General features: G+C 40.2%; 1 protein-coding gene and 1 pseudogene across 1 annotated transcript; both read right to left on the bottom strand.

Moving 5' to 3' along the window:
- Positions 1-42,119: 42,119 nt before the first annotated feature.
- LOC117346800 lies at positions 42,120-79,176 on the bottom strand (annotated as a pseudogene).
- Positions 68,018-109,442, bottom strand: LOC117346259. The gene is made up of 5 exons (XM_033915661.1): positions 109,315-109,442; positions 101,590-101,878; positions 87,513-88,202; positions 74,153-74,286; positions 68,018-68,903 (listed from the first exon to the last, which is right to left on the bottom strand). The coding sequence occupies exons 1-5, from the start codon at positions 109,440-109,442 to the stop codon at positions 68,018-68,020; spliced, it is 2,127 nt and encodes a 708-aa protein (XP_033771552.1).
- Positions 109,443-144,179: the final 34,737 nt, after the last annotated feature.

Genomic DNA, 144,179 nt, shown 5'->3' with positions numbered 1-144,179 from the left:
CCAGCAGGAGGGTTTGGACATCCCCTTGCTGCTTTCATTTGGGGGTGGGAGTGTTCCAACAAAAAGGATTGGGCATCCCTCCTCTTGGGTTCATTCTGGGGGTGGGGTACTGGCAGTCGTGGCATCTAAACTTATCACAGCAGGGAGATGCCTTGCCATAATAAGATTAGTGGCCATGTTTACAATAACCATATTCTGTAACTGGCATCTGTAACATGGATGTCGGTTAGAGAATCGGGTTTACTTTAGGCAGCCTTAGGCCCGATTCTATATAAGATGACCATCAGCTTCTAAGATCCAGTGTCCTATACTGAATCCAGGCCTTATTGCTTCCTAATACACAAACATGTGAAAATAAATTAATACACACCTAAATCTAGAACAACAGCACCTGGTATGGGAAAGCCTAGTAAAGCATCACAAAGAGGTCTTAAGTAGCCAAGTGGGTGGGCTAGTAAACCATACAGAGGAAGAGCAAGAACCATAAATCACTTTACCAATATATTTTTTGTGGAAAGGAGAAGGCCACCAAAAACCAAAGAAACCCTACTATACTACTGTCATTTAGGTACCACCTGCAGCCAAAAGGGCTGGTAGATAGGTGGATATAATTGATTTGAGGAAAGTTTAGGGGGCTCACCATAAATTATAAAGGGGTTATGGTGAGATGTATATGTGGCACCCTTTATATAAAGTTCACAGTAGTTCCTTCTAAGAAGTCTCACTTCTCTGTTGGAATGCATGAGTGGCCAGTCCATTACAATGATAGCCCCTCCCATGTCCAAAGAGAATACATTTGGAAGTTTCCAATTTGGATGCTTATGTAGTCAAAAACGAGGTATACATTTGGTTATCCTGGTGACTTAGATGAATTTAAAATAAAAATTGGATGTGTAGCACTCTAGCTTTATAAAAAAAAAAAATAGCAGTTCTTGTACTTTTGACTTTGGATGTTTTTCAGGAAATGTTCAAAGTTGGACTTAGAGGATGTTTATGTTACACATAAAATACTGGATTCAATAACTGGTGGTTAAAAATTCATTTTTGAGGGCTATTCTATAAATGGTTAGGGTCAGGATGAACATAAGCCAGAAAAAAATCTCCACAGAAACTACAAATAGAGACGCAGAATACTTTTGAGATTCCATTTTCTACTAATTGAATTGGGAGCCACAGCTATCGTTAGGCATGGCCAGTTACACCATCTAAAATGTGGTGCAAATACAGACACTTAAATTAAGCGGAGATCCCACCATATTCTATAACTATCCCCCTCTTTTACAAAGGTGTGCTATGCTTTTTAGCACGTGCTAAATATTATTGGGCGCTAATAACGCGCTAAACGCTAACATGTGCATGTTATCCTATGGACGCGTTGGCGTTTAATGCGCACATTGATTTAGTGCTCGCTAATCATGCGCTAAAACGCTTAGCACGTCATTGTAAAAGAGGGCCTATGTATGTCACCTTGAGGAATGCCCCTGATCTACCCATAAATCTCCCCTTTCCATGCCCCCTTCTTGGACTCATGTAAAATTTAAGCACAAATTCCACCCCTAAATTTATACGTGAAGATTTTAATTCCAATTAGCACTAAGATTTGCCTGTTTGAGGGGATACATTCCATAATTTTCTCAGATATGCCCGGGCTTTCAGGTCTTTTGCCATCTTGTGTATATTCCAGATTAAGCCCCACCCCAATGTGGGGGTTTAAATTTATTTAAGCACTGAATATCCTTAGATAGCACCAAACAAGTAATTTAAATGAATATGAACTTTTCTTGGTCATTCAAATTGCTTTGAATATTTGTGGCTGGTTGATCATGATTGTTGAGTGTATTTATCATAATCATGGAGGGAAGAGGGTGTTTAAGGATAAAGGGTCATCCTCACTACTAATGCGAAAACTTTACTCTCACTCTGTACCAAAGTGTACCACTCTTTTTTTTTGAATAAAGAATTCCAGTAACAAATACTAAAATTACCTTCCATGGCAAAGAGTACAAAACTTTCCTCTTTTCTCTAGTCCATGTGGTGCCTTTTTCTGAGCCAGACATGATCATGTTATGAAGTGCATATGCCACAGCATACACAGCATTGTACACATTGTAGCTGCTCCCAAAGTATGTGCTGAAACAGCGAGAAAAGACATGAGTCTCAACTGTAGAGTTGCAGTCTCTTCTGATCATCTTTGGGCAACTGCTGCGACACAGGTCCTTCCACCAACGTTTAGCCCAGTAATCACATGCCAGCCAGACAGGTTTCATCTCACGGATAAATTTTAAAAAATTTGGCATAAGTTTCTTATATGGTTTGAATATAAAAAACGTGTTGCTTATTTCAAAGTGTTTTTGATGTATTATCATTATTTCTACCTCAGCTATGATGATGAAAACCTGGCCACTTTTCACATTTCTTTGAAGATCCAGTATATCAATCAGTGCAAATGCATTGTTTTTATTAAAGTAGTAAATGTTCACAGTAGATGATTGTTTAATTGCACTATGAATTTTCTGAAATTCCAACTTTATTAATTTTCTCTGGTGAGGTAAGGTTTGATGTAAGGCGATGCAGCCACCATTCCGTTCAATCCCTTCTTTCAAGATCTGGATAGCTCTCATACTGCTTTCATCATCGGTTGAAAATATACTGACCCATTTCCAGCCAAAATAGTTCAGTAGCTTGCCTATCCCAGCACACAGATGCAACTCATTGGGGACAGTCCGGTAAAAATAAGGATAATGAACAGGGTCACTCATATAAAGATTCTGTGAGATATAACTGACCTGTCAGTGAAATATAAAATAATGCATATATAATCCTTTTTCATCACTCTGAGAGAACAGTTTATATCACATAGGTCATAGGATTTAAAAGCACATAGTTTGTAGAAGGGTGCTTGTGTCTAGGCTCCTGTCAGGCTCTTTTTATAAAAATGGGGGTCATTTTATAAAGGGATGTATTTTGTACCTGGTATTGCATGATCCCCCTTTGGGGAGATTTAGACATTTTCATATAGCCAGCCTTGCATTAGGCCAACCCTTTTCCACCTACCCTCCCCACAAATCCAGGGACACAACTAAGAGGGTGGTACATAAATGTATCTGAATATAGTTATTTTAGTGTAGTATTGCTTTACGAGTTAATCGACAATATTAAATGGTATTGGCTTTTCTTTGGAGCCTCTCTAAGAATACAGTTTTCCTTCCGTATTCACTCTGTTAGGAGATTAACAACCGCAAATACTTAAAAACCATAAATAATTTTTTTATCTAATCTAATCTAATCCTTAGGTTTGTATACCGCATCATCTCCACGTTCGTAGAGCTCGACGCGGTTTACAGTAGGAGAAATAGGAAGGAACTACAACAGAAGGTTAGAGGTAGAAGTGTGAAGAAAATTTAGAGGACTTGGGATGCCAAGATATGAGTTTCCTTGATTCCTAAGTTGGAGGGAGACTTACATTTTTTGAGAAAAGCCAGGTTTTCAGATGTTTGCGGAAAACTTGGAGAGAGCTCAAGTTCCGAAGAGGGGAGGTAAGGTTGTTCCAGAGCTCAGTGATTTTGAAGTGGAGGGAGGTCCCTAGCTTTCCTGTGTGGGAAATGCCTTTTAGCGAGGGGAAGGATAGTTTTAATTTGTGGGAGGATCTGGTGGTATTAGGGTTTGAGGAATTCCAAGAAAGAGGGATAAAGGGAGGGAGGATACCATATAGGATTTTGAAAGTTAAACAGGCGCATTTATAGTGGACCCTGGCGATTATCGGAAGCCAGTGGAGCTTGGCCAGGAGCGGGGAGACATGGTCAAATTTACTTTTAGCGAAGATGAGCTTGGCCGCGGCATTTTGAATCCATTGGAGTCTGTGGAGGTTTTTCTTAGTTAGGCTTAAGTAGATAGAGTTGCAATAATCCAATCTGGAGAGGATGATGGATTGGAAAAGGAGGGTAAAATGTTTTTGATGGAAGCAGGATCTAACTTTCCTCAGCATGTGAAGGCTGAAAAAGCATTTTTTTTTACCAAGGATTGGAGGTGGTCATTGAAGGACAATGTGGAATCAATGATAATGCCCAAGACCTTGCTCGAGAACTCAAGCTGCAGAGAGGAGCCAGAGGGCAGTGGGATGGAGGTGGGTAGGTGATCTAGTTTTGGACCGAGCCAAAGAAGTCTTGTTTTGGACTCATTCAATTTCATTTGCACAGTATGGGCCCAGGATTGTAGGTTCATTATACAAGAGGATATGTTCTTAGACAGGTCGGTGAGGTTCGAATCGGTTCGAGGAGGACGAGGATGTCATCTGCATAAATGTAAATTGTTTCAAGGGGGGATAGGTGGAGGAGTTTTAGGGAGGACATATAGATGTTGAAAAGAATAGGGGATAGTGGAGAGCCTTGTGGGACTCCACAATTCGGTTTCCAGGGGGAAGATGAGGTGCCATTCATGTTAACAATGTAAGAACGAGAGCGGAGGAATTTAGAGAACCAACCTAGGACTGTGAAGTTGATACCTATCTCAGAGAGTTGGTAAACAAGAATATCATGGTGAACAACGTCGAAAGCAGCGGAAAGGTCAAATTGTAGGAGGACGGCAAACTTGTTTCGAGAGTGAAGTTGTTGAACCCTTGAAATCAGGGAAGACAGTAGGGATTTGGTGCTGAAGTTAGGACGAAAGCCATATTGATAGGGTAAAAGAATAGAGAATCTCTCTAAGTATGATGAGAGTTGGGAAGAAATGATGGACTCTAGCATCTTGGTTAGGAGAGGGATATTTGCAATTGGGCAATAGCTGGATGGTATGGAAGGGTCAAGGTCAGATTTTTTCAGTAGTGGGGTCAAGGCAATATGACCCATTTCTGGGGAGAAATGGCCCGACTTAAGGGCAGAGTTTATGAGAATGGTGATAGAAGAAATAGCCTGAGTGGGAATGTTCTCGTATAGGTAGGAAGGGAATGGGTCCAAGGAGCAATTACAGGATTTCAGTTTGAGGCAGAGATTGAGGACCAGGGATTCAGATACACGCTCAAAGGTGGTCCAGGATCTGTCAGCTGGGATAGGGTTGGAGACCATTAGGGTGGGAGTGGAATCAGTGGGCACTAGGGAGTTGTAAGAGACTGAAGGAGGGAAAGAGCATCTCAAGGAAGAAAACTTATCGTTGAAGAATTTTACTAGAACATCGGCTGAGGGAGAGGAGGGGAGCAAGGTGGGGTCTCTTTTGGAGGTTAGGGAGCGCCAGATGTTGAATAGAGTACTGCTTTGATTGTTGGACCTGGAGATTTTTTCACCATAGATGTTCTTTCTTGCTTTTTTAGTGCTGTATTGTACAGCTTGATATTGACTCTCCAGGACTGTCTGTCTATAGGACATTTTGATTTTTTCCATATGCGCTCCAGAGCTCGACATTTCTGTTTTAGCTCTCTGTGATATGGGAGGAACCAAGGGGCCTTGCGGGGATAGGAGATGGATTTAGTGGAAAGGGGGGCGAGGGAAAGATAGGTGGATTTGGAGAGAGCGACCCAGTTATGCCAATTAGTACCTGAATCTGCAGGCTTAGGGGCAGAGGAGAATAGATTGAGAAATTTAGACCAGAACAGGTCACTTGTGATTTTTTTGCGGAAGGTAATGGGGTTGGAAGTACGGGGTGGAGCCCCAAGGTGCGACATAAAGATGGGGAGACAGAAAGCCCCTAGGAAGTGGTCAGACCTTGGGACATGTTCCCAGCGAGTGTCGTCAATTGACGTCTTGTGAGCGGTAAGGTCGAGGAAGCTAATGAGGTCATGTGTGCCCCTTTTTGTGGGTTGGGGATGGTGCAAAGGGGGTGAGGCCAAGGGAGGTGAGGAAACTAATAAGTTCAATCGTATCCTTGCTGGGATGTCGTCTAGGTGGAGATTGATGTCTCCGATGATCAATAATCTTTGGAACTTGAGGAAGGCATTTGTTATAGTCTCAAGGACGAGTTCGGATGAGTTGTTCCAAGTGGTAGGTGTGCGGTATAAAAGCAGGATGCCCAGTGGGTGAGGGTGAAGTTCATCATTGACAGAAGCAAGCATGTATTCTAGTGAGGTGTGGCAACCCCTTTCGAGGAGCTGAACATCGAAAAAGGATTTGTAGAGAATTGCCAGGCCACCTCCTTTACAGTTAGATCTAGGTGAAAAGAGACCTTGGTAGCCATGGGAGCAGAGTTCAATTTGTGTAAATAGGTCATCTTTTTTAATCCATGATTCCGTGATGCATAGGAAACCAGGGTCAGAATTTTCAAGTAGGTCCTTCAGAATTTGAATCTTGTTGCAAGCGGATCTTGCGTTGCAATAAAGCATTGGGATTGGAGTGAGCAAGTCAGAGGCAAGGTTGGGGAGATTGGCAGGGGAAACAGACTTTAAAGAAGCATGGTTGATTCTTCGGGGTTTTTTTTTGGAGGATGTGGTCTGGTGCGAATCAGCGTGGGGATTTTGAGGCCAGGGCAGATATTATTAGTATTTGCGGAATGGAGAAGATCGGGAGAAGGAGGTATTATGCAGAGGGTGGAGTTGAGGGAAAAGCAAAGTAGGAGGAGAAAGGGCCACGAGGGTGGCTTCATGGTGAGAGGTTGGTGAGCCTTTGGTGAGCTTTTGGGTTGTGAAAAAAAAAAATATATATATATATATATATATATATATACACATATATATATTTTTTTTTTTTTTTGGGGGGGAAGCTAGGCAACTTGGTATCTAAGTAAGAAGAGGATCTAGACAACTAGGTATAGAGAGGACTAGACAGACTTAGCATACCTTGATGGAACTAGTATAGAGGTAAAGGAGAGGGCTTAAATATTGTGCTCGTCCCTTAACATTGAAAGCACTTAGCAACTGGATGGTGTCCTATAAGAAGCTGTGGACAAGGACAGGCACTTAGCAACTGAATAGTGTCAAATAAGAAACTTTGAACAAGGTCAGGCACTTAGCAACTGAATAGTGTCCTATAGGAGAACTTGGAACAGGGTCAGGGTCAGGCGTATATTGGCTATACATGTGGTTTTACATGCGGTAGCAGGCTATAGGTGCAGTTTATAACAATCTATGACATGCTGGACATGCAGTTTGTACAAGTTAAATAAGCAGGCTATACAAGCTATACAGGTTATATAGGGACAGGGAAAGCTGTGTTGAACCAGCTGATAGAATCCCCAGGAAGAGCAGCAGTTAGGAGAGATGAAAGAAAAAACAGTTCCCTCAGAGTCTGGTGTGCTTTTTCACAAGTGACTTGGCACTAGAGGACAGCGTTAGAGTGGCCCCTCTTTTATATGTTATTTGCTGATTTCTATTAAAAAACATCATGACTATGGTGAAACCACGAATAACATGGGGGAGACCTGGCCTGTTTCTGAAGGAGAGGCAAAACACGGTGAACAAAGTGCTAGAAATCAGCGATTTTCTCTGTAAATGCTTGGAATCAGCGATTTCTCTATGCAAGCTGATGCAATTTGGGAGGAGGAACCAGCAAGCTAAAAACCATGTATAATCGAAACTGCAAATGTTGAAACTGCGAATACGGAGAGAGAAGTGTACAAAGTGGGGAACAGTCTGAGTAAATTAAACTAAACTAAACCTTAAGTTTATATACTGCATCGTCTCCACGGATGTGGAGCTCGGCACGGTTTACAAGAACTTAAAATATAGGAAGAAAAGGAAAAAAAAGGTTTACATGAACTTATATATAGAAGAGAAGAGTAAGGGGGGATAGAATTACATTTTAGTGAAAAGCCAGGTTTTCAGTTGCTTGCAGAATAATTGGAGGGAGCCCAGGTTCCGCAGCGGGGTAGTAAGGTCGTTCCAAAGACCTGTAATTCTGAAGAGAAGGGATTTTCCCAGTTTGCCTGCATAGCGAATACCGTATAGAGAGGGGAAGGATAGTTTATACCTTTGGACGGGTCTGGTAGAGTCAGGACTCAAGGAGTTATAAGATAGTGGGATTAAGGGAGGAAGGATGCTGTGAATGATCTTAAAAGCCATGCAGGAGCATTTGAAATGGATTCTGGAAATCACTGGGAGCCAGTGAAGTTTGGCTAGAGTGGGGAGACATGGTCAGACTTGCGTTTTGCAAAGATCAACTTGGCTGCAGTATTCTGGAATAGCTGGAATCTTTGAAGACTTTTTTGATAGGCTTAAGTAGATGGCAGTGCAGTAGTATAGTTTGGAGAGGATGATGGATTGGACAAGGATGGCAAAATGTTGTTGGTGAAAATAGGATCTTACTTTCCTCAGCATGTGGAGGCTGAAAAAGCATGATCTAGCCAAGGAGTTGAGGTGGTCATTGAGGGAGAGAGAAGAATCGATAATGATGCCAAGGACCTTGCTTGAGAACTCAAGCTGCAGTGCAGTGCCTGAGGGTAGTGCGAAGAGGGTGGGCAGGTATTCTAATTTTGGGCCGAGCCAGAGTAATTTTGTTTTTGATTCATTCAATTTCATCTGTACCGAGAAGGACCAGGAATGGAGTCTCATTATGCAAGCTGTAATGTTCTCTTGGAGGTTGGTGAGGATCTGGTCTGTCTCAAGGAGGACAAGGATGTCATCAGCGTATGTGTAGATTGTTTCAAAGGGGGATAATTGGAGGAGTTTCAGGGAGGACATATAGATGTTAAAGAGAATAGGGGATAGGGGTGATCCCTGAGGGACACCGCAAGATGGTGTCCAAGGAACGGACATGGTGCCATTTGTGTTGACAGTATAGGAGCGAGAGCGTAGGAAATTTGAGAAACCACTTTTGGACGGTGGAGTCAATTCCTATCTTGGAAAGTTGATAAAGTAGTATGTCGTGGTGGACAACATCGAAAGCTGCAGAGAGATCGAATTGTAATAGGACAGCAAATTTGTTACGAGAATGTAGTTGTTGCACCTTAGAAATTAAGGAAATTAGGAGGGATTCGGTGCTGAAGCTGGATCTGAAGCCATATTGGTAGGGATGGAGGATGGAGACTCTCTCTAGGTAAGTAAAGCTTTCAGGTTATAAATATTCTTCAATCCAGTCTTTAAAAAGAATGTATATTTGTTTTAGAGTGAATGTATTTGAAGTAAAGGGAAATAGGGACATTTCGAGGGGAAACGGTAGGCAGGAAGATAGGCTGACATTTCTTCCTACTGGTTGCACCACTTGGTTTACTTTTCAAGACTCCTTTCTCTTGAAAACATAGATTAGTGCATGGGTAGATTATATTCAATGTGATCAAGCGCAAAGTGATGTATGTGGGAAAGAGGAACTGAAACTATAGCTAAGAGTCGATGGGACAAACAGATGGAGTTGCTACAGAGTTATGCTTAAAAGATGGATTCTCAAGGGAGGGAGGGTTGTTGAGTGGGCAGACTTGTTGGGCCACCAGCCCTTTTCTGCCATCATACTCTATGTATCTATGATGTTGGGTTCCACATTAGGAGTCAGCACCCAAGAAAAGGATCAAGATATCATCACTGAGGATATATTGAAACCCACAACTCAGTGTGTGGTGCTAGTTAAGAAAACAAATCAGATTTTAGAAATGGAAAAGAAAGATGCACAGCCATCTGGGACTCATTCAACCAGGTCACAGAGGAAGCTCATGAAAACCCACTGAGAGGCCTATGGTCTACAACCTGTCCTCTAAACCCCTGTCCCTCAAAAATAGTACAAGTGAGTATAGGCCTCATTGAAGGGGCCAATTAAATTATTAACTCCTTGTTTAGAGAAGGGCAATTGCCAACAACACAAAAAAAGATCTGTGGTGCACCTCCTGCTGAAAAAAGAGGTCCCTTGATGAGTACAAGCTCAAAAACTACCAAACAGTCTATAAAATGCCTTTCCTGACAAAACCTATAGAATGAACAGTCTGCATTCAACTCAATAACTGGTTAACAAACATAATTATCAAGACCAGGATGTCAATCAGGCTTCAGACCTGGGTACAGAACACAGATAGTTCTTGTGTACTTCTTGATAATATGCACAGGAACCATTACAGGAGATTAATCTTCAACTCATGCTTACAAGACTGACCTAAAAAGGTATTTGTGGCACAGTACTTATAGTGTATGGCTCAAAACCTATTTGTCAATGGGACAACAATGAGTTTTGTTCAGCAGCTGCACATCATTACCTTAGGCAGTGAACTGTGGGGTGCTCAGACAAATGATTGTCAGACTGTGGGACAAGCTCACTCAGTGGAGCATTTGAAGTGGTCCTCTCTAATCATGGCACACAAGTTCATAGTGAATTTTTTATTTTTTTTATAATAATGCAAATCAAAAAAGTAAAAATCTTATCTGAAAGGTAAACTGTGAGGGGTTCAGAAACATGTTTTGGGTTCTGACACATTTTGCTAAGGCTGTATCAAAGAATCCGTACTACAGCGCTCAGATGTGACTAGTGGCTGTTTGCAGCAAAATCACTTCTGAGCACTGCAGTACGTGTTTTTGCTACAGCCTTGGCAAAAAGCATCAGAACCTAAAATGTGTTTCTAAACCCCTCACAGATTACCTCTCAGATATGGTTTTTTTAACTTTTTTGATTTGCATTATTATAAAAACAAAAAAATGGTATAATACCCTGAGATAGGAAATGGAGATGGAGAACCTCTAGAATAGAAGTAAGAGGATCTTGCAAATATAGCAAGATGTCATAGGCAAAGGCAACTAATTTTAAAGTAGTATTTCCTATAGAGATTCCTGAAACAGCTGCAGTATTTTGAATTGAAACTAGTAGAAATTCTAACACCAAATCATAAAGTAAAGGGAAAATGTGCACCTTTGCCTCTGGAGCAGTGGTTCCCAAGCCTGTTCTGGAGGACCACTAGGCCAATTGGGTTTTCAGGCTAGCCCTAGTAAATATGCATGAGAGAGATCTGCATATAATGGAAATAAAAAGCATGCAAATCTGCTCCATGCATATTTATTAGGGCTATCCTGAAAACATGACTGGCCTGGTGGTCCTCCAGAACAGGCTTGGGAACCACTGCTCTAGAGAAATGAGGCAAAGATGCACATTTTCCCTTTACTTTATGATTTGGTGTTAGAATCTCTACTAGTCTTCAGAGGAATAGTGGCCTTCAATAAGAACTTTGAAAGAGGTCAGTAATACAGTATATCAACTATGGGCATAAAATTATTTCCCAAGCCAAACCAATAAAATGTTTCAAAAATAAATTTCCATTCTACTAAATCAAATGCTCTTTTCTACATCAAGTGTCATAACACAAACAGAAGATTTTTTTTTTTGCACCAATCATTGTATATGGCATAATACACATGTACAGTAAACCGTCGATTATCCAGACCTCATTTATCTGGATTTTGGATTTAACGGACCACACCTTGTTGACTACAACTCCCAGTTTGCAATGTATCTTCAGTGATGCTCTTTGACACTCTTCAAGTAACACCAGTGCAAAGTTTGGTGGCTGAGAAGCCAATCCTAGAGGAAATGAAATGCTTTTTTTTGGCATAACCACCCCTCAGAAAATGCTTTATAAAAGTCTCCAGAGAAGTCAACATTTCCTGGAGCCTTCCTAGGCTTTAAATGTTTGATAGCCACTACAGTTTCTGAATGCAGGAGAGGACTATTATGTGCATCATGCTGACTCTACATAGAAGTAGGGGGAAACAATATGAAGAAAGGTCAAAATAGCCTCACTAGAAGGTAATACCCCACAGGTGTAAAGGGTAATATAAAAATCTTGAAATTGCTGGACTATATTATTAAGTGATACTAACACCTGATCACCGTTATTAATTGCTTGGATCTTAACCTTGGATCTGACCCACCCTGTTTTCCCCTTCATAATAAAAAGCACTATCTTTATAAAAAAGCAACTTCACCCTCTTAGTGAACAATGAATTAAACTGGAATGTTAGGATTTATAGTTGAATGAGTACCGTTCTATCAGAGCTGAGCAAATATTGACCTTCTAAAGCATTCCTGAATAGATTGAAATATCCAGTCATGACATGCCTATTCACACACCAACCTCACACATACTTACAAAAAAAACCCAAACCCTTCCCCACACTCATACCTTCACCCCCGTGGCCCCTTGCCAGAATAAACCCTCCTATGAATGCCAGATTTGAGAGTGAGAAAATCCATTGGGAGTCAAATCAGGCTTCCCACGAATCAGTAAATACATACAAGCAAACTGAGATATAACATCAACCAGCAATTCCATTGTATGGATTTAGAACTGTAATATAAAATGAAACAGTACTTATACCCCAAGTTATCAAAGAAGACCTTGAGTACAGCTGTAAACATCCAAATGGGGACATATTCCAAATCTGTTAGGATGTTATGTGAACCTAACTTTCTTGCTCTTCCACAAATTTAAGAAGCAAGTCAGGATCCGTGTACGTCTTTGTACAATTTTGGTAGGTAATTTTCATGTAAGCAGGTGTTAGTAGCCCATAGCATGCCTTCAGTGCCTCCAATCGTTATTTCAAGGCAAGAAAAATTCTCATTGGTTTTTTTTAGCTGTTTCCTTGGTATAATCAGGTAAAGTATAGGTAGAATGCTTTTGCCACATAATTTTATGCTGTGTTCTCATATTCACCAGAATGGCTGCCACTTGTGGAAAGCATAGAATATTCATAACAACAGCACATGGTCATTGCAGAGTAATAGATATAGAAGCCAGCAACCAATGGACCCATTCACTCTCAAAAGGTTTTTCAGAAATCATATTAAGAACTTTGGGGATCCAGTTTTCAAAATACTTGAGATCTGATGCTTTGGTCAGCTCTGGTAAGCCAATAATCTTTAAGTTATTGTGTTGACTTCTCTTACTGAGATCTTCCAAAACTGCCTCAAAATGCTGCAAGACTTTCTGGTCTTAATTTTGCTGTGAAGCAATGCCATCTAAAGTTTGATGTTTACTTTCAAGCACTTTGAGCCTTGAATCTACTGCTGAAAGTTGTTCTGTTTTATTTTCTTTAATGTCTCCCGTACTCTATGAAAGCATAGATGTTATTTACTGAAGTTCTTCAGTTACTTCAGCCGTATTATCAATCTGAGCTTTTCTGCCATCATCCATGACAGGAAATGGAAGGTCCTGTTTGGGCATTTTACCCCTGAATTTAGCCCAAAAGCAACTTCAATTTTGCCTGGTTAAATTGAGGCATCATTCCATGTGTATAAATATTGATTTAATAGAGTGGAGTGATGTTGAATATGAATTGATTAGTGCTTGTTATGGGAGCTATGAAGTTACTCTGTCATCTTGCTTGTGCTACCTATCACCCCCTTGTGCTGCTATTTATGACCTTAGCAAGTCAAATAATCCACCCATGCAGTTAGTTTTGAAATTCCAAAGCCACAAAAAAGTGATATATAAGTCCCCATTCCCTTCTTAACAGGGACTGTACATGGTCTTGTAGGGGTGATTACTGCTTCACCTAATGTTAGACCTCAAACATGTCAATCAAGCTATGAACCATCTTTGCCTGAAGCATTCTGGATGTGTTTACAAGACCTGTGCATTTGCAGTCAAGGACTTGTGCCCATCCCAGCCTGTCCAGCTCCTGTGTGAACCTGAAGGAGTTATGAACTATGCTTTGTGCTTTTATCATCTATGGTGCCTACCAAGGCCTCTGCATTCTTGCTTTTCTGCTTTGATTGGTCTTGGAGGGTCATCTGACACGATCTAAGGAGAGAGCTGTTTGCAGGGAGACAATGTTTTGATTTGGGTGAACTCAGATCTAAACTTGTGTTTCTCCTACTTTGCACCATTTTTACAATAAGAACTGATAAAAGGTTCCCTCTTGTGACCAGCTCTTGGATAAGAGTGAAGACGCTCTGGTTTATATCACAAGAAAAGGAACTTTGGCAAATATACTGTGCTAGTGTTTAAGCCCGTTAGATTAACAGGTGCTAGAATAGATGTGCAGTCTTAACAGTTATAAAAATGTACTGTCTGTCTATCTCCTTGGTGGCTATCTGTGTGTCTTTGTTTAGTTTGGTCTGTTGCCTTGGTCGCTGTCTGTCTCTATTTTTTTGCTGTCTGTCTCCTTGGTGGCTATCTTTCTGTCTGTCTCATTGGCTGCTGTATGTCTGTCTTTTTTTGCTGTCTGTCTGCTTGGCTGCTGTATGTCTTTATGTCTTTTTTTGCTGTCTGTCTCCTTGGCCGCTGTTTGGCTGTCTGCATTTTTTTCCTGTCTATCTCCTTGGCCACTGTTTGTCTGTCTATCTCCTTGGTTACTGTCTATGTATCTGTGTTTATTTTGGTCTGTCTCCTTGGCTGCTGTCTGTCTCTCTTTGTTTGCTGTCTGTCTTCTTGGCTGCTGTCTGGTTTTCTGTCTCCTTGGCCGCTGTATGTATGTCTGTCTCCTTGGCCGTTGTATGTCTTTCTGTATTTTTTGGTGTATATCTCCATGGCTGCTGTATGTCTAGATTCTCTCCTTCTTTTTTATCTTCTATTAAGTGATATTAACAAAAGAAGAGCAATAAGATATATTCCTCTACTAATCTCCTGATGATATATTCCTCTACTAATCTCCTGAGTTCAGCATCTCTGCCCCTGAGTTCAGCATCTTTGCCCCCCAGTTCAGCATCTCTCTCCCCCTCCCTCCGAGTTCAGAATCTCTCTCTCCCTCCCCCCAAGTACAGCATCTCCATCCACCTCCCTGCCCTCACCAAGGATTTCTTCCTGGCTCTTCCCTACTTCTCCTCCTGTGGTTCCAGCATCTCCCCAATCCAGAATTTAATTCTCGCCGCCAGCTGGTCCAGCTTCCCTCTTCTCTGCCCTTTGTCCTCCTCACTTGCTTTCATTTCCAGGGCGACAATTCTTCATTCAGGGCACAAGCCCGCTGGACATTCTTCCGGCCATGCACCCGCATCCCCCAAACCGGAAACATGAAGCGCAGTCGGAGGCAGGAAGGTGCTGACCTGGGCTGACGGGCGCCTGAAACAAAATAGAAATCCTGCACTGGCTTTGCTCCTGCCAGGCCATTTTGCTAGTTCATAAAAGACTGCTGAGGACTGCGGCCAGCTGTAGTGAACCTCACAGGCATTATGCACCTCGGTAGCATGTTCCCTCTTACAGAGCTGCAGAGCAGCCTGTGAGGTTTGCTGCAGCCAGCTGTGATCCTCAGCAGGCTTTTTTTTGAAGAGGAGAGCAGAAAGAAGAGCCGCTTTGGTGGACTGGATGGAGGACTACCACTTAGATTCCTGGAGGAGCTAGAGAGCAGGGAGGCCGACGCTTTGCAATTTCTATTCCAGCCACTAGCACTGGTAAGTGCGCATGCGCACTCCTGCCTGCCACGGACATACGGATCACAGAACACACAGGTAGGCAAGCGCATGCCTGCTTAGCATTTTGTTATAGTAGTTATTACAGCTGCTTCAGTGACAAATGACCTTGTCTTACCAAGCGAAGATCTACAACCTGCTAAGCTGAAGAAAGAGGAATTCAATTCCCAGGCTCTAACTAGGGGTGAGACCAGAATTATCTTTCATAGTCGCTGGATTATATAGAATCTTATTTGTTATGGACAGGAATGTTAGGTCCCTGTGGTGAAAGCTCTAATATATTACTGCTAATTTATCAGGAATCAGTATTGTAAAGAATTATATGTTGTATGTAAGAATTAGTCATATTTACTCATTTCCCTAGGGTCTGTTTAACAAAGCCACGCTAGTGGATGTGCTGTGGTAAAGGCCCCGAAGCTCATAGAGAATTAAAGTGCTTCTGGGCCATTGCCGCATGGCTTTATAAAACAGGGAGTTAGTGATAACTGTGTACTATTTGTCTGCTGACATTTATATATATAAGTATTCAGAGATATTGTGAATAATTATTAGTTGTTATTTACTGCGGGCTTATGTGAATATATTTTGTATATCTTTATAATAAACTATTTCTGATATTTTGGGTCTCTGTTTCACTCATATATGGAGGTATATTGCTTCCCAATCAGCAATCATTGGTGTAACCTAGACACGAGGTGTTTATGTGACAGATGTTTTTCTGCACTAATTCATTTATTACAGTATAAATCCGCCTATAGTCTGTTCAGAATGTTCCAGGACATATTGAATTGCACACTAATAGGAAATTCATTTGAGACAGGCTAAGTGACATTGAAAATCTTGAAACCTCATGAATAACCTCCTTTTTCCCATTTGTTGATATCTGTTTTTGTCTCCAAGCTATGACAATTTCCCACTTGAGGCTGTTCTACATATTTCATGCTGGACCAGCTCCAGGAACAAAAGGACTAAGCTCATCCCTAATTTGGAATATTAAACTTCCCTCCATAAAGCTCAAGCTCAGATCTAGTTGAGCCACTTCCTCAGCACAGACCTCTTTCTATTCAGATTTGATTGATACATTCTGGGAGCAGGAGTCTCAAATTTTATTCCTGCAACTGCAAAGGAAAGAACATTTTGGCAGCATGATACAGATAAATTAATTTTGAAGATGATATATGGTATACATGGATGGACTATATAAGGTAAGGGGTAGAATGTAAAGTAAGATTAAGAATTTCTCTGACCTGTGGGTAATGATATATCTGGAAAATGTTGTAAAATCCATATGTTTCCTCATCTGTAAAGCCTTCAATTATGGCAGCCACTGGGCGAGATGATTTACACTTGAAATTCACTATTGTGCTTTGTCCTGCCAAAATTTGCAAGGTTGATTCAATTATTTTCCTTGTATACCTGAAAGACTCTTTAATATGGAGCCCAAGTGTGATATTGGGTAAGAGCTCTGAGTTGTTGTTAATTTCCTCCACCGCAAAAACAAAGGCCAAGAAGTTATAGTTATTAAGTGGATAATATCTGTAATGGCATTAAGATCATAGTTTCAAAACAGTGTGCTGGAAATATTTGCAAAGATGTACATTTGGTTTTTTAATAGAATATCAGAATTAAAAAAAACTATGGTCTCTTTTACCATGCATTGTGAAAAAGAAACCTGCAGTAGCCCTAGTACAGGCCTTTCTGGTGTGCTGAAGTCACTTTTAATGCTGCTAGGAACATGCAGCTTTTTAAATTTTTTTTTTAAATGGCCATGAGCTAATTTCCCCACTAAAGCATGGCCATTCGATTGTGAGCCCTTCCAGCACCTCTTTTGCACATAGTATGAGCTCACACACTATTCCGGAAGTATTCAAATAGCAATGCACAAGTGCTGATGGATTAGTATAGCTGTGCCCACCCTCTGTTCCCTTCAAGAATAGAACATAAGAACAACGATACTGGGTCATACCAATTCTCTCCTATTTCTAAAAGTGGCCAATCCAGTATATGTTATGCTAGGGTATGTTAATCAGATTTTCTGATCCCCTTCTACCTATTCAGTTCAAGGTCAGATTACATTACAAGAGGTTGGTTCAGTTACCCAGGAAGTTACAATGGACCATTAGACATAGCCATTCAACAGAGTTGGAAGTACAGGTAGATCAGTATAACTATTAATACAATTATGTTGTAGTTAAAAATACATAATTACAAGTTATAAATCAAAAGGAGCCTGAGAAGTTTCACTTCATGTACAACATTGAGAGCAGTTTATGTACTATGGTGCCTTGCCCATTAATATAAGTGGGTAAAACATGAAGCCTTTTAAAACTGAGGCTTACTGTGTATTTTATTCACCTCAAAAAACAGGTCAAGAACTCTCCTGTAGCTGCACATTGTTTGATTTTCATCATTCTTTTAATAACTTATGATTCACAGTTTTAGAAACAATTCAGAATAGTCCAAGGTGAAGTGTCCTTCATAGGCTCTTGATATAGAAGGAGAGGCATTGGATTTTTTTTAATTTAGCCAGTGTGTTTCCAAATGAGTGTGGCATTGGAGCTTATATTTTTGCATTCTAGGCATTAACTTCCAGCTTAGGGGGTATTTTGGAAACAAAGAGGAGAAGTTTATGCCATTCTGAGTGTTACACAAATTGAGTGTAGTAAGGGTGTTTCTTTATAGTCTTTATGTGATTTGGAATGTATATGAAGAGGGTTTGTGATCATGCATGCTCCTGATGTTTTTTTTGTTGGTGTGGGGAGTGCTTTAGAGTGGTTTTCTAGATATTCAATACTCCTGATGTTTGATGGAGCCATTATATATATGATAAAGTTCTTTAACATATTCTTCCACTAGTCTTATAGCCCGTTACATTAACAGGTGCTAGAATATATGTGTGTGTGTCTGTCTTTATTTCTTTCTCTCTCTCTCTCCTTAGCCACTTTCTTTCTTTCTATCTTTCTTTTTCCTTGGCTGTCCATCACCACCCCTTGCCTGCTCCCCATGTCCATTCTCCCTTCCTTTTACCTCCCCTGTGTCCACCACCACCACTCCTTCACTGCTCTCCTTATGCAGCAGCAACCCTTCTCCCTTTGTTTTACCTCCCCCCTGTCCAGCAGCACCTCTTTCCTTCTCCCCCTGTCTAACATTAGGCCTCCGTTCCTTTTTATTCACTCCCTCCTGTCCATCAGCACCTCTTTCCTTCTCCCCCTGTCCAACAGTAGGCGTCCCTTCCTTTTTCTCCCCCCTCCTCCTTCTTATCCCTATGATACACTTACCTTGCTCTGCCCCTGATCAGGGGTTCCCGAGAGCCGCCTATTTGCACTCATTGGAAAAGTTCCCTCTGCCGCATTCCGCACTCCTCCTGACATGACTCCCGCTGTCTTTCTTTCTGTCTGTCTCTGTCCCTGGCCCCCTTTGTCTGTCTGTCCTTCTGTGTATCTCCCTGCCCCTGTGTCTTTCTTTTCTTTCTGTCTCCCTTCCTCCCTCTGTCTATCTGTCTGTCCAAAGCAGCATTCCCTCCCCCTCCATTTCCCTCCCCCAACACCAGTTCCCTGTGTACCTGCCCCTGTGTCTTTCTTCTTTTCTTTCTGTCTCCCTTCCTCCCTCTGTCTGTCTGTCCAAAGCAGCATTCCCTCCCCCTCCATTTCCCTCCCCCCACACAAGTTCCCTGTGCAGCAGCATTAGCGTTTCCTCTACCCACCTTTCTCTTCCCGCGGTCCCGACTACAAAGCTGGTGATTCTAGCAGCATGAGCAGCAGTCTTCACACGCTGCTTCGGTTCCTTCTACTGCCCTGATTTACTCTGGCAAATCCCTGATGACATCATCAGAGACACGGCAGAGCAAATCAGGGTAGTAGAAGGGCCCGAAGCAGTGTGTGGAGACTGCTGCACACGCTGCTGGAATTGCCAGGTTTGTAGTCGGGCCTGCGGGAAGGGAAGGGGCGGCGGCAAAGGACTTGGGTCCCGGGTGGCGGGTCAATTTAAGAGCTGGGGCGGAATGTTGCTGGGCTCCTCGATGGGGGCGCTGAGCGGCCGTGATCCCTTCCTTCCCCATAATCCCTCTCAGGCCCCCCTCCCACTGGAGGAACGGAGATCTACGGCTGGCTGCGGTCCCGGTTTCTGGAGGTGATCGGAGGCTGGTGACCTAGTAAGTGCGCATGCGCACTCCTGCAGCCACAGACATACGGAACATACAAATAGGAGTGCGCATGCGTGGATAGCATTTTATTATATAGGATTAAACTGTGGTTACGTAACATGTCATCATCTGGCATGCGGGTGCTGTTAATTAGCAAGGGTTGTGGACTCTCCTTGAGCCAGGAACCTTCTTGAACCATGAATTGTTGTGAGCTAGTTGCAATAGAGTGAGTTTTGATTGAGGTAATTTTATTCTTATTAGATGTTGCTGTAGGTGGTTAGATATTTAATCATGTTATGTATTTTTCTAGGGTATCAGCAGCACGAATCACCTGAAGCAGGTTACCTTAAATCATGTACTAATGCTTCGACTTGAAAAGGGAATATATTGTTTGGGCTATTTTTGAATTTTCTGGGTACTCTGCATTTACAAGTTTATGGTGACTGCTAACAACAGAAAGTAAATAGGGAAAGAGAGTCACTTGAATAAAGGCTTATATCATACGATTGGGACATGAAATAACAGTGTGTTTAGGTGGCCCTATGATCCAGCTTTGTTAAGCAACTCTGATCCCTCTCTTCCAATTTATAGAAAGTATTTTTTTCAACAATTTGTTTTAAAGTTCATTGCAACTCTAGGGAGTGATAATAATTTATCTATTCACCTGTCCCCCTTTTTGGCCCTTTTTGAGGCAGTGTGGGAAAGTGTGTAAGAAACCTAAATAAAAGCAATATTCCATTCTACTGATCCCATGGCAAGCAGTGGCTTTCCTCAATGTCCATCTCAAAATCAGACTATGAACTTTTCCTCCAGGAACTTGGCCAAACCTTTTTAAAACCCAGTTATGCTAATCTATGTTAGCACATCCTCTGTCAACGAGATCCTGAGCTTAATCATTCTTTGAATAAAAAAACTATTTCCTCCTGTTGGTTTTAAAAGTGTCTCCCTGTAACTTCATCGACTGTCCCCTAGTCTTTGTTTTCAAAGTATTCTCATATAATTTAACTTAATCCCCTGGTTTTTGTACTCTTTGAAAGAGTGAACAATTGATTCCATCTTACTCTTACCTATATTTATCCTTCACTGATAAGTCTCTTACTCTAAAATTTGCTGAGTTCACAAAAGCAAAATATAGTTTCACAAACTGTTCACTCTTTCTATCCAAAAGAACATTTTATTTGTGAATCAGTGTTTCCCATTCAATCCAAGAACATAACACCATTGATATTAAAATGATGAAATTTTATGACTCCTACCATGCAGGACTTAACAAAAATCTGGGCTTTATTTCATACTCCAAAGAAATTTATAACTTATTTGCAACCTTTCTATCTCCTATCCACCTGTCCACTTCTTTCTGTGAAACTATCTGAAATGCATTCAGTTTTCCCTTATATATACTAATATTTGTCACCATTTGCAACATAAAATTAATTTGGTTATCTTTTTTTCCATTGTTTTTGTTTTATTTCTACAAGTTACCTTGAAAAGTGGGCCAGCAGCCATCACACCATTTCAGCACATACACAAAGTCTTACCAACTCTGCACCCATCCATGTCCTTATCAAACATTTGTCTACTTTTTTCCCCATACCTCTTTAACTCTGCCAGCTCATCAGCAATTAACAAAGCCAGAGCCTCTCATGATATGTAACTTCTAAACTAGGGCCCCTTCCTAAATGGTCTTCATTTTGTAAAAGATGTGTTTTAAATGTGACTGCTATTTTTGGTGGGAAGTTGAAAAGGGAAAATGTCCTGTCTTCTTGGGAAAATGTCATTTACATTCTCTGCTTTTCTCATCTTTTCAAAACACACCTCTGGGAAAACCTTCTCACTGGCTGCCTAAAGGTGGAAGAAAATGTACTTTTCACTGGGCACAGGATATTTTCAGAAAGGATTATCAAGGCATGTTCATCTGTTTTAAAAACTGATAAAAACTGTAACACTTCCCCCCTCTTAGGCAACTCACCTTCCCCTTTACACCTAACTCTTTAATCTCTCCACTGTAGTTCCTCTCTCATCCTTCTTCCTGTAAACCGTGCCGAGCTCCGCATTCGTGGAGATGGTACGGTATATAAACCCAAGGTTTAGTTTAGTTTAGTTTAAAAGTATAAAAATAATAAACTGCAAATGAAACAAAATAATGTTAAAATATTAGCAGGGTATGCAAGCTGAATGCTTGGCTAATAAGAATTCACTTACTATAGTTTATCATTAGTTTATGTGTTCAATGGTAAATAAAAATATTCCAAGACTCTGAATGTTGACACCAAAACTTCTAATGCAATTATAAATACTGTAATATCTTAAACAAAAGAAGCAGGAAAATGTAAACTCCTAATAAGACATTGACCACCAAAGATCCTTCATACAAGTTACATTTGTGGCTCAAAGTCACCAGCTAGTCATGGAGCAACTCACAAATACTTCTGAAATGGTAGATAATGAACAATGCTACTTACTCTGAATATTTAAAAGATATTATGTTGCTAAAGGATTTAGTTAATTCAACACCGTACAGTTGAACAAATCCCCCAATTATAATGTCCCCATCCAGGTAGTAGCCATCTTCTGAAAAGTTTATATCCATCTTTGGATATTGGCAGTCAATGGGCTTCCAGAGATCAGTGTAAAATATGAATACAATCAAAAGGGCAAGAGCTTCCATCTTTCTAGGTAAGATCCAACTGTTCTTCTTGCTCTGTCACTCTGGAAAATGTCCAGTGGAGGATTCTGCACAGGTCACAGTGACCTCCACCTTTTCAAATCTATGTATTATATATTAAGCAAGAAGTTTCAGACTGACACTAGAAGACCCTTTCATGGACACAGATCATATTATGGATGGATCAGAGAAGCCTCCTCCTGATGTTCATGAGAACTTTGATCTGAGTGAGTATCCTGCAGCTGTGTGGGTACCTTGTGATCTTTATAGGACTCAGCTCCTGAAAGGTTCAGCCTCAAGGGATATCATCCAATGGCTTGTGCATTTAATATTAAATATACAGTAGATTGTTTTTATAAACTTGTTTTTCAGAACATGACCATGCAAGATAAATATTAATTTGAAAGAAGTGCTTTGTGAGGAATGTAATAATGCCAGCAAGGGAATTCTGCACTTGACTTATAATACATGGAAAATAAACTAATTAGAAAATGCATTTCATTGATTAGAATCTACCAGATATTGAATCCCCTGAAGGTCAAGGCAGGGCTCACTGTATATAGAATAATATTTTCTGTGTTAGAGCTGAATTTATCAGTTGTTTAATTATGAAAAATTTGAGGGCACTTCTGGCTATATTGAAAGAGAATTGTGCTGAGTTTTATTTCATATAGTTTGCTTTTTACTTAATGGAAATAGTGCTGAATTCAATAAAGTTGAATACCTAAAGTTGCGCACTTAAATTGGTCTGCCTGGTTGATCTAGGAGCCTAACTTAATTGTTTAAAAGGCTTAATTAGTACCTTTTAATTGATGCAAATTGCACAAAATTGAATGGTACCATTTTGAGATAATTGTCTAATCCAGTGTTTTCAACCTTTTTACACCTATGGACCGGCAAAAATAAAAGAATTATTCTGTGAACAGACAGTTGAAGAACATGGGGATAAGTTTTGGGCCAGACCCCGCCCATCTCTACCCAATCTCCATCCCAGACCCCGCCCCCATAATAGTACAAATGCACCTTGCACATCCCATGCCTCATCTGGAAGCTTCCTATTCAGGAAGAGAAGGCTTCCTATTCAGGTGCAGGATGCCCGTAGGAGCCACTGACCGTGGCTTTGTGCACTAAATCAGTTAGGAAGAGGGAGCTGGCTCAAAGATAACGCCGCATTAATTGCACCGTGGACTGGCGGTTGAAGAACACTGTTTTGGGTCTGATGCACGTGCTGGCCCTGTGGACCAGCAGGAAATTTCTGTGGACTGTCACTGGTCCATGGACTGGTGGTTGAAGAACACTGGTCTAGTCCAAGGCACCTACCTGAAAGTAGGCTTGGTTAGGAGTAGATTGTGAGCATGTTTGTCATGAAGGTGCATGTTTTGGACTTAGGAACACTCATTTAGGCCAAGAAACATTTATATTCCATTAAGTACTCTCTTTCTCCAAGCGGGATAGAGACAGGAATGCCATCAATTGGAGAGGTTCAAAGAAAACAAACTTCTGTTTTATAATAAATTACACACTTACAAGGGTGTCTAAGAAAAAAGGTAGCCCCTAAAGCCAAAAAACCAGGCTTTAACAACAGAAATTCTCTTCTATGCTTTTGAATATCCCTTGCTAAGTCTGGAAACATTTGTATCTTATAACTTAGGAATTCTATTTGCCTGTGTTTATAAAACATTCTCAGAAGCCAACTCTTATCAGGAGTAAGTGCTACTGTCAACAATAAGGTAGCTGAAATGGACATTTCTCTATCAAATCCAATCTTATATAATAAAACCCTAGCCACGAATGTGCACTCCTTCCTGCGTGTTCCATTTTCCCTGTTCCATGAGATGTAGGTCCGTGGTGGCAGGAGTGCGCATGCGCGGGTCCCCAGCCTTACAGCATCTAACTACACTCGCCGGCAGGATTGGCCACCAGCGCTGGAATCCCTGCTCTGGTAAAAGAAGTTCTTCACCTTGCTGCCCTCCCTTCTCTTCTCTTCCCTTCCCGCAGTCCCGACTCCAAACCTGCCAACTCCAGCAGCATCTGCATCACTCTATACACGCTGCTTCAGGGCCATAGAAGGCCCCGAAGCAGCGTGTGTACAGTGCTGCAGATGCTGCTGGAGTCGGCAGGTTTGGAGTTGGGACCGTGGAATAGGAAGGGGGAGGGCTGAGGCAAAGGACTACGAGAGCAGACCAGACTTCTAGCACCCGTTAATGTAACGGGCTAAAATACTAGTGTTTCCAATAAAGCTGATATATTCATAGGTTCTTGATTTATTACATGTTGATTGTCCCGTATCTTACTAGGAAGGTAATAAACTTTTGTAAAAGGTGGTAATGAAACCTCAGGAATTTCCAATATTTCTGAAAGATTTTGTTTCAGCATTTCTCTAGGGGTTATCATAGCAACTTTAGGGAAATTAATCAGTCTTAAATTATTATTCCTGGAAAAGTTCTCCAATGATTCAAGTTTCCTTCTTAAACTTGTATTATCCTTAATCAATGTCTCTTGTAGTTTCTTTGATATTCCTGTATCTTCTTGTAATTTATTTATTAAGGATTTAGAAACATCCAACTCTTGTTTTAAATTTCCAATTTCATTATCGTGCTTCTTAATTTTCCCTTCTATTTGTTGGGACTGAGAATTAAAACTCTTACCCAGGTTAGTGATCAGGACCCACAGGAATTCTAAAGTGACTTCATGAAGTTTTTGAGGCAAAGAAAATTGTGAATTCAGTTCAGTCTGCTAACCAACTGCTGCCTCTCCCTGTCTATGCTCCAGGTGGGCTGGTCTTGTTCCCGTTGATGTCTGATCCCCACCCTCCATGTTCAGGCTCTCTTGGAAAAGTTGGGAACCTGAACTTCTGCTCTCCGACTTGATTTCTCTGGCACCTGGGAGAGAGTGTTCTCCGTCTCCCAGAAGCTCCCCCTCCCACCGAGAGCTAGTGGTGTGAGGCAATAGGGGTGGTGCTGTAGCATCAGGGTTCAGCATTGTTTCCAGCCCAAGGAGACCACCTGCATCTCGACTCCCTGCTGTATCTCCAGCGGTGAAATTGCCGACACTGCCATCATGTCCTGCATACATCATAGGAGTTTGTCAATATTGCCTAGTGGAGCAGGCCCAAAGTGCCACAAGGCACCAACAATGCTCCTGCCCCTTCTCTTCAGCATCTGCTTAAAGAACACAGTTCTTGGAAGAAATCAGGTAACTTTTGGTGAATTCACCAGAAGTTCTCTCCTTTAGCTCATGCTGCCGCCATCTTGGATCCCATCGATGATGTATACTCTTGCTGATGTGAGAAGCCAGCGGGGAGTATGGAAAAATACAGGCTAATCTATCTTCATTAGCAGGGCACTTATATTGCAGTAGAAGAGGGCATTGAACATATCACATTCTCAGCCAGGCAGTTCTCACTATCTTTCTGGGGTAACCTCAATCTATAAACATTGAAAAAGAGATTGAGCTTGACTAGAAATTTCTTCATCTGTAGAACAAATTCTTAAACACAAAAATTGACATAGGCAGACTTTTTTGAAAAGAATATGGGGCTCAAAGTAATAAAAAATGTTGAAAAGTGGCCTAAACCAGTATTTGGACAATCAAAAAGACAGATCATCCAAGTACCAATAATCAAAGCTGGTTTTAGACGTATCTAAAACCGGCTTAGGCCTTTACCCTGCCTCTGAATGCCTAGAGAGAAAAGAGGCATTTTTAGAGGAGGGGAAAGGGCGGGAGGTGGGCTGACCTAGACTTAGTCATACAGCAAGTATAACCATAAGTTTAAGAAGATTGCTCAGTTGGAACTTATATATTTGACTTAGACCGCCATATCCCAAAGATAACAGGCAGGAGGGTTATCCACTCCATCCTGCTGGAACTCCCCATGAATACATGCACCCAAGCTGACACTCCCCAACTCCACCCAGATCCCCCTTGTATATTTTTTGTAGGCTGACTGGAGGGATGCTTACTCCCTATGGATGGCAGGCCTTCCCCTTCCCGCTGCCTAAAAATCGGCCAGTGAATTGTCCAACAGTGATTGAGTCGCTATCTTTAGTGAATCTATTTTATAGTTCTTTCTTGCATTTATAAACACCCAAAAAGTCATTTTTAAAATATAATATCTGTGTCACTATACCATCATACCCACAGCCCTCCATCCACATGCAAGGATTATATGACTCTCTTAACAAGCAGCCACATTTTTGTTCTCTTTCCTTGAACTGCTTCAAGACTATTTTGTCCTTAGCAATATACCACCTTTGAAACGGAACACAGTTCTCCAAGTGGAGCCTCACCGGCAATTTGTACAGGAATGCTAACACTTCCTTTCTTCTGCTTGTTATGACTCTGTGTCGCTAGCGTTTTTAGCAAGCGCTGCATTGTTGTAAGATATGGAGAATCTGGACTACGAGGAACGACTTAGGAGACTGTAGCTAAGGTGACTGTAGCTCCTTGAGAAGAGGAGACTACGAGGGGATCTGATCGAGACTTTCAAAATGCTGAAAGGATTCGACAAAATGGAACAGGGAAAGCTGTTATTTACAATGTCCAATGTGACATGGACAAGAGGACATGGAATGAAGCTGAAGGGGGACAGGTCCAGGACAAATATTAGGAAGTTCTGTTTCAAGCAGCGAGTGGTGGACACCTGGAATGCTCTCCCAGAGGAAGTAATTGCAGAATCCACTATTCTAGGATTTAAGGGTAAACTAGATGCACATCTCCTTAAGAGTGGCATAGAGTGATCCGGGTAAGGGTAAATTAGATGCACATCTCCCTTGAGAAGCATACAGTGATATGGGGACTAAAACTATGCCAGGGTACACCTGGCGGGACCTCCACGTGTGTGCATCACTGGACTTGATGGACCCAGGGTCTGATCCGGAGATGGCAATTCTTATTCTCTTTTATTACTGCTAATTTATCAGGAATCAGTATTGTAAGGAATTATACGTTGTATGTAAGAATTAGTCATATTTACTCATTTCCTTAGGGCCTGTTTTACAAAGCCACACTATGGCTGTGCTGTGCTAATGGCCCCAAAGCTCATAGAGAATTAAAGTGCTTTTGGGCCATTGCTGTGTGGCTTCGTAAAACAGGGAGTTAGTGATTACTGTGTACTAATTGTGTGCTGACATTTATATATAAGTATTCAGAGATATTGTGAATAATTATTAGTTGTTATTTACTGCGGGCTTATGTGAATATATTTTGTATATCTTTATAATAAACTATTTCTGATATTTTGGGTCTCTGTTTCTCTCATATAAGGAGGTATATTGCTTACCCATCAGCAATCATTGGTGTAACCTAGACACGAGGTATTTATATTCCAGATGTTTATCTGCACTAATTCATTTATTACACTATAAATCCACCTACAGTCTGTTCAGAATGTTCCCGGACATATTGAATTGCACACTAATAGAAATTCTTTTGAGACAGGCTAAGTGACATTGAAAATCTTGAAACCTCATGAGTAACCTCCTTTTTCCCATTTGTTGATATCTGTTTTTGTCTCCAAGCTATTTTATTCCTGCAACTGCAAAGGAAAGAACATTTTAGCAGCATGATACAGATAAATTAATTTTGAAGATGATATATGGTATGCATGGATGGACTATATAAGGTAAGGGGTAGAATGTAAAGTAAGATTAAGAATTTCTCTGACCTGTGGGTAATGATATATCTGGAATATGTTGTAAAATCCATATGTTTCCTCATCTGTAAAGCCTTCAATTATGGCAGCCACTGGGCGAGATGATTTACACTTGAAATTCACTATTGTGCTTTGTCCTGCCAAAATTTGCAAGGTTGATTCAATTATTTTCCTTGTATATCTGAAAGACTCTTTAATATGGAGCCCAAGTGTGATGTTGGGTAAGAGTTCTGAGTTATTATTAATTTCCTCCACCGCAAAAACAAAGGCCAAGAAGTTATAGTTATTAAGTGGATAATATCTGTAATGGCATTAAGATCATAGTTTCAAAACAGTGTGCTGAAAATATTTGCAAAGATGTACATATTTATGTGTATTTGGTTTTTTTAATAGAATATCAGAATAAAAAACTATTGTCTCTTTTACCATGCAGTGTGAAAAAGAAACCTGCAGTAGCCCTAGTACAGGCCTTTCTGATGTGCTGAAGTCACTTTTAATGCTGCTAGGAACATGCAGCTTTTTTTCATTTTTTTTATAATGGTCATGAGCTAATTTCCCCACTAAAGCATGGCCAATAGATTGTGAGCCCTTCCAGCACCTCTTTTGCACATAGTATGAGCTCACACACTATTCCAGAACTATTCAAATAGCAATGCACAAGTGCTGATGGATTAGCATAGCTGTGCCCACCCTGTGTTCCCTTTAAGAATAGAACATAAGAACAACGATACTGGGTCATACCAATTCTCTCCTATTTCTAAAAGTGGCCAATCCAGTATATGTTATGTTAGGGTATGTTAATCAGATTTTCTGTTCCGCCTCTACCTATTCAGTTCAAGGTCAGATTACATTACAAGAGGTTGGTTCAGTTACCCAGGAAGTTACAATGGACCATTAGACATAGCCATTCAACAGAGTTGGAAGTACAGGTAGATCAGTATAACTATTAATACAATTATGTTGTAGTTAAAAATACATAATTACAAGTTATAAATCAAAAGGAGCCTGAGAAGTTTCACTTCATGTACAACATTGAGAGCAGTTTATGTACTGTGGTGCCTTGCCCATTAATATAAGTGGGTAAAACATGAAGCCTTTTGAAACTGAGGCTTATTGTGTATTTTATTCACCTCAAAAAACAGGTCAAGAACTCTCCTGTAGCTGCACATTGTTTGATTTTCACCATTCTTTTAATAACTTATGATTCACAGTTTTAGAAACAATTCAGAATAGTCCAAGGGGGAGTGGCTTTCATTTATTTTTTTCATGTACTGCACCACAGACTTGGAATGCCCTCCCTATTTCTTTAAGGGAGGAGAAGGAATTTTGAAAATTTAAAAGTAACTTAAAAACTTTTCTTTTTAAAGATGCCTTTGCAAACTAATTTTATTATCTTACTACTCCACTTTACTTTATTATATTTTTTATTTATTACCCTCTTGTATTTTCCCTTAATGTCTCTTCTTTACTTTAATGAATTGTATTTCATCCCTCCTTACCTAATGTTAAGAATATGTTAAACTGAGTGTAATTTAGTCCTTTTTAAGTATTCGTATGTATTGTGCTGTCACCTAACAAATGTAAATTTTAATGTGTACATCGCTTAGAAGTTTGATTAAGCGATTAATCAAGACACCTAATAAACTTGAAACTTGATAGGCTTTTGATACAGAAGGAGAGGCATTGGATTTTTTAAAATTTAGCCAGTGTGTTTCCAAATGAGTGTGGCATTGGGGCTTATATTTTTGCATTCTAGGCATTAACTTCCAGAAGTGTATGCTGTTCTGAGTGTTACACAATTTGAGTGTAGTAAGGGTGTTTCTTTATAGTCTTTATGTGATTTGGAATGTATATGAAGAGGGTTTGTGATCATGCATGCTCCTGATGTTTTTTTTGTTGGTGTGGGGAGTGCTTTAGAGTGGTTTTCTAGATATTCAATAGTCCTGATGTTTGATGAACCATTATATATATGATAAAGTTCTCCAACATATTCTTCCATTAAACCCAGGTTACTTAACATGTCATCATCTGACATGCGGGTGCTGTTAATTAGCAAGGGTTGTGGACTCTCCTTGAGCCAGGAACCTTCTTGAACCATGAATTGTTGTGAGATAGTTGCAATAGAGTGAGTTTTGATTGAGGTAATTTTATTCTTGTTAGATGCTGCTGTAGGTGGTTAGATATTTAATCATGTTATGTATTCTAGGGTATCAGCAGCACGAATCACCTGAAGCAGGTTGCCTTAAATCATGCACCAATGCTTGGACTTGAAAAGGGAATATATTGTTTGGGCTATTTTTGAATTTTCTGGTTACTCTGCATTTACAAGTTGATGGTGACTGCTAACAATGGAAAGTAAATAGGGAAAGAGAGTCACTTGATTAAATAATAATAATAACTTTATTTTTCTATACCGCCATAATCTGGTGACTTCTAGGCGGTTCACAGTGAAGAGAGCTGTACAATCAGCGAGTTACAGTGTACAAATAGTGAAGGTGTCACTGAGCAGTCAGTGATTACAAATTAGCAAGACAAAGATATTAGTGGGTTGCAGTATAAACTTAACATGTTACAGGAAAGCCAGCGAATTACAGAATACGATTGGTGAAGAAGACACTGAACAGTCATTGAAAACAGAAAACCGTTAGATGCTAAAACATAGTATCAGCATGAAGAGTGAGAGCTTTTTTAAAATGAAATTGGGGGCGTTTTTTAAACCAGGAATTAAATCTATTGAACATAGCGGTCTTGATTTCTTTCCGAAAGGCGCCGTAGGTTAACCTGGTTCTGTCCATGAAGTTGCCTAGCCAGCATTGCGGTCTACCAGCTTGAAATTTAAAAGATCTATCCAGAAAGGTTTTGTATTTGCAACCTGTGATTTTCAGGTAGGCAAAGAAGTTGCGATTTCTGGTTGTTCTTGTGGATGTGTAAAGTTCGAAGTGAGGTAATAGATAATTGGGGGCCATTCCCTACACCAGTTTATAGCAAAAGCAAGAGAACTTGAAAAAGATTTGTGCCTCAATTGGCAACCAGTGTAGAAGTTTGTAGTAGGGACTGATGTGTTCACTTTTCTTTAGTCCATAAATTAAGCGGACGGCAGTATTTTGCACTATTCTTAGTCTACTCACGGTTTTTTTGGAATACCCACATAAATGATGTTGCAATAGTCTAGGGTGGATAGAATCAATGATTGTACCAGTAGTCTAAAAGATAGAGAGTCAAAGTATTTTTTGATAGTTTTTAATTTCCAAAGAGTGGAGAAGCACTTTATTATCACCGAGTTTGTGTGTTCGATCAAGGTTAGGTGGGTGTCTAAGGTGACTCCTAGAATTTTTATGGTTTTAGATATTGGGAGATCATGACCATTTAGGTGAATTGTTGTTGTAGTAATTTTTTCCTTTGGGCTGGCCAAGAAGATTTTTGTCTTTTCTGAGTTAAGTTTCAGTTTAAAATTGATAGTCCATTGTTCAATTTCAGTCATGATGTGGGAGATTTGTTTTAGGGTGTCATTTGTCACATTAGTCACAGGAATTAGAATAGAGATGTCATCAGCGTATATGTAGTATATTAGGTTTAACTTTTGTAATAGGTGTCCTAGGGATGAAATATAGATATTGAATAAGGTGGGAGATAGAGGGGAACCTTGAGGAAAACTTGAGGAGGCTTATATCATAAAATTGGGACCTGAAATAACAGTGTGTTATAGATGGCCCTATGATCCAGCTTTGATAAGTAACTCTGATGCTTCTCTTCCAATTTATAGAAAGCGTTTTTTTCAACAATTTGTTTTGAAGTTCATTGCAACTCTAGGGAGTGATAGTAATTTATCTATTCACCTGTCCCCCTTTTTGGTTCTTTTTCAGGCTGTGTGGGAAAGTGTGTAAGAAACTTAAATAGAAGCAATATTCCATTCTACTGATCCCATGGCAAGCAGTGGCTTTTCTCAATGTCCATCTCAAAATCAGACTATGAACTTTTCTTCCAGGAACTTATCCAAATCTTTTTAAAACCCAGTTATGCTAACCTATGTTAGCACATCCTCTGTCAACGAGATCCTGAGCTTAACTATTCTTTGAATAAAAAAAACTATTTCCCCCTGTTGGTTTTAAAAGTATCTCCCTGTAACTTCATCGACTGTCCTCTAGTCTTTGTTTTCAAAGTATTCTCATGCAATTTAATTTAATGTCCCCTGGTTTTTGTACTCTTTAAAAGAGTGAACAATTGATTCTATCTTACTCTTACCTATATTTATCCTTCACTGATAAGTCTCTTACTCTACAATTTGTTGAGCTCACAAAAGCAAAATATAGTTTCACAAACTGTTCACTCTTTCTATCCAAAAGAACATTTTATTTGTGAATCAGTGTTTCCCACTCAATTCAAGAACATAACACCATTGAAATTAAAATGATGAAATTTTATGACTCCTATCATAAAGGACTTAACAAAAATCTGGGCTTTATTTCATACTCCAAATAAATTTATAACTTCTTTGCCACCTTTCTATCTCCTATCCACCTGTCCACCCATCACGCCCTCTTTCTGTGAAACTATCTCTGAAATGCATTCATGTTTTCCTTATATATACTAATATTTGTCACCATTTGCAACATAAAATGAATTCAGTTATCTTTTTTTCCTTTGTTTTTGTTTTATTTCTGCAAGTTACCTTGAAAAGTGGGCCAGCAGCCATCACACCATTTCAGCACATACACAAAGTCTTACCAACTCTGCACCCCACACTCCATCCAGGTCCTTATCAAACATTTGTCTACTTTTTTCCCCATATCTCTTTAACTCTTTGCCAGCTCATCAGGAATTAACAAAGCCAGAGCCTCTCATGATATGTAACTAACCTAGGGCTCCCTCCTAAATGGTCTTCATTTTGTAAAAGATGTGTGTTAAATGTGACTGCACCTGCTATTTTTGGTGGGAAGTATGCCTAAAGGTGGAAGAAAATGTACTTTTCACTGGGCACAGGATATTTTCAAAAAGGATTATCAAGGCATGTTCATCTGTTTTAAAACTGATAAAAGTATAAAAATATTAAATTGCAAATGAAACAAAATAATGATAAAATATTAGCAGGATATGGAAGCTGAATGCTTGGCTAGTAAGAATTCACTTACTATAGTTTATCATTAGTTTATGTGTTCAATGGTAAATAAAAATATTCCAAGACTCTGAATATTGACACCAAAACTTCTAATGCAATTATAAATACTGTAATATCTTAAACAATAGAAGCAGGAAAATGTAAACTCCTAATAAGACATTGACCACCAAAGATCTATCATACAGGTACAAGTTACATCTGTGGTTCAAAGTCAACAGCTAGTCATGGAGCAACTCACAAATACTTCTGAAATGGTAGATAATGAACAATGCTACTTACTCTGAATATTTAAAAGATATGTTCCTAAAGGATTTAGTTAATTGAACACCGTACAGTTGAACAAATCCCCCAATTATAATGTCCCCATCCAGGTAGTAGCCATCTTCTGAAAAGTTTATATCCATCCTTGGACATTGGCAGTCAATGGGCTTCCAGAGATCAGTGTAAAATATGAATACAATCAAAAGGGCAAGAACTTCCATCTTTCAAGGTAAGATCGAACTGTTCTTCCTGCTCTGTCACTCTGGAAAATGTCTAGTGGAGAATTCTGCACAGGTCACAGTTATCCCCACCTTTTCAAATCTATGTATTATATATTAAGCAAGAAGTTTCAGACTGACACTAGAAGACCCTTTCATGGACACAGATCATATTATGGATGGATCAGAGAAGCCTCCTCCTGATGTTCATGAGAACTTTGATCTGAGTGAGTATCCTGCAGCTGTGTGGGTATCTTGTGATCTTTATAGGACTCAGCTCCTGAAAGGTTCAGCCTCAAGGGATATCATCCAATGGCTTGTGCATTTAATATTAAATATACAGTAGATTGTTTTTATAAACTTGTTTTTCAGAACATGACCATGCGAAATAAATATTAATTTGAAAGAAGTGCTTTGTGAGGAATGTAATAATGCCAGCAAGGGAATTGTGCACTTGATTTATAATGCATGGAAAATAAATAAATTAAAAAATGCATTTCATTGATTAGAATCTACCAGATATTGAATCCCCTGTAGGTCAAGGCAGGGCTCACTGTATATAGAATAATATTTTCTGTGTTAGAGCTGAATTTATCAGTTGTTTAATTATGAAAAATTTGAGGGCACTTCTGGCTATATTGAAAGAGAATTGTGCTGAGTTTTATTTCATATAGTTTGCTTTTTACTTAATGGAAATAGTGCTGAATTCAATAAAGTTGAATACCTAATGTTGGTCACTTAAATTGGTCTGCCTAACTTAATTGTTTAAAAGGCTTAATTAGTACCTTTTAATTGATGCAAATTGCACAAAATTGAATGGTACCATTTTGAGATAATTGTCTAATCCAGTGTTTTCAACCTTTTTACACCTATGGACCGGCAAAAATAAAAGAATTATTCTGTGAACAGACAGTTGAAGAACATGTGGCTAAGTCGTGGGCCAGACCCCGCCCATCTCTACCCAATCTCCATCCCAGACCCCGCCCCCATAATAGTACAAATGCACCTTGCACGTCCCATGCCTCATCTGGAAGCCTTCCCTCTGATGTCAGAAAGAAGGCTTCCTATTCAGGTGCAGGATGCCCGTAGGAGCCACTGACCATGGCTTTGTGCACTAAATCAGTTAGGAAGAGGGAGCTGGCTCAAAGATAACGCTGTATCAATCGCACTGTGGACTGGCAGTTGAAGAACACTGTTTTGGGCCTGATGCACGTGCTGGCCCTGTGGACCAGCAGGAAATTTCTGTGGACCGGTACTGGTCCATGGACTGGTGGTTGAAGAACACTGGTCTAGTCCAAGGCACCTACCTGAAAGCAGGTTTGTCTAGGAGTGGATTGTGAGCATGTTTGTCAGGCAGGCCAAGAAACAACTGGCTTTAATATGGTGTGTCTAAGGTTAAGACACCTATCAATGCCTAAGCTCACTTTAGGTATCTCAATGTGGAATTCTCAAGAGTGTGACTAGCTTTTAATAAAACCAACACAAATCCAAAAAAATTAAGAACAGCAGCCCTATGTAGAGCCAAACAAAAAATAAAAAAACAAGTGGGGAGTGGAACAGAACACAGCAACCTTGAAACCAACAAATTGTATTCATATAAACTCAAATCAAAATAAATATATAAATAAATATATGGATATAATGTCTTTAGTCCTTGGTGACCCACAAGTCAAAACAAATACATGTAAAAATACATGGTATTATCATTAATCTTTGGTAACCTGACAAGGTCCGTGTTTCAGCCTTCAAATAGAGGCCTGTCTCAAGGGTATGGGAGTCAGCCTGAAAAATATACATACATTACATTATTAATAAGAAATGCAGGAAACTTGAGTATGAGATTTTATACATATTCTCGTTTGTGGATTAGACCACAAAGGTCCAGCTGAAACAGAATCACACCGCTGGCAAGAACTACATGCTTCTAAAGATTTCAATTCAAAAAGGTCTGTAGCTAGTATCTTCCTTATTAAAACTTCTCCTATATTCATACCTCGTGTGTATGTTGTCACCGGATGTACATGAAAACATTCATGAAGTTACAGAATCTCCCAATGATGATATATACTCTTTTAAAAAAAAAATTATTTATAAGTTTTCAATTTATATAATCAAGATAAACTTCTACAGAAAGAAGATTCATGACAAGTAATGTTGAATTATATCACACTGAAACCAAAATAAGCAATATTTAGCATAAATCTTCTCAAGTCCCCAGATAAATCCAAAATGTAATTAAAAAACAAGGTGGGGGAGGGAAATGTACTTTGAAGAGTTAAATTATTTAATTCTAATCTTGAAATCACATCATATGTTTTTATTGTATTAATAATTAAGATGGGGATGGGAGTAAATGACTGTTTAATGTAATAATTGTATAGTTATTAGTGTGTTCTATGCAGTATTTTATGATTTACCAATTGTATTGCACTATCAAAGTTTGAAAATCAATAAAGATTTAAACAAAAAAGACCCCTAACAAACCAAATTGTAATAAGAAAGAAAAAATTCCCTTTAAGAAATCATTTAGCTATTAAAGAGTAAGGGTATTTATATTCCATTAAGCACTCTCGTTCTCCAAGCGGGATAGAGACAGGAATGTCATCAATTGGAGAGGTTGAAAGAAAACAAACTTCTGAGATTTATAATAAATTACATACTTACAAGGGTGTCTAAGAAAAAAGGTAGCCCCTAGAGCCTAAACACCAGGTTTTAACAACAGAAATTCTCTTCTATGCTTTTGAATATCCCTTGCTAATTCTGGAAACATTTCTATCTTATAACCTAAGAATTCTATTTCCCTGTGTTTATAAAACATTCTCAGAAGCCAACTCTTATCAGGAATAAGTGCTACCATCAACAATAAGGTAACTGAAATGGGCATTTCTCTATCAAATGTTTCCATTAAAGCTGATATGTTTATAGGTTATTGATTTATTACATGTTGATTGTCCCGTATCTTACTAGGAAGGTAATAAACTTTTGTAAAAGGTGTTAATGAAACCTCAGGAATTTCCAATATTTCTGAAAGATTTTGTTTCAGCATTTCTCTAGGGGTTATCATAGCAACTTTAGGGAAATTAATCAGTCTTAAATTATTATTCCTGGAAAAGTTCTCCAATGATTCAAGTTTCCTTCTTAAACTTGTATTATCCTTAATCAATGTCTCTTGTAGTTTCTTTGATATTCCTGTATCTTCTTGTAATTTATTTATTAAGGATTTAGAAACATCCAACTCTTGTTTTAAATTTCCAATTTCATTATTGTGCTTCTTAATTTTCCCTTCTATTTGTTGGGAATTAAAACTCTTACCCAGGTTAGTGATCAGGTCCCACAGGGATTCTAAAGTGACTTCATGGAGTTTTTGAGGCAAAGAAAATTGTGAATTCATTTCAGTCTGCTAACCAACTGCTGCCTCTCCCTGTCTCTGCTCTAGGTTGGCTGGTCTTATTCCCGTTGATGTCTGATCCCCACTCTCCATGTTTAGGCTCTCTTGAAAAAGTTCGGAATCTGAACTTCTGCTCTCTGACTTGATTTCTCTGGCCTCTGGGAGAGAGTGTTCTCCATCTCCCAGAAGCACCCCCTCCCACAGAAAGCTAGTGATGTGAGGTTATAGGGGCGGTGCTCTAGCATCAGGGCTCAGCATTGTTTCTAGTCCCAAGGAGACCACCTGCATCTCACCTCTCTGCTGTTTCTCCAGCGGTGAAATCGCCGACACTGCCGTCATGTCAATATTGCCTAGTGGAGCAGGACCAGAGTGCCACAAGGAACCAACAATGCTCCTGCCCCTTCTCTTCAGCATCTGCTTAAAGAATACAGTTCTTGGAAGAAATCAGGTAACTTTTGGTGAATTCACCAGAAGTTCTCTCCTTTAGCTCATGCTGCCACCATCTTGGATCCCATCGATGATGTATACTCTTGCTGATGTGAGAAGCCAGCGGGGAGTATGGAATAATACAGGCTAATCTATCATCAGCAGAAGGGCACTTATATTGCAGTAGAAGAGGGCGTTGAACATATCACACTCTCAACCAGGCAGTTCTCACTATCTTTCTGGGGTAACCTCAATCTATAAACATTGAAAAAGAGATTGAGCTTGACTAGAAAATTCTTCATCTGTAGAACAAATTCTTAAACACAAAAATTGACTTATAGGCAGACTTTTTTGAAAAGAATATGGGGCTCATAATAATAAAAAATGTTCAAGAGTGGCCTAAATCAGTACTTGGACAATCAAAAAGACAGATCATCCAAGTACCAATAATCAAAGCTGGTTTTAGATGTATCTAAAACCAGCTTAGGCCTTTACCCTGCCTCTGAAAGCCTAGAGAGAAAATAGGCATTTTTAGAGGAGGGGAAAGGGTGGGAGATGGGCGGGAGGTGGGCTGAACTAGACTTAGTCATACAGCAAGTATAATGATAAGTTTAAGAAGATTGCCCAGTCAGAACTTATATATTTGACTTAGACCGCCATATCCCAAAGATAACAGGCAGGAGGGATATCCACTCCCTCCTGCTGGAACCCCCATGAATACATGCACCCACGCTGACACTCCCCAACTCCACCCAGATCCCCCTTGTATATTTTTTGTAGGCTGCCTGGAGGGATACTTACTCCCTATGGATCTAAAATTTCAACTGTGGCTAAAACACCCTTCAGATCTTCCCCAGATATACTCTATTAACACATAAAGTGGAAGGTCCCAAAACGTTTTCAAAATGAGTAATAGCTTATTTTCACACGGACCTCAGTGGTACCGTCTGCATGCCACTAAACTTTTAGAACATGCAGAATAAATGGCACCCCTAATCGTCATTGGTCCCTTATATTTTTTATCATTTATCATAAATAATTTCTATTTTAAATATATATATATCGGTACTTATCTTTAGCTACACGGGTGGGGGTAAGCACTCCGACGTAGACTACGTTTTGCCCCGCAGGGCTGTATCAAGGAAATCCCCCTGCAGAGTAATAAAGTATATAATGTCAGCTTACTACAATAACTTTAACATCATTAAAAGCAATCTTATTATTTACTAGGTTACCTCAAATAGACCAGCTCATGCTCCCCGCGTTAGAGTTTAAAGACAGGAAACATGGCCGCGGCGTTCACACTTTTAAATACCCTAAATCCCTTTCAGAACGTGATGACATCAATCTTAACGTAAAACTACGCCCCCTTTTTTTCTTTAAGCCTCATATTAAGGTGGTCCATTCAATTTCGGCATTCAAACCAGTGGGAATTACTGAATTCAAAAGATAAATCCATTTTTGCTCCTTATAATTTAGTTTACTTTTAGAGTCGCCACCCTCCCACCCTACATGAACCTGATTGATAACCCTCCATTTTAAGTCTGTAATTTTATGTTTATTATCCCTCCAGTGTTGTACTAGAGGCGCTTCGATATTACCAGTATATTAATACGGGACTTGTGTTCAGTCAAACGAACACTAATCTTGCGACTTGTCCTCCCAATATAGAGGAGTTGGCACGGGCATTGAATCATGTAAACTACCATAGAGCTCTGACAGGAAGTATTAGAGATAGCATGATATGTCTTATTGGTCCGCGGATGTCTCCAATTCGGACCAGTGATAGCATACTCACACCATTGGCAATCATTGCAAGCTAAATGCTCAAAAGTAATAGAGCTGTCTCTTATTTTCTTTTCAAACCTATGATAAGATGGTATCTCTCCTATGGTTCTCCCTCTCCTATAAGATAAACTATTCCTTTTTTGGATATACTGATAAAGGGGCTATCTTAAAAAAGCTATCCGTAGAGCTTATTTACGGGCAAAATATGCTCAACGGGCTCTTTTACTTACGGATAAGAATGAACAACAGATAGAAGCTCAAGAAGATCGTATGATTATGGTGCTTCCTTTTACAACTTTAAGCGTTTCTTTTTTTTGAGATTGTTAAACGCCATTGGCCGATACTTCAACTAGATGCTCAATTCCAACATCACCCTACAGCTTCTTATAGGAGAGGGAGAACCATAGGAGAGATACTATCTTACCATAGGTTTGAAAAGAAAATAAGAGACAGCTCTATTACTTTTGAGCATTTAGCTTGCAATGATTGCCAATGGTGTGAGTATGCTATCACTGGTCCGAATTGGAGACATCCGCGGACCAATAAGACATATCATGCTATCTCTAATACTTCCTGTCAGAGCTCTATGGTAGTTTACATGATTCAATGCCCGTGCCAACTCCTCTATATTGGGAGGACAAGTCGCAAGATTAGTGTTCGTTTGACCGTATTAATACTGGTAATATCGAAGCGCCTCTAGTACAACACTGGAGGGATAATAAAAATAAAATTACAGACTTAAAATGGAGGGTTATCGATCAGGTTCATGTAGGGTGGGAGGGTGGCGACTCTAAAAGTAAACTAAATTATAAGGAGCAAAAATGGATTTATCTTTTGAATTCAGTAATTCCCACTGGTTTGAATGCCGAAATTGAATGGCCCACCTTAATATGAGGCTTAAAGAAAAAAAGGGGGCGTAGTTTTACGTTAAGATTGATGTCATCACGTTCTGAAAGGGATTTAGGGTATTTTAAAGTGTGAACGCCGCGGCCATGTTTCCTGTCTTTAAACTCTAACGCGGGGAGCATGAGCTGGTCTATTTGAGGTAACCTAGTAAATAATAAGATTGCTTTTAATGATGTTAAAGTTATTGTAGTAAGCTGACATTATATACTTTATTACTCTGCAGGGGGATTTCCTTGATACAGCCCTGCGGGGCGAAATGTAGTCTACGTCGGAGTGCTTACCCCCACCCGTGTAGCTAAAGATAAGTACCAATATATATATATTTAAAATAGAAATTATTTATGAAAAATGATAAAAAATATAAGGGACCAATGACGATTAGGGGTGCCATTTGCTCTGCATGTTCTAAATGTTTAGTGGGTTGCTAAGAAAGCATTTATATCACCAAGAGAACGTAGCAACGGGAGTTCAGATTTTGACCTTAGAGTATAGAGTGCTCATTCGGTCTGTCATTCGTCATTAATCCCTGCTAATGTTCTCATATTCTTATATATATTTTTTTATATATTTTTTTAGAATCTTTTTATAATCTTTTTGTTATATATTATATCATTTAAATTATATGTTTTGATCACTTAGCTTATTTTGCATATCTGCATTCTGTGATCTACTGGTTCACCAGTGCTGTCCCAGCATTAGATTAAATATTCCCCCATGCCAACGCGTTTCGCTTAGCTTTGTCAGGGCTGGGGAATCATAGTTTTAAACTTCCATACTAACACGCCGGCAATAACCAAAAGATTTAAATGATATAATATATAACAAAAAGATTATAAAAAGATTCTAAAAAAATATATAAAAAAATATATATAAGAATATGAGAACATTAGCAGGGATTAATGACGAATGACAGACCGAATGAGCACTCTATACTCTAAGGTCAAAATCTGAACTCCTGTTGCTACGTTCTCTTGGTGATATAAATGCTTTCTTAGCAACCCACTACATCTATGTATATATTGATGTTTAAAACTGAATGAAGATATTCTATACTCGAACTAAATGTTTAGTGGCATGCAGACGGTACCACTGAGGTCCGTGTGAAAATAAGCTATTACTCATTTTGAAAACATTTTGGGACCTTCCACTTTATGTGTTAATAGAGTACTCCCTATGGATGGCAGGCCTTCCCCTTCCCGCTGTTTAAAAATTGGCCAGAGAATTGTCCAACAGTGATTGAGTCGCTATCTTTAGTGAATCTATTTTATAGTTCTTTCTTGCATTTATAAAAATCTAAAAAGTCATTTTCTAAATATAATATTTGTGTCACGAGTCTATACCATCATACCCACAGCCCTCCATCCACATGTCAGGATTATATGACTCTCGCAACAAGCAGTCACATTTTTATTCTCTTTCCTTGAACTGCTTCAAGACTATTTTGTCCTTAGCAACATACCACCTTTGAAACTGAACACAGTTCTCCAAGTGGAGCCTCACCGGCAACTTGTACAGGAATGCTAACACTTCCTTTATTCTGCTTGTTATGACTCTCTGTGTAACATAGCATTGTTCAGTCAAAATGGCTCATCGCTTAGTTATTATCAGACAGTATCAATCCTAGGTAACTCTCCCAGTCTGTGGATATCAACCTCTCACTTCCTGGCTCATCAAGTTCTTTGGAACATTCTAGAAGTTTTATAGGTGCCAGCTGATATCCAGTAGAAGTACTCACATAGCTAAACAGCTAAATTTAGGACAGTCATTTGTGTGGTCCAATCTAGTTACTTAGAAGTGCAGGCACTGCCACTGAATATGGTTCATGACCATAGAACTACTTGTTACTCTTTGGACCATCCCAGGACTAACCTTAGTGAAAGGACCCCTGAGTTATTACATAACTCTTTTATTAAAATGTGCTATAATAAAATTTTAACAAACGACAAAAGACCAACAGGACAAAAACCCACGGGTATAAAAGCACACAAAAAAGAGTGGGAATGGACAAGAACACTCCACGTAGGATAGCTGATGTAAAAGGACATATATGAACTGCGGACCTGACACAGCACTGTGTTTCGGTGAATCAAAATGCCTGCATCAGGGGTCACTGTGATGTAATCCACAGATGGCAAGTCCTTTGTTAGTACAAAGCTGGGTTCAATCCAACAAAAAGTCGAGCACTAAAAAGTGTTGAAATCTTAAGCGTCTGCTAAACCATATTTAATGAACAGTATATTTTTTTTTTTCCAGGACACGTCTTAATTTTTTTCTTTCGTGCTCAGGACTTGAAAAAAAACTTAAGGTGGGAGCTCTTTGCACCTTTTATTTAGGCAGCAATAACTTAATTGTTAAGTCTACATTAACAAGTTTGTAAGAGTTCATCTTCATGAACACTGCAATATTCATTCCCATGACTCACTCCATTAAAAAAAAATCCTCCCCAATAAATAAATAAACAAGGTACAAATAGTATATGCTAACAAGAAAACTACTGCAAAAACTTGAATGCACTTTCTGATCAATATTTTTCCCCATATTAAGGGCTCCTTTTACTAAGGTGCGCTTGCGTTTTTAGCATGCGCTGCATTTTTGTGCGCGTTAACCCCGCACTACATACCGAGAACTAACACCAGCTCAATGTTGGCATTAACGTCTAGCACACGTGACAATGCAGCGTGTGCTAAAACCACTAGCACAGCATAGTAAAAGGAGCCCTAAGTATATGATAGCATTTAATACAGTTTAGTAAAAAGGCCCCTACATTTTTCTTAGTTCTTTCTTGTTGTTCCTTTCAGGCCTCAGCACAATTATGTAACATTTGGGAAGAAAGATGCAGCCAAGTATTCCACCACTGGAGGCCAGAATAGCAAAAATCTCCACTGCCACCATGTACTTTCCCTTGGTGCTTAGGTATGTTGGAATGAAGGAAATCCAGACACTGCAGAAGACCAGCATGCTGAAGGTGATGTACTTGGCCTCATTGAAACTGTCAGGTAGATTTCTTGCTAGAAAAGCTACGATGAAGCTGATACCAGCCAGAAATCCCAGGTAACACAGAACACAGTAAAATGCAACTATTGAACCTTCATTACATTCAATTAGTATTGTTCCAGTTAATGTCCTCATATTGAGATGTGGGAATGGGGGAGCAGTGAACAAGCAGGTAAGACACAGAACAGTTAGAAAAAGGGAACAGCAAAGGACTATAGAAACTGAGACCCTGGAACCCATCCATTTCCGGAGATTGCTTCCTGGTTTGGTGGCTTGGAAGGCCATGACCACTGTGATCGTTTTTGCTAGTATAGAGGAAAGAGTAGTGGAAAATGTGATCCCAAAGGCAGTCTGTCTAAGAATGCAGCTACACTTCCTGTGGATGACCAATGAATATCAAGGAGCAGAAGAAGCAGAGCATGAGGGAGATGAGGAGAATGTAACTGAGGTATTGGTTGTTGGCTCTCACTATGGGAGTGTCTCGGTGATGAATAAAGATTCCTAAGATGACAGCAGTGATGAGAAAGAAGAACATGCTGATGGAAGTTAAAGCAATCCCTAGAGGCTCTTCAAAAGACAGGAAAGTTACTACTTTTGGGATGCAGGCATCTCTTTTCTGATTGGACCATTCATCATCTGGACATGTTGTATAGGTGTCCATATCTGAGAAGAAAGATTACCATATCATTATCTCACTCATGCTACCAGCAACCAATACCATTGACCACTGCACAAAAATATAACTAATCCTGATTCCTTTCCATTTTGCTGATGAAAGACCTTCTGACCCCCAGCATTTACTAGTTGTGTCTCTAGTAGGTTAGGTGGGGGCAGGAGTAATCCTTAGACATTTTTGTCTCTTCTCAAGCTCAAATTGAAAAATAATGGCTCTGTTCCATAGCTATAGGATGGTACATCCTTATTTGATAACTTGATCCCTAGATATAGTTCTGAAAGACTACAGCTATTGATCAGAGCCACCATTTTTAATCCAGGCTGATAAAGCAACATGAACAATTGGGGTTCATTATTGTCCCACTGGTAAAGCATAAGGGATTACAGCAGTATGTGCTGGGGCATGATTTAGAACTTGGGGCTCTGAACCTTCATCAGGAAATTATGGGTCAAATATATTAAGAGGGTCATATGCCCTAAACCTCATTGGAATTGTGGGAATGGTGGGAAGGATGGGCAGGAGAGTGGTATGGAAGTTTAAATTCTTCTCAGGGGTGGGATGGTGATTGAGGATTTTCTTAGTGATTCTACTTATTTGGGTGAGCAATTTGGGGTTGTTCTTGAAAGAATTATGTTTTTTAAACTATTGCTATGATAAATGCATATCGATAGGATAGCTGCATTTCCAGTGTTGCAAATGTATTTTCTGGACAGTATGGGGCTCATAATTGAAACAGAAATACGTCAAAAACTAGCCTAAATTGGTACTTGGATGATTAATAACACAAGTCATCCAAGTGCTGATAATCGAACCGGGTTTTAGACATATCTAAAAATGTCTTAGGCCTTCACAGTGCTGCAGTACACCCAGAGCTAAAAGGGGTAATTCAGGAGGAGTGTCAAGGGCAGGATTTGGTCAGGATGTGGGCTATCCTACTTAGTTGTACTGCATGTAAAACCAAAAGTTTTACAACATTGCCTAGACGGAACTTGGACGTTATGACTTAGGCCATCTAAAACCAGGTCTAAGTCCACAGAAGGTATCCAAAGTAACCAGATAAGCACTTCAAACACAAAGTACTGACCCCACACACTGGCCCAGTTATCAAGGACCCCCACCCCCATATATATTGTAATAACAATGTTACAGATCTGCCTCCAGAACATCAGCACCTGGCAACCTGGCATAGGAAAGCCTAGTATAGCTGCACAGAAGTGGCTTAAGTTGTCTTGGGGTGGATTAGTTAACCATGGAGAGTAGGACCCAGGCACATAAGCCACTATAATCACTGCATTCATGGTGAAACATGAATGCACCCCAAAATCCCCAAACACTTTTGTACTACCATATAAGTGGCACCTGCAGCCATAAGGGCTATTGGGGTGGTAGTCAGGTGGGTCTAGTCAGTTCTGGGGGGCTCACCATGACCTATAAGGTTGTTGTGGTGAGATGTGTATGTGGTACCCTTTTTGTGAAATTCTCAGTAGTGCCCTGTAAGGTATCCCACTACTCTGGTGCAATGTTTAGAGTGCAAGAATTGGAATACCAAAGTAAGCAGGTTTTGAGAAGGGCATGAAAGCTGGAATGTTAAAAGATATAAAGCAGAGAGTAAGGATAAAGGGCTAGTGCTGTATGTGGGAAAAAGACACCTGAAAGTAAGTGAAATTTAGGAATTATGAGGAAAGGCTAAAGTATCTAGGGCTCTTCAGTTTGGAGAACAGATGACTGAGTGGAGATACACAGAGGTCTGTAAAATACCGAGTGGAGTGGATTAGTGGATGTGAATATTTTGTTTACTCTTACCAAAAACACTTTGACGAGGGGGTATGAAATGAAGCTAAATAGTAGTAGATTCCAAACAAACCAGAGAAAATATTTCATCACTGATAATGTAATTAAAGTCTGGAATCTGTTGCCATAGAATGTGGTGACAGCAATTAGCTTAGCAGGTTTAAAAAAGGTTTGTATAATTTCTTAAAGGCAAAGTCTGGACTTTGTATAATTTCTTAAAGGCAAAGATAGACTTTGGGAAAATCTACTGTGCAATTATATGATAAGCAGCCTAAAATCTATTTTACTATTGGGATCTTTCCAGGTACTTGTGACATGGATTGTCCACTGTTGGAAAGAAGATACTGGACTTGATGGACCTTTGGTCTGCATCAGTATGGCATTTATTATGTTCTCATGTTCTTAAGTATTTTCCTTGAGTAGTAACAGCAGGGCAGATACTGGATGGACCAGACAGGTATTATACTTACTGCATGTTAATTTTTGAACCTAACTTATCTTGCTTTTACAAACAGGTCCCCATCTGTTTTACAAGCAATGGGAGAAAATCTTCAGATAATAAGCCATCTTTGAACAGGGCAATTTTCATTTTGTCATTTTATTAAACATTTATAAACAACTAGTATTTTAGCCCGTTACATTAACGGGTGCTAGAATATATGTCTGCGTGTCTTTATTTCTGTCTCTCTCTCCCTCCCGCTGTCTGTCTCTCTCCCTGGCCCCCTTTGGCTGTCTGTTTTTCTGTGTCTCTCCCTGCCCCTGTGTCTTTCTTCTTTTCTTTCTATCTATCTGTCTCTCTCCCAGCCTCCTATGCAGCAGCATTTCTCTCCCACCACTTCCCTGTGCAGCAGCAGCATTTCCCCTACCCCTCCTTTCCCTTCCCGTGGTCTGGCCGGCTCCCTTAGTCCCTTACCGCTGCCCCCTTCCCTTCCCGCGGTCCCGACAAACCTTCCGATTCCAGCAGCGTCTGCAGCACTCTATACACTGCTGCTTCGGGGCTTTCTACTGCCCAGCAAATCAGGACAGTAGAAGGCCCCAAAGCAGTGTGTTTAGAGTGCTGCAGACTCTGCTTGAATCAGAAGGTTTCAGGTCCCGCAGCCCTTGCTGGACCCGAAGCGAGCTCTAGGGGTATTTGTTTTTTTTACATGGGCCCAGCCGGAGCAGGAGAAGCCTGGGAGGCAGGAATTAAAGTCCGTTCCGGCTCCCGCTGACATTGCCCTGGCCAGTTCACATCCTTCAGATCGCAAGAGCCGCCACGGCCGACAGGCTCCACGCTGCCGCGCGCATGCGTACTCCTACCTGAGGGTCCCTACAGCATACAGAAAATGGGAGCATGCAGGTAGGAGTGCGCATGCGCGCTTAGGGCTTTATTGTATTAGATATTATATTAAAGCAGTGTACAATACCTGAAAGTAAGTTCTCCTTCAGCTACCAATACAGGTTTATGTTTAATGCAAAATCTTAACAATTCTAAACAACTCCACCATAATATCCGCTTTTTCAGCGTTTCTTCAACTTCCAGTGGGATTGGCACATTCTTCGATGTACAGTGTCAGCATCTATGAAGCAAACTTGGTTTTATTTGTTGCATAGAGCGTTTTGGAATCCTGTTTGTTTACAAAAATTAGATAGCTCTAAGTCTAATAGATGCTAGCATTGTAATCTGGAAGTAGGAACATTGGACCATTTATTTTATTATTGTCCCTGTATTAAAAAATTTTGGGAATTCAATTTGGACTCAAGTAAATTGTCTATTAGAAAACCATGTAGCACTATCCTATGATACTATTCTGTTTGGCATGTCTATGAGGAAAAAAAGTCAAATTTTATTGCATAATAAACTTTTATTAATAATGACAGGGGTTGCAATCCAGCATATTACTAATAATTGGAAAAATTATTCTAATCTTAATTATTCTTTTTGGTGGCATTCACTTTGCCATATTTATAAAATGGAAAGAGCAATCGCTTTGCAGAAAGGAAACTATGATAATTTTAAGATCTGGGGGCCGTTAGAAAGTTATTGTAATGAGTGAACATCATTTTCATTTGTTAGGTATATATATTTATTGGGGGGAGGTTTTAGGGCAGAAATATTTTATTTATTTTAAAAATGATATGTTTTTACTTGAAATATGATTATTTGTAGTAATTGAGGGAGGATGGGTGGGACGGGTGGTAATTTTCATATTTTATGATTATATGAGAAAGATTTTCAAGTGTTATATGTTTGTTATGTACTGGTATAATTTTGTACACTTGTTGATAGATTTAAATGAATAAAGAATTTACAAAAAAAAAATAAAATCTTAACAATTCTACTATAGACATGATTAGATTTATTTACATTTTGGTGATGGTATGGCATTATTTAATTTCCATAAGACAAGATTAATGTATTTAAAAAAAATAATTTCAGGCTATTTCTATCCTTTGACTAGACTGAGGGTCTCAGTCCATTGAAATATAGACACATGACAGCAGATAAAGACTAAAAGGCCCATCTAGTCTGCCCTTGTCCACCATCCATTATCTTCTCTTCTCCCTAAGAGATTCCACAGGCCTGTCCCATGCTATCTGAATTCAGATAGTCTTCATCTCCACCACCTCTACCAGGAGGCCATTCCATGCATCTACCACCCTTTCTGAAAAGAAGTATTTTCTTACATTACTCCTGAGCCTATTATTTCTTAGCTTCATCCTATGCCCTCTCCTTCTGGTTTCCTTCCTTATGGTATTTTGCTTTTAAAGACACAAAGGGCAGTTCCTGAATTATCACCATGACTGGTTGGTCTGCTGATGGGAAGGGAGGAATATTATCAAGTATTTTCCATTTTCTGTAAAGAAAAAAAATAGTCCCAACCATCCTGTGGAGAAATCAATTACACATTTTGGAAACTACATCCCTCCCTCCCTCCCTAATTTCAAGAGCAAGAACCTAATAGATACCCTAAATTTATTTGTAACCCTTGTGCTCCATGATATCACCCACCAGTTTGGTTGGAGATCTCTCCCTCTGCACACAGAATATAGTCATAGCAGCAGATTGGTTTTCCTTCCCTGGGTAATTTCCTGTAACCAGGGCGGCAACTTGGAGTGCATCTGAACTGTGGAGGTATCTGAGGATTGAGAAAACATGTTAAGTAACTTCATTTGATAATGGACGGCTGTTTCTAAAATGGAATTCTCTTTTTTTTTATTTATTTATAAATTGTCCTGGTCATGTGTAACAGCATATTTCATGCTTATGAAGGCACTTGTAAAAATACCCCAAAAGTTTCAGGGAGATAATTTTATAAAGGCTAATTAACCCTTCCCCCTGCATTTACTAAACCGTTGCATGGCGTTTAGCTCCGGCAGAGGTAGTAACTGCTCTGATGCTCATAGAATTCCTACATGCATTATATTTGTTACCGCTGCAACCGGCGCAAAAAACATGCTATGGTTTAATAAAAGGGGTGGTAAGTTATTTAGTAATATTTAGAGCTTACCAATCTAAATACAGGTTATATTAGGCTATAATTGGACATTCATGATACATCATTTTAAAAACAAAAACTGTAATGAAAACAAACTTTAAAAAAGACAGAACAGCTAACAGATTTCAAAATAGGAAAAACAACCTAAAAACAACATCACGTGCTTCCTGAAAAAGAATACCTTCAACTTTCAGAGTGGAGGAGTGGCCTAGTGGTTTAAGCAGCTGTCTCAGCACCCTGAGGTTGTGAGTTCAATTCCCATAGCAGCTTCTTGTGACTCTAGGCAAGTTATTTTACACTTCATTGAACTAGGTACAAATATGTTGTAGTTGTTAGGTGTCATCAACTAATGCTCAAGTCCTAGTGACATCATCATAATCACAGAGAAAAATCAGCATTCCAAGTCTCATACCCTTTCTTTCTATTTCAAGTGAACAGGAAGTGTTTTCCAACTAATACATGTATAGGCAGGTGTGCCCATAACAGCTAATTACTGCCAATTAACCCCAATAACTAATAGTGCCTAATTGCTATATGTACACATTTGGGTTCAGCACCCCCGATTTAAGTGACCTATACAGAATCTGGAGGCTAAATATTTGCCCATAAATCCAAAATATGCCATTCTTTTGACCATTTTATGACGAGCTTCATGAAGCACATTTGGATCTGCACATCTGATCGCTTAAATCTGACCTGAGTGAAAGAACTCTCCCAGATGATTGCCTTCTCATCAATGGTGAAATCCTGCCCTGGGGGAGCATGGGGGTTATAATGTCCAACAACTTCATAATTCCGTGTCCCATCAGGAAGAAGGATTATATTCAAAATATCGTATCCAGTGGTGAGGTCTCCATTCTCATCCATATACATCTCTTCCCCTAGACCGTTCTTAAAGTGGAGGTTCCTCAGATAGTGATTAAGCTAAGAAGGAAGGGTTAAATATTCAGTATTGCCATGTTAAACAGGTAATTTTAAGCTACAATGCATAAAACATTTTTTTATAACTATAATGAGAATTAATTTTAAAGCCATTGCCAGAGGTAAAACACTCTCCATCTCCTCCCACTGACAATCAGGCACAACCTTGAAGTACAGACCAATTTCCTAAAGAAAATAACTTGAAAGTGGCACCAAACGGCAGATAGATATTTTCTTCCAAAAACATTGAAGTCATAATTTTGTAACCCCAGAATTGGGTTGTTTTATTCTATAGACTATATAATTGGTCTGAGAGGACTTTAATTTTAGCTCCACTGGTTGGAATGTGAGGACAGTCTTATGGTCTGTGTGCCGTATATGATAATAGTAACAGACACAGGAGAAAATACCTTCTCACAGCAGAGAAACATAGAAAGATGATGGCAGAAAAGGGCTATAGCCCATCAAATCTGCCCACTCTACTGACCCACCCCCAATAAGTCTAAATGCTAATGACCCTGTTCCTTAACTCGACCTTTGTAGGGATCCCACGTAGATGTCCCATTTATTCTTGAAGTCGAGCACGCTGGTGGCCCCGACCACCTGCACCGGAAGCTTGTTCCAGTATCTACCACTCTTTCTGTGAAGAAATACTTCCTGGTGTCACTACTAAATTTTCCCCCTCTAAGTTTAATCGGATGCCCTCTTGTGGCCGAGGGTCCCCTGAGACAAAGGATGTCATCTTCCACCTCGACACATCCTGTGATGTATTTAAATGTCTCAATCATGTCCCCCCTCTCCCTGCGTTCTTCTAGAGTGTAGAGCAGCAATCAGTTCAGTCTCTCTTCGTACGAGAGACCCTTGAGCCCCGAGATTATCCTAGTGGCCATCCGCTGAACCGACTCGACTCTAAGCACGTCTTTACGGTAATGTGGCCTCCAGAATTGCACACAGTACTCCAGATGAGGTCTCACCATGGTCCTGTACAGTGGCATTATGACTTCTGGTTTCCGGCTGACGAAACTTCTATTGATACATTCCATCATCTGCCTTGCCTTGGATGAGGCCTTTTCTACTTGTTTGGCAGCCTTCATGTCTGCACTGATGATTACTCCCAAATCTCGTTCTACTGAGGTCTTAGCCAATGTTTCTCCATTCAAGGTGTAAGTTCTGCATGGATTTCCGCTACCGAGGTGCATGACCTTACATTTCTTAGCATTGAAGCCCAGCTGCCATGTTGAGGACCAGTTTTCCAAAGCAAGAAGGTCCTGTGTCATATTATCCTGCAAATAGCCTTCACTTACTATGTTGCATAGTTTGGCGTCATCGGCGAATAATGTTACCTTACCCTGCAGCCCTCGTGTCAAGTCCCCTATGAATATGTTAAAAAGGAGTGGACCCAGGACTGAGCCCTGCAGCACTCCACTGGTCACCTCTGATGCTTCAGAGAGGGTGCCGTTGACCACCACCCTCTGATGTCTACCACTAAGCCAATCATTGACCCATGCAGTTACTGTCTCGCCCAACCCCATCAATTTCATCTTGTTTAGAAGTCTGTGGTGTGGGACGCTGTCAAATGCCTTGCTGAAATCCAAGTACACTATGTCCAGAGACTCTCCCAAGTCTAGCTTTCCTGTTACCCAATCAAAGAAGCTGATGAGATTGGATTGGCATGACCTACCCCTAGTGAATCCATGCTGATTTGGATCCCTTAGATTCCCTTCATCCAAGATCATGTCCAATTTACGTTTAATTAATGTTTCCATGAGTTTACACACTATCGATGTGAGACTCACTGGTCTGTAGTTCGCAGCCTCTGCTCTGCAACCCTTTTTGTGCAGAGGAACGATGTTAGCTTTTTTCCAGTCCAGGGGGACTCTCCCCGTATTTAGGGAAAGATTGAAGAGCATGGCTAATGGTTCCGCCAGGACATCGCACAGCTCTCTGAGCACTCTCGGGTGCAATTCGTCTGGACCCATGGCTTTGCACACCTTGAGTCTTGACAGTTCGCTGTAGACGTCAGCTGGTGTGAACTCAAAATTCTGAAATGGGTCTTCCGCGCTTGACATAAGGTCCAGATGTGGCCCGTGCCCTGGTGCCTCGCAAGTAAAAACCGAGCAGAAGTATTCATTCAGTAGTTTGGCTTTATCGGAATCAGTTTCCGTGTAGTTCCCGTCCGATGTTCTAAGGCGTACTATCCCATTTGTGTTTTTTTTCCTGTCACTAATATACCTGAAGAAGGATTTGTCCCCTTTCTTAATGTTCTTTGCTAGAGTTTCTTCCACTGAAAGTTTGGCCTCTCTGACTGCTGTTTTGACTGCTGCAGACCTGGTCCTGTATTCTCCTTTCCCCGTACATTTGTATGAAAGAAATGCTCTTTTTTTTTTCCTTGACGAGGTACGAAACCTCATCAGTGAACCATTGTGGTTTTTTGTTTCTTTGTTGTTTATTTACCAATTTTATGTAGCGGATAGTTGCCTCGTGTAGGGTCAATTTCAGGGTTGACCACATTGCTTCCACATCATCAGTTGCTTCTTGATCCTGCAGCGTCTGATGGATGAAATCTCCCATGCGTGCAAAGTCAGTGCCTCGGAAGTTGAGTACCCTCATTTTTGTTTGTGATTTAGGGAAGCCTTTCCTAAGTTGAACCATACCATGTTATGGTCGCTTGTGGCCAGCGTTTCACCCACAGAGACCTCCGAGACACTCTCCTCGTTTGTAAGTACAAGGTCTAGGATGGCCTTGGCCCTAGTGGGCTCTAGCACCATTTGTTTGAGCTGTACTCCCTTCATGGACGTTAATATCCTCCCGCTACCACAAGTTGTCGCTGAGAGTGTGTTCCAGTCTACATCAGGCATGTTGAAGTCCCCTAACAGAACAGTGTCCCCCCGTAGAGTGATATTCTCAATGTCTTCAATTAATTCTGTGTCCTTGTCCTCCGTTTGTCTTGGAGGTCTGTATACCACACCAAGGTACAGGCATTTTTCTCTGCCTCTGGCCAGGTTTACCCAGATGGATTCCCCGGTGTACTTGACATCTGTGATCCTGGCTATTTTGATGTTCTCTTTGATGTAAAGTGTTACCCCTCCTCCTAACTTACCCTTCCTGTCTTGATGAAGTAGGTTGTATCCTGGTATAGTTATATCCCACCCATGAGAGTCTGTGAACCATGTTTCGGATATTGCCACCACTTCTAGGTCGGCATTCACTATTTCTGTTTCCAATTCTAGAAATTTGTTCCCTAAACTATGTACGTTAACATACATAGCTCTCCACTCTTTGCGCTTGTTAAACCCCTGTAGAGAGTTTCCCATCTGAGACAAAGTGTCTCCTAGCGAACCTTCTGCAGTGAGGGTACTTACCTCGGACTTAGAAGCGGAGTTTTGGATCATCACATCAGGATTGTTACTTACTGCACTGGTATATAAGTGGGTACCCTCCCCCAACTTACCTAGTTTAAAGCCCTTCGAAGCAGGTGGGCTAATCGGTGTCCGAAGACGTTTTTACCTCTGCTGGTCAGGTGAAGTCCGTCTGGTCCCTGGAGTCCCTGTAGTGCCTCACCAAGAAACAGCGAAGGTGACCTCTGTGTTGTACAGTTTTTTTAATTCATTCAAATAAAGGCTAAACACGTACATGCTTCAGCCTAAACGGCCTGCATCAGAAGTCTGGACACACTCAATATGATGTTACACTAATCTAATCTAATCTTCTATTTCTGCATCACACATATCTAAGCAGGCTCAAGGCGACTTACAAAGAGAAGAGAGGCAGGGAGAGAGGGGGAGGTGACATGGGGATAACATTTGGGCAGGGGAAGAACAGAGAATTCAAGTGTCAAAGAGGTAGGTTTTCAGTTGTTTTTTTCAGAATGTGGTATAGTTGGGTTCCATTCTGTTCGTTTCAGTGAGATCATTCCAGGTTTTCACCCCTAGGAAAGTAAGCATGGAGTGAAAAATTAATTTGTATTGGAGATATTTTGTTGAAGGAAGATTTAGTAGGATCCTGTTAAGAATTCTGTGGGAGGTAGACCATGCCTTTGAGAAGAGTTGGATGAGTGGAGCTGCTGTGTATTATTTGGTATATGATGCATGAAGTTTTAGATTTTATTTGCGATGGAATGGATAACCCGTGTAGTTGTTTGATGTAGGCTGATATTGAGTTGTATTTCTTCAGGTTGAAAATTAGTCTTACAGCTGTGTTTTGTATGAGTTGCATTTTATGGATCAGTGCGGTATTGATTCCCATGTAGGCAGCATTAGTCCAGCTGTAGTCCAACTGTGGTAGGATCATCGACTGTACAATCAGAGCAAAGTGATGCTGATGAAAGTATGCTCTGATGAGACTTAGCTACCTCATGGTGAAGAGGGACTTTTTCCGGATGTTAGAGATTTGAGCTTCCATGGTTAGCGTGGAATCAAGAATACAGCCTAGGATTTTAGATGTTTTATCGACCACGAGGGTGTGGCCCGATTGGAGAGTGATGCTTGTCGGTGCTATCTGTTGGGCTGAGTGGAAGTATAAGATTTTGGTTTTGGTTTGGTTTAGTTTTAGCTTGATTGTTTCCCAATTTTAGATTCTTTCAATATAGATTGAGACTTTATTGGTGACATCTGACTGGTTGTTGGTTGTGGGGATGAGGAGCAAAATGTCATCTGTGTAGGACATTATGCTTTCATCATCGAATTTGATGTTTCCGAGGAAACTCATGAAAAGGTTAAACAGGATGGGGGAAAGTGCAGAGCCTTGAGGTACCCCACAGAAGGCCTTCCAGGGTTTCAAGATCTCTTCATTCTTTTTAACAATGTATTCTCTGTTTTTGTAGGACGTCAGAGAACCATTTTAGCACTGTTCCTGTTATGCCAGTTTCAGACAGTTTTGTTAATAGGTGATGATCCACGGAGTCAAAGGCAGCTGAAATGTCAAATTGCAGGAGTATTGCTTGACGTCCCATACTGAGTAGTTGTTTGTTTTTTTGTGATTAAAGTGATGTTGACAGAATCCGAATTGGGTCAGGTGGAGATATGAATGTAGCTCGATGGATGGATAGGTATGCCAGTGATGGGTCTGTAGTTGGAGGTTATGGAGAGATCTGCTTTTGGATTTTTTGGTATGGGAGTAAGTGCTATTTTTCCCATAGTTTCTGGTAATTGGCCTTGGTTTAGGGAGGTATTGAGAAGGTTGGTAATCCTGATGATAATTTGCTTGGGTGCAGATGCGAGGAGGTAGGTGAAGCAGTTGTCCAGGGGACTGTGAAGTGTGGATAGTTTAGATAATAGTTTTGTTGTATCCAAGATGGACAGGTCAGAGAATGAAGCCTAGATTTGGTCTGCTTTAATGGGTTCTGTGGAGTCCTGAGGTTAAATAAAAGCAAAAAAAAATCCCACATTGTTGTATTGTCAATAAAGCTAATGATAAGACAGATTCACAAAGACTGGAGTGGACTTTGCTGGTGACTCCAGTGATTGGAATGTAAAGGCAATGACTCACGGATTTCTATGGTCATTGTACCAGAAATACTAGCGAAAGGAAAGGATCAAATATGTTATATTATCTATATTCATTATTGGTTTAAGACTGAGTTACTATGATTTTTGACTGCTGGGCATTCATGTTTTTTCCTGCTGTCATCTACTATGTTACTAGCAGAGACATCATCAGAAACCTAATTAATGATTGCAACTGGAACCATACTCAGCTACACATCAGCTAATGACCATTACAGATTCCTTCTTCTCATGACTTCATTGTCTTATCCTTTAAATTAGTTAATTAGTTTTATAGCCCAACCTTTCCCTGTTCTGGTTTCGAGGATACATAGACAGAGTTTTAAGGATCAGAGATACATACGATACATTTAACTCCCCAGAGTGTAGATGTTTACGAATCAGTCTTATTTCTCTGTAAGTTGTAAGTTATTGATCCTGTAGCTTTTGTGTCTCTGATCCTGTAGTATGTTATTAGTACATGCTAAACACTAACACGTCCGTAGACTAACATGCACACATTAGCGTTTAATGCGTGCTAATTCGATTAGCATGTGCTAAATCAGTTTGCGTGCACTAAATTGGTTAGCCCACCTTAGTAAAAGGACCTATATGTTTTTAGACTCCTGAGGCAGGCCCATTCGGGCCGAAACACGATCGTGTCAAGTCTTTTCATTCAATAAATGAGATTGAACACCAATCAGCCACCTTCATTGTTTTCCTTCAGTTAGTAAATAAAACCATTTTTAACTTGTGCCTAAAATTTAAATAAGAATACACATTATTTATCAGAGAGGGAAACATGGACTCCTATCGAGCTATTTGATAAGAAAGCATACAACTAAAAAATGTCTTGTGCATACATAAAAGCCTATGATTTCCCGGTTCATGAATCACAGCCTTAGTAATTTGCAGTATTTTCTGACAGCCTCTTCCTGGTACTAAAGTAAGGCTACACCAATCAGGAGTTGCTTTGACATACTATCTGGCATGTCAAAGCAACTCCTGATTGGTATAGCTTAACTTTAATACCAGGAAAAGGTGGTTGGAAAATACTGAGAATGATGTTCAGCACCCACCGGCACCCTAACTGCCCTGTCTTGCCTTCAATCAGCTGCTAAACCGCATTTGCGGTGTTTCAAAATTCATAGGTGTTCCTGGAACGGATCACCCATTAATTTCAGTGGATTACTATACTACCTTTTACTGAGGCAAAAGCAAAACATGTGGTCCTTCTCAAACTCTGGGCTGCTGATTTTTTTTGATAATTCTTTATTGATTTTGATTTTCAAACGTTAATAGTGCAATACAAATAATTAAAGCATAAGCACTAGAGAAAATGCACTTTAAATAAATAAAGAATTCAAAATACAATAATTTCCTCCCCCTCCCCTTAATTAAAACAAGAAGAAGTACATATATAATTCCAATAATATTGAAAACTAATTATAACAAAACAATAATTGCATTCATAAGAAAACCACAATAACCCTTCCCCACCCCCCTCACTCCTCTTTGAATGTGCATATTTAAGGGGAAAAAATTATTTTCAATCTTTACATTATCTTGTTAATGGCTCCAAAATATATTGAAACTTCACAAAATTCCCCTGCTGCATAGTTAGTACCTTTCCATTTTATATATATGACATAGTGAATTCCACCAAAATCTGTATTTCAGCCTATCCCAATTTTTCCAATTATATGTAATCTGTTGTATGGCAACCCCTATCAATATAAACAACTGGGTAAATTCAAAAGACAAAAATGTTCCTAAATGTCCATAACGAGAAACAAACTAATAAAGGAACAATGCTACTTCAAAAAAAACCTTTGAACCTTAGGTGGTGCTCAGATTCCAAGATGGAAAACAAGACCTCAATGTGGGGACTAAACCCCTATAGAGACTCTTGTGGTATCTATCATTGCACCGTATGAAAGATTTTTTTTATATAGAGTACTTGTTGATGATTGACTCAATAATTTTTTTACTGGTCTCTATCTTAAACGCTTCAAAGTAGATGAACTTGAAAATGTATGAGCTTGAAAAAAAGACTTAGCTGTAGAATACAGGAAGCGTTGGTAGTGCTGGGTCCGGACGCGTTTCGCCGCCCTGGTGCAATGATAGATACCACAAGAGTCTCTATAGGGGTTTAGTCCCCACATTGAGGTCTTGTTTTCCATCTTGGAATCTGAGCACCACCTAAGGTTCAAAGGTTTTTTTTGAGGTATGGCAACCCCTGTCATAATAAGTAGAAGCTTATTATTATTAGAGGAAATTTGGCCCTCATTGACATGCTAAACAAAACGGTATCATAAGATAATGCCACTGGATTATCTAGCAAATTATTTATTTGACCCCCATATTGGATTTCCAAAAAGCAAGTATCAATGGACAATAGAATAACAAATGATCTAATGTCCCAGCTTCAAAATGAATTGCACTTGAAATTTACTATCGTGCTCTGCCCTGCCAAAATTTTCAAGGCTGATTCGATTATTTTCCTTGAATACCCTAAAGACTCTTCAATATGGAGCCCCAGTGTGATGTTGGGTAAGAGCTCTGAGTTGTTGTTAATTTCCTCCACTGCAAAAACACAGGCCAAGAAGTTGTAGGTATTTTGTGGATAATAACTGTAATGACATTAAGATCATAATTTCATAACAGGCCACCTTGAAAGACTTGCAAAAATGCACACATGTATGCATATTCAGTTTTAATAGATAATCAGATTACCATATGGGTCATTTTACTATGCAGTGTGAAAAAGACACCTGATATATTTTTAATAGCCTTCCAACATCTCTTTTGTATAGTATGGGATTCATATTCTAATTCTGATCTAATTAGTTAGCAATGCACAAGTGCTGATGGATTAGAAAAGCTGTGCCACCCTCTTTCCAAAATTACATGCAACCAGCACTAAAAAAAAACTACCAAGGTGTGTATTTTATCCTGTTGTAAGCATGTGTTAGTGTTCACCTCATTTGATAAAAAGGCCACAATATCTCATAGAACATAAGAACAGCCATACTGGGTTAAACCAACAAGCCCAGTATGCTGCTTCCAAGAGTGACCAATCCAGGTCACAAGTACCCAGCAGAAATCCAAATAGTACCAACATGCCATACAAAATACCAAAGAATAGCAAGATTCTATAATCAAAAGATTAACAAGATTCCAGAACCCCAAAGAGTAGCAACATTCAAGAGCTGAGATTGTGATGTCATAATGCCTCATTCCACCATTGCTTAAGAGTCAACCTCATCAGTGATGTCACAATCGCTTGATTGTCCTAGACTTGGCTCAGAAAAGAACAGCTATACTGGGTCAGACCAATGGTCCAACTAGCCCAGTCTCCTGTTTCCAACAGTAGCCAATCCAGGTTACAAGACTTCATGTACAACATCTAGAGTAATTTATGCATTGTGGTGATCCTGCCCATTAGTATAGGTGGGTCAAACCTTAAAAATGAGCCTTATTGAGCATCACAGTTGCCTCCAGCAACGGGGAAGAAACTCTCCAGTAGCTTCAAATTGCTTTGATTTTCATTATTCTTTTAATGACTTTTGAAGACAACTCAGAATACTCTGAGGGAAGTGTTCTTCATAGTCTCCTGATACAGAAGGAGAGAAATGGGATTTTTCTTATTAAGCCAGAGTGTTTACAAATGGCTTGAAATGTGAGTGTGACATTAGAGTCCTTTTCTGCTTTCTAGCTGTTAACTTTTGACTTAGTTAGGGGGGATTTTGGAAACAGAGGAGACGTTCATGACATTCTATGTGCTAGGCATGTTGCATGTAGTAAGGGTGTTTCTTTATAGTTCTTTGTTTATGTAATTCAAAGTCTACTATATATGAGGAAGGTTTTATTAGTGAGAATGTTTCTGATGGTGTTTTTTGGAGGGTAGGTTCTGCTTTGGGTGGTTTTCTAGATATTCAATGTTCCTTATATTTGGTGAAGTCATCATATATATGATAAAGTTCTCTAACATATTCTTTCATTAAATCCTGTTTACTTAATACATCATCACACGATTACATGCAAGTGGGTGGTATTAATGAGCAAGAACATAAGAATAGCCTTACTGGGTCAGACCAATGGTCCATCAAGCCCAGTATCCCAACCTCATGGTGGCCAATCCAGGCCCCTAGTACCTGGCCAAAACCCAAGGAGTGGCTTTTGAACTTAGGCGCACTCATTTAGGCCAAGAAACAACTGGCTTTAATAGGTTGTGCCTAATCTTAGGGCACCTACCTATGCTTAAGCCTACTTTATGCACCTCAAAGTGCAATTCCCTGCAGCATGCCTGGCTTTTAATAGTCACATTTAATGATGTTCTCAGTGCCTAAGGAGACCGAGGCTTGACATCATTTAGCACAATGATTGAGCACATGAACCTTGGTTAAGGATATTTATTGTACTAATGTTTATCACAGGATTGTCCCAACTCATTTCCTTAATCTATTTATTTAATTTTCTATACCGTTCTACCAGGAGAGGTCAGAATGTTTTACATGATTTTACTCAGGTATTCTAGCATTTTTCTCTGTCTGTCCCTGTGGGCTCACAATGTACCTGAGGCAATGGGGTAGGTCAGGTGACCTATCCAGGGTCACAAGGAGCAATATGGGTTTGAACCTACAACCTCAGGGTGTTGAGGCCACAGCTCTAACCACTGTGCCACATTTTTAGACATAAAATGGTCAAAGGAGGCATGGCAAATATTGTCTGCAAAGATGGCAAAATAAAGTTGGCAAAACAAGGTAAAAATGTAATATGACAAAACAAGATATGGTGAGACATAGCATGACAAGCCTAACCACTAAGATATATGATATTGTTTGGCTGTTTTTACTGTTTTTAAACTTTTAAATCTGATGGGCATTTCTTGCTGTTTTATGTTTGTCAATTGATGATACTGAAAGACTCTTTCATAAAGATTGTGACTCTTGAGAAAGGCATGAGCTGCTGAAACACTGGCAGTGTTGAGTCCATATCCAATAAAGCACTTTCAGCTGAAATCCTTTGCAATTGATGACATCTTTGCTTCATGACTCTTGTGTGTGGAAACGGTAGTACAAAGTATGGTTAGCATAGTATGACACAACTTGGCAAAAATGATTAGACAAACGTGTGTGATGAAACATAGCATGGTAAGCAGGACTGTGTCATTTAAGGAGAGTACTATTCAGTGCAGGTGAAAGGATTACCTTATGTGACATCAGACACCTGAATATGTCACAAAAAGGGTGAATCTATTTTTGCCCTTGAAGAAAGAATGAAACACAGCTCTGTTAGGAGTAACTTTTGATTCCCTTCAGACTCAGATAAGTTATGAATCCAAACCATCTCAATCAGACATAGAAAAATGCACACCCCATTCACACACCCCTGATCAAGGAAGTAAAATGGAAAAAAATATACGATGGCCTCCTAGCCACTCAAGCAGCAAAAATAGATAAACAGATCTCCAATCTACTGATAACTACCCCAGACTACAAGATATTCAGAAAAGAAATAAAAACTATACTCTTCAAGAAATTCCTGAAACAATCCTAACATCAAATACTCCTCCTCCCTCCTTCCCTCTTCCCGCCACTCTGAAACTACCTGACCTAATCTTTACCTAACCTACTCCTTACCTGACATACTTGACCTACTCTTTACCTGACCTACTCTTTACCTGTACCTCTCTAGAAACATCTAATGATCTTCCATTGTAACCCCGCCATTTATAATTATTTTGTAATCTGCCTAGAATTGCAAGGTATTGGCGGAATAGAAATCTCTAATGTAAATTTTGTTTTTGATTGCTTATATGGACTTTATTTTTGATCTTTCTTTATTACTTAAATTAACATGGCAGTGGACTAAGGGATCTGGCCAATTGAAATCTTAGGCCATGCTCAGTACATCCCAGAATGCACCAGAAAAAGGCAGGCCCACCATTCACAAGATGGTGGACCAGCCGGCTGGAGGCAAAAAAGATGCCTCTTCCTGGCCAATGATTTAAGGTAGGGGTTCCAGGAGCTAGAGGGTCATGGAGGTATATCTGGGTAGAGTGGGTTGGGAGGTCCAGTAGGGAGGATGCCCATGATGTTTGGGGGTGGGGGGTTTCCAGCAGGAGGGACTGGGCATCCCTCTTGCCAGCAATGTACGGGTGGTGGTGGGGGTTCCAGCAGGAGGTACTGGGCATCCCTCCTGCAGGTAGTCATCGGGGGGTTGGGTTGCAGCTAAACTTAATACAGCAGGGAGATCCCTTGCCATAATAAGCTCTGCCATAACCCAAATTTCTAACTAGTGCCTGTGGCATGGTGACCGGTTAGAGAATCAGGTTATTAGTTTGGTTTAGATGTCTGTCTGTGAGGACAGATGCAATTCTCTATAGGACGTCAATGTGCGATTCTTAATAACCACTTACATAGCTTCTGAGATGGGGCATCCTATACAGAATCTGGCCAATGTCCATCTGGATAGGAATTTATCAATGACCACACAGGTCAATGTTCTGGTCCATAAATGTTATTTCATATTATGGAAGCTTTTGCTCCCTCAGACCTTATTTGAATGATAATTTCTTCTAATTATTATTTCAGTCAGTTATTTTGGGTATATTAGACTACTGCAATATTGTACATCTGGGAGGCTTTCATAAAAATCTTTATCTACTTTGATTGATAAAAAATACTGCAGTATGTATAATTTTTAAACTGAAAAAGGCAGACCATATAACTCCATGCTATAGAAAATTGTTCTGGCTTCCTGTAGAGGCGAGAGTGCTGTTCAAGTTAGGATGTATATGTTACAAAGTTCTGTTTGGTAAAAAGATAATTGAATCACTGATGGAACACTGTATAACAACTGGACATGTGTTCTCTGATTTCAAATGTTTTATAATAGAACAATTGCATGCTGATTTCAATAGAGGGGATATTAGACAAAGAATACATCAATGGGAGCAACAATTAATTTTTACATTTTAAACTATTCAACCCAGTGGTTTAAATTTTGCAATTGAATGGTGGACGTTCTTCTACTGTTGCCAGACATCTCTGTTTGGGCTGATATGCTATGTTTTATAAGTGCATACTGTGAATGGATGGATCACCAATGTTTGCCACATTGTGAGTGGATCATTGCTTTGATATTTCCCCTGAAGATGCGATTAATGAAGCGACGTACTCCTGTAGGGATTTGAATTGTTTTCAATGACCAGAGCAGATGCTCAAGGCCCAGCAGCAGCCCAGCAGAAAACTGGTGGCAGGTCCTTTCTAGCACCAGCGGCGCACGGGTAAGGACAGGGCCGGTCAGTGGGGAGAGGGAGGAGGCAATCGCGAAGGGAGGGAGCAGCACCGGTGGCGTCAGGGGGAGCAATACTGCCAGTTCCCGTGGTCAGGTCAGGTTGGGTGGGGGCTCACAAATCAAGTCAATGCTCGGTTTGCAAGTTACAGTATGCTCGAGTGTTTTGCTCGTCTTGAAAAACACTCGCATACCGTGTTACTCGCAAACTGAAGTTTGACTGTACTTTGTATTATTATTTATTTATTTAAGTTGAATTTCTAGCCCGCCTCCCAGAAGAGCCCAGAACGGCTTACATAAGGATGAGACTCTTCAGTTCTTGATTTCCAGTGAGGATTGGAACATTACTTTGTTACAACGAGATACAAGTGAAGTTTTTCTGGTGACCTATGACAGTTATGGGACCACTTTGTGAGGTTGTATGTTTGTAAGTACCTTCTTGATTAGTGGTTTCCAAGCCATTATTGGCTTTAACTGAGATCTTTTTCCTTCACTTGTTTGAATTGCTGTACATCTGATCCTAACTTACCTTCCCAGGCACCAGAAGAGGAGACATTTCCCTTGTAATGAATGAATCTCTGATCTTTCCTTCTTTAAATTATTCTTATAGGTAAATTAATCCCAAAAGTAGCATCTTTGTCCCCTTACCTATCCGTAAGCAATATTGAGGAATTTCAGAAATTTTCAGGTGCGATAGATAAGGTGTAAATTGTTAGCTCCATTGTCATCACTCCATAAAGGGCCAAGTCACATGTAGCTTGAGAACAATATGTTTAAGCAGGAAAAAGATGCAGGTTGATTAGAAAGTATGTGTAATGGTGTCTTCATAGGGTGTGACTGTGAATTATAAAATGCATTTTCAGAATAGACAATCATTTTATTTCTGATAACACACGGAGGAATTGAAACTTTATATATCCTGTGTATTGCATAAATATGAAGAAAAAAGAAATAAACTGTGTAAGGTATAAAGTTAGCAACAGAAAAAAAAACACAAAATGTTTTAGGTAAAAGATCATTTACAGGTTATGGACCTGGGGGGCCACCGTGGGTGCTGACTGCTGGGCGAGATGGACCTATGGTCTGACTCAGCAGAGGCGACGCTTATGTTCTTAAAACCTATTGAAAAAGTGGAGTTTATTTTTAAGGAATTGCACTGCTATAATGGTTAACAGGGGAAAAGGTAACCATAATGAAGCTTGCTAGAAGAGAGGTAAGACTGAATGCACTGTGCCTGAAACAAATCTGTGACCCATATTCCATTCCTAGATGTGTTTCAACTGGTTTAAACAAAACCTTCATTTAACATTTGTTGAAGTCCTTTTATTTATAGTGTATCAAGAGGGGTGTGGCTCCTTCAATATAGAGGACCAAGTTGCAGAGAAAGTGCCTTAGTGAGTCTTCACTGAAAGCCCGTACCGGAATATTACTGTCAACATGAATCCACATAATTTCTGACTTTCTCAGGACTCTTTCTTCATTGACCACCAGAGGGGAATTGAATGACTGTTTCTGCCAAGATTACTGGACTACACTTGCAAAATAAATTTTATGAGACTGAACTTTAAAACTTTACAGTTTACTTTCTTACACCTAAGGACTTATTTCTTTATTTTAAAGTTTTATCTTTCCCCAACAATTAAGCAATGCTTTGCTTATTACTGAAATTTATTACTAAGCCTCTGAAATTATAAGACAAAAATAGGCTAATTTATGTAGGTTATTGAATGCAATGCTAAGCAAATTGTATGTATTTTCATCCAGTCTGGAATTTTATCTGTCCATATTTTCACTCACTTCAAGAGATTCTTTCCTGCCAGAACAGTGAAGAGAATGAAGATACCACTGTCTGATAAGAGATGGGACCATGGCTTCTACTACAGATTCTACCTCATACTGCTGAGAGGATGATGTGGGATAACTTGAAGATATCCAGAGTGATTAAATCTTTACTGGTCACAGGATTAGAACACAGGAACAGTGTTTCTTGAAATGAAGAGTTTTGTTAACTTGTTTCCCTAGGTGCAGTAAGCTCTTGTCAGGATGAAATCCAATCATATCTTTAAATGTCCATGAGTATAAGAACAGTATTTTAGGATGTTTGAATAAGGAACTACTTTATTTGTAGTGATGGAACCAAAAAATTGTAGGCAAATGTAATGTACTTATTGTGAAGTTTATTGCCAACTATAGCCCCCTAACACTGATGTCCTTGATGAATGTCATTTAAGCAAGTTGTCGTGATTTGATGTCTACATTATGAAGCCTTTTTCTTATTAGTCACAATTTCAAACCTTGATTGATCCTTCCATGAATAATTATGACTATAGTTACTTAAGAAAGTAGGAACAATCTCTTTTTACATTGTCTTACACATAGGGTTCTACTTTCATTATTTGGCTAGCCAAGATTTACAATTGGCATTCTTATACCTTGTTTGATTCAATTCATGACATTTCAGTTCACATCTGATGATGTCTTTCAGTTTAAGAGCACCAACAAGCTTGAGCTACTCTGAAGAAAAACTTCAGTTATCACACCAACTTATTACAAAACCTCCATACCCTCCACATACAAACCTTTGTGAGTGAGGGATATCAACTTAAAAGCTAGCGTAGGTGAAACAGAGTCTTGTTACAAGAGGGGAATGTTGAGGAATTTCAGGTGTCACAGAAAATTGAGGTTGAGAATGAATTTAAAAAAGTTGTCTATTAAAGATCTGAGATTCAGATGGATCTATAGTGACTGAGAAAATTATAATTAAGGATTGAAAGGTTTAAAATGCTGATTCTACATTTCAGCTAATGCTAGGAAATTCAGAAGGTTGATTTTGTGACTCTTAAGAGACATAGATTTATGTACCATTGTTCACATACATCTATGGGGATAAGGTTCTCAGAGGAACAGGAATTTGGGTGTTTTATAGAGAATCTGTTTCTTATAGATTAGAAAAAACAATACTACCACTTGATAGGTCATACTAAACTAAACCTTAGGTTTTTATACCACATCATCTCAACATTTGCAGAGCTCGACACGGTTAACAAGAATTAGGGTGGAAAGGAACTCCAGTGGAGGGAAAGATGAAGAGGAAATTTAGAGCACTAGAATAAACAAAGAGGGAGGAAGAGTTACATTTTTGAGAATAATCAGGTTTTCAGATGTTTATGGAAGAGTTGGAGTGAGCTCAGATTCCTAAGTGGAGAGGTAAGGTTGTTCCAGAGCTCAGTGATTCTAAAAGGGAGGGAGGAACCTAGTTTTCCTACAAGGGAGACACCTTTTAGAGAGGGAAAGGAAAGTTTCAGTTTTTGGGTAGATCTGGTGGAATTAGGGTAGATCTGATGGCTCGGAGATGGGCGGAGCAGTGCTCCCACGCTCTTCTCCTCTCTGGATTCCTCCGTGTTCCCAGCAGCTCGCAGATATCAGTGTGGGGGCTGAGAAATGGCTGTGTGCCTCAGTAATAATTGATTTTTCAAAGGCAGAGGTCTCCTGTTGGATTGGGAAGAGACGGAGCAGTGCTCCCACACTCTTCTCCTCTCTGGATGCCTCTGTGTTCCCAGCAGCCCACAGGTATCTGTGTGGGGGCTGAGAAATGGCTGTGTGCCTCAGGAATCGCTGATTTTTCAAAGGCAGAGGTCTCCTGTTGGATCGGGGAGAGACGGAGCAGTGCTCCCATGCTCTTCTCCTCTCTGGATGCCTCCGTGTTCCCAGCAGCCCGCAGGTAAGTAAGTTAAGATGTGTTTGTAGGAAGTAGGGCTTTGTAACTGACATGATTGATACTTGGAAAGGTCAAAGATCAAAACTGATTTAGGAAGAAAGGTGAAACACTGCCACCTGCTGCCACCTGCTGGGTTTAAAAACTTAATAGAATTGACTTTTAATGTTAACATTGACGTAAGGCATTTTTGGAAAGACAGTAATGTTATCAACTGTGCCATTGTATTCTAAAGCAGATAATTATTAAAAATGATTTCACATAGGGTATAAATCTGTTTGCCTTGTTTTCTCTCTTTGAAGAGCACTGGAATTCTGAGGGCTTGCTCTTCCTAGACTATGGAAGCTCTGTCAATAAAGACATATTCATTTTTACATGGCTTTTCCTCGTCTGTTATTTGAATTCACAGAATGGAGTCTCTAGCCCAAACATGTGCGAGAGAGAATCCGTTTTTGCAATTCTTTTGGCCTCAATGTTCAAGTCTCCAGCCTACTTGAACAGCAAGGAGTTTGGCTTTACTTTGTCTCAGTTCATTTTAGGCAACAAGCCCTCAAACACTCTACATACTTTTAAAATCATTGGCCTAACGAGAAAGTTTCCAATCCAGAACTCCTTTAAAATCAAATATCCTTTTTAAGCTACTGTCCAAATACTTCATCAAAGTTTAGCAGAAAAGAGACTACACTTCCCTTCACCCATTCTCTTCTCTGCATAACATACTAAATGGTGCTGAAAAGTTCTCAGGCAACTTGAAAATTCCACAATTCTCACTGACATGGTTCAATCAATGACCTGAAAAAGGTAAATGCAATTAATTATCATTTGCAGAATCATAACAAAATACATTGACATTGTTTCAGATGATTGATTGAACCGTCAATGAAAACATGGAAGTTTCAAGTTGGCTGAGAACTTTTCATCAACTCATAGTTGTTTCTTGCAGTTATAACACCCCCAAAGTCCTTTTTTAAACAGAAAATCTATGTTAGAAGTCATCACACCCTCAACCCACCACCCATACACCATGATTTTATGACTCTCATCTAGAAGCCACTTGCTGCGCTTGTTACTGTATATGAATACCTTTCAAGTATTTAAGTTCCTGTATTATATCTCCCTACCCCTCCTTTCCTCTATGGTATCCATGTGCAGGTGAAAGCCCCATTCCATTTGTGTTGCCTTTCTCTAAACTGCTTCAAGACTTTTTTATCCTTAGCCGTGTTCTTCCTCCAAAACTGAACACAGTACTCCAAGTAGAACCTCACTAGCAATTTGTACAGGACTGTTAACACATCCTTTCTTCTGCTGGTTATGCATCTCTCTGCATCTTTCAGTCACAACAGCTTATCACCTTAATATCATATGACACTATCAACCTTCCTTTCCTGGTCTGTGGATATCAGCCTCTTGCTCCTTGGCACATACAAGTCCTTTGGAACATTCTGGAAGATTTATGGGTACAGTGGATGTACACACATAGATAAACAGCCAAAAATAGGACTGCTTTTTGTGTGGTTCAATCTAGTCATTTAGATGTGTAGGAACTAGCCCTGAATAAGGTTCATGACCGTATAACTACTTTCTACACTATGGTCACCCTGGCTTGAAGAAGGCAATGCTGAATATTGACCCCTATGTTTCTTTATTAATGTCCACATTATCCAATTTGCATTTGATCATCTTAATGTGCTAGCAAGAGAACACTGGAATGCCCATTCCCTTCCTATGACCAACAACCTTCGATTAGCACATGCTGACTGGCAAATTACTACAAAAAATATTTAATGCACAACTTTATGATCAAATATTTTTCCCATATTAAATGTGTGATAGCATTTAATGCAGTTTGGTAAAAGGGCCCCTACAATTTTCTTAGGTCCTTTCTGTTGTTCCTTTCAGGCCTCAGCAGAATAATATAGCATTTAGGGAAAAAAATACAGCCCAACAGTCCAGTGCTGGAGGCCAGAATAGCAAATATCTCCACTGCCACCATGTACTTGCCCTTGTTGCTCAGGAATGTTGGGATGAAGGAGATCCAGACACTACAGAAGACCAGCATGCTGAAGGTGATGTACTTGGCCTCATTGAAACTGTCAGGTAGATTTCTTGCTAGGAAAGCTATGATAAAGCTGATACAAGCTAGAAATCCCAGGTAACCCAGAACACAGTAAATTGCAATTACTGATCCTTCATTACATTCGATTAGTATTGTTCCAATTTCTGATCTCATATTAAAATATGCAAATGGGGGAGCAGTAAAAAACCAGGCAAGACACAAAAAGGTTTGAATAAGGGAACAGGAAATGACTATAGAGTTAGAGACCCTGGAACCCATCCATTTATGGAGTTTGCTTCCTGGTTTGGTAGCTTGGAAGGCTGTAACCACAGTGATAGTTTTTGCCAGTATAGAGGAGAGCGCAATAGAAAAGGTGATCCCAAATGTAGTATGCCTGAGAATGCAGGTGACATCCTCAGGATGCCCAATGAATAACAATGAGCAGAGGAAGCAGAGTATGAGGGAAATGAGGAGAATATAGCTGGTGTGTTGGTTGTTGGCTTTCACTATGGGAGTGTCTTTGTAATAAATAAAGATTCCCAAGATGACAGTAGTGATGAGAAAGAAGAACACGCTTATGGAAGTTAATGCAACCCCTAGAGGCTCTTCAAAAGATAGGAAAGTTATTACTTTTGGGATGCAGGCATCTCTTTTTTTATTTGACCATTGATCGTCCGGGCATGTTGTACAGGTGTCCATATCTGAGAAAGAAGATTATCATCTCATTATGTCACATATATCATAAGAAAAATAGCAAAACCCAAAAGTCAAAGGGAGGTAAAAAAGCAGTAACCCCAAGAATAAAAACTTAGATAAGAGGGAGAGACAAGAGCATAAATGGTAAATCTACTAGTACTAGTAAAATTTAGTGTAATCGGGAGAGCCCTCAGTCACACAGCCACCAACTGGAGACTCCCAGAGGAAAGGCTGTCACTGGCTTACACCCAACAGAGTGTTAACTGTGAAACATCCCCGGGCTCTCTCCAAGCTAATTAATAAATAAAGTGCACCCCAAAAGTGCTGAGTGTGAAAAAATATATATAAATAAATCAAAAAAACACACTATACCATTGATTGCAATTGTCTCTACCCCTTATCCAGGGGGCCAAGATAGGAAAATAAAGCGTCCATATCCAACAGAGCAAACAACAAACTGGAAGTACTTAGCTTCTCCGAAGTTGACATCTGCTGGCTGTTTTTTCACACGGAGAAGCTAAGTACTTCCAGTTTGTTGTTTGCTCTGTTGGATTTGGACGCTTGATTTTCCTATCTTGGCCCCCTGGATAAGGGGTAGAGACAATTGCAATCAATGGTATAGTGTGTTTTTTTGAATTATTTATATATATTTTTTCACACTCAGCACTTTTGGGGTGCACTTTATTTATTAATTAGCACGGAGAGAGCCCGGGGATGTTTCACAGTTAACACTCTGTTGGGTGTAAGCCAGTGACAGCCTTTCCTCTGGGAGTCTCCAGTTGGTGGCTGTGTGACTGAGGGCTCTCCCGATTACACTAAATTTTACTAGTACTAGTAGATTTACCATTTATGCTCTTGTCTCTCCCTCTTATCTAAGTTTTTATTCTTGGGGTTTGGGAGGTTACTGCTTTTTCTACATATATCATAAGAACATAAGCGATGCCTCTGAGGTCCATCGTGCCCAGCAGTCTGCTCATGCGGCGGCCCAACAGGTCCAGGACCTGTGCAGTAATCCTCTATCTATACCCCTCTATCCCCTTTTCCAGCAGGAAATTGTCCAATCCTTTCTTGAACGCCAATACTATACTCTGCCCTATTTCCTTACCCCTACCAGTGGGTGTAAATGTTTTCCTAATGCACCTTCTGGATACCCCTCACCTGAGAACTCCAGGAAAGCTTCTGTTTGGTAGCCTTGTACCTGGCTTTCCTGTTCCCTTCTGTTAGAGCTCTGCTACGGGGCACAGGTTAAGAAACCCAGTTTCTCTCCTGAGCATCCTGCATGGCTGGGAGGTTTCTCAGCTGTCCAGTTCTGTGCTGCTCTGGCTCATTAGGTTTCCCAGCTGCATTGCTTAGTTTCTCTTAATAATAATAATAATAATAATCAGTTCTTTCTATGTTTCTATATGGGGTGGGACAGTAGAGTGGGCAGACTTGATGGGCTATAGCCCTTTTCTGCCATCATCTTTCTATGTTTCTATGTTTATATACCTCAAAACCTTAAAGTTCTATGTGGTTTACAATAATTAAAAAATTACAATTAAAAAGAAGTTGAATAGAACTCAAAAAGCAAAAAGCTAATAATTAAAGACACTATAATGATCTCAATGGTATATAATAAAATTTTTCTAATTAGCTGCCTAAATATTTTGTATACAAATGTCTTTAAATGTCTCCTAAAAGTCTATAAATGTTTCCTAAATTCCCCATAAGTGTCAGTAAGCATAAAGCACATCAGTTCTGCAAATCCCCAACCCCTATCTTTAACCCTTCCATGGTCAGGGAGCAAGGCTTGAGGTTTAAGGCAGACTTTTCAGCATGCTTAAGAAAGGAAGAATAGGGTGACAAAGCAGAATCTGGCATCTGGCTTTACTTCTGCCCTGTCTCTTGAACTACTAGTAGGACTTTAGCCTTCTGCCAAAGCTTTCCACTTCTATTTCTTGCCCTAGGAAGGAAAACAGCTTGATTCAATTCTGGGCTGGCTGTAGGGGTTCTAGCCAGTAACAGGGACTTACCTGTCACTATATATATATACTGTCACATTGAAATCTCTGTGAGATCAAGTGTAAACTTAGAGAAGCCAGTCATAAGTGAAAGACTGGCTAAATTGTCCCAGTCTACAGAAAAATGTAAACACATACCACAGCCCAGAGTTGGGGGGAAGAAAGGGGCACACATAGGAAACAGCTATAAAACTCATATACAAAGCCTCAAAAATGACTATGTAGCTTCTTTTCTCTGAGATGCTCATTGACTGCTTATCCCTCATCAAATTGCCTATAAAATCTTACCACTTTTAATACCAGACTTGAGCACTCTCCAGCTTTTATTGATAAAATCCTTATGCCATACACACCATCAAGAACACTCAGATTTAATGCCACAGATTTGCTAATAATCCCCACCAGATTATTTAAGATACTATTTGTAAATTGATTTTTTTTCAGTCACAGCTCCATCACTTTGGCAAGAGCCTTCCTTAACAAGATTCAAATGTCAACTGAAAACATTGCTATTCAAGGATGCATTCAAAATGTGAGACTTAATTCTTCATAAGAGGAAGACCAACAATTTTCCTACTGACTGTGTTTTTCCCTTACCCCTTGCCATTTTTATTATTATTTATTTATTTCAATTTTTAAGAACAGAATAATCATGACAACAATTGGGTTACATTTAGACAATTACAGAATTATTCGAGAGTCCACCTGGTCATAGCATAGAGTAATTGGAGAGTAAATTTAGGAAGTTGAGGCCTTATTGTTGGAAGAAGAAGGTTATTATTTTTTACTAAATGTAATGTTATATTTCACTTCCCTCTCCTTAATGAGTCATGTTAGTATTGTCTACAACAGTTTTTTAATTTTTATAAAAAAATTTCAAAAAATAAAGGTTTTAATTAATTAATTATTATTTTTTTAATATAATTTCTCGTATTGTAAATCATTTAGACATCTTTGATGGATGTATAACAAGAAACTAATAAACTTGAAACTTTTGGAATGTGTATTCTAGCAACCTGGTACCAATTTATCTTTTCCAATATCTGGGTTCAGTAAGATAAAATCAGCCCCACTAGGAACTATAAAACAAGGAAGTCAAGATGCAGGTAGGACTGCTAAACAGGTCATACCATGCTGCAAGCAGGAAACCAGTTTATACAAGCCCACATCTCTTAGGAGGAGTTACATGATTAAAGAACAGCCTACACTTGCTAGTTTTCACAAGCTTAGCAGTGGAAAACAAAGAGGTAGAACAGAGAGCAGCAGCAATGAGAAGACACATGAAATGAAGCCAAAAACCTCGTTACAATTTGGAGAGAAGAAGGACAACCCCCAAGGAAACCAGGTCATACAGCTACAATATTTTGTATTTGAATTCCATGAAACTGAAATGCAGGACAAGGTTCTCAGGGAAGAGAAGGCAATAGTCAAGAGATTAAATGCATGTTTTGCACTTGTCTTCATTGAGGAAGATAATGGACAAATACCAATACTAGTAATGGTAATCAATGCTGATAAACAAGAGAAACTGAAGCAGATCTCTGAAACACTGGAATATATATTGTGTCAGTTTGACAAACTGAACATTAGCAAAGTGCCTGGACTGGATGGTATACATCCCAGAGTGCTGACAGAATAGAAAAATGAACATGCAGAGCTATTGTAAGTTATTTCTATTTAAAATCTAGCATTGTACTGGAAGACTGGAGGGTGACCAATGTGACACCAATTTTTAAAAAGGGTTCCAGAGGTGATGTGAGAAATTATAGACTAATAAGTCTGATATTGGTGCCAAGCAAATTAGTAGGCAATATTATAAAGAATAAAATTACAGAACTTGTACATAAGCATGAATTAATGATAGAAAAACAATCACGGATTTAGTTAAGAGAAATTTTGCTTCACCAATCTACAACATTTGAAAGGGTGAATGAACATGTAGATAAAGATGAGTTGGTTGATATTTTGCAACTAGTTTTTCAAAAGGCATGTTAATTTTTGAACCTAACTTACCTCAATTTTGTAAACAGGTCCCCATCAGTTTTACCGCAATGGGAGGAAATCTTTAGATTATAAGCTCTCTTGGGACAGGGCAAGTATCGTTTCATTTTTCTTCATTTTATTAAAAATGTATAAACCACTCTATTCCAAAGTGGTATACAGTACGTACAATGTCTACAAAATCTGAATATAAGTCCTTCTGCTGAGTGTTTAATGCATAATATTAAAAATTCTACTATAGAATTTTTTAATATTTTGGTGATGGCGTAGCTCTAAATAATTTTAATGACAAGATTGATGCATTTTTTTATTTCAGGGTATCTCTGTGCTTAGACTAAGGGCTCCTTTAATCAAAGTGCGCTAGCGGGGTAGCGCATCGGACATTTAATCACATGCTAACCCCCGCGGCAAGCCAAAAAACTAATGCCTCATCAATGGAGGCGTTAGCGACTAGCGCAGCAAGCGGTTTAACGAGCGGTATTCCGCGCGTTAAACTCCTACCATGCCTTGATAAAAGGACCTCTAAAATGAGGGCCTCAGTTTTCATAGAAAGAAATATGACAGCAGTTAAAGGCCTAATGACCCATCTAGTCTGCCCATCCACACCATGCATATCTTCTCTTCTCCATAAGAGATCCCACATGCTTGTTCCATGCTATCTTGAATTCAGATACAGTCTCCACCACTTCCACTGGGAGGTCATTTCATATTTCTACCACTCTTTCTATAAAGAAGCATTTTCTTAAATTACTCCTGACACTATCACCACTTAGCTTCATCCTATGCCCTCTCCATCTGGTATCCTACCCTATGGTATTTTTTTTTTTTTAAAGAGACAAAAGGCAGTTCCTGAATTATCACAATGACTGTTTGGCCAGATGGTGGGAAGAGAGGAATCTTATTAAGTATTTTCCCCATTCTTTAAAGAAAAAAAATAGTCCCACCCAGCCTGTGTTTTCCCTTTTTTGTATCTCTATCCTATCATCATTGCATTTCCCACACCTTATCATATGTATGAAATTAAATGTCTTTGTGAGTTTGTACTTAACACCCCATATTTATTTAAATTTTTATTATTATGTGCACAGCTTAGATATCTGAAAGGAGTATAAAAATTTTTTAATAAATTTGAAACTTGAGACTGTATTACACTTTTTGGAGCCCTACATCTCTCCCTAATTTCAAGAACAGGGAACATAATGGATACCCTATATTTATTTGTATGCCATGTTTTCCATTTTATCACCCACCAGTTTTGTTGGAGATTTCTCCTTCTGCACATGGAATACAATCAAAGCAGCAGACAGGCTCTCCTTCCTTGGTTAATATTCTGTAACCAGGATGGCAACTTGGATTGCATCTGAACTGTGGAGGTTTCTGAGGATTGAGAAAACATATTCTGTAACTTAATTTGATGCTAGACAGTTGTTTTTGAAATGGAATGTTCCTTTTATATATTTATTTTTAAATTGTTGTCATATTTCATGCTTAGGAAGGCACTTGTAAATGTACCCCAGAAGCCTCAGATCAGATATGATAACTTTCAGAAAGATAACTTTATAAAGACTAATAAAGTTATATAATAATATTTACAGCTCACTAATCTAAAGATATGTTATACATACATAATACCAGAGACAAACAGGAGATGATAACTTCTCAAAACTTGGAAAGTAGAAAACAAAACAGTGAAGGAAGATTTTAGTGATCAATGTCTTTTATTGGTATATCATGACTCGACATGATCGTGCTCCGGCCTAAACAGGCCTGCCTCAGGAGTCTATAAGTAGAATGGTATAGCACCTAGGCTCTTCCCAAAAAGTCATAAACCACTCTCTTACAATGCAACAAAAGGCTCCCCGTATCCAAGAAACACACTTTCCTCCACAGGAGCAGGAAACTAGGTGCATTCTTCTGATAGATTTTTAAGGCAGGCCTGGTCGGGCAGAAACACGATCATATTGTGTCATTATATACCAATAAAAGACATTGAGCACCAGAGTCTTCCTTCACTGTTTTGTTTTCCACATATACGGTACTCATAATAATGCATCATATTAAAAACAAAAACTGTGTAAGAAAACAGCTTATTAAAAATGGAAGAACAGTTAACAAATAAAAAAAAAAAAAACAGCATCATGCCCCTATCATTCCCAATTGCTTCCCAAAAAAAGAACACCTTCTCCTTTCTAAGTGGTGGAGTGGCCAAGTGGTTCAAGCAGCTGCCTCAGCACACTGAGGTTGTGAGTTCAATTCCCACAGCATCTCCTTGTGACTTTGGAAAAGTTGTTTAATACTTTATTCTACTAAGTACAAATTAGATACCTGTCTAAAGCATGTAAAACACTTTATAATCACTGAGAAAAAGCAGTATATCAAGCCCCATCCCCTTTCTTTCTATTTCAAATGAGCCAGGAGTTTGTTCCATGTGTCTGTAACAGCTAATTAGTGTCAATTAATTCCAATTGACTAATTACTTTATGTACACACCCGGGATCAGCACTCCAATTTAAGTGACCTTTATAGAATCTGGAGGCTAAAGGTTTGCCCATAAAGCCAAAATACTCTATTCTTTTGACCATTTTATGACAAGTTTCATGATACCTGTTTGGATCAGCACCTCTCATCACTTAAATCTGACCTGGGTGAATGATCTCTCCCACATGATGGCCTTCTCATCAATTGTGAAATCCTGCCCTGGCGGAGCATAAGGGTTATAACGTCCAACAATTTGATATTTCAATTTTCTATCAGGAAGAAAGATGAAATTTAAAATATTGTATCCAATGGCGAGGTCTCCATTTTCATCCAGGTACATCTCTTCTCCCAGACCATTTTTAAAGTGGAGATTCCTCAGAAAATGATGGAGCTAAGAAGTGAAGGGTGCATTTTAAGTAGCGCCAGGCTAAATAGGTAATTTCAAGCATACATAAACATTTGTTTATAACTATAAGGAGAACTAATTTTAAAGCCATTTCTGCAGATAAAGCACTCTCTATCTCCTCCCACTAGCATATGGGCACAACCTTAAAGTACAGACCAACTCCCTGAAAAAGCTTAGGAAAATTATTTTATAACAGCCATATAAACTTCTCTGATTCCATAAAGTATTGCTGCCCAATTTAGGAAAACAATTTTGTATCGGGCGTCGTATTTTAAAAAGGATATAGCGATACTCGAGAGAGTTCAGAAGAGAGCGACACATCTGATAAAAGGTTTGGAAAACCTTTCATATGCTGAGAGATTGGAAAAACTGGGACTCTTTTCCCTGGAGAAGAGGAGACTTAGAGGGGATATAATAGAGACTTACAAGATCATGAAGGGTATAGAGTAGAGAGGGACAGATTCTTCAAACTTTCAAAAAAATAAAAGAACAAGAAGGCATTCAGAAAAGTTGGAAGGGGACAGATTCAAAACGAATGCTAGGAAGTTCTTCTTTACCCAATGTGTGGTGGACACCTGGAATGCACTTCCAGAGGGCGTAATAGGGAAGAGTACAGTACTGGGGTTCAAGAAAGGATTGTACAATTTCCTGCTGGAAAAGAGGATAGAGGGGTATAAATAGAGGATTACTGCACAGGTCCTGGACCTGTTGGGCCGCCGCGTGAGTGGACCGATGGACCTCAGGTCTGACCCAGCAGAGGAATTGCTTATGTTCGTATGCTCTTATGTTCAATTCAGCCTATTGTATCAATTTTTTTATTTGATTTTCCTTCCCTATTGGTGTTTTTTTCAAACATCCTGGTGGGTTTATTTTATAGCCTCTTCACCTCCCCCCCCCCCTTTGTCCTCACTTACCACACTGGTGCTGTGGTGTAAACAAAATAAACAAACAAAAAAAGATTTTTCCTCTGTTAAATCCTAGCTCACATTTGTGGTCTAACACCAGCTCTAGCAGGATACACATTTCAAATATGACATATTGTAATCACAAAACAGAAATTAAATTATTTTTTCTACCTTTTGTTGTCTGGTCATTATTCAAATCATGTTGATCCCAGTCTCTGGTTGTCTTCTGATAACTTGCTATCCAGGGTCTCCTTTCTTCTTTCTCCATGCTAACCATCAATCTTCCATCTTGATCTCCCCTTACACTTTCCTTCCCTTCCCGGATATCTGGCATCTTTCCTTTTTTCTTCTCCATCCCTGCAGCTGCAGCAATGGACTCCATCATTCCCAGATCTCTACTTTTCTCAACTTTCCCAGACTTTCCCAGATCTCTACTTTTCTCAACTAAACTTCATCCAGTATCTCTCCCTCCTTCCCCACCATCCCAACTACCCAGCTCTCCAATATCTCTATTCCCCACCCCCTCTATAACATCCCTTGTGTCTAACTTCTCTCCCTTTCTATTCCTTCCTCCCTAAATTCCATTGTCCACCATCTCTCTCCCTCGCCTCTGTTTTTAGACCCATTATTTCTTTCCTCCTCCCTACCTCCCCCAGTCAGGTATATGCATGTCTCTTTGAACCCCCCTCCCTCCTTATACTCATACACCATGGCCCCCTTCCCTGAAGGCTTGCCCCTAAAGGCCTTCATGTACCCCCAACTTCCCCTGAAGGCCTGTCCCTGAAAGCCTGGCCCCCAGAAAGGCCTACATGTTCAATCAGCTTCCCCTGAAGGCCTGCCCTCTGAAGGCCTGGCCCCCCAAAGGCCTGCATGTTTCCCCAGCTTCTCTCCTGGCCTCCTGCTCTTACCTTAAGATAATGGAGCAACCTGCAGAGAGGATAGCCAGTACTGTAGCAATCCTTGCAGGTTGTCATCATCCTCAATAGCATGTTCCCTCTGCTGCGATCCTGCACCTAACATCAGAGGAGGGGTGGGACTGCGGCAGAGGGTATGTGCCATTGAGGATGACGGCTGCCTTCAAGGATCAATACAGCACTGGTGATCATCTCTCCAGGATGCCATATTATCTTAAGGTAAGAGCAGGAGGCCATGGTGAAGCTTTGGAAACATGCAGCACTTCCCGAATGACCCTCTACCTTTACCCCCTACAGCAGGAGTGGTAGTCAATGTACGGCCAGCAAGAGGCAGTGCTGTTGCTCCTGCTTAGGAAGGCACGGGGAGGAGGGTCACCGAATCAGGCGGCTGATTTTTTTAAAAAAGGAATCAATTCAAATCAATTCACTGGAAGTGAATCGATTTGAATCAGAAATCGGGCAGCAATCGGGCAGTACTAGTATATTTCTTAGTCAGAAAATCTCTCAAATGTTTCCCAAAAGATTCTCATAGAACATCACAAAAAATATCTTCAGACTCTCAAACATTACCAGCATCAATACCAAACTTCAGACCTTAATCAGAATTTCACAGTCCTTTACAAACTCAAATAAAAACCACCATAATTAGCTTCTCACAAGGCACAGAAACCAAAACATTTCCACACAGATCCAAGTCACCCTCCCAACTGTCAAATCTGACAGTTAAAATGTTCAAGCAGCTGATGCTGATCTCTGTGTCAGAGATCAGCAACAGAAAACCTCAAAACTACACCAATACAAACAATACAAACCTCTCAAAATATGAAAAAACACAGTTCTTACATTCCAGATCCTATCTGCTGCAAAAAACCTTTCAAAATCTTCTTTAAACCCTGTTTTTTCACACTCAAGTAACTTTTAAACTTTTAACCCTGGTTACATTTAGAAGTCCCACAGAAAAAGTTTCCAAAATGGAGTTCTTCCCACAAGCAGCATAAGAAATTGTCACAGTTTTGCATTCAATATGCCCTGAATTTTCCCATAGACATCAGAGCAGGATTACTATCCCCAGAACTCAGAGCAATTCAGTAAGAACTGTGCTGTTCTAAACAAGCAGCCTTTCTTCAGCTGTTGCCAAGCCAACCACTTCTCAGCTGGTTCAGCTCAGAACATAATGTAGTGCAATCACAGGAAAAATATACTTCAGGGTTTTCTCTTATGCGGTTTAAGCAGCCTCCAAGTTTCATTACTGGTTTTAATTGAAACATTCTCCTAGCAGGCAATTTTCCACACCAGCAATTTTCAAACACATAAATTCAAAACCTACATTAGCACAAACACAAACAAAATCCTCACAACTCACTTTTACAGCAACTTATGTCCATGGCCTCAGCATAAGTTCCTGGCTCTGTTGCCCTAACTGGAGTATTTACAAATTCCATGAGTTCAAGCTACTGCTCCACTGGAAAGAAAGGGCTTTCTTACATCTCCGAATCTCCATTGCTGCTGTTTCTGTTGTCTGGCTGGGGTAAGGGCTCAGGTTGCTGCTTGCACAGCTGCTGCCCTGCCTACTTCTCCCTCTGTTCTCTCACTCTCTGCTCTTTTTGGAGCCCATAGCCCCACCCCCACAGCCTTGATAGGGGATGGGACTGTGTTTCTCAGGGACAGTGTTTCTCAGGGACAGTGTTTCTCTGTCTTTGCCTTACAGGAGCAGAGTGCACTCTGGGATTTAACCCTTTAACTGGATTGGCAAAAGCTCTAGGCTGAACAAAGTCTTCCTGCATGTCATGTACTGACTCACTCTGGCTGTGCTGGTGGTAGTCAGCGATAGGTAGAGAATGACACGGTGGCTGTTACCTGCAGCTAGCCACAGGTAGCCGTGGGTAACCCACCAAAATGGTGAGGAAAAACCTATGTTCACCATGGCTATGGAATGGCCTTGTCCCCGCAGTTAAGGGAGGGAAGATATGCTGTCACCTATCGCACTCTCTTCCTCCTTACTGCCGCCCTCCTTACTGCCACCACTGAGTTTAAAGCGCTACCTACTCCCTCCCTGCCACATACCTTCCTGGCCAGGATGTCTAAACTACCTTCTTACAGCAGCCGGAGCATTGAAGCTATGTGTGGCTGCTGTAAAGGTCATCTCTGATGCAACTGGAAGTCTGTAAAGGTCATCTCTGATGCAACCGGCAGCCATATGCAACTTCAACGCACCGGCTGCTGAAAGAAGGCAGTTTAGACATCGCTGGCCACAGGTAAAGGGCAGGGAAGTTTTTTGGACCGGGCCTGTTGTCGGGGGGTGAAAGTGCCACAAAGGTAAGGGGCAGGGAGGGAGAAAGGGAGGAAAGGTGGTGTGGAGAGGAAAATATGCTGAAGGGAAATGGGTGAAGCAGAGTGGAGAGAAGGACGCTGAAAGGACATGGGGAAGACAGAGGGGGAGAAGATGCTGAAAGCACATGGGGAAGACAGAGGGGGAGAAGGAGGCTGAAAGGAAATTGGGGAAGACAGAGGGGGAGAAGGATGCTGAAACACTATGAGGAAGACAGAGTGGGGAGAAGAATGCTGAAAGGACAGAGGGGAAAACAGAGTGGGAGAAGGACGCTGAAAGGACATGAGGAAGACAGAGTGGGGAGAAAGATGCTGAAAGGACATGGGGAAGGACAGAGTGGGGAGAAGGACGCTGAAAGGACATGGGGAAAACAGAGTGGGAGAAGACGCTGAAGGGAAATGGGGATGAGAGAGTGGGGAGAAGATGCTGGCAGGGAAGAAGACAGAGATGCCAGACTATGGGGGAGTGGAAGGAAGAAGATGGGTGCCAGACCAATTTGGAGGAGGGGGGAGAAAGGGAGAACTTTCCAGCTTTCCAGTGTTCTGCACAGACTCTCATATGTATGACTACCTCCCCTCGGGGAGACAGTCACATGTATGTGGTCGGTGCCAGGAGCTTAAAAGCTTGAAGAAGGAAGTCAAGCAACTAGAGGACAAGATACAGGAGCTAGAAGAACTCTACAGCATGGAGGACCCAGTCAAGACAGCTGAAGACTTCATGAGTGAGAGACACATCGAGGAGGAATTCAAGGAGCTCGAGAATTTCATTGGGGAAGCATACAGGAGGAGGGTGGAAGAGGATAAACCTCAGAAGAAAGATGAAGATATACCAACACCAACACGGAAGGGAGAACAAGAAGCAGATGACCTCAAAGAAGACACCCACAGAGGAACACCACAAGATGGGGAGGAATTGGCTAGTCGATGCCCAGAAGAAGAAAGAATGAAGCACACCGAGGACATTGACCTGAGACCGAAGCAAAAATTGAAGGAGGGAAAGTCAGCAATCCTAGTGGGAGACTCGATCCTAAGGCATGTGGACAGCCACATAGCAGGAGGGAGAGAGGATCGACTGGTGACCTGCCTCCCAGGAGCAAGAACAAAGGACATCATGGACAAAATTGGGAAGATCCTGGAAGGAGCGAAAATGGAAGAGGCCGCAGTAATGATCCACATCGGGATGAATGATGTCAGCAGGAGAGACTACAGAAGAAGCACACTGATAGAAAAGTTCAAGATTCTGGGAAGGAAGCTGAAGATGAGAACCCAGAAGATAGCGTTCTCAGAGATCCTACCGGTACCGAGGGCAGATATGAAAAGGCAGAAGGAACTAAAATCAATAAATGCATGGATGAGGAAATGGTGTGAGGAAGAAGGATTCCACTTCGTGAGGAACTGGACAATGTTCTGGGGCAAGAGCAAGCTCTACAGGAGAGATGGACTGCACCTGAGCACGGCGGGTACAAGACTTCTATCAAACAACGTCAAGAGAGGAATAGAACAGACTTTAAACTAAGAGGAAGGGGAAAGCCAACAGTCGCCCTAGCATCGATGATTCAGAAAAAGGTATCCCGTGATGATACTAAGAAGATAAAAGGCTTGGAAGAAACAAGGGACAAATTACAGGAGTCGACTAACCCAGAAGAGGTTAGAAAGATTGTAGCAAAAGAGAAGACACTAAAGACCGAAACACAGGGAAAAGAAATGAAGACACTTAAATGCCAGGATCTAAATTGCATATATACTAATGCAAGGAGCCTAAGAAACAAAATGGGGGAACTAGAAGCTGTGGCCAATGCAGAAGACTTAGACATCATTGGAATCTCTGAAACATGGTGGAATGAAAAAAGCATACAATCTGCAAGAATAGACACAGCGGAGACGACCAACAAGCTGGAATCGCTATGGGTTAAAATACTGGGTAGAAAGGGACACGAAATAAAGATGGGCATATACTATCGTCCACCCGAGCAAACCGGAGATATCGATAAAGAAATGGAAGCCGAGATGAAACAAGAATGCAAAAGCGGTTACACAGTTATTATGGAGACTTCAACTACCACGGGATAGACTGGTGTCTTGGAAACTCAAAATCATATCTAATCTAATCCTTAGGTTTGTATACCGCATCATCTCCACGTTCGTAGAGCTCGACGCGGTTTACAGGTGGAGAAATAGGAAGGAACTACAACAGAGGGTTAAAGGTAGAAGTGTGAAGAAAATTTAGAGGACTTGGGATGCCAAGATATAAGAGTTTCCTTGATTCCTAAGTTGGAGGGAGACTTACATTTTTTGAGAAAAGCCAGGTTTTCAGATGTTTGTGGAAAACTTGGAGAGAGCTCAAGTTCCGAAGAGGGGAGGTAAGGTTGTTCCAGAGCTCAGTGATTTTGAAGTGAAGGGAGGTCCCTAGCTTTCCTGTGTGGAAAATGCCTTTTAGCGAGGGGAAGGATAGTTTTAAATTGTGGGAGGATCTGGTGGTATTAGGGTTTGAGGAATTCCAAGAAAGAGGGATAAAGGGAGGGAGGATACCATATAGGATTTTGAAAGTTAAATAGGCGCATTTATAGTGGACCCTGGCGATTATCGGAAGCCAGTGGAGCTTGGCCAGGAGCGGGGAGACATGGTCAAATTTACTTTTAGCGAAGATGAGCTTGGCCGCGGCATTCTGAATCTGTTGGAGTCTGTGGAGGTTTTTCTTAGTTAGGCTTAAGTAGATAGAGTTGCAATAGTCCAATCTGGAGAGAATGATGGATTGGACAAGGAGGGTAAAATGTTTTTGATGGAAGCAGGATCTAACTTTCCTCAGCATGTGAAGGCTGAAAAAGCATTTTTTTTACCAAGGATTGGAGGTGGTCATTGAAGGACAATGTGGAATCAATGATGATGCCCAAGACCTTGCTCGAGAACTCAAGCTGCAGAGAGGAGCCAGAGGGTAGTTGGATGGAGGTGGGTAGGTGATCTAGTTTTGGACCGAGCCAAAGAAGTCTTGTTTTGGACTCATTCAATTTTATTTGCACAGTGTGGGCCCAGGATTGTAGGTTCATTATACAAGAGGATATGTTCTTAGACAGGTCGGTGAGGTTCGAATCGGTTCGAGGAGGACGAGGATGTCATCTGCATAAATGTAAATTGTTTCAAGGGGGGATAGGTGGAGGAGTTTTAGGGAGGACATATAGATGTTGAAAAGGATAGGGGATAGTGGAGAGCCTTGTGGGACTCCACAATTCGGTTTCCAGGGGGAGGATGAGGTGCCATTCATGTTAACAATGTAAGAACGAGAGCGGAGGAATTTAGAGAATCAACCTAGGACTGTGGAGTTGATACCTATCTCAGAGAGTTGGTAAACAAGAATATCATGGTGAACAACGTCGAAAGCAGCGGAAAGGTCAAATGCACTAGGGAAACAGAATTCCTGGAGGCTACACAAGATTGCTTCATGGAGCAGCTTGTTAGAGAATCGAAGAGAGGAAATGCCACTCTGGATCTAATCCTAAATGGGTTAATGGGACCTGTGGAAGTAGTGGGACCGTTGGGAAACAGCGATCAGAATATGATCAAGTTCAAGGTTGAAGCAGGAATACCAAAAGGAAAGAGAACCATGGCGACAACTTTCAACTTCAGAAAAGGAAACTATGAAGCAATGAGGAAGATGGTAAGGAAGAAACTTAGGAACATTTCCAAGAAATGGCAGATGGTAGAACATGCCTGGTCTTTTTTCAAGACACGGTGAGCGAGGCGCAAAATCTGTACATCCCCAGTTTCAGAAAGGGGAGCAAAAAAGAGTCAAACAAATGACCCGGTGTGGATAACTAAAATAGTGAAGGAAGCGATAAGCAATAAGAAAAATTCATTCAGGCAATGGAAAAAGGACAAAACAGAGGGGAACTGGAAAGAGCACAGGAAGTATCAAAAAGAATGTCACCATGTTGTTCGAAAAGCTAAAACAGAGTATGAAGAGAGGTTAGCCAGAGAGGCACGAAATTTCAAACCGTTCTTCAGATATGTTAAATGGAAACAGCTGGCCAGGGAGGAGATGGGACCGCTGGACGACGGAGACAGGAAGGGAGTAGTGAAGGAGGAGAAAAGTCACAGAAAAACTTAACATGTTCTTTTCATCTGTATTTACGAACGAAGACACAACAACATACTGTAACCTGAGCAATTCTTCAATGGAAATCAAACAGAAAAATTAACATTCATGGAAGTGGGCCTTAAAGATGTGCGCATGCAGATAAATAAACTAAAAATGGACAAATCCCTGGGTCCGGACAGAATCCATCCAAGGGTTCTGAAGGAACTAAATGAGGAGATAGCGGAACTACTGCAGCAAATATGCAACCTATCCCTAAAAACAGGTATGATCCCGGAGGATTGGAAGACAGCAAACGTCACGCCCATCTTTAAAAAGGGATCAAGAGGTGACCCGGGAAACTACAGACCGGTGAATCTGACCTCGGTTCCGGGGAAAATGATGGAAGCACTGATAAAAGAAAACATCGATGAACACTTGGAAAGAAACAAACTTCTGATAACCAGCCAACATGGTTTCTGCAGGGGGAGATAATGCCTAACTAACTTATTACACTTCTTTGAAGGAATTAACAAACAGATGGACAGAGGTGACCCCATAGACATCATATACCTTAATTTCCAAAAAACCTTTGACAAGGTGCCTCATGAACAACTACTCCGGAAACTGAAGAACCATGGGGTGGAAGGAGACGTACATAGATGGATCAGAAACTGATTGGCGGGTAGGAAACAGAGGGTAGGAGTGAAGGGCCACTACTCGGACTGGAGGAGGGTCACGAGTGGTGTTCCGCAGAACTTGGTGCTCAGGCCGCTGCTATTTAATATATACATAAATGATCTAGAAACAGGAAGAAGTGTGAGATAATAAAATTTACAGACATCACCAAACTATTTAGGGGAGCTGGACTAAAGAGGACTGTGAGGAATTGCAAAGAGACTTGAACAAACTAGGGGAATGGGCGGCAAAATGGTAATTGAAGTTCAATGTTGAGAAATATAAAGTAATGCAAGTGGAAACAGAAACCTGAGGTAGAACTATACGATGGGAGGGATGTTATTGAATGAGAGTACTCAAGAGAGGGACTTGGGGATAATGGTGGACATGTCAATGAAGCCGACGGCACAGTGCGCAGCGGCCGCTATGAGAGCGAACAGAATGCTAGGTATAATCAAGAAGGGTATTACAACCAGGTCGAAAGAAGTTATCCTGCCCCTATATCGGGTGAAGGTGCGCCCACACCTGGAATACTGCATCCAGATTTGTCGCCGTACCTTAGAGAGGATATGGCGTTACTCAAGTAGGGTTCAGAGAAGAGTGACACGTCTGTTAAAAGGGATGGAAAACCTTTCAGATGCTGAGAGATTGGAGAAACTGGGTCTCTTTTCCCAGGAGAAGAGGAGACTTAGAGGGATATGATAGAGACTTATAGGATCATGTGGGGCATAAAGAGAGTAAAGAGGGACAGATTCTTCAAACTTACAAAAAATAAAAGAACAAGAGGGCATTCGGAAAAGTTGAAAGGGGACAGATTCAATACAAATGCCAGAAAGTTCTTCTTTACCCAACGTGTGGTGAACGCTTGAAATGTGCTTCCAGAGGACGTTATAAGGCATTGCATGGTACTGATTTTTAAGAAAGGATTGACAATTTCCTGCTGGAAAAGGGAATAGGAATGGTATAAATAGAGGATTACTGCATAGGTCCTGGACCTGTTGGGCCGCCGTGTGAGCAGACTGCTGGGCAAGATGGACCTCAGGTCTGACTCAGCAGAGGCATTGCTTATGTTCTTATGTTCACAGTAACAGAGCAAATGGAAGATGCAAAGAGAAGAGAGACAGTGGATGGAAGGAATTGAATAAGAAGATGAGGAAAGCAGAAACCAGTCAACAAGGTAGAAAAAAAAATTCAATTTCTTTTTGCTTTAGGATAAAGTAGTATATTAGTTGTGTTGATAAAAATATATTAACAAAGTCCTGCCAGCTGAACATCTCTTTCTCCAGTTCAGCAGCCAGAACTTTGATTTATAAGGAAGGAATAAACTAAATATTGCAGTACTGAGGCTTGAATGGATGCTGCGGTAAATGGGATGGCAGTGACGGTGATGGGGTGATGAAGGGGCCGGTGGGCCAGAGACAGTACAGTTATGGGGACAGATTTTTTCCCCATGTCATTCTCTAATATCAGGTTATAGGTTGCTGACCTGGTCAGCCCTCCTGCTTAAGGACAAGATATTCCTGTCCCTTTTCTTAGGGACAAATCGTTTATTAGCAGCTGATTTGTCACAATGTGAAGTTCACAGTAGTTCCTTCTAAAAAGCTTCACTTCTCTGTTGGGATGCATGAGTGGCCAGTCCATTACAATGGTAGCCCCTCCCAAGTCCAAAGAGTATAAATTTGGAAGTTTCCAACTTGGCCCTTTTTCTGGTCAAAAATGAGGTATAAATTTGGTCATCCTGGTGACTTAGAGGTCCAAGTACATGAATTTAAAAATAAAAATTGGATGTGTTGTAGTCTAGCTTTTAAAAAAAATTTGCTGTTCTTGTACTTTCAACTTTGAATGTTTTTCAGGAAATTTTCAAAGTTGGACTTAGAGGCCTATTTTTGATAGGATGTTTGTTACACATAAAATACTGGATTCGATAACTGGTGCTTAAAAATTCATTGCTGAGGGCTATTCTATAAATGGTTAGAGTCAGGATGAACACAAGCCAGAAAAAAAACTCCACAGAAACTACAAATAGAGACAGAATAATTTTGAGAGACCATTTTATATAAATTGAATTGTGATCCACAGCTATCGTTAGGCATGGCCAGTTACACCATTTGAAATGTGGTACAAATGCAGACACTTAACTTAAGTAGAGATCCCACCTTATTCTATAACTATGTGTGTCACCTTGAGAAATGCCCCTGATCTACCCATAAATCTCCCCTTTCAATGCCCACTTTTTGGACACGTGTAAAATTTAATCACAAATTCCACACCTAAATTTATACATGAAGATTTTAATTAATGCCAATTAGACCAAGATTTGGCTCTTTGAGGGGATATATTCAATAATTTTCTCAGATTTGCAGGGGCTCTCAGGTCTTGTTGTCATCTTGTGTATATACTAGATCAAGCCCTCAGCCCCAATGTGGGGTTTAAACTTATTTAAGCACTGAATATCTTTAGATAGCACCACACATGTAATTTAAATTAATATAAACTTTTCCTGATAATTTAAATTGCTTTGAATATTTGTGGTTGGTTGATCATGATTGTTGAGTGTATGTATCAGAATCATGGAGGGAAGAGAGTGTTTAAGGATGAAGGGTCACCCTCACTACTCCTGTGAAAACTCACCTCATACTCTGTGCCAAAGTATACCGCTCTTTTTTTTTAATAAAGAATTCCAGTAACAAATACTAAAATTACCTTCCATGGCAAAGAGTACAAAATCTCCCTATTTTCTCTAGTCCATGTGGTACCATTTCCTGAGCCAGACATGATCATGTCATGAAGTGCATGTGCCACAGCATACACAGCATTGTACACACTGTAGCTGCACCCCAAAGTATGTGCTGAAACAGCGAGAAAAAGGCATCAAAGGCATCAATCTCAACTATAGAGCTGCAAGTCTCTTCTGATCGTCTTTGGCAACTGCTGCGACACAGGTCAATCCACCAATGTTTAGCATTGTGATCAATTGCCAGCCAGACAGGTTTCATCTCACGGATAAATTTTAAAAAATTTGGCATAACTTTCTTATATGGTTTGAATATAAAAAACGTGTTGCTTATTTCATAGTGTTTTTGATGTATTATCATTATTTCTACCTCAGCTATGATGATGAAAACCTGGCCACTTTTCACATTTCTTTGAAGAGCCAGTATATCAATCAGTGAAAATTCAGTATTTTTATTAAAGTAGTAAATGTTCACAGTAGATGATTGTTTAATTGCCCTATAAATTTTCTGTAATTCCAAGTTTATTAATTTTCTCTGGTGAGAAACAGTTTGATGTAATGCGATGCAGCCACCATTCCGTTCAATCCCATTTTTCAGGATCTGGACAGCTCTCATACTGCTTTCATCATCGCTTGAAAAGATACTGACCCATTTCCAGCCAAAATAGCTCAGTAGCTTGCCTATCCCATCACAGAGATGCAACTCATTGGGGACAGTCCGGTAAAAATAAGGATAATGAACAGGGTCACTCATATAAAGATTCTGTGAGATATAACTGACCTGTCAGAGAAATATAAAATAATGCATATATAATCCTTTTTCATCACTCTGAGAGTACAGTTTATATCATATAGGTCATAGGATTTAATAACACATAGTTTGTAGGAGGGTGCTTGTCAGTGTTCCCGCTAAGCTGCGCTGGCGTGCGCTGGCGCACAAAATATTACATCGCAGCGCACAAGTTTCTCGTCACAGCGCACACACGCGTCGCAAAGGTAAGGGGAGGCTGGGGGAGGAATCGGACGTCGGGGTGGGGGTTTGGTTTCCGACCCTGGCGGTGGAGACATCTAACCTCGGCCTGCCCCGGAACTCTTACTGCAACAGTGACTTCCTGTTCCTGCCTAGACGGGCAGCTGCTGCAGTAAGAGTTCCGGGGCAGGCCGAGGTTAGACGTCTCCACTGATGGATACAGCGCCGCCGCTATAACATTTAAAATAATAGCGATCGGGGGGGGGGAAGGTGCGGGGAAGTCCGGAGCTGCAGGGCCGGGCGTTAGAGGGAGTAAGAGTTGATGGTGCTGCAGGGTCCCGCGGGGGGAGGGAGGAAGAAAAAAGAGGAACCGAAGCATTGGCAATTTTGGGGGAGCGGTGTGGGGAAGTCCCGCGATGACTCGTCTGCTGGCTCTGCTCTGGAAGAAGTAAGTTACGTCGGAGGGGGTGGACCTGGCAGACACAATCATTGCGGGACTTTGCCGCAACTCCCTGTGTCTGCCGGGCCCACCCCCTCCAACGTAACTTACTTCTTCCAGAGCAGAGCCAGCAGACGAGTCATCGTGGGCCCTTCCAGCATGCAGCTGCTGAGTCCGGCTCTAGAGCAAGTACGTCAGAGTGGGGTGGATTGGCAAGCAGGCAGCTACAATCATCGCGGGACCTTGCTGCATGAAGGGAGAGAAAGGAGCAGGACTGCTGGAATGGAAGAGTGGTGGAGGGAAAGAAAGGGGGCAGGGTGGGTATGGTAAGGGTGGTTGCTGATGGAATTGATGTACAGAGAAAGGAGAGAGACATAAGGGGGAAGGATATTGGAGGGAAAGAAAGGGGGAAGATGCTGATTGAAGAGGGGTGGATGGAGGGAGAAAGGGCAGACATTGGATGGTAGTGGGGAACCTATGCTGGATGGAAGTGCAGATGGGAGAGATAAGGGAGCAAATGCCAGAAGGAAATGGGAGGAGAGAAAGAGGGGAGCAGATGCTGGATGATAAGTGGACAGAGAGAGGAGAAGGTACTAGATGGAAGGGTTGGAGAAAGAGGGTATATGATGGAAGGAGGGGATAAATAAAAGGAGGACACATGATGGGGAGAAAAGGATTGAGTTAGGGAAACACTGGAGGGGTGAGGGAAAGAGGTGGCAAGCTTTAGGTAGACAGTAAAAAAGAACATTGATGAGAGAGTAGTAAGAACATAATCTAGACAGATGCAGAAAATAATTGAAAAGGGAAATGAGGGAAAAAAGGGAAAGGGATTGCAGAGGAGAGGTGTGGGAGAGGGAAGGAGAGGAGAGAGATGCCAGACCAATGGGGGTGAAAGGAGAGATGGAAGGGGGAGGCATACAGTTTCTGGAAGGGGCCATAGAAGGAGAGAAGATGCCATATAGGGGAAAAGAGGACGGCGACAGTGGATGGAAGGAAGAGAGTTACAAGAAGATGAGGAAAGCAGAAACCACAGAAGACAAAGGTAGAAAAAAATTTCTATTTATTTATTGCTTTAGGAGACATGTGTCACTGTTTCTGTGAAGCATTGTATGCAGAGTCCAGCTTCTTGCTGGTTCAATTTAACCTTTGTCTATGGGAGGGGTTAGTTTGTGATTACATATCCATACTAGGCGAAGGTGTGTTCTGTGTGTTCGAAAGACATAGTTTTCTGTTAGGATTGACGGTGTAGGATTGATCTGTGTTGGTCTGGCTTGTTTAGTTATTACAATGGGTGTATTGATGTACTGTTCACTGCAATATGTAAGATGCTGCCTTTTCCTAGGTGACGTGTGACGTGTGGCTTGTTACTAAAATCATGTTTTTCGTACAGATGGGGGGGGGGCCAAAAAATGATGGGCCCTGGGTGTTACATATGCTAGGTACACCACTGCATTATGTAAAGATACCAGAAAGCTGGAGAAGCAAAAACTTTAAGTAAATTGTTATTCTTCTAAGTTTTGAGTATTTAACCCTCCCACAATCTCATGGGCACTCATTTCAAGTTTCAAGTTTATTGAGATTTTGATTTAAACGCAATATCAAATATTTTCAATGTGTATAACAAAAATAAATTTTGGGAAATAAATAAAACCATTTGAACAATAAACATACAAACATATCCATAGATGATTAAAAATACATAAGGAGTACAAGGATAAACTACATTTGTTTACAAATGCGTCCTCCGTGCCTGCTCATAAATTTGTGGAATATGTAACTTGTCGCTCATGCATTTTTTTTTTTGCACACACCTCATCAATCCTTAGAGGGAACATTGGTGCTTGTGTCTAGGCTCCTGTCAGGCTCTTTTTATAAAAATGGGGGTCATTTTATAAAGGGATGTATTCTGCACCCCAATCGCACATGCACTCTCCCCAGTATCCCAATTGCACATGCACTCTCCCCAGCAAATAACACACTAGTCATCTCCCTTAGGTATCCATTTAACTGATTCCTTCAAAGTTAGGTATCTTTCTTCAGTTGCCTATATTGTTTTCCCCACTGAACCTTGTAACTACTTGAACTCTGTCAAGTTATTCTATCGATAAATCCAGATATCTTATACTTGTATTTCTATACCATAACATGTAATTTACTTAAATCGTTGTAATGTAATTCTCTCGGTAATGTCCTGATCTCTTTTAACTGTAATCCGCTTAGAACCGCAAGGCACAGGTGGAATAGAAATCACAAATGTAATGTAATATTACATAATCCCCATTTGGGGAGATTTAGTCATTAATACTGAACATAGACAGCCTCACATTCCACCCATTCTCCATACAAATCAAGGAACACTCCTAAGAGAGTGGTACATAAATGTATTTGAATATAGAATGATTTTAGTGACCACAACATGGTATGGTTCAATATCAGGAAAGGTTTCACTAAATCTACTACACTAACCAAAGTCCTCAAATTCAAGGACACAAATTTCAAAGAAATGGGAGACTTCGTTCACCAGGCGCTACAAAGCCAAGAAGAAACCGATAACGTGGAAGACATGTGGTCGACTTTGAAAGCAACCATACAAGAAGCAACAAACCGCTATGTAAAATCAGTAAGTAAACGGCGAAGGAACAATAAGCCACAGTGGTTTACTGCGGAGATCTCAGACCTGATCAAGGAGAAGAAAAAAGCATTCATCTCTTACAAACAATCAGGGAAGCAGGACTCTAGAGCAGACTACCTGGCCAAATCAAAAGCCGTCAAAACAGCAGTCAGGGAGGCTAAATTCCTCATGGAGGTGTCTCTAGCAAAGAACATCCAGAAGGGAGATAAATCCTTCTTCAGGTATATCAGTGATAGAAGAAAAAACTCAGGCGGGATTGTATGTCTTAGGAAACCAGACGGAGACTATGTGGAAAAGGATTCGGAAAAAGCCCAACTATTAAATGAATACTTCTGCTCAGTTTTCACCCAAGAAGCGCCAGGGCTCGGCCCTCAGCTACAGACAAGGGTTGGCTCAGTTGACCCGTTTAGTAACTTTGAGTTTACGCCCAGCAGTGTCTACGGTGAGCTGTCAAAGCTCAAGGTTAACAAAGCAATGGGGCCGGACAACCTGCACCCCAGGGTGCTTAGGGAGCTGAGTGATGTCTTGGCGGAGCCACTGTCCGCGCTCTTCAACCTCTCCCTTAGTACAGGCAGCGTCCCGTTGGACTGGAGGACGGCTAACGTCATTCCACTCCACAAGAAAGGCTCAAAGATGGAGACAGCAAACTACAGACCAGTGAGTCTAACATCGATAGTGAGCAAACTAATGGAAACTCTAATCAAACACCAATTAGATAAGATCCTGGATGAGGAGAATCTACGGGATCCCCGACAACATGGATTTACTAAGGGGAGATCCTGCCAATCCAACCTGATCAGCTTCTTTGACTGGGTAACGGGGAAGCTGGATATTGGGGAGTCCCTGGACATCGTGTACCTGGACTTTAGCAAAGCATTCGATAGCGTACCACACCACAGGTTACTGAGCAAGATGAGTTCTATAGGATTAGGTAACACATTGACGAAATGGGTTGGGAGCTGGCTTGGAGGTAGGCTCCAAAGGGTGGTGGTGAACGGCACCCCCTCTGAAATGACGGAGGTGATTAGTGGAGTACCACAGGGCTCAGTCTTGGGCCCAATCCTATTCAACATCTTTATAAGAGACTTGGCAGAAGGCTTCGAGGTAAAATAACATTATTCGCCGATGACGCCAAACTGAGTAATGTAGTGGGCAAATGCACAACAGACGAAGATTCAGTGCCCAACAACATGATGCACGACCTACTCCTACTGGAGCGATGGTCTAGGACATGGCAACTCAACTTCAATGCCAAAAAAATGCAAAGTTATGCACCTGGGCAGCCAGAATCCATGCAAGTCTTATACCCTTAATGGCGAGATCCTAGCAAAAACGGTAGCAGAACGAGACTTGGGGGTAATCGTCAGTGAGGACATGAAGTCTGCCAATCAAGTGGAGCAGGCTTCGTCCAAGGCAAGACAAATCAAGGGCTGCATACGAAGGGGTTTCGTCAGTCATAAGGCGGAAGTCATTATGCCATTGTATAGATCCATGGTGAGGCCCCACCTGGAATACTGTGTGCAATTCTGGAGGCCGCATTATCTCAAGGATGTGCTGAGACTGGAGTCGGTGCAAAGAATGGCCACCCGGATGGTCTCGGGACTCAAGGATCTACCATACGAAAAACGGCTTGACAAATTACAGCTATACTCGCTCGAGGAGCGCAGAGAGAGGGGGGACATGATCGAGACGTTCAAGTATCTTACGGGCCGCATTGAGGCGGAGGAAGATATCTTCTTTTTCAAGGGTCCCACGACAACAAGAGGGCATCCGTTGAAAATCAGGGGCGGGAATCTACGAGGTGACACCAGGAAATTCTTTTTCACTGAAAGAGTGGTTGATCGCTGGAATAGTCTTCCACTACAGGTGATTGAGGCCAGCAGCGTGCCTGATTTTAAGGCCAAATGGGATCGGCACATGGGATCTATTCACAGGGCAAAGGTAGGGGAGGGATATTAAGGTAGGCAGACTAGATGGGCCGTGGGCCCTTATCTGCCGTCTATTTCTATGTTTCTATGTTTCTATGTTAGTGTAGTATTGCTTTGCAAGTTAATCAAGACAACATCAAGGGCTCCTTTTACTAAGCTGTGCAGCAATTTAATGCACGCTAAACCCATGCTACGTGGCTAGAACTAACGCCAGTTTAATGCTGGCATTAAGGTCTTCCATGCACGGCAATTTAGCATGCGCTATTCCGCGCGTTAAAGCCCTAACGCGGCTTAGTAAAAAGAGCCCTAAATGGTATTGGCTTTTCTTTGGAGCCTGTGTAAGAATACAGACTAAGTGGGGAACAGTCTGAGTACATTTTTCAAGCTGTAAATATTCTTCAACCCAGTCTTTAAAAAGAACGTATATTTGTTTTAGAGTGAATGTACTTGAAGTAAAGGGAAATAGAGACATTTCAAGGAGAAACGGTAGGCAGGAAGATGGGCTGACATTTCTTCCTACTGGTTGCACCACTTGGTTGACTTTTCAAGGCTCCTTTCTCTTGAAAACAGAGATTAGTGCATGGGTAGATGATGTTAAATGTGATCAAGTGCAAAGTGATGTATGTGGAAAAGAGGAACGGAAACTATAGCTACATGATGTTGGGTTCCACATTAGGAGTCACCACCCTAAAAAAGGATCAAGATATCATCACTGAGGCTATATTGAAACCCACAACTCAGTGTGTAGTGTTAGTTAAGAAAGCAAATCAGATTTTAGAAATGGAAAAGAAAGATGCACAGCCATCTGGGACTCATTCAACCAGGTCACAGAGCAAGCTCATGAAAACCCACTGAAAGACCTAAAGTCTACAACCTACCCTCTAAACCCCTGTCCAGCAAAAATAGTACAAGTGAGTTTAGGCCTCATTGAAGGGTCCAATTAAATTGTTAACTCCTTGTTTAGAGAAGGGCAGCTGCCAACAACACAAAAAAAATCTGTGGTGTACCTCCTGCTGATAAAGAGCTCCCTTGATAAGGAGAAGCTCAAAAACTACCAAGCAGTCTCTAAAATGACTTTCCTGACAAAATGTATGGAATGGACAGTCTGCATTCAACTCTTTAACTGGTTAACTGAACGTAATTATCTAGATGAGGATGTCAAACTGGCTTCAGACTTGGGAACAAAACAGAGATAGTTCTTTTGTCCCTTCTTGATAATCTGCACAAGGACCATTACAGGAGATTAGTCTTCAACATTGTGGATCATAATATCATGCTTACAAGACTGGCAGAAAAATGTATTTATGGCACAGTACTTACAATACATGGCTCAAAACCTATTTGTCAAAGGGACAACAATTGTACATCATTATCTTGGGCAGTGAACTGTGGGGTGCCTCAGGGGTCCATACGCTCTCCCATCTTTTTTTAATTCTTTATTAATTTTCAAATCAAATACAAAGTGCTAAAAATATATACACTTAATTAATACATAAAACAGCACTTATATCCAAACAAGTATTAATACAAAGTAAATTTCCCCCCTCCCTCCCCCCTCCCTGGATATGTATAGAAATCAATTAGGAATTAAATGCTTATTCAATTAATCAGTTTTAACAAATACCGCTAATGGACCCCATGTTTCTTTAAATTTTTTATTCTGTCCCAATTTCTCAGCAGTCATTCTTTCAAGTCTATAATATTGACAGAGTTTCCCACCAAAAAGTAAAGTTCAATCTGTCCCAGTTCTTCAATTTCTCATTAACTGCATGGCCACCCCGTCATAACAATAAGAAGTCTGTTTTGTTATTTATAGCAGCCCCTCCTATTGTTTTTTCCCTAATTGTTCTCTTTTACTTTGACTATTATAGTGTTGCCTTTTTCCTTTTGTTCCTTTTGTTTTTGTTATTAAAAGTCTTTGCAAGTTATTGTTACTGTTTGGTGATGCTTTGTCAACTTAAATTTGTATTTCAGCTAACGTATGTTTTTATGATTTTGTACACCACCTAGAAGGGTGATTGGGCGGTATAAGAAATTTTAAATAAACTTGAAACGAAACTTAGGTGTCAATAAAGTCCCAAATAAAACAGTATTATAAGACAATGGGACAGAAGCCTCCAATATCCTGTTAATTTTACCCCATCTTATTTAATATCCACCTTAAGCCTCTGGCTGAACTGCTTCAGTCAATAGACTCAAAATTATATATCCATACCAATGATGTACAACTTCTTATACCCATTGAATAAGATATAACCACAGCTTTGAGTAAATTGACTACCTGTCTAACCACAAATCAGGAATGTGAAAACAGCAATAAACTCCACCTGAACTCACACAAAACAGTGATTCTTTGGATTCCTAACACAATGGGACAAATACCGGACTTCAACGTTTATTTTGGTACATATGAATTCCCCCTAAAATGACAGGAAAGGAATCTTCGAATACTGTTAGACTCATCGCTCACTCTGATCCTGCAAATTCAAACAACTTTTTTAAATAGTTTGTATCATGTTTGGCAACTATGAAATATCTCACCATATATTGAAAATTACAAGTCTAAACAGAGTTGTCGATACCATGATAGCATCACGACTAGACTACTGCAATGACCAGCGCACTGGTCTAAACAAAAAGAGCTTGAATCAGTTGCAACTAATTCAGAGTGAAAGCAGCATGAACAAATTGCAATGTTCTTGAAAATCTACATTGGTTACCAGTATCTCACAGGGATAAATTTAAAACTCTATTTTGATCTTCACTAGGACTAGCGGACATACAATGAAGCTAGAGGAACTTTGCAAGAGGTCAGTAATACAGCATATCAATCATGGATATAAAATTATTTCCCAAGACAAACCAAGATAATATTTCAAAAATAAATTTCTATTCTACTAAATCAAATGCTTTCTTCTGCATCAAGTGTCATGACACAAACAGAGGATTGCTTTTTTGCACCAATTGTTGTACATGGCATAATACACATGTACAGTAAACCCTCAATTATCCGGACCTCGTTTATCCAGATTTCAGATTTAACAGACCACATCCTGGTAACTACAACTCCCAGTTTGCAATGCATCACCCTCTTCAGCGATGTCTTTTGATGCTCTTCGAATAACACCAGTGCAATGTTCGGGGGCTGAGCAGCCACATCCCAGAGGAAATGAAATGCTTTTTTTCATATAACCCCCAACACATACTCCAACCCCCACCCCTGGAGGGAGGGAGTTATTCACTGAAGGAGGGATATTCAAATTTTCTGGATAATTGTGTTTAATGGATTCAGGAAGGGGTGCAAAAAAAAACCGAACAAAAAACCCAGCGTAGATAACAACTGCGGTGAAAAAGGCGATAAGTGACAAGAAAGCATCGTTCAAAAAATGGAAAAAGGACCAAACAAAGGACAACCAAAAGGAGCACAAAGAACACCAAAGGGAGTGTCACCGTGTGGTTAGAAAAGCTAAAAGAGAATATGAGGAGAGACTGGCGGGGGAAGCAACCGGCAAGGGAAGAAGTGGGGCCATTGGATGATGGAGACAAAAAAGGAGTGGTAAAAGAGGAAAAAGAGATAGCAGACAGGTTAAATAAGTTCTTCACGTCAGTCTTCACGAGGGAGGACACATCCAATATTCCGGAACCGGAGGACATCGTAAATGGGGATCGGGATGAAAAGCTGGTCCAACTAGAGGTAAGCCAAGAAGATGTCCTCAGGCAGATAGACAGACTAAAGAGCGACAAATCGCCAGGTCCGGATGGCATTCACCCAAGGGTACTCAAGGAACTAAGGAATGTAATAGCAGAGCCACTTCGCCAAATATGTAACCTATCCTTAAAAACTGGAGAGATCCCGGAGGATTGGAAAATTGCAAATGTCACACCCATCTTCAAGAAGGGTTCAAGGGGGGACCCGGGGAACTACAGGCCGGTGAGCTTGACCTCGGTCCCGGGAAAAATGATGGAAGCACTGATTAAGGACAGTATCTGTGAACACATAGAAAACAATGGACAGCTAAAGTCGAGCCAGCACGGCTTCTGCAAGGGTAGGTCATGCCTCACAAACTTATTGTACTTCTTTGAGGGGGTAAACAGACAGGTGGATAAAGGGGAATCCATTGACATCATTTACCTTGACTTTCAAAAAGCCTTTGACAAGGTACCGCACGAAAGACTGCTTAAAAAGCTGTGAAGACACGGGGTGCAAGGGGAGGTCCACCGATGGATCAAAAACTGGCTGGCAGACAGAAAACAGAGGGTTGGAGTGAAGGGCCATTACTCAGACTGGCATGGGGTCACGAGCGGAGTTCCGCAGGGGTCGGTTCTGGGACCGCTCCTTTTCAATATATTTATTAATGACCTGGAGGCGGGAACAAATTGTGAAGTTATTAAATTTGCGGATGACACCAAACCATGGAAGACTGCGAAGATCTGCAAAGGGACCTAACGACGCTAGAAGAATGGGCCAAAAAATGGCAAATGAACTTTAACGTAGGGAAATGCAAGGTCATGCATGTAGGGAAAAAGAATCCGATGTTCAGCTACAAAATGGGAGGATCACTGTTAGGGGTAAGTAACCTTGAAAGAGACCTGGGAGTGATGGTGGACACGTCTTTGAAGGCGTCAGCACAGTGCGCCACAGCCTCAAGAAAAGCAAACAAAATGTTGGGTATCATTAAGAAGGGTATCACGACCAGGACAAAGGAGGTCATCCTGCCACTGTATCGTGCAATGGTGCGACTGCATCTGGAGTACTGTGTCCAGTATTGGTCACCGTACCTCAAAAAGGACATGGCGGTACTTGAGGGAGTCCAGAGAAGAGCAACTAAACTGATAAGAGGTATGGAAAACCTCTCATATACTGACAGACTGAAAAAAGCTGGGGCTGTTCTCCCTGGAAAAGCGGAGACTTAGAGGAGACATGATAGAAACCTTCAAGATCCTGAAGGGTATAGAAAAAGTAGACAGGGACAGATTTTTCAGATTATGGGGAACCACAAGTACAAGGGGGCATTCGGAAAAATTAAAAGGAGACAGGTTTAAAACAAATGCCAGAAAGTTCTTTTTCACCCAGAGGGTGGTGGACACATGGAACGCGCTTCCGGAGGCTGTGATAGGCCGGAGCACGTTACAAGGCTTCAAAGAAGGTTTGGATAGGTTACTAGAGGATAAAGGAATTGAGGGGTACAGATAAGAGTAGCGGTAGGTTATAGGGATAGTCTGGGACCATTGCTCAGGCAATGGGCCTGATGGGCCGCCGCGGGAGCGGACCGCTGGGCGAGATGGACCTCTGGTCTGCCTCAGCGGAGGCAACTTCTTATGTTATGTTCTTATGTTCTTATGGACACACCTCCACCCTAGTAGTCCATTAAATTGAAGGATTACTGTATTATCTGAGACCATATGGCCTTGGATAAAAAAAAACACATTGAGAATTACTAATCAAAAATGGGCATAACAGCAATCAATCTACCTGCTAGGATTTGGAATAGGTTTTACAATAATAATTTATTAAGGATATGAGCCTGTAATTCTTGGTGTAAAGGGGATCCCTCCCTGGTTTTGGAAAAACAATCATTGTGGCTTCTGTAAAAGAAACTGCACTATGGTTGCCATCTAAAAAAGTCTGGTACAAAGTGACCAATTTAGGTGCTACAATATCAGGAAAGGCTTTATAAAAGTCTCCAGAGAAACCATCATGTCCAGGAGCCTTCCTAGGTTTTAAATTTTTGATAGCCGCTACAATTTCTGAGTGCAGGAGAGGACTATTAAGTGCATCATGCTGACTCTACATAAAAGTAAATGGAAACAGTATGAAAAAAGGTAAAATAAATTGTCTCACTAGAAGGCAAAACCCCAGAGGTGTAGAGGGTAGTATAAAAATCTATATCGTATATCCTTAGGTGATACTAACACCTGATTGCCTTTCTTAATTGTTTGGATCGTAGCTATCTTTATAGAAAGCAACCTCACCCTCTCAATGAACAATTAATTTAAACTGGAATGTTAGTTTTTTGTAGTTGTAGGAGTACCGTTCTATCAGAGCTGAGCAAATATTGACCTTATAAAGCATGTCAGAACAGATTGAAATATCCAGTCATGCCATGCCTATTCACACACCAACTTCACCCAAACCCATTACCACACTTATCCCCAGACCCCACGTCCCCTTGCCAGAATAAACCCTCCTGTGAATGCCATATTTGAGGGTGAGGAAACCCATGGGAAGTCAAATTAAGCTTCCCACAAACCAGCAAATATAGACAGGTAAACTGAAATATGATAACATTAACCAGCATCTCCATTGTATGGATTTAGAACTGTAATGCAAAATGAAACAGCACTTATACCCCAAGTTAACAAAGAAGACCTTCAGTACAGATGTAAACATTCAAATGGGGGACACATTCCAAATCAGTTAGGATGTAATATGAACCTAACTTTCTTGTTCTTCCACAAATTTAAGAAGCAAGTCAGGATTTGTGTACGTCTTTGTACAATTTTGGTAGGTAATGTTCATGTGAGCAGGTGTTAGTAGCCAATAACATGCTTTCAGTGCCTCCAATCATTGTCTCAAGGCAAGAAAATTCTCATTGGTTTTTATAGCTGTTTCCTTGGTATAATAGGGTAAAGTAAAGGTAGAATGCATTTGCCACATAAATTTGTTCTGTGTTCTCATATTCACCAGAATGACTGCCACTTGTGGAAAGCATAGAATATTCATAACAGCACATGGTCATTGCAGAGTAATAGATATAGAAGACAGCACCCAATCTCAAATGCCTTTTCAAAAGTCATATTAAGAACTTTGGGGATCCAAAGGTTTCAAAAACCTTGATGGGATCTGATGCTTTGGTCAGCTCTGGTAAGCCAGTAATCCTTAAATTGTTACATTGGCTTCTCTTATTGAGATCTTCCAAAGCTGCCTCAAAATGCTTCAAGACTTTCTGGTCTTAATTTTGCTATGAAGTAATGCCATCTAAAGTTTGATGTTTACTTTCAAGCACTTTGAGCTTTGAATCGACTGCTGAAAGTTGTCATTAGATGTATAAGTTCTCTATGAAAGCAAAGATGTTAGATATTGTAGTTCTTCAGTTACTTCAGCCATATTGCCCATCTGAGCTTTTCTGCCATCATCCATGATAGGAAATGGAGGGTCCTGTTTGGGCATATCACTCCTGAATTTAGCCCAAAAGCAACTTCAATTTTGCTTGGTTAAATTGAGGCATCATTCCGTGGGTATAAATATTGATTTATTTGAGTGGAGTGAGGTTGAATATGAATTGATTAGAGCTGGTTACGGGAGCTATGAAGTTACTCTATCATTTTGCTTGGGCTCCCTAGCACCCCCCATCCCCCCCCCCAGTGACCTTAGCAAGTCACATAATCCACCCATGCAGTTTGTTTTGAAATTCCAAAGCCACAAAAAATAGTATACAAGTCCCCATTCTCTTAACAGGGACGGTAAAAGGTTTATTCAAAATATTTTAGGACATATTGAATTGCACACCAACAGGAAATTATTTTGAGACAGGCTAGGTGACATTGAGAAACTTGAAACCTCTTGAGAAACCTCCTTTTCCCCAATTGTTAATATCTGTTCTTGTCTCTAAGCTCTGACAATTTTTGTAAGTGTGTTTTCATGATTGACTATTTTTTATCATATTCAACCTAAATGAGCAGCACTACAGCATGATGTTCTGTTTTAAATTGGGTAAAAGCTCTACAGAAACATATGAAATGTTAAAAGTGAATTATGAGGAATATGTCATGAGTTGTGGAAGGTGTTTTGAATGCATTCATGCTAATTCTTCTCCTTCCCCTCCCTCCATAGTTCATATATACTCCAGTGAGCTCTTTGATTTCCCACTTGAGGCTGTTCTACATATTTCATACTGGACCAGCTCTAGGAAGAAAAGGACAAGGCTCCTCCCTAACTTAGAATATTGTACTTCCCTCCATAAAACTCAAGCTCAAATCTAGTTGGGCCAATTCCTCAGCACAGATCTCTTTCTATTCAGATTTGATTCATACTTTTTGGGAGCAGGAGTCTCAAATTTTATTCCTGCAACTGTAAAAGAAAGAGCATTTTGGCAGCATGATAAATATAAATTCACTTTGAAGAGGATTTATGTATGCAAGGATGGACTATATAAGGTAAGAGGTAGAATGTAAAGTAAGATTAAGAATTTCTCTGACCTGTGGGTAATGATATATCTGAAACATGTTGTAGAATCCATATGTTTCCTCATCTGTAAAGCCTTCAATGATAGCAGCCACTGTGCGAGATGATTTGCACTTGAAATTTACTATTGTGCTCTGTCCTGCCAAAATTTCCAAGGCCGATTCAATTATTTTCCTTGTATACCTTAAAGACTCTTTAATATGGAGCCCCAGTGTGATGTTGGGTAACAGCTTAGAGTTGTTGTTAATTTCCTCCACCGCAAAAACAAAGGCCAAGAAGTTATAGTTATTAAGTGGATAATATCTGTAATGACATTAAGATCATGATTTCATAACAGTGTACCTGAAATATTTTCAAAAATACACATATTTATGTGTATTTATTTTTTTAATAGAATATCAGAATTAAAAAAAAAAACAACTATGGGTTCTTTTACCATGCAATATGAAAAGAAACCTGCAGTAACCTTGATACAGGTCTTTCTGGGGTGCTATAGCCACTTTTAATGCTGCCAGTAAAATGAAGCTTTTTCTTCGTTTTTTCTATAATGGCCATAAGTTATTATGTATTTGTTTTTTATTTTGTTCTTATTTTAATATTGTGTATGTAAATTATGTAAACCATTTAGTTTTAAATGGTATATAAATTTTTAAAATAAATAAAGCAAGGCCATTAGACTGTGATCCCTTCCAGCACCTCTTTTGCACAAAGTATGAGCTCACACACTATTCCTGAGCTAATCAGATAGCAATGCACAAGTGCTGATAGATTAGCATAGCTGTGTCCACCCTCATGTTATCTACAAGCACATATCTTATAGAATATAAGAACAACCAAACTGGGTCAGACCAGTGCTCTCCTGTTTCTAAAAGTGGCCAATCCAGGTCACAGGCATGTTATGTTAGGGTATGCAAACCAGGTTCTCTGTTCCCCCTCTACCTATCCAGTTCAAGGTCAGATTACAAGAGTTTGGTTCAGTTACTCAGGAAGTTACAATGGACTGTTTAACACAGCCATTCAATAGAATTCAAAGTACAGGTAGATCAGTATGACTATTAAAACAATTATGTTGTAGTTACAAATACATAAGTATAAGTTACAAGTTAAAAAGGGTTCTTTTATAAGAAACTAAATAGTATTCATACTAAATTTATTTTGCTGGGTAAAAATGCAAGAATTGTTTTAGTATCTTTACAAAAAAGATTACGGAGGGTGGGGTAAATTTTCCCAAATTTATAAGTACCATCAAGCCTATATAATGCATCAGGGAATGTACTGGATCCTCCCCAAGCTCATGGAACATCTTCTGGAATGGTTACATTTGGAATGGTATCTTATGTCCCCAATGCGACTTTCTCATGTGTTGAGTATCAAATTACTTAGATATGCTAAGGACAATAGTATTTATTTTTTTGGACATGTGGAAATCATTGAAATTTATTGATAAATTAACAGATGTTCCAATGGAGAAATCTACTTTTCAGTCCTTATGGCTAAACTCCAAGATTCAAATATGTGGTGCTGGAAGAATTTGATGCAGGCAGGTATTCGTACATTAGATCAAGTTTCAAGTTTTATTTTGGTTTGATGAATCGCTTATTTAAATTTACTAAGCGAGATACAATTTTAATAATGATGTTATATCTAATGGGAAACTGCTTGATTTTTCATGACTGCAACAATCATTTGGTATTTTAAAGTCTCAAAATTACAGGTGGTTGCAATTGAAGCAGATAGTACAAAACGAGAGAACAGATTAACCACTATCAACAGGATCCACAAAAGGTTAATCTACTGAAAACAACAAACCATTAAATCTAATGGTAATTCATAAATGAAGGAAAAGATCTCAGAGTTGCCACGCCCGGATTGCTATATGTTACCACCCGTTTGCCTTGGGGAAGCCGCATGAGTGCGGCGAAACGGGTCCCCTTTGGTTGGGATACACGGGTTGCTTACGGCTCGATGAACCTGCCGTTATATGCCACATCATGTTTAAAAGATAAGTGCCAGTCTAAGGCCTGCTCATGATGTTTTGTATTTGCTATCTTGCTATTTTGCACAGCCTATTTATATGAATAAGCTAGATTTGCACTAGCCACTTTAGGAAATATTTGCACTTTAGGCATTTTTGCACAAAAATTTGAAAAAATAAAGAAAATATTATAAGATAAGTACTCCTCAAAGATAATGAGAAAACTAGTTTAGAGTGGTAGTATTTAATTAAAAATTTTTTAATAATAAGAATTTAAATATTAAACACAATAATCCAATGAAGGATTTTTGATCAATGAAAGAAACCACATGCCACAATTCCCTTTTGGACAATAACACTATTATCCTGGGAGTGGCAACTCTGAGATCTTTCCTTCATTTATGAATTACCATTAGATTTAATGGTTTGTTGTTTTCAGTAGATTAACCGTTTGTGGATCCTGCAATTGAAGCAGGCCATTCAGAATGGGTTTCCTGAATGGCAAAACTTAAAAACTTGCAGATCCTATGTTACCAGACAGATTTAGTAGGATATCAGGCCGCCCGGTGGTATAATTAATTTTGGAAATTTTGAATAAAAAAACAAAAAATATTCTTACAGACATTTGGAGCATCAAGTTAAAACAGTATATTTCTACATTTCGATGGCCATGAATTTTGACTTGGAGGTTAAAATGTACAGCATCAGCATCTATGAGAAAAACTTGGTTTTTCTTGTTGCATAGGATTTTTTGGACCCCAGTTCATTTACAAAAGATAGACAGTTCAAAATCTAGTAGATGCTGGACATTGTCATGTTAATATAGGGACGTTGGATCATCTGTTGTTCTATGTCCACTGATACTAATTTTTGGAAGTCAATTTGGGGACAAATCAATGTTGTACTTGAGTCATTGATACCAATGACTTATGAAGCCATAATTTGTGGTACTCTATTACATATTAAACCTTCTTTGGAACAACATAAAAGCCAGCTTTTCTTGATAATGATGAGAATAGACATTCAGATGGTTACACGTAACTGGAAGAGTTATGATTGACTGAATTAAACTTTCGGGTGGGCAAACCTATGTTCCAGTTACAAGTATGAAAGAATGAACGCAGAGTGTTTGGGATATAGTAACACATTCAAAATGGTGTGGAGCCCATTGATTGCATTTATTGAGTCACAATAACTGTCATGTACCTTTCCTTTTATTTGACTTCCTTAAATACCAGGGTAATTGGTGGGGGGAAGGGGAATGTATTATTGTTTGCTATACTTAATTATCTATATTATTGAAATTAAATATGTACTTCTTCTATTAATTACACAGAGGATGGGGGAGAAAATGATTGTTTTTTGAATTATTTGTGTATTTAAAGTACATTCTGTGTAGTGTTTATATTTAAATTCATTGTATGGCACTGTTAACATTTGAAAATTAATAAAGATTTATAAAAAATCAACAACAAATACATAATTACAATTTACAAATCAAAAGGACCCTGAGAAGTTTCACTTCAGATACAACATCAAGAGTAGTTTATGTACTGTGGTGCCATGGCCATTAATATAGGTGGGTAAAACATGAAGGATTTTAAAAATGAGGCTTATTGAGCATTAAATTCAACTAAAAAAAGGTCAAGAACATACCTCTAGCTGCACATTGTTTGATTTGCACCATTCTTTTAATAACTTATGATTTGTAGTTTTGGAGACAACTCACAATAGTCTAAGGAGAAGTGTCCTTCATAGGGCTCTTCATACAGAAGGAGAGGCATTGGATTTTGCATTTAGCCAGTGTGTTTCCAAATGAGTGTGTCATTAGAGCTTCTTTTTTTGCATTCTAGACATTAACTTCCAGCATAGGGGGTATTTTGGAAACAAAGAGGAGAAGTTTATTGCCGTTCAGAGTGTTACGCAAATTGAGTGAAGTAAGGGATTTTCTTTATAGTTCTTTATGTGATTTAGAATGTATATGAAGGAGGTTTGTGATCATGCATGATTCTGATGTTTTTTTTTGGTGGGGGGGTTGAGAGTGCTTTAGAATTTGTTTTCTAGATAATTCAATATTTCCTGATGTTTGATGGAATCATTATATATATGATAAAGTTCTCTAATATATTCTTCCATTAAACTCTGGTTACTTAACATGTCAATCATCTGATTACACACAAGTGGGAACTGTTAATCAGCAAGGGTTGTGGACTCTCCTTGAGCCAGGAACCTTCTTGAACCATGAATTGTTTTGAAATAGTTGTAATAGAATGAGTTTTAATTGAGGTAATTTTATTTTTGTTAGATGTTGCTGTAGGTGGTTAGATATTTTAATCATGTTATGTATTTTTCTAGGGTATCAGCAGCAATAATTCCCTGAAGTAGGTTGCCTTAAATCATGTACTAATGTTTGGGGCTATTTTTGAATTTTCTAGGTACTCTGCATTTACAAGTTGATGGTAACTGCTAACAACAGAAAGTAAATAGGGAAAGAGAGTCAATTGAATAAAGGCTTACATCATAAGATTGGGACCTGAAATAACAGTGTGTTATAGGTGTCCCTATGATCCAGCTTTGTTAAGCAACTCTGAGCTTCCTGTAACAAATACACATGCTAAACGTTAATGCATTCATGTTATCCTATGGATGCATTAGCGGTTAGCACATTCGTTGATTTAGCATGCGCTAAATCCACGCTAAAATGCTTGGTGTGCCTTTGTAAAAGAGGGCCTTAATGTCCCCTGGTTTTTGTACTCTTTGAAAAATTGATTCTATCTTACTCTTACAGGGTTTATATTTATCCTTCACTGATAAGTCTCTTACTCTAAAATTTGGTGAGTTCACAAAAGCAAAATATAATTTCATAAACTGTTCACTCTTTCTATCCAAACGAACATTTTATTTGGGAATCACTGTTTCCCATTCAATCCAAGAACATAACACCTTTGAAATTAAAATGATGAAATATTTTGACTTACCTTTTCCAAGATGCATTTGATTATTAAATAGATTTGGTTTCAGCCAGAGTTATTCAATAATCCTTATTCCCTAGCTTCCTTTTTGTGGTTTACCTTTTATGTATTCTTTACTTTTAATTTGTATTTCTCCCAATTTTCCTATTGTTTTATTTTGGTCAAGTATTGTTTAGTAGGTATTTATTTGTTTACTGACTCCTCCTTTTTAATACAAATTGTAAAATGCTTAGATGTCTTGATTTGTGTTTCATCAAAATTTTAAGAAACTTGAAACTTGACTCCTATCAGACAGGACTTAACAAAGATCTGGGTTTTATTTCACATCCAAAGAAATTTAAAACTTCTTTGCCACCTCTCTATCTCCTGTCTACCCACCCCTCCCTCTTCCTGTGAAACTATCACTGAAATGCTTTCATGTTTTCCCTTATATATATTGATATTTGTTACCATTTGCAGAATAAAATTTATTGATTTACCTTTATTCATTTGTTTTTGTTTTATTTCTTCATGTTACCTTCAAAAGTGGGTCAACACAGCCACCATACCATTTCAGCACATACACAAAGCACATACACTTACCAACTCAGTGGCATAGTGATGGTAGGAGGTACCCCCTCTCCTTCTGCACACAAATACTCCTCCCATCCCTATCAAATGTTTGTCCTCTCGTCCCTATCAAATGTTTATCTATTTTTCTCCCCATATCTCTTTAACTCTTTACCAGCAGAAGCAGTGCCTGCAACCTCCTGCCCATACTGGTCTTGGCTGTCCCTTTGATATCATTTCCTGGTATTCACTACCTGGGTAAATCCCACTGTTGCCCCAGACCATCTTCCATCTAATCAGCAAGTGTTGCTCATCAAGAATTAACAAGGCCAGAGCCTCTCATGATATTTAACTTCTAACCCAGGGTCCCCTCCTAAATGGACTTCATTTTGTAAAGGATGTGTGTTAAATGTGACTGCACCTGCTATGTTGGGCGGGAAGTTGAGAAGGGAAAATACCCTGCCTTCTTGTTTCACGAACTTGCTGCATTTCTTTGAGGGAGTAAACAGACAGATAGACAAGGGCAATCTGGTCGACATTGTATATCTTGATTTTCAGAAGGCATGAACGACTACTTCAGAAAATTGCAAGCCATGGAATTGAGGGTGAAATACTCACGTGGATTAAAAACTGGCAGGAGCATAGGAAACAGAGAGTGGGGGTAAATGAACAATACTCTGACTGGAAGAGCATCACCAGTGGGGTGCCCGCAGGGCTCGGTGCTTGGACCCGTGCTCTTTAACATCTTTATAAATGATCTGGACATAGGTATGATGAGCGAGGTGATTAAATTTGCAGACGATACAAAGTTATTCAGAGTAGTAAAGACACAGGGGGATTGCGAATATCTGCAATGTGACATAATCAAGCTCGAGGAATGGGATCGACATGGGAGATGAGGTTCAACGTGGATAAGTGTAAAGTGATGCATGTCAGTAACAAAAATCTCATGCACGAATACAGGATGTCCGGGGCGGTACTTCGAGAGACCTCCCAGGAAAGGGACTTGGGAGTTCTGATCGACATGTCGATGAAGCCGTCCACACAATGTGCAGCGGAGGCAAAAAGGGCAAACAGAATGCTAGGAATGATAAAGAACGGGATCATGAACAGATCAGAGAAGGTTATCATGCCGCTGTACCGGGCCATGGTACGCCCTCACCTGGAGTACTGCATCCAGCACTGATCGCCGTACATGAAGAAGGACACGGTACTACACAAAAGGGTCCAGAGAAGAGCGACTAAGATGGTTAAGGGCATGGAGGAGTTGCCGTAAAGCAAAAGATTATAGAAACTGGGCCTCTTCTCCCTCGAACAGTGGAGATTGAGAAGGGACATGATCGAAACATTCAAATTACTGAAGAGGATAGATTTAGTAGATAAGGACAGGTTGTTCACCCTCTCCAAGGTAGGGAGAACAAGAGGGCACTCTCTAAAGTTGAAAGGGGATAGATTCTGTACAAATGTAAGGAAGTTCTTCTTCACCCAGAGAGTGGTAGAAAGCTGGAAACCTCTTCCAGAGGCTGTTATAGGGGAAAACACCCTCCAAGGAATCAAGACAAAGATAGACAAGTTTCTGCTGAATAAGAACGTGCACTGGTAGGGCTAGTCTTATTTAGGGTGCTGGTCTTAGACCAGAGGGCTGCCGCGTGAGCGGACTGCTGGGAATGATGGACCACTGGTCTGACCCAGCAGTGGCAATTCTTATGTTCTTATGTTCATGTAGATTCTCTGCTTTTCTCATCTTTTCAAAACACACCTCTAGGAAAACCTTCTCACTGGCTGCCTAACGGTAGAAGAAAAAAAATGTATTTTTCACTGGGCACAGTATATTTTCAGACAGGACTATCAAGACACGTTCATCTGTTTTAAAACGGATAAAAGTATAAAAATATAAAATTGCAAATAAAACAAAATAACGGTAAAACATTAGCAGGGTATGCAAGCTGAATGCTTGGCTAGTAAGAATTCCATTGCTATAGTTTATCATTAGTTTATGTTTTCAAAGGTGAATAAAAAGATTCCAATACTCTGAATGTTGACATCAAAACCTCTAATGTAATTATAAATACTGTAATATCTTAAACTATAGAAGCGGGAAAATGTAAACACCTAATAATACATTAACCACCAAAGATCCTTCATACAGGTACAAGTTACATCTGCAGTTCAAAGTCAACAGCTAGTCACAGAGCAACACACAAATATTTCTGAAATGGTAGATAATGAACAATGCTACTTACTCTGAATATTTAAAAGATATTACGTTGCTAAAGGATTTAGTTAATTGAACACCATACAGTTGAACAAATCCTCCAATTATAATGTCCCCATCCATGTAGTAGCCATCTTCTGTAACGTTCATATCCATCTTTGGACATTGGCAGTCAATGGGCTTCCAGAGATCAGTGTAAAATATGAATAAAATCAAAAGGGAAAGAGCTTCCATCTTTCAAGGTAAGATCCAACTGTTCTTCCTGCTCTGTCACTCTGGAAAATTTCTAGTGGAAGATTCTGTACAGGTCACAGTTACCCCCACCTTTTCAAATCTATGTATTATGTATTAAGCAAGAAGTTTTAGACTAACACTAGAAGACTCTTTGATGGACACAAATCATATTATGGATGGATCAGAGAAGTCTCCTCCTGATGTTCATGAGAACTCTGATCTGAGTGAGTATCCTGCAGCTGTGTGGGTATCTTGTGATCTTTATAGTACTCAGCTCCTGAAAAGTTCAGCCTCAAGGGATATCATCCAATGGCTTGTGCATTTAATATTAAATATAAAGTAGATTGTTTTTGTAAACTTGTTTTTCAGAACATGACCATGCCAGATAAATATTAATTTGAAAGAAGTGCTTTGTGAGGAATGTAATAATGCCAGCAAGGGAATTGTGCACTTGATTTATAATACATGGAAAATAAATAAATTAGAAAATGCTTTCTTTGATTAAAATTTACCAGATATTCAATCCCCTGAAGGTCAAGGCAGGGCTCACTGTACATAGAATAATATTTTCTATGTTAGAGCTGAATTTATCAGTTGTTAAATTATGAAAAATTAGAGGGCATTTCTGGCTGTATTGAAAGAGAATTGTGCTGAGTTTTATTTCATATAGTTTGCTTTTTACTTAATGGAAATAGTGCTGAATTCAATAAAGTTGAATACCTAATGTTGGGCACTTAGATTGGCCTGTCTGGTTGATCTAGGAGCCTAACTTAATTGTTTAAAAGGTTTAACTAGTACCTTGTAATTGATGCAAATTGCACGTAATTGAATGGTTCCATTTGGAGATAGTTGTCTAGTCCAAGGCATTACCTGAAAGCAGGCTTGTCTAGGAGTGGATTGTGAGCATGTTTGTCAGGCAGGTGCATGTTTTGGACTTAGGAACACTCATTTAGGCCAAGAAACAACTGGCTTTAATATGGTGTGCCTAAGGTTAAGACACCTATCAATGCCTAAGCTCACTTTAGGTATTTCAATGTGCAATTCTCAAGAGTGTGCCTAGCTTTTAATAAAACCAACACAAACCCCAAAAAAATTAAGAAGAGCAGCCCTATGTAGAGTCAAACAAAAAATAAAAAAACAAGTGGGGAGTGGAACAGAACACAGCAACCTTGAAACCAATAAATTTTATTCATATAAACTCAAATCAAAATAAATACATTAATAAATGTATGGATATAATGTCTTTAGTCTTTGTTGACCCACAAGTCAAAATAAATATATGTAAAAATACAGGGATATATTATCATCAGTCTTTGGTAACCTCGACCAATGTTCCCTCTAGGCTGATTTGCATGAGCGATCACTCACTATTTTCATTGGTGTCGCTCATTATTTTTCTCGTGTCACTCACTAAAATACGCAGTGGGAAACTGAGGACTGCATAGTAAGATCCTTGACGCACTTCTGACGCAGGTGGGGATCGTGAGAGGGGCCACTGCCACATCTTCAGTGGTGTACCAAAGGGGGTTGGGGGGAGCGGTCTGCACTGGGTGCAGCCAGGTCCGGCTGTGCACCCCCCTAAGGCTGCCGTCAGAGAGGAAGTTCGGGCCAGCCAATCGCTGCCTGACTGAGCGGAACTTCATCTCCGACAACAGAATTGACGTCGGGGGAATGCTAGTTAGCCCGACGGTGGGAAGCAGAGAGAGCTTGGGGCAGCCGCAGTGGTGGCTTTGGGGCCTATTTTCCCCGATGGTGGCAGCAGTGGCTTTGTGGAGGGTAGGGAGAAAGAAAGAAAGAGGGCAGGCAGGGAGACAGAAGGGAAACAGAAAAAAAGAAAGGGGGCATCAAGAGAGAAAAAAAGAAAGAAAGGGCAGGGAGAGAGGAAGAAAAAGTTAGGGGAGGGAAAGAGGTCTGGAGGAGAGGATGATTACGGGCTGAAAGGGAAGAAAGATTGGATGCACAGTCAGAAGATGAAAGTGCAACCAGACTCATGAAATCACCAGACAAGGTAGGAAAAATGATTTTATTTTAAATTTAGTGATCAAAATTTGTCTGAATTTATATATGCTGTCTATATTTTGCACTATGGCCCCCTTTTACTAAACCGCAATAGTTTTTTAGCGCAGGGAGCTTATGAGCGTCGAGAGCAGCGCTGGGCATTTAGCATAGTTCCCTGTGCTAAAAACTGCTATTGTGGTTTAATAAAAGGGAAAGGGGGGTATATTTGTCTATTTTTGTATGGCTGTTACTGAGGTGACAATGCATAGAGTCATCTGCCTTGACCTCTTGGAAAAAACCCCAGAATAGGAATGATAATTAACATTTTCTCAGCGTATAGTGTGTTTTTTAATTTTATTGTTGGTAGATCATTTTGACTTGTCATTTTAAAGTTTGGGCACCCCTGAGCTAGAGCATTGAAGCTGTGTATTTCTATTTTATCCCCCCTTTTACAAAACTGTGGAGCGTTTTTTAGCGCCAGCTGTGGTGGTAGCAGCTCTGATGCTCAGAATTCTATGAGCATCAGGGCTGTTACCGCTGTGGCTAAAATCCACACTATAGTTTTGTAAAAGGGGAAGGGTTTAGTTTGTGATGACATATTCCGTACTAGGCAAAGGTGTTTTCTGTGTTCTATGTGTTCGAAAGACATGGTTTTTCGTATAGATGGGGGGGTGCCAAATAATGATGGGCCCCGGGTGTTACATATGCTAGGTATGCCACTGTATGTAAAGATACCAGAAAGCTAACGAAGCAAAAACTTTAAGTAAATTGTTATTCTTCTAAGTTTTGAGTATTTAACCCTCCCACAATCTCACGGGCACTCGTCCTCCACGCCTGCTCATAAATTTGTGGAGTATGTAACTTGTCGCTCATGCATATTTTTTTTGCACACACCTCATCAATCCTTAGAGGGAACATTGAACCTGATATGATCTGTGTTTCAGCCTCCAAATATAAGCCTGCCTCAGGGGCATGGGAGTCAGCCTGAAAAATATGCATACATTGCATAATTAATAAGAAATGCAAGAAACTTGAGTATGAGATTTTATACATATACTCGTTTGTGGATTAGACCACAAAGGTCCAGCTAGAACAGTATCACACCACTGGCAAGAACCACATGCTTCTAAAGATTTCAATTCAAAAGGGTCTGTAGCTAATATCTTCCTTTTTAAATTTCTCCTATATTCATACCTCATGTGTATGCTGTCATCGGATGTACTTGAAAACATTCATGAAGCTGCAGAATCTCCCAATGATGATGTATACTCTTGCTGATGTGAGAAGCCATTGGAGAGTATGGAATAATACAGGCTTATCTGTCATTATCAGCAGGGCACTTATATTGCAGTAGAAGAGGGTTTTGAGCATTTCACACTCTCAGCCAGGTGGATCTCACTATCTTTCTGGGGTAACCTCAATCTATAAACATTGAAAAAGAGATTGAGCTTGACTGGAATCAATATGGATCAAAATACCAGAAAGAAAGGGAACAGAGGTGAAGATGGGCTTGTACTACCGCCTACCTGGGCAAATGGAAGCAAAAAATGAAGAACTGAGAGCCGAGTTGAGGCGAGAATATAAAAACGCAAACTGCATAGTTATGGGAGATTTCAACTATCCCGGGATAGACTGGAGCCATGGAGTTTCAAAATGCTCAAAGGAATCGGAATTCCTGGAGGCTGTACGGGACTGCTTCTTGGAACAACTTGTCAAGGATCCAACGAGAGGGACAGCTACTCTGGATTTAATCCTAAACGGTCTGGGAGGACCTGCCCACGGAGTGGAAGTAATGGGACCATTAGGAAACAGTGATCACCAACATGATATCCAATTTCAAAATAGAAATAGGTAGGCCAAAGGGGAGGAGAACCATGTGCAACAACGTTCAACTTCAGGCAAGGGGAACTATGATGCCATGAGACAAATGGTGAAGAGAGAAACTCAGGAACAGCTCCAGAAAGGCACAGACGGTGGAGCAAGCCTGGACCCTATTCAAGGACACGGTAAACGAAGCGCAAAAACAGTATATATCCAGAAAGAATCAAGCAAAAGACCCACCATGGTTAACCAAGGAAGTTAAGAAGGTGATAGGAGACAAGAAGAAATCCTTCAGGAAATGGAAAAAGGATAAATCCAAAGAAAATTGGAAAGAGCACAGGATGCATCAAAAAGAATGTCACCGCATGGTCAGATCAGCAAAAAGAGAGTATGAAGAGAGACTTGCCAAGGAGGTGCAAATTTTCAAACTATTCTTTCGATATGTGAAGGAGAAACAACCGGCAAGGGAAGAGGTGGGACCCCTGGATGAGGGAGAAAGAAAGGGAGTGGTAAAGGAGGAAAAGGAGGTGCCGGACAGATTAAACACATTTTTCTCGTTGGTATTCACAAAAGAGGACACATCCAACGTGCCGGAGCCCGAAAGATTCTTCAAGGGGGACCAAGAAGAAAAATTATTGAGCATGGAGGTAAGCCTCGAAGATGTACTCAAACAGATAGATAGACTAAAATCGGACAAATCTCCAGGCCCAGACGGAATCCATCCGAGAATACTAAAAGAGCTTAGAGACGAAATAGCAGAGTTACTACAGCAGATTTGCAACCTATCCTTGAAAACAGGGGTAATCCCGGAAGACTGGAGGATAGCGAATGTTACGCCCATCTTCAAGAAAGGACCAGAGGCAACCCAGGGAATTATAGGCTGGTCAGGTTAACCTCGGTTCTGGGGAAGATGGCCGAATCGCTAATCAAGGACAGCATCAATGGCATATAGAAAAAAATAAACTGATGAGAACTAGCCAGCATAGATTCTGTAATGGTAGATCATGCCAAACTAACCTACTGCACTTCTTTGAGGGGATAAGCAAACAACTAGACAAAGGCGAACCCATAGACATAGTGTACCTGGATTTCAAGAAAGCCTTCAACAAGGTGCTCCACGAGTGCCTACTAAGGAAACTGTGAAACCATGGAGTGGAAGGGGACATACACAGATGGATCAGGAACTGGCTGTCAAACAGGAAGCAGAGAGTAGGAGTGAAAGGTCAGTATTCTGACTGGAGAGTGGTCATGAGTGGCATCTCGCAGGGGTCGGTGCTGAGACCGCTGCTGTTCAATATATTTATTAATGACCTGGAAGCATAGACGAAGTGTTAAATTATAAAATTTGCGGACGACACTAAACTCTCTGGTAAGGTTAGAACTGTTGAGGAATGTAGAGAACTTCAAAGGGACCTGGACAAACTGAGTGAGTGGGAAAATAAATGGCAGATGAGCTTCAATGTGGAGAAATGTAAAGTCATGCACATGGGAAAAGGAAACCCGATGTACAATTACACGATGGGGGGGATATTATTGGGGGAAGGCAACCTAGAAAGACTTGGGGGTTATTATAGATAGAACAATAAAACCAGCGGCACAATGCGCCGCGGCCTCGAAAAAGGCAAACTGAATGTTGGGCATTATCAAAAAGGGTATCACTACCAAAAGCAAGGAAGTTATCCTCCCGCTCTATAGGTCGATGGTGAGACAGCATCTGGAGTACTGCGTTCAATACTGGTCGCCGTATCTTAAGAAAGATATGGCGATACTTGAGAGGGTCCAGAGAAGAGCAACAAAAATGATAAAGGGCATGGAGAACCTTTCGTATGCTGAGAGATTAGAGAAGCTGGGGCTCTTCTCCCTATAAAAGCGAAGACTTAGAGGGGATATGACAGAAACTTACAAGATCATGAAGGGTATAGAGAAAGTAGAGAGGGACAGCTTCTTCAGACTGGCCGGGGAAACAAAAACTAGAGGGCACTTGGAAAAGTTGAAGGGAGACAGATACAGAACAAATGCCAGGAAGTTCTTCTTCACTCAGAGGGTGGTGGACACCTGGAATGCGCTTCCAGAGGAAGTGGTAGAACAAAGTGCGATTGTGGGTTTCAAAATGGGACTGGACAAGTTCCTGAAGGAAAAGAGGATTGAGGGGTATGCAGTAGTGAGAAGGCAAAAGGGGAAATCCGTCTGCTTCCTATCCTTGGAAAGCTTCTGGACAATAACTTGTCACCAGGCTGGAAAAAATGGGTAGGAATCTGTGGAGAGAAAGGAGAAGTGCAAGAAACGTTTCTTTGAACAAGCCCTAATATTTCAATGAGCTTTCGGATGTATTCCTCCTGTATCAAGGGAAGATCACTACTCTCAACTATTGAGGGTTTGTCTACCCATGGGGTGGGGAAAGGTCATCCCATGAGAATCTCAAAGGGAGAGCAGTCAGATGTCTGTGCATACAGAAAGAGATAGAAAACAAGAGAGAAACCATGTTGCCTGTACTGAATGTGGCAACATGTGACAATACCAATACATTTACTTGGTATAGCTATGGCAAAAGAGAGACAATATTCAGTAACTTAAGGTTCTTAATTGAACAATCCAAAAAGATATGTTTTTGCGTGCTGCATATAACTATTATGGCACTTCAGAGAGACCATACTGATGTACTGAATGTATTCAGAAATGTATACTGAATGGATCATATGTAGGGAGCACCACGAAATAAACGCTGTATAAAGTAAAACTTTTTCTTAAACATATAACCCCTAACTAAACTACATTTAGAATAAGAAAGCTATAAGTAAAAGAACATTGCACTGTTAGGCTAGTAAGAAGTGGAAAAAGAGCTCTAGAAATGGCCAATGTTATGTATCCTGGGGTACCCACTAAACTAAAACAAGTAGATATGACACAGACAAAACATAAAGTTTTAAGCGTGAAGCTATTATTCCATCTGTCAAGTGTGCAGGGCTGAATTTAACTCTGCAAATAAACATATTGATATAAAAAAACCAAAACTACAAATAATGTATATCATAACCATCTCATATTTGTAAAAAGGCATAAAGCTAATGTCTCTTTGGAGCGTCTCTATCTCTGCAGTGATAAAGAGGACCCTTGGAAAACATTTGAAATATCTGTGCCAAAACTGATCTGGGATGGCTATGTATATATCCGAACTACCGCTAAGAAAAAGAAAAAACATTTTAAATTAGCAACATCCTAATTTCAGCTAAAACAATAGAAAGGAATTGTGTTTTCCAATTTGTTTTCAATTCACAAAGGTGCCAGCTGTAGCTATTGAGCTATATATATCTGTATCAAGGAGCAAAAAGGTCAAGAATGAAAATATCACTAGCAAGAAGTTGAAATGTCGAGTGAGCATTACGATAACCAATACCATGATATTGGGCAATGAATAAGGGAGAGCTAGCAGCTGGTATCTCTTTGCACCAAAGTCCGTCCAAAAGGGCGGCTTTGGGCATCTGCCAAATGCCAGGCATCAAGTTCAGAGGGGGGTAACAAAGGACTGAAGCTGTGAAAAAAGAGAGGAAGAGAATCCTGTTCACCCTTGAGACCCAGAAGCCCATTTAAAAGAAGGGCTTGGACATCGTGAAAAGTGTGAAGGGTAGTGGGGTGACCAAGGGTCAGAGGAGTAACCATCTCTACCACCATAGCACATGCAGCCAGGGCTCTCAAGCAGGCAAGCATGCCATGAACTTGAACAGGAGTGACTATAGAAAAAAAGGCAACAGAGCATAACTTACCGCCATGTTCTCCCTTCATGGTGTTACAATGGTCCCGAACAAAGAGATAAAACATATGGTCATAATCAGGAAGACCCAGGCCTAGGCTAGAAACCAAAGCAGATCCCAAATGTCCAACATTTTATGAGTCCATCTGATAAGAGCAGTCATTTCAGAACCCAGGGTCTGTCTCAGAATCTGGTCATAGAAGGAACAATCAGAGATCCATTGGTGGCAGTAACCAATCATATAAGCATGTCTTTCTTGGTAGCTGGGCGGGGCAGACCCAGAACAGCAGCAATGCAGGAAATGCAGAGTTTCCTCTGACCATGAGACAGGACAAAACCCAGGTATTTCACTTCAGATTTACACCAATGCAGTTTATTTCGTGACACCTTGTGACCACACACAGACAACCATTGTAAAAGGTGCAAACTATCAGCCTAACAGGTCTCCTGAATTATGGAACACAAAAAGAGGTACAGGATGAGGACAGAACCATGAGGGGCAGTCCATGGCTGTAGAATAGCCTGGAGGACAATGGAGAACACCGCAGGGGAGTCAACATAGCCCTGGGGCATTCCACACCAGGTATACTGTTGCTTAAAGGTGAAGGCAAAAAGGGGCTGAGAAGCCTCATCAACAGGGACTGAAAAAAAAACTTTCTTTAGGACAATGACAGGAAAAAAAACATTGGCTGCTGATGGAATGGAGGAGAGGAGGAAGAAACATCAGGGACAATGGTGCAATGAGAATTACCAAAACATTAACAGCCCTAAAGTCTAGGACGAAGCGTGGGATGCCATCAGCTTTGACAACAAGAGCGATGCACGTATTGTAAGAAGAGATGGTGGTTTTGATAATACCGGAGGAAAGAAAAATGACAATCAGTGGAATCATGATTCTCACCGTACTGCTTACAACATTGTCAGTGGAAGCCCAAACTGGGAATTCTGGGGGAAGGGGCAAATGCATTCATGCATGGACCCTGATAATGAAAGCAAAGAACAACAGTCAAAAGTCTGGCAATCAAAAGTGCATTTGTGCTTTATATAATTCAGACTGTCAAATAGAAACATGAGGCTTACAGTCAGAAAGAGAAAACCAGAATCGCATTCCTTAAGGTCAGTAACTAGATATCCAAATAAGCACAGAGGAAATGTACAACTTGCTAATCTTCTAAAAACAAAACAAAATTTTGCCAGCACAAAACTCAAAGGAAGCAGCCGTAGATGAAACGCACAAAATGAGTCAGGATCAAACTATTGTATGTTTGAAAGGGAGACAAGAAACAGTTCTTGTGTACAAACTACGAGGGAAAGATCTTAGACTGATTCAAACACTGCTTGCAATTCATTCCACATAACAGCATGTTCTATCTCAGTGTTAACACAGTCTCTACGGTTGTTGTGTAAAACACACTAAATCACAAATAGTCAGGCTTACTTTGTTTAAGAGTACAGACAGTCAAAGTTCACTATGTAAAGAGAACAGATCTCAAGTGTCTGCAGTCAAACCTCAGAGAAACTATTCGAGTGAACAATTTTGACAGATATAACCAAAGACAAATTTTTTCAGTGCTTATTGCTTAAGTGATTGTCGATTATAATACTGAGAAAATACTTAGCTTGGGTCGAACTTCACAACCCAGCCCGCTCAATAGACATAATCCAATAAATCCAATATCCAATAAGACGGAAGATCTCCATATCGCCCGGAAATATATTATATCAGGCTTCTTCAGAAAATAAGGATTTGGTCAAGGACAGACACTCTTGGACCATCCATGACTAGCCACAGAATCGAGCAGTGGTATAACTTTCAACCAACAGCTCGAAGCGGCAAACGCAAAACTTCAGTGTTAAACATATAAACAGTGCAAACGTATACAGGAAAGGATTGGTGACACAGAAAGATGTAGGCTGAAGGAAGAATGTCACACACACACAGGCCAAGCAAAAACCTCCCAAACCCCAAGAGTGGAAAATGGATAGGGGGAAGAGACAAAGACAAACAAAGAACTCGGCTAGCTTTAATATAAATTATTAGAGCGGGAGAGCCCTCAGTCACACAGCCACCACTGGGAAATCCCAGGGGAAGGCTGTCAGGGGCTTACACCCAAAAGAGTGTTAACTGTGAAACATCCCCAGGCTCTCTCCACGTGAGTAAGTAAATAAAGTGCAACAATCACGTGCAGTGTGTGAAAAAAATATATAATGAATCAAAAAAACACACTCCGGTAACTAAATTTGAGTTTGTCTCTGTCCCCTAACCAGGGGGCCAAAAAGGAAAAACAAGTGTCCAAATCTAGCCAAGCCAGACACAATCTGGAAGTACTTAGCTTCTCCGTGTGTGAACAGCCAGCAAATGATGACTTCGTCCGATGGGACTCCGTTTCGGGGGTGCACACCCCCTTCTTCAGGAACTTGACTGCGCTGAGTCTCTCAATTCCTCCGACACAGCTTGAAGAGCAAGGTAGAAAATAGCACGTTGCTCTTCAAGCTGGAGAGGAGGAATTGAGAGACTCAGCGCAGTCAAGTTCCTGAAGAAGGGGGTGTGCACCCCCAAAACGGAGTCCCATCGGACGAAGTCATCATTTGCTGGCTGTTCACACACGGAGAAGCTAAGTACTTCCAGATTGTGTCTGGCTTGGCTAGATTTGGACACTTGTTTTTCCTTTTTGGCCCCCTGGTTAGGGGACAGAGACAAACTCAAACTTAGTTACTGGAGTGTGTTTTTTGATTCATTCTATATTTTTTTCACACACTGCACATGATTGTTGTACTTTATTTACTTATTCACGCGGAGAGAGCCCGGGGATGTTTCACAGTTAACACTCTTCTGGGTGTAAACCCGTGACAGCCTTCCCCTGCGATTTCCCAGTGGTGGCTGTGTGACTGAGGGCTCTCCCACTCTAATAATTTATATTAAAGCTAGCCGAGTTCTTTGTTTGTCTTTGTCTCTTCCCCCTATCCATTTTCCACTCTTGGGGTTTGGGAGGTTTTTGCTTGTTTTGTGATTTTTCTACCTCCCTTACTTTAGGGTTTCATTTTTGTTCTTTACACACACACAGGCAACATAAGCCTTACAAGTCTCATCTGTCTAGGAGGGGGAGAATCCTAAGTGCCTTTATGACTCATTACAAAAACAATATAACAATGCAAAAATATTTGCTTATCCTACCTTATAAGCGAGGTACAGTAATAAGAGACAATACAATCTTATACTCTATAAAAATTTTAACCTCACAAATGACAGCGTGGGCAGGGGGTTCTATAAATAATTTCATTCTTCCCGAAAGAATGGCAGCTGCTTATATTCACGAGGGGCGCTTCCCAAAAGTACCCCGAGATTTTTCCCCAAAAACACCGTACTAGAACCCAAAGCTTGAACTTAAAATAAAAGGTGGGAACAGGACGCCAATACCAGTGAGTATTAAAGAACAGAAAAAATTCAGAAATACTCACAAAATATTGGTGATGTCATCTGCCCCTCCCGGGCGGGCCCCCAACTGAAAAGGATTAGGTCCCAATTACTGCCCCACACTCTTTCTGTCATTAGCAAGACAGATACATCTGGGGACAGTATCTTAGAGACAAGAAATATCTCCCAAACATGTCGAGTTTATTGTTCAGCTTTACAACTCTTTTATAACATAGTACATAGTAGATGATGGCAGATAAAGTACCCGAATGGTCCATCCAGTCTGCCCAACCTGATTCAATTTAAATTTTTTAATTTTTTCTTCTTAGCTATTTCTGAGCAAGAATCCAAGCTTTACCCCGGTACTGTGCTTGGGTTCCAACTGCCAAAATATCTGTTAAGACTTACTCCAGCCCATCTATACCCTCCCAGCCATTGAAGCCCTCCCCAGCCCATCCTCCACCAAACGGCCATATAAAGACACAAACCGTTCAAGTCTGCCCAGTACTGGCCTTAGTTCAATATTTAATCTTATTTTTGATTCTAGACTCTTTGTGTTCATCCCACGCTTCTTTGAACTCAGTCACAGTTTTACTCTCAACCACCTCTCTCGGGATCGCATTCCAGGCATCCACCACCCTCTCCGTAAAGTAGAATTTCCTAACATTGTTCTTGAATCTACCACCCCTCAACCTCAAATTTTTTCCTCTGGTTTTACCATTTTCCTTTCTCTGAAAAAGATTTTGTTCTACGTAATACCCTTCAAGTATTTGAACGTCCTGAATCATATCTCCCCTGTCTCTCCTTTCCTCTAGGGTATACATATTCAGGGCTTCCAGTCTCTCCTCATACGTCTTCTGGTACAAGCCACCTATCATTTTCGTCGCCCTCCTCTGGACCGCCTCAAGTCTTCTTACGTCCTTCGCCAGATTACGGTCTCCAAAATTGAACACAATGTTCCAAGTGGGGCCTTACCAATGACCTGTACAGGGGCATTCAACACCTTCTTCCATTCTACTGACTACGCCTCTCCTTTATACAGCCCAGCATCCTTCTGGCAGCAGCCACTGCCTTGTCACACTGTTTTTTCGCCTTTAGATCTTCGGACACTATCCACCCCAAGGTCCCTCTCCTCGTCCGTGCATATCAGCTTCTCTCCTCCCAGCATATTACGGTTCTTTCCTATTATTAATCCCCAAATGCCTTACTCTGCATTTCTTTGCATTGAATTTTAGTTGCCATGACATTAGACCATTCCTCTAACTTTTGCAGATCCTCCTTCATCTTTTCCACTCCCTCTTCGGTGTCTACTCTGTTACAAATCTTGGTATCATCTGCAAAAAGGCACACTTTTCCTTCTATCCCTTCAGCAATGTCACTCACAAACATATTGAACAGGATTGGCCTCAGCACTGATCCACTGAGGGTACTCCACTACTCACCTTTCCTTCCTTCGAACGACTTCCATTAACCACCACCCTTTGACGTCTGTCCGACAGCCAGTTTCTGACCCAGTTCACCACTTTGGGTCCTAACTTCAGCCCTTCAAGTTTGTTCAACAGCCTCCTATGAGGAACTGTATCAAAGGCTTTGCTGAAATCCAAGTAAATTACATCTAGCATATGTCCTCGATCCAACTCTCTGGTCACCCAATCAAAAAATTCAATCAGGTTTGTTTGGCAACGATTTACCTTTTGTAAAGCCATGTTGCCTCGGATCCTGTAAACCCATTAGATTCAAGGAAGTGCACAATCCTTTCTTTCAAGGATTTTATATCATTTTTACTGAGTCAATGTCGTCAGCATGTGACGTAAATACAAACCATATATGGACACAGGTCACATGAAACTTTAAAGAAATAACAAGCATCTTTTCTATCTAAAGGCTGAAGTCCAAGGGTGCTTTGGTCAGCAGAGCCTGTTTCTTTATCTAAAGCTGCTTGCAAATACAGCTATGAAAACAATTGAATTCACTTCACAACAAGATAAGAACACATCTTCTCAAACATAAAATGGCCTTGCAGTATTTCAGCAAGAGAAGGCAAACAGTGTCTGGATTTACAGCTTCAAACACAGCCTAAGGAAAACTACACGTGTCCCTTCAGGCAGACTTTTTAAAAAAATGAATATGGGGCTCATAATAATAATAAAATGTTCAAAAGTGGCCTAAATCAATACTTGGACAAATCAAAAAGATAGATCATCCAAGTACCGATAATCAAAGCTGATTTTAGATGTATTTAAACCCTGCTTAGGCCTTTACCCTGCCTCTGAACGCCCTAGAGCAAAAAGAGGCATTCTTAGAGGAGGGAAAGGGGGAGTTGGGCCGACCTAGACTTAGTCAATCAGCAAGTATACCAAATGTTTTCAGAAGTTTGCCCAGTCAGAACTTATACATTTGACTTAGACCGCCATACCTCAAAGATCCCAGGCAGAAGAGATACCTATTCCCTCCTGCTGGAATCCCCCTGAAAACATACACCCATGCTGACACTCCCCAAACCCACCCATATTTCCCTTGTATTTTTTTTCTAGGCTGACTGGAGGGATGCTTATTCCCTCTGGATGGCATGCCTGCTTCCAGAGTGTGGAAGGCCTTCCCTCTTCCGGCTGTTTAAAATCGACCAGAGAATTGACCAACGGTGATTGAGTCGCTATCTTTAGTGAATCTAGGTCATAGTGTTTTCTTGCAGTTATAATCACCCAAAAAGTCATTTTCTAAACATAAGATCTGTGTCACGAGTCTATATCATCATACCCACAACCCCTCATCCACATGCCAGGATTATATGACTTTTTCAACAAGCAGTCACATTTTTGTTCTCTTTCCCTGAACTGCTTCAAGAATATTTTGTCCTTAGCAATATACCACCTCTGAAACTGAACACAGTTCTCCAAGTTGAGCCTCACCGGCAACTTGTAAAGGAATGCCTATCACTTTCATTATATGCAAATCTCTATCATGCATATTCATTAGGGCTATCCTGAAAACCTGATTGGCCTGGTGGTCCTCCGGGTCAGGGTTGGGAACCACTGCTGTAATCCACAGATGACAAATCCATTTTTACATGGTTTTGACAATGGTATTTTCCCTGAATTAGTGCAGATGAGTAAAGTTGTTTTCAAGAATATAAAATAATCCAGCTTTCAAAATTTAGCAGAAGCTGAGGAGGAGAAAGAGTTCAGGTGTCCATCTTGTCTAGAGCTCGGACATGCCCCCCAAATATACTGTTCATTAAATATGGTTTAGCAGATTCTTAAGATTTCAACAGGTTTAGCGCTCAACTTTTTGTTGGATTTAACCCAGCTTTGTACTAACAGATGACAAGTCCTTTGTTAGTACAAAGCTGGGTTAAATCCAACAAAAAGTTGAGCGCTAAACCTGTTGAAATCTTAAGAATCTGCTAAACCATATTTAATGAACAGTATATTTGGGGGGCATGTCCGAGCTCTAGACAAGATGGACACCTGAACTCTTTTCTCCTCCTCAGCTTCTGCTAATTTTGAAAGCTGGATTTATTTTATATTCTTGAAAACAACTTTATCTCATCTGCACTAATTCAGGAAAATACCATTGTCAAAACCATGTAAAATGGATGCGACAGCTAGCTCATCTGCTGGTATGAAAAGAACCAAACCTGATCCACCAACTCCAGAAAAACTGTCACTGAAAAGAAAGCAGCAACTGCCAGTGACATAGTATTGATGAGTTGCGAGCCCTGAGGGAACTAACCTACCAAACATTTTGAAACAACAAAGGAATTAAAAGATGATTTGACAGAGATTAACACTTCACTATCCAATTTCCAGATATGAATAGAGAAGCTTGAATCTCAATGCTGATGCTGCAGACATGGAAATGGCACAAACACAGAACACATGGAAAAACAAATCAAAAAAATAGAACAGGACCTGGAGGACCTAGACAATAGGAGCCATAGAAATAATTTACGCATTATTGGCTTAAAAGAAGAATTGAAGGAACGAATATGAATAACTTTCTAAAAAAATGGTTGTCTAAAGTACTAAATTTAGACCATGATGCACCAATGACATTGAACGCTTGTCACAGAGTACCATCAAAGATGCCACCAAAATCAACCTTTCCCTCCGCCTGATTGTGGTCAAACTACTGCGCTTCCCATAAGCCTTCAATTACTCACTGCGGCCAGGAGCACACACTGGCCAAATCATGGATGGTAAAAAGATCTACATTGATCCAGATCTGGCTCAAAACCACCTCCAGATAAAGGAAATCCTTTCTGGCCATGCGTCTGAGATTGAAATCCATGAATGCTCGTTATGGTCTGCAATATCCAGCATGCATGATCGTCACCATCAACAATGCCAGTAAAGTATTTGAATCTCCTGATCTTCTTCAGTCTCATCTGGATTAGATCCAAATCGCATGGGCATGGGAACCTGACTGTCTTTTCCTCGCTCATCGGTTCCAGTCTGAGCACTGACTTACAGTTCCTGTAGTTGTAATTTACCTGATTGACTTTACTCATATTGACTTTATTGCTCTTTTTTTTTATGCGTTAATATGTTCTTATGATGATCTTTTAAAGTTCTATGCTCTTGTTTTATCCTTGTTCGCACATGTACTCTTGCGACCTTTTTGTTTTGCCCTGCTTCTTCTCATCTCCTTTTCCTTTCCCACGACTCACCATGACTCCATTTTCTATGTAATGAATTGTCCTGCTGTGAGCTAAGAATCACTATAATGATTTTGACTTTTAAAATTTCTCACTATGCTGGTCTATTTCCTCTCATGCTTGACTCTCATTTCACATTTCATCTTTCTATCCATTTTTTCTCTACTTGCAGTAAGGTTTCTTCTCATCTTTTATCCCTGCTTGTTTAGCACATGCGCTGTTGTTTTTCTATTACCGTGCAAATTATAATAATACCATTTCTGGTAAGCAGATCTGCTTTTCCTGATATTACCTGTTCTCTCTTATATAATCTATATGTGCTTCTTTACCTTAATGATGTTTATTCTTGTATATGAACTTTCATTTTATTTTAATTATAATTCTAGTATACCTCAGTTCTTTTTTTTTCTTTCTTTTCTACGATAATCTAATGTTAATAGTATTCTGATCTTCGATTGCCCTTATTCATATGTTTACTCAGTCTTCTAATCCTACCTTTACTATACTGACTTTCCCTTTATCTGAACTTTATTCTCGACATACTTTTTTCCTTACTTATTTGCTTCTGGGTTTTTTTTTTTACTCTTTTGTCTTCCCTATTCTTTTCAACAACTTACTCTTACTATGCAATATATTTTTTTATCTATAGGAAATGTATTTTATCTACTTCTATGATACCTGTTTTTTCATTTGCAGTTTTTTCCTAGCGAGGTTAGAACACTCTCCTATTTTCCGTTAACCCTGCTTTATTTTCTGCCATTAAAAGAACTAGAACTCCTTCACGTTAATTTATGTTTCCCCTGCTCTATATATGAATTACGACACCACTTCAATATTTTTATACTGTTTTGTCCTCAAACTGCTCTGATATCTGATATTGATTTTGTAGACTCTTCACATGAATATGACTTAGCTCGATTCATACTATCAGCTCAATGATATCAAATTGTTTTACACTGATTCTATTTTCAATTACTGAAATATTAATTTTTTATAAGCCTATTAGATAATTCCGCTCACTAATACTATATATGCTGTAATCAATTGCTGGCTTTTAACTAGATGATATTTCTTTTACTGTTGCTTAGCATACTGTTATTGATTTTATTAATGTGTTTTTCTGAATACCCCTCTTGCTGCTTGAAACCCATTTCCAAGATATTTTAAACTCAATTTACTCATAAGAACATGAGAACATAAGCATTGCCTCTGCCGAGTCAGACCATAGGTCCATCCACGCCCAGCAGTCCGCTCCCGCCGGCGGCCCCCCAGGCCAAAGAACCTGTAGTGATCTATTACTCAAGGGCGTTTTGTATTGTAAGTAACCCTCTAATTATACCACTGGATCCCCTTTCCCTTCAGGAACACGTCCAATCCCTTTTTTGAAACCCAAAATCGTACTCTACTCAACCACCTCCTCTGGAAGCGCACCTTTCATAATGAATTCTCGCTCTTATTCACTTGGTCTAGAAAGTGAATGGTGCTTCTTTCTGCACTTCTCTAATGATGAATTGTCCCTGTTTATTCTCATGATTTTATAATTTGTTTTGTTCTTTTTACTAAGCTATTATTTATTTATCTATTGAACTTGCTCTCATTACCTTCCTATCTTCTGTATTCTTAATCGCATATCAATATGAAATATATCTACTTTAATTGTAAATCATTTTAACCAACACCTTTTGATTCACAATATAGCTCTTCTGATTAATATTAATGAATTGTATGTTTGATGTAGTTTACCCTCAACTCGGGGTTTTTTACATGACTTATATTATTCCTCACATTAATATTTGGAATTTCTATACTTCAGCTCCTCATGTACTACATTAACTGATTACATACATATCTTTGAGCTATATACCTGTCCATTGTATTCCTAAATTACTTATCACTTCTCCTCTGTTAACTGATGATTTGGCTGCCACCTGATGACTCCATTACCTTGTTTCATCTTCACCTTCATATACAACATGAATGTTTTATTCTTTCCCTGCCTGCTGGGCTTTAAATGTTTATAATACATAGTTATATCTCCAGCCTTTGTTTGGAAATGTATTATGTTCTTTGTGTTTCATTCTTTACTAATTGAAATAATTATTGACATTTATTATCTATTACTGTATTGAACCTCTCAATTCTGGCTTTCCCATAATTGTTCCACATATAGGAGGCTGACTTTTCCTCAGGCGTCTCTTGTCTATTTGCTTTTTCCCCTTTATTTCTCAATCTCTGTACACCGGCTGAGCTTTTTGTAGCTCTTCATGCCTTTTCTGTTCTTTTTCCCTCAGAGGCCCTCCTTTGCTTCTCTTTTCTTCTTTCTTTTCTCCGATGATGCAGTGCTTCAACTGCCTAACAAACATCCTAATTTTTTTATGGCCTGCTAATAAATATGCCTTCCAATCTATCTTTAGTATCATTGAATGTTAATGGCTTCAGACACCCTGTTAAAAGGAAAAAAATTCTCACTTATCTTAAATAAAACTCAAGCCGTTAATTGTCTTTTTGCAGGAAACTCATATCTCTAATCTCTCTCATTGTTCTAGGTGCCAACAACTGGTTAGTACAAGTAGCGAAGCTACAGCTCTTGGTAGAAAACATGGGGTAGCAATTCTATCCCCATAAATCTGTCCCCTTTTTAAATTTTAGAAGACAAACATGAATACAGAGGGCATTTGGCTAATAGGGCAAACATCTTTTCACATAGAAGTATCGTCTTGCTAACATATATGCCCCCAATATTGATTCACCTGAATTTTTTACTCATTTTTTTTTTACTACTAGCTGAATTTGACTCTTATATTGCTCGGTGATTTTAATTTACCTTTGGATATTTGGCTTGACAGTACACTCTTCCAACTGCATTAGTCCCTCTAAAGCTATTATTGTATTGAACTCCCTACTTAAACAATATGATTTGACTGAACCATGGAGATTACAACACCCTGATGAAAGAGATCTATACCTTTTCTTTTTTCTGCCCCTCATAAATAGTCTACTCAAGAATTTACTACTTTTTTTATATCTTCTTCCATTCTACCTAACTTAATTCTACAAACTATTAATCCTATTGTCATCTCAGATCATGATCTAATAGTGCTTGAGCTTAAATATGTAACTTCTATAGATCCTCCTCTGGCGATTACCCAACCACTTGCTCTTTTAGATGAAAATATCAGACACGGTTAGACAAATACATAGATGAATTTTTTTTCAGTTCAACAATATCTGAGTCCCTGGACCTCTGACTATTTGGGAGGCCTTTAAAGTTTTCAATAAGAGGAGAATTGATTTCTTGTCAAGCTTACAAATTAAAACAAGATAGAAAGAACAACACAACCTTGAACTTCAAATTAAAAGTCTCGAACAAGATTTTTTTTCCTACTCCAATGAGAAAACACTATTGCCTGAAATACTTATAAATTAAAATATTCTTATAACAAATTTGCTAGCATAGCAGCGCAACAAGATATTTTTGTTACTGCTACTAAATATTACATGGAAATGAATTAAAGTAGTAAAATGCTAGCTAATTATCTCAAACATAAAGAACTAAAGTACAGATATCCTCTATTAGAACTTCTGATGGGAAACTTCTGCCGTCACATTCTGACATCTCCGACGCATTTCATTAATTTCTACTCAAAGCTATATTCCTCTGAGAAGTCACAAACAATGTCCGGTGCAGATGAATTTCTGGCCTCATTATAATCACCTAAAATAGTTTATCAGACTCTGAAGAACTTCCAATGCCCCCCTTGCTAACTCAGAAATTCTTCTAGCAATAAAACACATATCCTCTGGTAAGACTCCAGGGTCTGATGGTATCACAGCAGAATTTTATAAACTCTATAAAGATTAAACTTTCTAGTACACTTACCAATCTATTTTAATTCCCTTAGCCCACAAAGTGTATCCAAGAGCCATTTCCCTAGACGCTGTTTATTACAGTTATTCCAAAATCTGGAAAAGATCCTAATCTAATCTCAAATTACATGACCTATCTCTTTTCTTAATACAGATTATAATAATGTTTGTGACATACTGTTCAGCTAGGTTACAGAGTTCTATTGGCACACTTATTTATCTCCTCATTTGGTGGGCTTTATGCTGGGAAGACCTTATATCGGACAACTCCATTCTTTTCTTTCATCTTGCTTCTCTTGCTCGTACTATCAAAGACCCCTGTATTGTTCTTTCACTGGATGCTGAAAAAGCATTTGACAGAGTCGAATGGTCACATCTTTTTAACAACGATGCAATGGTTTGGATTTCCCTCTCAATTCATTGACTCGTCAAATCCTCTTACTCATTGCCCAAGGCTTCTATAATTACAAACAACATTCTATCCACTACTTTCTCTACTAAATATGGGGCACCAGACAAGGTTGTCCCCTTTCAACCATATCTATTTAATATTGCTCTTGAGCCTCTCCTCTCTAGCAATCAACTCTTGCAAAAAATTACTGGTATCTCACACAACAAGCTAGAATATTTATTGAACAGCCCTATGCCAGATGACGTACTTCTATATCATTTCTAACCCCCAAACCGATCTCTTCCAGCCCTCTTTGAATTGACTACATTCTTTCTCTATATTTTCTGGTTATAAAACTCAATCAAAATAAAACAGAAGTCTTACCGCTTACTGCACACTCCCACCAGACCTTAGTCAAACCTTTTCATCTTATCCTGGTCTCCTACCTATATGAGGTATTTAGGTATTGATCTATATGCTTCCTTATCTGATATAGTTCACAACAATAGTGAAAAATTAATAGCTTCAAATCAAAACTCTACTTCAAATGTGGCACCACTCCAATCCTTTCATGGTGGGGTAGAATAGAGAAAATTAAAATGGTTGTTTGCCCCCAAATATAATTTTGTACTTAGTATGATTCCAAGATTTATTTCCAACATTGTTTTATAAATCAATTGATAAACATATTTCTACTTTTATACGGAACCGAAAACCGCCAAATGCACTCAAAAAACTTAAATCTCCAAAAACTACAGCAGGAGTATTATTGTCCGATTTTCTATCCGAGCATAAGGCCCTCGTACTACAACAATCTAGCAGAATGGCTCTCTCCTACATCTGAATATAGTCCCCCTTTGGCTGCGTATGGAACACGTCCTTTGTACCTTTTCTCCTTCATTAATCACACTGTTGACATCTTGCTCATTCATTACATGAGACTATATCCATCATTTCCCAATCAGTTTCATGCCTAATTGAACTAGATAAATTGTTGGATGTCTCTATCCTTACTTCTTCTTTGGTATCCCTATGGCACAATCTATGATTCCTAATTGATAAGGTGCCAATATATTGGCCAAGTTGGTCTAATATTGGGTATTTGGTCTCTTGCCGATCTTTGTTTACCAATTATGCAACTTCTGACCTTTACGGAATTACGTCACAAATTTGAATCTGCCAGACTCGGCTTTCTATCAGTGGTTTGCAAATTAGCAATGTAATTTCAAAATAAAAAATTCTACATTCTCTTATAAAGGAAATCCTTCCTTGATTCCTCATTGTTCTCGACTTATTGAAGCGGGCCATGTAGCGTTCCAATTTTATAAATTGCTTATCACACCATATATGAACACTGATACTTCCCTCCGTGCAGTCTGGGAACTTGATGTGGGACACCCCAATCAATGACAGACAATGGTCAGATGTCTGGTCTAAAGGCATTAGAACCATTCTCCTCTGCAAATTCGACTCAATCTATGTCCTCTTATACCACAGGACAACTTGGACACCCCCAAAAACTTCATACAACTGGTCTACTCCCTACTAACAACTGCTGGAACTGTAAGACCCTTCCTGGCACCTTACTCCACATGATTTTCGAATGTCCACTTCTATAAAACTTTTGGTTAGGCATTTGGTCTATCCTTAGTTCAATATTTAAACTTAAATCTGAACTTTCTCCTTCGATTACATTGCTAAAATCGAAAGAACTGACAATTAATCCCTCTCATTCAACACTCACTATTTGATACACTCATCATCATAGCTTTAAGACTTATACTCTAACTGGAATTATTTGACACTCTTTCAGTACATTTTTGGTTACAATCATTACTTCTTCAACAACAAACGTGAGTTACTGATTTTCTACTTACTCTCCCCTGTCTAACAATTTTTATTAATGGGCCAATTTTACAGAATACTTGAATTCCCTATAACCTTAACACTCTCACTGCATTCCATTTATCTTCTATTCCTATACCTATTGGCTGTTTTCTCTTTCTCTCTTTCTATTTTTTTCTTCTTCTTTCCTCCCTTCTCTTTTCTCTGGGCCTCCTGAGGGTCTCTTCTTACTTCCCTCCCTATTCTTTTTTTCTTTTTTTTACCCCCTTCATTTTTTTCTCTCCTTCCTTTGTTTGTTTTCCATTTCCCTTCTTTTGCATTTGTTTAGCCCTTCCCCCCTTTTTTCTTTCCTTTCTTCCTTTGTCTTTTTATCCTCCTTTTACTGCCTTACTCACCCTTAGTTCCAAGATTCTTATATTTTCTATATAGTACCCTTCCCCCTTCAACATTATTGCAATTATCATACCACCTGTATCGTGCCTATGGTGCGCCCGCACCTGGAGTACTGTGTTTCAGTTCTGGTCACCGTACCTCAAGAAGGACATGGAGGTACTTGAGAGGGTCCAGAGAAGAGCAACTAAGCTAATAAAGGGCATGGAGGACCTCTCATATACTAACAGACTGAAAAGTTAGGGCTTTTCTTCCTGGAAAAGCGGAGACCTTAGAGGAGACATGATAGAAACCTTCAAGATCATGAAAAGCATAGAAAAAATAGACAGGGGCAGATTTTTTCAATTAAGGGGATCAATAAGTACAAGGGGGCACCTCAGAGAAATTGAAAGGGGAGAGGTTTAGAAACAAACGCCAAGAAGTTCTTTTTTCACACAGAGGGTGGTGGATACATGGAATGTGCTACCAGAGGATTGTGATAAACAGGAGCACGCTACAGGGGTTCAAAGAAGCTTTGGATAGGTACTTGGAAGACAAAGGGATTGAGGGGTACAGATAAGAGTAAGGTAGATTTATAGGGATGGGATTAGAGGTAGGTTACAAAATTAATCAGGGACCCACTGTTCAGGCACTAGGCCTGATGGGCCCGCCGCGGCGAGCGGACCGCTGAGCAAGATGGACCTCTGGTCTGACTCAGCGGGGGCAACTTCTTATGTTCTTATGACACCAAAAAATCCTGACTATTACATTCTTGAGTATTGTGTTTATTGTGTATCACCTTTCCCTTTGTATATTGTATTTTGTTTTTGTATTTTACAAAATTTCCAATAAACTTTCAAGGAAAAAAAAAAAAAAATGAACAGTATATTTAGTTTTTTTTCAGGACACGTGTTAATTTTTTTTCTTTAATGCTCAGGACTTGAAAAAAAATTAAGGTGGAGCTCATAGCACCTCTTATTAAGGCAGCAATAACTTAATTTGTTAAGTGTACATTAACAAGTATGTAAGTGTTCATCTTCATGAACTAGCAGGCTAATACTGCAATATTCATTCCATGACCAACCCCATTAAAAAATCCCCCCAAACAAATAAATAAACAGGAGTACATAATACATGCTAACAAGCAAACTATTGCAAAAAACTTGAATGCACTTTCTGATCAATCCTTTTCCCCATATAAGGTGTATGATAGCATTTTAATACAGTTTAGTAAAAAGGCCCTAATCCTTTTTTCTTAGTTCTTTCTTATTGTTCCTTTCAGGCCTCAGCACAATAATGTAACATTTGGGAAGAAATATGCAAACCCAGTATTCCACCACTGGAAGTCAGAATAGCAAAAATCTCTACTGCCACATATACTTGCCCTTGGTGCTCAAGTATGTTGGAATGAAGGAAATCCAGACACTGCAGAAGACCAGCATGCTGATGGTGATTGTACCTTGGCCTCATTGAAACTGTCAGGTAGATTTCTTGCTAGAAAAGCTATGATGAAGCTGATACTAGCCCAGAAATCCCAGGTAACACAGAACACAGTAAAAATGCAACTATTGAGCCTTCATTACATTCAATTTAGTATTGTTCCTGTTAATGTCCTCATATTGAGATGTGGGAATGGGGGAGCAGTGAACAACCAGGTAAGACACAGACAGTTTGAAAAAGGGAACAGCAAAGAACTATAGAAACTGAGACCCTGGAACCCATCCATTTCCGGAGATTGCTTCCTGGTTTGGTGGCTTGGAAGGCCATGACCACTGTGATCGTTTTTGCTATTATAGAGGAAAGAGTGATGGAAAACGTGATCCCAAAGGTAGTCTGTCTGAGAATTGCAGTTCACTTCCTGTGGATGACCAATGAATATCAAGGAGCAGAGAAAGCAGAGCATGAGGGAGATGAGGAGAATGTAACTGAGGTATTGGTTGTTGGCTCTCACTATGGGAGTGTCTCGGTGATGAATAAAGATGCCTAAGATGACAGCAGTGATGAGAAAGAAGAACATGCTAATGGAAGTTAAAGCAATCCCTAGAGGCTCTTCAAAAGACAGGAAAGTTACTACTTTTGGGATGCAGGCATCTCTTTTCTGATTGGACCATTCATCATCTGGGCATTTTGTACAGGTGTCCATATCTGAGAAGAAAGATTGTCATATCATTATCTCACTCATGCAACTAGATACCACAGACCACTGCACAAAAATCCAACTAAATCTCCCAATCTGAATCCTGATTCCTTCCCATTTTGCTGATGAGAAACCTAACCCTTCTGTCCCCCAGCATTTACTAGTTATGTCTCTGGTAGGTTAGGTGGGGGGCAAGAGTAATCCTTAGACATTTTTGTCTCTTCTCAAGCTCAAATTGAAAATAATGGCTCTGTTCCATAGCTGTAGGATGGTACAACCTTATTTGATAACTTAATCCCTAGAGATGGTTCTAAAAGACTACATCTATGGATCAGAGCCACCATTTTTAATCCTGGCTTATAAAGCAACATGAACAATTGGGGATCATTATTGTCCCAGTGCAAAAGCATCAGGGTTTATAGCAGTATGTTATGGGGCATGGTTTAGAGCTGGGGACTCTGATTCTTCATCAGGGAATTATGGGTCAAATATATTAAGAGGGTCATATGCCCCAAAACTCATTGAAATGGTGGGAAGGGTGGGAAGGATGGGCAGGAGAGTGGTATGGAAGTCTAAATTCTTCTCAGGGATGGGATGGTGACTGGGGATGTTCTTAGTGATTCTACTCATTTGGGTGAGCAATTTAGGGTTGTTCTTGAAGGAATTATGTTTTTTAAGCTATTGCTATGATAAATGCATATTGATAGGATAGCTGCATTTCCTGTGTTGCCAATGTATTTTCTGGACAGTATGGGGCTCATAATCAAAACAGAAATACATCTAAAACCAGCCTAAATCGGCACTTGGATGATTAGTAACACAAGTGCTGATAATCCAACCGGGTTTTAGATGTATCTAAAAATGACTTAGGCCTTTACAATTGCTGCAGTACACCCAGAGCTAAAAGGGGTGTTTAAGGAAGAGTGTCGAGGGAAGGATGTGGGCCATCATAGACTTAGTTGTACTGCATGTATAATGAAAGTTTTATAACACTGCCTAGACAGAACATGGACATTGTGACTTAGGCCATCTAAGACCAGGTCTAAGTCCAAGAAGGTATCCAAAGTGACCAGATAAGCACTGCAGACACAAAGTACAGACACCCCACATTACCCCAGTGATCAATGACTCCCACCCCCATATAAATTGTAATAACAACATTACATATCTGCCTCCAGAACATCAGCACCTGGCAGCCTGGCCAAGGAAAGCTTAGTATAGCCTCACAGAGGTGGCTTAAGTTGTCTTGGGGGTGGATTAGTGAACCATGGAGAGGAGGACCCAGACCCATAAGCCACTCTAATCACTGGATTCATGGTGAAACATGAATGCACTCCCCAAAACCCCCAAACCCTATTGTACTAACATATAAGTGGTACCTGCAGCCATAAGGGCTATTGGGGTAGTAGACAGGTGGGTCTAGCCAGTTCTGGGAGTGTTTTGAGGGGCTCACCATGACCTATAAGATTGTGGTGAGATGTATATGTGGCACCCTTTTTGTGGAGTTTACAGCAGTGCCCTATAAGGTACCCCACTACTCTGGTGCAATGTTTAGAGTGCAAGAATTGGAATACTAAAGTAAGCAGGTTTTGAGAAGGGCATGAAAGCTGGAATGTTAAAAGATATAAAGCAGAGAGTAAGGATATAAGGCCAGTGCTGTATGTGGGAAAGAGACACCTGAAAGCAATTGAAATGTTAGGAATTATGAGGAAAGGCTAAAGTAGCTAGAGCTCTTCAGTGTGTAGAACAGATGGCTGAGTGGAGATAAGACAGAGGTCTATAAAATACTGAGTGGAGTGGAATAGGTGGATGTGAATATTTTGTTTACTCTTTACCAAAACACTTTGACTAGGGGGTATGAAATGAAGCTAATTAGTAGTAGATTCCAAACAAACCAGAGAAAATATTTAATCACTGAATATGTAATTAAAGTCTGTAATCTGTTGCCATAGAAATGTGGTGACAGGAGTAGTTTAGCAGGTATTTACCCTTATTTACCCCTTCTTTCCTATTATAAATTGTATTTCTTCCCCCTCTTTCCCAACGTTTCCTGTCCAGATTTGTCTGGTTTGTTTTAAATTGATTTTAATATTTTATTATATTATTGTTAACTTTTTATTATGTATTTTCTGTAAATGTAAATCGCTTAGTAGTTTACATAGGCGATTAATCAAATATTGAATAAAACTGAAACTTGAAACTAAAGTCCAGAAATAATTATTAAGATGGACTTTGGGGAAATCTACTGTACATTTATATGATAAGCAGCCTAAAATCTATTTTACTGTTGAGATCTTGCCAGGTACTTGTGACATGTATTGGCCACTGTTGGAAACAAGGTAGTGGGCTTGATGAACCTTTAGTCTGCCTCAATAAGGCATTTATTATGTTCTCTATGTTCTTAAGTATTTTCCTTGAGTAGTAATATCAGGGCAGACACTGGACAGACCAGAAAGGCAACAGGTCTCAATCTGTTTTACAAGCAATGGGAGAAAATCTTCAGATAATAAGCCATCTATGAACAGGGCAATATTAATTTTGTCATTTTATTGAACATTTTATAAACCATCTTATAGAACATAAGAGCTGCCATCTCCGGAGTCAGACCTTCGGTCCATCAAGGTCTGGCAATCCGCACATGCGGAGGCCCAGCCACGTGTACACCTGGCGTAATTTTAGTCAGTATCACATACACAACCTTAGATAGAGGTACTATTTCCCGTTTAGGACCTCAGCGGTGCATCTGTGAGAACATTTCATTCACAGAGTGGTTTGCACTAAAGTCTTCATCGGTCTTATTTTAATATTATATATATTTTTTTTAAGTTCAATTTGTTTTATTAGTTTTAATAAACAGTGCATAAAAGTACATATACTGAAGTAGCAGAATATCAAGAAGAAGTGTAAACAGAAGATTCCTACAGAATACATTCCTTTGATTATGTAATGCATGTAATAAATTCAAATAATAATAAAAATAAACCAATTATAACATAAAGGATGTCACACACCTATAGGTATAATACTGAATAGCGAGCCTCGCCTAATAATATAATACTTCCATTCTCGAACAATAACATCATGTAGTCTCAGGCTATGTTTCGACCAGGGGGCTTTATCAAGGTATTTTCCCCTTTGTTATGCCGGTTCCATGAATACTGCCGATAGTCAAACACTATCGGCAGTATTCATGGAACCGCATAACAAAGGAGAAAATACCTTGATAAAGCCCCCTGGGCGAAACATAGCCTATGTTGGTGAGAACCCCTGCTATGCTTCTCTAAAGAGATGAGTACCTTTCTAACTTATCTATAATTAAAGTATTTAAATAAGATAAATAATTTAAAAAAATATATATAAATAAGACCGATGAAGACTTTAGTTGCAAACAACTCTGTGAATGAAATGTTCTCACAACTGCACGCTGAGGTCCTAAACGGGAATAATACCTCTATCTAAGGTTGTGTATGTGATACTATCTGAAGTTTAACCTTGGAAAAGAAATATTTTTGCTATTGCCTTATATATCTGTAATTTTAGTCACCCATATCTCTCTATGCCTTCATAAGAAGATGTGCATCTAGTTTGCTTTAAATCCTAGAATGGTGGATTCCGCAATAACCTCCTCTGGGAGAGAGCATTCCAGGTGTCCACCACTCGTTGCGTGAAGCAGAACTTCTTCCTGATATTTGTCCTGGACTTGTCCCCACTTAGCTTATATTAAAGCAGTGTACAATACCTACAATGTGTAAAATGCCTGAAAGTAAGTTCTCCTTCAGCTACCCAATACAGAAGCGGTATGTTTAATGCAAAATCTTAACAATTCCACTATAGACATGATCAGATTTTTTTTATGCATTTTGGTGATGGTGTGGCATTATTTAATTTCCATAAGACAAGATTAATGAATTTTTTAAAAAATATATAATTTTCACGTTATTTCTATCCATGACAGCAGATAAAGACCTAAAGGCCCATCCAATCTGCCATTGCCCACCATCCATTATCTTTTCTTCTCCCTAAGAGATTTCACAGGCTTGTCTCATGCTATCTGAATTCAGATACAGTCTTCATCTCCACCACCTCCACCAGAAGGCCATTCCATGCATCTACCACCCTTTCTGAAAAGAAAATATTTTCTTACATTACTCCTGAGTTTATCATTTCCTTAGCTTCATCCTATGCCCTCTCCTTCTGGTTTCCTTCCTTATGGTATTTTGCTTTCAAGATACAAAGGGCAGTTCCTGAGTTATCATCATGACTGGTTGGTCTGCCGATGGGAAGGGAGGAATCTTATCAAGTATTTTCCACATTCTATAAAAAAAAAATAGTCCCACCCATTCTGTGGAGAAATCAATTACACATTTTGGAGACAACATCCCTCCCTAATTTCAAGAGTAAGGACCTAATAGATACCCTAAATTTATTTGTAACCCTTGTGCTCCATGATATTACCCACCAGTTTGGTTGGAGATCTCTCCCTCTGCACACAGAGTACAGTCATAGCAGCAGATTGATTTTCCTTCCATGGGTAATTTCCTGTAACCAGGGCGGCAACTTGGAGTGCATCTGAACTGTGGAGGTATCTGAGGATTGAGAAAACTTGTTAAGTAACTTCATTTGATAATGGACGGCTGTTTCTAAAATGGAATGCTCCTTTTATTTATCTATTTATTTATAAACTAGTATTTTAGCCCGTTACATTAATGGGTGCTAGAATATATGTCTGTCTGTCTTTATTTCTGTCTCTCTCTTTCCTCTTGCTGTCTTTCTTTCTATCTGTCTCTCTCCCTGGCCCCCTTTGTCTGTCTGTCTTTCTGTGTCTCTCTCTGCCCCTGTGTCTTTCTTCTTTTCTTTCTGTCTCCCTTCCTCCCGCTATCTGTCTTTCTTTCTATCTATCTGTCTCTCTCCCTGCCTCCTATACAGCAGCATTTCTCCCCCCCCCATTTCCTGTGTAGCAGCCACAGCAGTATTCCCTCCCCCTCCCTTTCCCTGTGCAGCAGCCACAGGAGCAGCATTCCCTCCCCCCACACCACTTCCCTGTGCAGCAGCAGCATTTCCCCTACCTCCCCTTTCTCTTCCCACGGTCTGGCCAGCTCCCTTACTGCCCCCCTCCATTCCCTTCCCGCGATCCCGACAAACCTGCCGATTCCAGCAGCGTGTGCAGTACTGTACACACGCTTCGGGGCCTTCTACTGCCCTGATTTACTCTGGCATGTCCCTGATGACATCATCAGAGATGTGGCAGAGTAAATCAGGGCAGTAGAAGGCCCCGAAGCAGCGTGTGTAGAGTGCTGCACATGCTGCTGGAAGCGGCAGGTTTGTAGTCGGGACCGCGGGAAGGGAAGGGGGGGGCAGTAAGGGAGCCATATCTCTGTCTCGCAGCGGGGTTGCCGGCTCCGTCCAGCCAAAGTTCATTTTTTAGTTCAAAGCCAACGCTATGTCTCCTCTCTCGATCCCCACCAGAGTCGGAAGTCTGGTGAAGTTCGATAGAGGAGCCGCGGCAGGGGCTTTGAAAAAAAAAAGAACTTTGTCTGGCCGGAGCCAGCAAGCCCGTTGCGAGACAGAGAGATGCGTGGTAAATGCGCATGCACACTCTGCCGGCCACGGAACTACAGATCAGGCAACACGGCGTTAAGAGTGCGCATGCGCGCTTAGCGTTTTATTATTATAGATTGTCCTGGTCATGTGTAACAACATATTTCATGCTAATGATGGCACTTGTAAAAATACCCCAAAAGTTTTGATTAGAAATTAGACCAGCCTCAGATCAGATGTGACAACTTTCAGGGAGATAATTTTATAAAGGCTAATTAACCCCTCCCCCTGCATTTACTAAACTGTAGCATAACATTTAGCTCTGGTAGCAGTGATAACAGCTTTGATGCTCATAGAATTCCTAGGAGCATCATATCTGTTACTGCTGCAACTGTCACAAAAAAACATGCTATGGTTTAATAAAATGGGTGGTAAATTATTTAGTAATACAGTGGTGCCTCACACAACGAACTTAATTCATTCCAGGAGCAAGTTTGTTATGCGAAAAGTTCGTTATGTGAAACGCGTTTTCCCATAACAATACATGTTAAAAAAAATAATTCGTTCTGTAGCATAAAATATGCTAAGATGACATAAAAAAAGATAAATTTTTGGTTATTATTTTTATTTAGATACATCTAAAAACATAATTGTTTTTTAAAACAACACACATTTTTTAAATTTAAAGACAGACTAAGTAGAGTCTAATTTTACAGTGAGAGGGCAGAGTCTCAGCGGCAAAAACTGGGACTTAACTGTTCATTTTTTTTTTTTTTTCTACCGTGTTTCCCCGATGATAAGGCAGGGCCATCAAATAAGACAGCCCCCCCTTTTTAGAAAAAAATGTAAAATAAGGCACCCCCCCCGCAAATAAGCCACCCACCGATACCTGCGCTTACCCGAATCGGGTGGTACGGTGGGTGACTCCGTGTGGTCCCTGGCACCCCCGACACGATCGGGGCAAGAGGGAGCTCAAGCCCTCTTGCCCCCCCGACTCCCCGACACGATCGGGGCAAGAGGGAGCTCAAGCCCTCTTGCCCCCCCGACTCCCCGACACGATCGGGGCAAAAGGGAGCTCAAGCCCTCTTGCCCCCCCGACTCCCCGACACGATCGGGGCAAAAGGGAGCCCAAGCCCTCTTGCCCCGCCGATTCCCCAACTCCCCGACAATATCGGGCCAGGAGGGAGCCCAAGTCCTCCTGGCCACGGCGACCCCCTAACCCCACCCTGCACTACATTACGGGCAGGAGGGATCCCAGGCCCTCCTGCCCTCGACGCAAACCCCCCCTCCCCCCAACGACCGCCCCCCCCCAAGAACCTCCGACCGCCCCCCCAGCCGACCCGCGACCCCCCTGGCCGACCCCCACGACACCCCCAACCCCCTTCCCCGTACCTTTCTGTAGTTGGCCGGACAGACGGGAGCCAAAACCCGCCTGTCCGGCAGGCAGCCATCGACGGAATGAGGCCGGATTGGCCCATTCGTCCCAAAGCTCCGCCTACTGGTGGGGCCTAAGGCGCCTGGGCCAATCAGAATAGGCCCGGGAGCCTTAGGTCCCTCCTGGGGGCAGGGCCTGAGGCACATGGTCGGGTTGGGCCCATGTGCCTCAGGCCCCGCCCCCAGGAGGGACCTAAGGCTCCCGGGCCTATTCTGATTGGCCCAGGCGCCTTAGGCCCCACCAGTAGGCGGAGCTTTGGGACGGATGGGCCAATCCGGCCTCATTCCGTCGTTGGCTGCCTGCCGGACAGGCGGGTTTGGCTCCCGTCTGTCCGGCCAACTACAGAAAGGTACGGGGAAGGGGGTTGGGGGTGTCGTGGGGGTCGGCCAGGGGGGTCGCGGGTCGGCTGGGGGGGCGGTCGGAGGTTCTTGGGGGGGGGCGGTCGTTGGGGGGAGGGGGGGTTTGCGTCGAGGGCAGGAGGGCCTGGGATCCCTCCTGCCCGTAATGTAGTGCAGGGTGGGTTAGGGGTCGCCGTGGCCAGGAGGACTTGGGCTCCTCCTGGCCCGATATTGTGTGGGGAGTTGGGGAATCGGCGGGGCAAGAGGGCTTGGGCTCCTTTTTGCCCCGATCGTGTCGGGGAGTCGGGGGGGCAAGAGGGAACCAGGCGGAGAGAGGGCAGTTAAGCGCAGTGCCTGCGCGGAAGGATGCAGCTCGGGCGACTTCGTTGTGTGAAACGAAGTTCGTTGTACGGATCAAGACATAAAGTTCGTTGTGCGCAGCGTTCGCTGTGCGAGGCGTCCGTTATGCGAGGCACCACTGTATTTAGAGCTTACCATATAAGTCTACAATTGGACATTCATGATAGATCACACTAAAAACAAAACTGCAATGAAAACAAACTTTAAAAAAGACAGAACAACCACAGATTTCAAAATAGGAAAACAACCTACAAACAGCATCATGCTCCCTCACATTTCTCTCTTCCCTCTTTAAAAGATATAGAAAATGTCCTCCAATCCATCAATATCAAAGGTCTAATATTGATCCTCTTCCCCCTTTTCTCTATAAACGCTACTTTTCTATACTCGGACCTTACATTCTTCAAATTATTCATAAATGCTTTACCACTGCAAGCCTCCCACCAGATTGGAAGCACTCAATCCTTCACCCGCAGATAAAAGATTCAAAAAATTCTCTTACAGAAACTTCAAATTATCGTCCAATAGCCAATCTCCCGTTCTTAGCCAAACTAACAGAAAAACTTGTATTTCAGCAATTATCAGATTTCATTGATAAAACACAGGTACTGCATCCTAATCAAGTAGGATTCCGTAAAAATCATTCTACAGAACACTCTTTATTGGGTCTCACTACAACTATATAGTACAACCTTGACCAACATAAGTATGTATTATTAATTTCTTTGGATATTGCGGCTGCTTTCATTACCATTGATCACCTCTTGCTACTACAAAGACTTGCTTCCATTGGATTAACTGATCAAGCTCTGGAATGGTTTAGATATTATTTCACTGACAGATCTTCCTCCGTCCATTTTAATAATTCCATTTCAAGACCATTTTCTTCTAACTTCGGTGTTCCTCAAGGCTCAATTCTATCTCCGTTACTGTTTAATATCTATCTGGCACCCCTTCTAACTCTCTGTCAATCAATCGGATTTACAGCTTATGCCTACGCTGACGACGTACAACTATTACACAACATAGACCCTGCAAGTCCAAATGACATTTTTTCTATTAATCAAAAATTATCCATTATTCATGACTGGTTAAATACAAATATGCTTTCCCTAAGCATTACTAAAACTAACATCATGCTATTCTCATGGAAGGAAGGGTTACAATTAACTGCTCCTATCTTAATCGATAACACTCCACTTAAACCAACCACTACTATAAAAATTTTAGGCATGTTAATTGACCATAAACTCACATTTCGCTCACAAATTAGTGCTCTAGTCAGAAACAGTTTTTATAAATTAAGAATGATTAGATCTTTGGCCCCCCTTCTCGATGCCAAATCCCTTACTACACGAATTCACTCCCTTGTGATATCCAAATTGGACTACTGTAATTCTCTACTGAAAGGGATAAACCTAAAGGATATAAAACGTTTACAATTGATTCAAAATACAGCTATCAAACTTATATCAGGTTCAAATAAATATGATCATGTCACTCCTCTTCTACAAAAAGCCCACTGGTTACCCATCATATATAGAATAACATTTAAAATAGCACTTCTAACTTTCAAAACAATACAAACACATGTCCCAGCATTTATTGACAGACTTCTTATTCCATACGACCCTCCGAGAGCTCTAAGATCCACCTCACAGCATACTCTTAATATCCCATCCTTAAGAATAATAGGTACTCGACGTAATACAATCTTTTCAGTAACTGCCCCCACGATTTGGAATTCCCTACCTATATATATACGATCTGAAAACAATCTACAGAAATTTAAAAATAGTTTAAAATGTTTCTTTTTTAAAGATGCCTACAATTGACTATACAATTGACTATTCGGTTCAAGTCCAGCAACTCTTGATTTCCCCTCCCATTGTTCTTCCCTTTGCTGTATCTTTTCTTAATAAATATTGTAGTTCTCCCCCCCTCTTTTCCTATTGTATCCTTATAGATTAACAACAAAAAAAAACAACAACCCACGAAGTATGTTAAGATGTTAGTCTCTGTGTACTTTTGTCAATGTTTTAATTATTATTGTACAACGCTTAGTATTTTGATAGGCGTTTAATCAAATAATCAAATAAACTTGAAACTTGAAACTTGATCCCACGTGCTTCTTGAAAAAGAACACCTTCAAATTTTAGAGTGGAGGAGTGGCCTAGTGGTTCAAGCAGCTGTCTCAGCACCCTGAGGTTGTGAGTTCAATTCCCATAGCAGCTTCTTGTGATTCTAGGCAAGCTGTTTAACACTTCATTGCACTAGGTACAAAATATGTTGTAGTTGTTAGGTGTCATCAACTAATGCTCAAGTCCTAGTGACATCATCGTAACCACAGAGAAAAATCAGCATACCAAGTCTCATACCCTTTCTTTCTATTTCAAGTGAACAGGAAGTGTTTTCCAACTAATACATGTATAGGCAGGTGTGCCCATAACAGCTAATTACTGCCAATTAACCCCAATAACTAATAGTGCCTAATTGCTATATGTACACATTTGGGTTCATCACCCCGATTTAAGTGACCTATACAGAATCTGGAGGCGTGGAGGGGCATTTTCGAAAGGGATGTCTAAGTCCATTTACGTCCATCTGCAAGTCGTCCAAAGTTAAAAAGAGCCTAAGACACATTTTCGAAAGATACGTCCAACTTTTTTTTGTTTCGAAAATCATCTAATTATATGTCCTGCCGATCTGATCATCCAAGCCACTAAATTGTCTATCTTTA

Source organism: Geotrypetes seraphini, chromosome 12 (assembly GCF_902459505.1).
Source record: "Geotrypetes seraphini chromosome 12, aGeoSer1.1, whole genome shotgun sequence".
In the NCBI taxonomy this organism is placed as follows: Eukaryota; Metazoa; Chordata; class Amphibia; order Gymnophiona; family Dermophiidae; genus Geotrypetes; species Geotrypetes seraphini.
This window is presented reverse-complemented; position numbering and strand designations above follow the sequence as displayed.

What these genes read in the sequence shown, in the direction of transcription:
- LOC117346259 (XM_033915661.1), bottom strand. Translation starts at nt 109,442, where the DNA reads ATGGATATGAACGTTACAGAAGATGGCTACTACATGGATGGGGACATT. An exon ending in ATATCTTTTAAATATTCAGA is followed by an intron (nt 101,879 to 109,314) that starts GTAAGTAGCATT and finishes ATGTCATTACAG; the next exon opens with ATATTATCCACTTAATAACT. An exon ending in AGATATATCATTACCCACAG is followed by an intron (nt 88,203 to 101,589) that starts GTCAGAGAAATT and finishes TTTCTCTGACAG; the next exon opens with GTCAGTTATATCTCACAGAA.